General features: G+C 38.4%; 1 protein-coding gene and 1 long non-coding RNA gene across 3 annotated transcripts; both read left to right on the plus strand.

Moving 5' to 3' along the window:
- The first annotated feature begins 28,078 nt into the window (after positions 1 to 28,078).
- Positions 28,079 to 114,600, plus strand: LOC130071873 (uncharacterized). 2 transcript variants are annotated; one of them, XM_056236790.1, is made up of 5 exons: positions 28,079 to 28,232; positions 109,165 to 109,473; positions 111,507 to 111,803; positions 112,181 to 112,495; positions 114,483 to 114,600. In XM_056236790.1, exons 1-5 carry the CDS (start codon positions 28,127 to 28,129, stop codon positions 114,530 to 114,532), a joined length of 1,077 nt encoding a protein of 358 aa, XP_056092765.1. In that variant the 5' UTR covers positions 28,079 to 28,126; the 3' UTR covers positions 114,533 to 114,600. The 2 variants fall into 2 exon arrangements, with proteins under 2 accessions (XP_056092765.1, XP_056092766.1); XM_056236791.1 differs by lacking the exon at positions 28,079 to 28,232 and adding an exon at positions 106,448 to 106,611.
- LOC130071885 (uncharacterized) lies at positions 57,376 to 62,137 on the plus strand. Its single transcript, XR_008804053.1, has 3 exons — positions 57,376 to 57,429; positions 58,096 to 58,306; positions 61,932 to 62,137. It is a non-coding gene; the product is annotated as an uncharacterized LOC130071885 (long non-coding RNA).
- Positions 114,601 to 144,179: the final 29,579 nt, after the last annotated feature.

Genomic DNA, 144,179 nt, shown 5'->3' on the forward strand with positions numbered 1-144,179 from the left:
GCTTCAATGTGTAATAAGTGAACATAATCAAGGTATTAATCAATATTTTTCCTTCTACATATTAAACAATTTGAACAACTTCTTTAAGCTTATGAGATTTATGTAGCGCGCAAGTCGTTTTTCTGAATATCCAGTTCTCCTGTTGTTTCAGTGTAGTATCTACCACAAGGTAAGGTTGTCTTTGATTCTCTGGTTATTTTCTTTTTTTGCCTTCTCACAAATTTGTATTTTAATTAGACGCGTTCGCACTTTATATAACAGCCGCTCTGAATTGTATTGCAGTTTACATTTTATAGCACTTAAGTGAGTGCTGGCCAACAGCTAGTTTCAATTTCTCCCATTATTCGGGTAATTTGCGTTTGCTGTGTTAATTGCTGGGCCCAAACAGCTGTCCTCACTCAGGCGTTAGTACGCATTATATCTATGTAGTGTGCTCGCTGTCGCGGAAGCGCCAGCGGAAGCGTTCAGTCTCCTCGTGTGAAGACCGACTTGGGTAAATAATAATAATAATAACCTTTATTTTATAAAGCGCCTTTAAAAGCAGCTTCTCAAAGCGCTGTACACACAATAGACAATAGTTAAAAGCAAACACATCAACAGGTAAATGCAAGTTTAAAAAAGTATGTCTTAAGTTGACCTTTAAAAATGGCATAAGTCTGGGCTTCCCTAAGTTCAAGAGGCAGAGAATTCCAAAGCACAGGTGCATAGAAGGAAAAAGCCCTGTCACCCATAGACTTTAAGCGAGTTTCAGGAACCACCAGCATGCTCGATTGTGAGGAGCGCAATCTGCGATTCGGAGTGTAGGGGTGTAACAGTTCAGTTAGATCATTTGGAGCCAGACCGTGCAAAGACTTATATGTAAGCATCATAATCTTAAAATCAACTCGGAACCTAACTGGGAGCCAATGCAAGGATTCCAAAACCGGAGTAATATGGTTGCACATTCTGGACCCAGTTAAGATCCTAGCAGCAGAATTTTGTACACGTTGAAGCTTGTGTAGTGTAGATTTAGAAACACCGGCTAAAAGAGCGTTACAATAGTCAATCCGAGAGACAACGAAGGAATTTATCAGCTTTTCAGCTACGGGAAAAGTTAACATTGGCCGCAATCTAGCGATGTTTCTAAGATGGAAAAAAGATGATTTAACAGTACTCTGGATGAAAGAATCAAATGAAAGATTAACATCAAAAATAACTCCAAGGTTCCTCATTTTACTCTGGATACCCAAAACAGAGCCATCAAGAGTCAAAGACAGAGAACCAACTTTGGAAGTTTGATGACGAGAACCAATGAGCATAACTTCAGTTTTATCACTGTTCAAACACAGGAAGTTATTACTCATCCAGGTTTTTATTTCAGTAATACAGCCAGAAAGAAAATCAACGTTGGAGCGTTCATCTGGTTTTGAGTGTATATAAATTTGCGTATCGTCGGCATAGAAATGATAATGGAGGCCGAGCGATCTCAAGAGATAGCCAAGAGGTGATAGATGTTAAAAAGTAAAGGGCCCAGAACTGACCCCTGGGGAACACCAGTGAGAACAGAGCTAATCTCAGACCTATGGTCACCCATTGAGATGAACTGGGAACGGTCAGCAAAGTAGGACCTAAACCACTTCAAAGCTGTCCCCGACACACCAGACACTCTCTCAAGACGTGTAAGCATTAGACTGTGATCAACAGTGTCAAAAGCAGCTCTTAAATCTAAAAGAATGAGAATAGAAGTTGCACCAGAGTCAGAAGCCATCAACAGATCATTGGTGACTTTAACCAGAGCCGTCTCAGTACTATGAAATTTACGGAATCCTGACTGAAGTGGTTCAAAGAGGTTATTACTTGTGAGATGGTTACACAAATGAGAGGCAACAATACGCTCGAGTATTTTTTGCCAGAAACGGAAGGTTTGAAATAGGACGATAATTATTAAAATCATCCAGGGCAACATTCTCTTTTTTTGGTACTGGAGTTACCGCAGCAATCTTTAATGCTGCCGGAACAACCCCAGTCTGCATAGAGTCGTTCATAATACTGAGAACAACTGGACACAGGACATCAAAGCAAGATTTAAATAAGCATGTGGGAAGAGGATCAAGCAAGCAAGTGGAAGCTTTAATGCTTGATACCTCCCTTTTAAGAGTCTCAGTATCAAGAAGAGGAAAGTTAGTTAGAAAATTACCAGTGAACCCAGGTGGACAATGGAAAGAAACAGTAGAAACAGATGAGACAGAGATTTGTTTACGAGCACTATCAATTTTTGAATTGAAGAAATTAAGAAAAGAATTACACAGCGGCTGAGAAGCAGGCATGGTAGTAGCAGCATTAACTTGAAAGAGTCTGTTTATAGTTTTAAATAGATGTCTTGGGTTTTCTTGATTGTTTTCAATAGTCTGAGAGAAATACAAAGATCTTTCAATCTCAATTAATGCTCCGTAGTCACTTAGAAGATCCTTCCAGGCTAGATAATGAACATTCAAGCCAGTGAGACGCCATTTACGCTCCATTTTCCGACAGGCAGCCTTCTTAGTGCGCAGATTGTCATTATACCATGGAGCAGTGCGAGTAAAAGTAACCTTGCGTGACCTCAGGGGCAATAAAGACCATCGACTCTACCTGTGCGACTCCACCGAGCAAGGACTCCGGAAAGGCACTTAAGTATTGTCTCTCTCCTTTTCCTTTCCCACTTGTATCGTTTTTCCCTTTTTCAACATGTGCTTTCAATATATTCCTGTCGTCTCTCGACAACATGCACTCATCATGCACAGAAGGCGGCGCAATACTGCTAATCTGCGTCCTATTCCCTCATCCACACACACACCTCTCTCTCTTTCTATGGGTCTATGAAATTGTCAGTCAGCAGTCAATAAAGCTGACTTCATTCCAGCCTTTGCATCTCATTCTATTCTTAATATATTGGGTTTGACTGAGACCTGGATCTGTCCAGAAGACTCAGCAACCCCTGCTGCTCTCTCTAACAACTTATCTTTCTCCCACACACCTCGCCAGTCTGGGAGGGGTCTTCTCATTTCTAACAACTGGAAATACTCAACTCTCTCTTCTCTATGCAATAACAACTCGTTTGAATATCATGCAATTACACTTACAACTCCCATTAGGATCCATATTGTAGTTATTTATCGCCCCCCCGGTAGGGCTGTGTATCACCAACAATGTCACGATACGATACGCATCATGATACTAAAGCCACAATACGATACGTATCACGATATGGATCAATTTGGAATTTAAATTTCTTTTGAGCAGAGTTTAGTAACTTAATTGAATAAACAGTGTTATAACAGTTGTGATAACTGAAAAACTATTTAGTTTTTGTCATTAAAAAACAATGAGAGTTACAATTAAATAAGTGTTGGAATGTGCACCAAACACAGTAATATCTTTACATTATGTTGAAATCATTTTAAACAAATAAATACAATAGAATAAAGATAGCCTACCAATAAAGAGAAAAGTTTTTGAATAGGTTAGCACTAGTATTAAGAACTTAATAAAGTTATTAAATGTAAAATAACATTGGGTAGTATTTTAGTCCTGACTAAATGAAATACATCGACTATAAATCCAGATTCCTTATAATTAAAGCTATCTTTTGTTATTTTGACAACAATATTAATGACAGACATATGGCTGCTGTCACTTTAAGAGCTAGTGCACGGATCCTGTTTTCATTATACTGTCACATGCATTTTATGCTTATTTAAGACATAACCGACTGTGTTGGATACTCACCAAGACCGACATTTTTGACATCATTTTGCTTGTTTTTTTGCTGTAAAAGCGATATAATCGGTGAAAAAGAACTTTTGTTACTCACAGGCTGTTTGTGAGGCGGCTTTACTCTAAGCATGTAGAGAGCGTGTGAATACTTAATAGTTTAAAATCGCTTGAATGTTTAGCGTGGTAAGACTTAAAAAGACGAGTGAATGGTAAACTTAAGTGACAATGCAATGCTAGCCCAAATATGCAAGTGAATATTCCGTCATGTCCCAACTCCTAAAAGCGAGAGTGTAGTATCACCGCCTTCAGCGCGTTTGACGCTTGCCTTGAGCAACCCATTTTGAGAGACAGAGAGACAGACGACGCGGCACAGCTGGACACTCAATCAACATTTAAGGGAATTCCCCGCATTATAAGTGGGAGACCTGCGGGAATGATTAGAATAATGTGTAATACTCGCAATCCCGTGCTAAAATTCGAGCCCTGAATTGGCTATATTCAAAAGCACGACAGTATCGATACAGCACTTTCTGTATCGATATGCGCATCGTCAGGAGTTCATGACGATGTATCGTCGTATCGATATTCTGAGCACAGCCCTACCCCCAGGTCAACTGGGAAGCTTTGTTGAGGAGCCGGATGTGCTGCTGTCCTCTTTCCCTGAGGATGGCACCCCACTCGTAGTCTTTGGTGATTTCAACATTCATCTAGAAAAGGCATATGCAACAGACTTCATCTCTCTTCTAGCCTCATTTGATCTCAAACGGCTCATCACCACAGGTACTCACAAATCAGGCAACCAACTGGACCTGGTTTACACACGCAACTGCATCACAGACAACATTTTGGTGAAACCTCACCATGTTTCAGATCATTTCCTCATTACTTTCAATCTACAACTCACTACCCATGCTCCACCAACTCCCCTACCAGTTACTTTCAGACGTAACCTGCGCTCACTTTCTCCTTCCCATCTTTCCTCTGCTGTGTCATCTTCACTTCCCTCACCCTCACAATTCTCATCTCTGGATGTGAATACCGCAACGGATACTTTATGCTCCACTTTACCTTCTTCTTTAGACAATATCTGCCCTCTTTCCTCCAGGCCAGCACGCGCTACTCCCTCTAACCCCTGGTTACCTGAGGTTCTTTGTGAACACCGGACCAAACTCAGGGCAATGGAGAGGAAATGGCGCAAATCAAAAAATACGTCTGACCTGAGAATGTATCAATCTCTGCTCTCTTCCTTTTCTGCTGATGTTCAAGCTGCAACATCTTCATATTTCCACAACAAGATCAACAGCGCCTCTAACACACGAACACTTTTCAAGACATTCAACTCTCTCCTCTGTCCACCTCCACCATCACCCACCTCCTCTTTAACTGCTGATGACTTTGCTAACTTCTTCACCAACAAAACAACTTCTATCAGCAGTCAGTTCTCAACTCCACACACACAGGAACCCACACCATCCTCTCCCACTACCAGAAACCTTCTCTTTACCTTCTCCCCGCTAACCGAGGAAGAAGTATCTAAACTTCTCCTCTCCAGTCATCCTACTACCTGCCCTCTAGACCCCATCCCCTAAGACCTTCTACAAGCCATCTCTCCCACACTTCTACCAGTACTCACACACTTCATCAACTCATCCCTCCACACTGGCATTTTCCCTACAGCATTCAAGCAGGCTCGGGTAACTCCACTGCTTAAAAAAACAACATTAGACACATCACTTTTAGAGAATTACAGACCTGTCTCTCTCCTACCATTCATTGCGAAAACACTTGAACGAGTTGCTTTCAACCAATTGTCATCTTTCCTGTCTCTGACCAACCAGCTAGATGTCAACCAATCTGGCTTCCAGAAAGGCCATTCAACAGAGACTGCACTACTGTCGGTCCCAGAAGCCCTGCGGATCGCAAAAGCTGCTTCCAAATCTTCAGTTCTCATTCTGCTGGATCTTTCTGCTGCCTTCGACACTGTGAATCATCAGATCCTTCTGTCTACCCTCTCATCACTGGGCATCACTGGATCTTCCCTCCATTGGTTTGAGTCCTATCTCACAGGTAATTCCTTCAGGGTTGCATGGAGGGGCGAGGTATCCAAAGCACATCAACTGAACACAGGGGTTCCTCAGGGTTCAGTTCAGGGTCCTCTTCTCCATCTACACCACATCACTGGGACCCATCATACAGGCACATGGTTTCTCTTACCATTGCTATGCTGATGACACACAGCTCCACCTCTCATTTCAACCTGATGATCCCACAGTAGCTGCACGTATCTCAAGCTGTCTGGCGGACATCTCGGCATGGATGAAGGAACATCACCTGCAGCTCAACCTGGCAAAGACTGAGCTTCTCGTTCTCCCTGCCAATCCGTCTCTACAGCACGACTTCACTATCCAGCTAGAGTCATCCTCAATCACCCCATCAAGGTCAGTCAGAAATCTGGGAGTAATATTCGATGACCAGCTGCCCTTCACAGACCACATTACAAAGACAGCTCGATCATGCAGGTTTGCAATGTATAACATCAGGAAGATCAGGCCTTTCCTAACTGAGAATGCAACACAACTTCTCGTCCAGGCCCTGGTTATTTCTAGGCTCGATTACTGCACTGCTCTTCTGGCTGGACTTCCATAATGCGTTACTAAACCTCTACAAATGATCCAGAATGCTGCAGCCCGCCTTGTCTTCAACGAGCCCAAAAGGGCTCACGTCACTCCTCTGTTCATCTCACGGCATTTGCTACCACTCGCTGCTCGCATCAAATTCAAAGCTTTGACGCTTGCTTAGAGATGTACCACAGACTCAGCTCCGTCCTACTTTCACTCCCTACTACAAGTCTACATCCCTTCCTGAAGCCTACGATCGGCCAAGGAGCGACGGCTCGTGGTGCCATCACAGCGAGGCACTAAATCACTCTCCAGAACATTCTCATTCACGGTTCCATGCTGGTGGAATGATCTCCCCACCCTCGTCCGTAATGCAGAATCCCTGACATCATTCAAAAGACAACTGAAAACTCATCTCTTCCGTGAGTACTTAACATAAATTTTTTTTTAATTTTTTTTAAAAAAAATCCTTTTCTTTTAAATCTTTCCTTACCTTTTAAATCTTCCCTTGTCTGGCTTTTGCTACTCTGTGCAATGCCTGAACTTTGTATTTTGAGCACTTCTTGCGTTGTTCCCTCTTCACGATGACTCGCTTGCTTTAGTCCTCAGTTGTAAGTCGCTTTGGATAAAAGCGTCTGCTAAATGACTAAATGTAAATGTAGTTATAGAATTACATGTCAGTTTAATGAAATGTGCTCTCCATGTTTTTGAGAAAGGCACACAACATCTGTTAAAACATATATCTAACCCACGGTCAGTCTGATAATCAATGTGGATATACACCTGCATTTCAGTCCATGTGAATTCCATGTCCATTTTCAGTCCATTTTTCTATTTCTTAGCCAATTAGAATCACTCAAACTGAAGTAACAACGTAAGGTATAATTGTTGTAGAAATGTGAATGTACAGAGAGCAGCCTACAAACTCCTTGTGAGTCTTGAAGCTGACTTCTGACTGACTGACTACAAACTATCTTGTGTTGAAAATGTCTTCAATTGACTGCACTTCTGACTCTGTGTCTTCACTCATCATATCTGGTCCTTGGGTCTTTAAAGGGTTAGTTCACCCAAACATGAAAATTAAGTCATTAATTACTCACCCCCATGCTGTACCAACCCTGTAAGACCTTCGTTCATCTTCGGAACACAAATTAAGATATTTTTTATTAAATCTGAGAGGTGGATCACTCCTCCATAGGCTGCCTAAGGGAATGAAACTTGACGGCCCAGAAAGTCATTAAAGAAAATGTTTAAATATTCCATGTGCCTACAGTGGCTCATCTATAAGTTTATCAAGCGACGAGACTACTTTTTTTCCGAAAAAAAAACATAAATAACGACTTTATTCGACTATTCCTTTTCTTCCTTGTGGGCCTGAGACGAGAGTTCAAGAGATTTCCACGACGCATGCGCGAGAACTGAGAAGAGAACGTTCTTCTTCTAATACTTCTTGTTCAGTTCTCGCGCATGCGTCGTGGAAATCTCTTGAACTCTCATCTCAGGCCCAGAAGGAAGAAAAGGAAAAGTCGAATAAAGTCGTTATTTCTGTGTTTTTTTTTTCAAAAAAAAAAAGCCTATGGAGGAGTGATCCACCTCTCAGATTTAATCAAAAATATCTTCATTTGTGTACCGAAGATGAACGAAGGTCTTACGGGGTTGGTACAGCATGCGGGTGAGTAATTAATGACTTAATTTTCATTTTTGGGTGAACTAACCCTTTAACTGTATATTCCCCTATGGCCAGCTTTGGCTCCACTGGTGTGATGAATCGATCTTCAGGCAAAAGGAACTGGATTAATGTTTTGAATCCCGATCTGAATTCTGAATTCTATGATGCAGCCTGAATCATAATGACACGTTCCCTTTCAGTCGATAACGTCAGACCTAGTCGACGGTCGACTGAATGGGGATCGCGTCAGAGAGCCAATGTTCTTCGAGTACTATTGAACGAGCCAATGTAATTGGCGTGCGTGATTCGCATCACACACTCCGCCCCCCGCGGCGCGGGTATAAATACTGAAGTGGATGCACGCACTAGTTGCCTTTCGCTTCGGAGCCGATCGTTTGATGTCTCTGAGAGTGCTGTTGTTTACAATGACTGAGTGTGTCAGTGTTCTTCAGGAAGACTCTCCCAGTGCTGATGTTCTACAGCACGAGTGCAGCGGTGATCACGAGCTTTGAGCTCTCAACTGCTGTTTTAACAGCAACAAATTCTAAATGTTTGTATGTGTTGACGGCTGGTTAAATGGCGGAAAAGTGAGTGCTTCACTGTTTTCAGTTCAGTGTTGCCGCGGTCAATCCCCTGTGTGCTCCGGCACTGGTGACGATCCTATTTTTTGAAAGAGCAACACGGGTGCGTTTGCGTCTTTTTCAAGATGTCATTCCATCTGTGCATTTCTGGATGTGGTCGTTCCCTTTTCCTCTCTGACGGTCACAATTGTTGCATCATGTGTTTGAGCTATGTATTTATATGTATATAAATATGTATACATATATTTATATGTTCGGCATGCTGAGGCAGCTTTTGTGGACAGCTCATGTTCTCATTGCGGGAATATGACTATCACGGTGTTGAGATCGAGACTTGCCTTCGCCCGCGAAGCGCGAGTCCCCATTACCATGCCCCACCCCCGGGTGCCGTGTGGGATTGGTGATAGGAGGATAGTGATGGATGTCTCGCCGGTAACCATTCCCTGTGGGCTCCTTACTCCTGCATCACACCGCAGCCAATGGAATTCCTGTTGAGCATGCTGGTCTCTCTGTAATGGACAGATCAGCTGTTTCAATGGGGGTTCCCCCAGAGGATAAGATGTCGATAGCAGCATCGGAGGGTGAGCTGGCCTCTGGAAATGACGACTTGGGTGTGTTATCTCCCTCTGGGAGTGTAACATTGCCCAAGCCAGATCCAGAAATGTCAGCTATGCTGAAACGGGCCACCGAGGCTGCCGGGCTCGAGTGGAACCTCCACCGTGTCCCGTTCAGTCTCGGTTGGAATCTGGAGTATGGTATCTCGGGGCGGGTCGGGCTGGTTCTCAGCTCGCCGCCCCAGTGCCTTTCTTTCCCGAAATGCATGGAGAGCTTACCAGGTTGTGGACGGCACCTTTCTCTGCCAGAAACTGCCTGTATAGTTTTTCCCCCTCACTACCCTTGATGGAGCGGATGTGTACCTGAACATGGCTGACAAAGTTCACTAATATCCAGAAGTTCTTGTAGCTGATGGTGCTGGTAGATTGATTGGGATTTTTTTAGCACAGGTCCAATATCGTCATATACAGTATACACTTGATGTTTTTTTTTTAATGACCAATGTAAAGACAGTGTGAAAAAAAAAACATATACACTGAAAGTTTAATTACTATGGAATCCCTAAATGAACATGGTGATGGAAAAAATATGACATTGGAAGAAAAATGATATTTCAATTCTTTTGTATTCTCTCACAAAGGTTTTGCATTCCCCTGCAAGAAATTTAGTAAAAAAAACTCGAAAAGTTATGACATATAATTGATAAAAGCATTGATATAATTTTCCCTCCGATCTCATATTTTTTCCATCACCATGTTCCAAGTTTAGGGGCTCCATAAATTACACTCAAACAGCAATATTTAGCATACCTGTATATCTAACAACTGCAATTTGTCCAGTTTGTATAGAATATGATTTATGAACTAAAACCAGAGGAAAATCGATCATTATCTGCATTTTTAAATGCTCATGACAAACGTCATGCCTGAGTCTCACAGCTGTAGGCCTATTTATTTTCTGCAAATAATTTGCATAAAGTTGCTGGATGCTTTTGCATGCTCTCAGTGTAAGCTTGGTGTAACCTGCTCACTTTTTCTTCAAAAACTGTTAGGCACAATATAAATAGGACAGAGAGTAAGTCGTGAAAATTTTAACTTTATGGAAATTAAGCTCCTATTGCAATCTAGTGACAACTGAGTTTGACAAAACATGAAAGAGTATTTAAGGAGGGACTTAAATTCAACCACATACATGTTTAGGCCCAAACATAATCTGTCAACAGTCTTAGTGAGTTTGATTCAGATAGCTATATACCCAGACAGCAACATAGTGTCGGCCCAGATCAACCCACATCAGGTAGGCTACATCCAGACATGGGCAGTATTTCAATTAAATGTATTTTAAATACGTATTTAATTACTTTAGTGTATTTTGTAATTTGTATTTTGCAGGTGTGGAAAAAATAAAATGTAGTTTGTAACAAAATATTTTGAGGGAGTGTATTTAGAGTATTTCAAATACTTAAATACTTTAGAAAAATCACCATAGTAAATGATTTTGCCATATTTTCGGTCTGATGTTGGCAATGGCAATGTCCATGTTAGATGCACGAAAACACCCTGTAGACCGGGCTCCCTCCAAGAAGTGAATGGGTTTTGAACTCTTAAAAACGGCATTAAGGTAAAGTGTTTTGTGAAAAATATACAGTCTACACACACACATATTGCACACTGAACGGCATTATAGAGAAAATAATTGTGCCTTATGAGATCAATGCACTGTGTTGTCATTCATAAAAGGACATCATAGGCCCTACCTATTTTGAAACAGCGCGTCTGTCGTAACTCCACTGAAATCTCCATGCTAAGCAAGCGTTCACAATATAACATCCATCTGCAGTTTTTACACGTTTTTAAACGTATTACATATGAGAAATATTTATATTTATTTTGTATAAAATAATCATCAATCCTTTTGTTTTTCAGTAGGCTAATTGCGCACGCAGCGCGATTCTACTATGGAAAAGGCATACGCGGTCAGGGCAGTTAAAGTCTCGTGTGTAAAACAAACCCACACATATTATGATTAATATGATTAATCTTAATCATATATATTATGATTAAAATGGAATTTTGATTTTGTGACGAAAATTCTCGGTCTGTTATTTTTACACAAAAATCGCTGCAAAAGATGCTTTCCAACAGGTTTTATCGTAGTTTTTGGCCAACTCCATTGACTTGTATTGGATGTTCTGTGAGGTACGGTATTACTCCGCCGCCGGAAATGGAAATGGGGTTGTTTGTATTATTTCTGTAGTCTTCCAGTCGCGGTATCGTGCCATTTACGTCAGAGGGAGATATTTCAGGCCCTATAGAGATTTAGTGAAATGCCCATACTTTTTTATTTTGCTACTTCGCCATTTTGAATTTACACATTTCGTCCCCTTGGAATTATAAGGTTCTATCTGACATTTTTGACAAAATTGAGTTATTCACATATTCTTATTCTGTGACCACTTCTTTACATTATGTGATGTTGTTTTTTAAGTTGTGTACATTTTGGAACTTTTTATTTAGAAAATAAAAATGTTATTTCTACACAGTCAAATGGAATGCAAAAACTTTAACGCTCAATATCTCAAAACTGCTCAGAACGCAGATAGAACCTTATAATTCCAAGGGGACGATTTCTCATATTTGCGTTATTGCTACTATTTGTGTTATTGACCTTTCAGTAATAAAAAAAAAAAGACTTAAGATTATTGTGGGAGTATTTTTGTATTTTCAAAATACTAATTACTTGTATTTTATTTAAATACATTTTTCATATCAGTATTTTTATTTTATTTTGTTACATTTTATGAGCCAGTATTTGTATTTTGTAACAAAATAGTTTTTGATGTATTTGTGCCCACCTCTGGCTACATCAGGTACGCGTACCAGATGTGGGCCGGATCTGGGCCAAAATAATGTTGGTGCCTGGGTATAGTTCATATATATGATGCAAAGAGCAGATTATGTTTCTTTTCATTTAATTTGAATTAAATTCTTAAAGAAATAAATAGTGTCTGCCCAGATCCGGCCAACATCTGGTACTTGTGAATTCAACACATACCAGATGTGGGCCGGATCTGGGCCATGAGCCGACACTATGTTGCTGTCTGGGTATATATTGAATAATCCAGCTTGTATACTCACCACAGACAATAAGATTGAATATGTTGAGCGGCGTCTCTGATCTGGTTGTTTTGACTTGATAAAGTCCAGAGTCTGTGGTTTTGATGTTTGTGATGGTCAGAGATCCAGTCTGATCCAGTTTCAGTCGGCCTCTGAATCTCCCATCAGCACTACCATTATAAAATGTTGTTACATTGTTCTGTCTATTGATCTGAGCAATGAGAATGTCTTTATGTCCAAAATTCCACCTAATCTGATCATCTTTCTGTATATTAGTAACATTAGGCTGTAGAATGACAGATTCTCCCTCCATCACTGACACTGACTTCACTTCATCTGAAACGCCAAAAACACCTGCAGAACAAACAGAAAAGATTACTTCAAACTAATTTGATATAATTGTTTTTTAAATAGTGCAACACAAACATTTGACACTATTGAATGCATGCATAATTGAAATAAGTTCACATTTTCAAACAAGTGAGATAAAGGTAAAGATTTATTTTGCGTGAGTTATGAATCAGATTGATTGATTTACAGTCATCATAATTTATTACATTAACAGCACAAGCAAAATCTATTCTGACTATAATTTAAATATTAAACTGTGCACCATAAAACAAGTATAACTTACCAACTAAACACCACAAGCACAAATGGAGGAAAATCGGGTGAATCATTTTCTTCAGCAGTTTGAACGTCAGAACAGTTTGAAATAACGAAAGACTTGATTCTTCCGTCAGATGATCTGAAGATGAGAGAGATGTCTGTCTTTTCTGAAGTTGTCAGTGTGAATAAACACCTCTGCTTCTCCTTTCAGAATCTGTACGCCTTCTCACGTACCTTATAGAAAGGAAGTCTAAGCTACTGCAGATTATTGGTCCTCCATGAGATATTTTACGATTGGTTTGACTCCCCCTTTATGTCAGTGTAGGGCTTATTAATATTTTTGACCCCAGACCTCACACAATCTGGTTACACTTTATTATAAGGTGTTGTTGTTACAGCGTAATTATATATTTAAGTACTGAGTAATATGTATAGGGTTTAGGTAGGATTAGTTTTTGGTGAGGGTTATTTGCGTGTAAATGCATACTTTACTGTTATTACTATGGTAAATACATATAATATATGTAACAAGGACACTGTAAAATGAAGTGTTACGTACCCACATTCTCTTGTGCAAGTCTCACATCTCATCGCATACACACTTTTTGTAGAAATACTACATAATGTAGAAATTACAACATTCAACTTGCAAATGTTTCGTCTTCAGTAAGGCCTTATAAGAGAAATTACACTGCAAAGACAATCTTGATAAGGCTTTTGTAATAAATATTGGAAATGGTTAACAAATGATTATGAATTCTTCTGATAGATCTTCTTCTTCTGATAAACCCCCAGAAATGGTATATATTAAATACTATCTGCATGAATGTACCAGATGGAGATGACCCAGAAATAAGAAATGTTAATGTCACAAGGTTGAGATTTTTATGGACAATTTTATAGTTATACACCTCCGGAGGGACGAAGGAATAGAAAGGCACTGGCGAAGATCTTCCACTAAGGCTCAACTTCCTCGAAACGGACTGATTCATCGTGCACAGCTGTTAATACAAATTATCAGACGAGTCGAACGATTAAATAGGAAAATAATACACATTGTAAACAGTTTTATGGTTGGAAATGAAATAGACTGCTCAAATGGATGTTGAATTTGCAGGACAAGCTCGAATTACTTAAAGCACAATTTGAGCTTGATCTATGAACCTAAGGGTCATTGTTACAAGTGTTATGTGTGTGGGTGTATGTGGACACAACATATTTAGGTTGTTAGAGTCACATGTAATTTTAAAGGGAACTGTGAACTTTGTTTGCCTCAGACATAGAAAATGTGTGTGAAACTAGAGACAGGACAAAAGGGCTGCGATACAAAAACTTACCAAATAAAGCTTTTGTGTATGTGCTGCATTAAATAGGTGTAAAAAAGGAAATAGATATTTTGAATATGTGCTTCTGCAAGCTTAATAAAGGACTAGTACTGTATGAGTCCAAATCTTTACCTTATAAGGGAATTGGTCACCGTGATTTTGCCAAGTAAGACATGGATGGTCCTGGATCAACATATTTTGTTGATCCTCAACATTCCTGTCCCAAAATGTAGTCCTTACCCAATCCCTACCCCTAAACGTAACCCTACCCATAACTTTTCCCAGAGGGTCAATGAAAGGTGGGTAAATCAGAGGGTAATGAAAGGTGAATGACACTGATGTTTAAGTACTTCACCTTGGTTCTAAGCCTAAACTTGACATAAACTTGTAATCTTGTCCCTCAAATCTGATTGGTTAATTGGAAAGTTGATCCAGGATCAACAACGATGTTGATCCAGGAACATGTGGTACTTGGTGAAATCACGTTCACCTAAGGGGAATTAGCTGTACTATAATGACAGCCCATAGTTAAAAGGCGGCCTAGAACAGGGTTAGTATAAAAAGCCTTGGAGAGGTTTTTTTCAGGGCCGCAATTCGGGTGAAGACTTTTACGTGTTTATTTTATTTTTGCGTTTAGAATTTTTCTCTTTGTATTATTCTGAATCTTTTTTAAATAAAACGAAATCATGTTGTGGTGATTCGTAAAACTTTTTAAACAAGTCTAAGAGTAATTTCCCCCCCTATCGATATTTCATGAGTTTTTTGTAATGAAATATTAATATTGGCAAACACCCAGTACACTCAAATCCAGAATTGAACTGGTTAGAGGCACCACCGGGGACCCTGAATCGACATCTTACATGTTCAATCTAAAAAAGAGCAATATTTTATTGCAGCAGATTATGGGTATGTTTTAGAAGGATCTAGAGGTTACAGTGTGATAAAAATACAACACTTTCTGCCATATCAGTTTTATGCTAACAATTTTTTTTTTTTCTGGCTTTCTTTCTTTTTCATATTTTAATGTTTATGTTTAACTAATCAATTATGTAGCAGTTTAAGGAGCAGCTTCATAAAAAAACTATAGTGTGGATGCACAATATTTTCATTAAAAGCATAAGTCACCCAAAAATGAAAATTCTGTCAACATTTATTCACCCTCTTCTTTCATTTCGCCTCACTTTAAGGATCAACAAAATTAACTTATTTTGGATTCAGTCCCATTAAAATGCAATACTGCAACAGGAGAAATCTCTCTTCTTTTTTTCTTTTCTTTTTTACCTTGGGTTTTTATATTTAAAAATCAGAAATTTAATCTTTGGTTTATGCAAACAGCAGATGTACAGAATCACAATCAGCTCTGGAAAGTTTAGCAAGTGGAACATCCTTAGCAAGACAAGATATTTTATGTAAAACGTTACAGAAATTATATGGTTTAAGGGTGAGTTTTTTTTTTTTTTTGAGGGTTCCAGTCCTTCCAGCCCATGTCGGAGTAAAGGGGAACAAGGAAGCTGAAAATCTGGCAAAGTTGTTGTTAAGGGATCCTGAGATCAACATCAGGGGTTGATGGGAACTGAAGTGAAAAAGAGGCTGCAGAGGATATGGGACTATGAAATATGAGGAAGGCATCAGTAGTAGGCCTATGTGGAAACAACAACTGTTAAAAAAGATGTGATAATGAAAAGATTACTTATTGGACTTACAATAAATCAAATTTTATATAAAATAGGGAAACATGAAACTGGTAATTGTGATAAATGTAGATACCCAGAAACAGTAAATCATATATTGCTGAAATGTACAGCATACAATATAGAACGATTAAAGTTAGTTCAGTCACTAAAGGAAAGGGGTGTAAGCAGTTATTCACTCAAGGTAATAATAGGAGAAGGAACAAATTATAGAATTCATGAGGAATTATTCAGATTTCTGAATGTAATTATAAATATTGTGTGCATGTGTGTGTGTGTGTGTGTGTGTGTGTGTGTGTGTGTGTGTGTGTGTGTGTGTGTGTGTGTGTGTGTGTGTGTGTGTGTGTGTGTGTGTGTGTTTCAGCAGGTTGCACACCTTATAGTTGGTTTACCAACCACCATTTAAACAACAGAAGAAAAAGAAGGAAACAATAGTTGCAGATAAATGCAAGACAACATTAATATTCAAGTAGCTACAATATAGTACAGCAGAAATTAAAAGTATGATTAAAACCAAAAATAAAGGTATGGAAATATGTATGGGACAATGAAAGCACAGGCAGACATCTATAAAAATTCAAAAGAATGTTGGATGGGGCGGTAATACCATTAGAAGAAAGCAGGAGGAGGATATTGTCTCAGGAATGAGGAATGGACACACAGGATTGAACAGCACATTAGCTCTAATGAGAAAACATGCTGATGGTGTGAGTAAACAAGAAACCATGACATGTTATGTAAGATTGTCCTAAATACAATCAGGAACGACAAATACTTATAGTTAGCGGAAGTAAAGCTAAAACTGAATGTTACCGATATATTGCAAAGGAATTCTGGGGAACAATGTTTTAGATGGATATTTTTATAACTTAAAAACAACAGGATTACTCAATTTAGCTATGTAGAATTCAGACACACACTCCTATTCAGAAGGTGGCGGTAATGTACCTAAAAGCTGTTTGCCAACCGCCAAAAAAAAAGAAAGAAGAAGAAGAACAGCAGAGGGCAGTGATTTCATCAAGGGGGTAATCCATCAGCCGGAAGTTGAAGCTGCCTCCGGGAGCCGCCATTGTAGCTGGCTATTACCTGCTGTTAGCATCCCATTGACTCCCATTCATTTTAGCGTCACTTTGACAGCGAATAACTTTACATCTGAGGCGTCCAAAGACTCCATTTGTCCATTATTTATTTCTAAAGAAACACGACAATGTATAAAAGGCTCCATTACTTTGTATCTTATGTTATGGCCCCGTAGAAGCCATTCTTGTAAAAATAGGCTAAAAATTGCGTCATAACCACGCGACAATAAGAGACATTACCGTTTAGACATGAGGAGAAGCTCACAGTCTCGCAGGCATTCTTTTACTGTCTAAAGTCACCCCATGGCATAGATAGACAGAGTCCATAAAAGCAACGGGACAAAATATTTAAACAACGTTTTTGAGGAATTGGAAATAATTCGATATGTGGCAAGTGAATACATATGAAGTAACATTTATCCACGGACTGGGGAAATTAATTATCAAGAAATTTTACAGGCAATGGAAGAAGAAAGAAAACATCTCAATGTCTATCGCGGTTAACGTTGTTCCTTTATTTATTTACAGATCTACGCTTGAAGATGAATGTGATCACGTTCGGAATCCATACAAAATGCCTACATAACGTGAAATAAAGAAAAACGGTTTTGTTCAAGTGTTTGTGACCATGATGCCAAAACTACATGATTAAACACCTAGCTCACACTTCTTTATATATTGGAATATTATATTGGGCTGTTAAATAAATATGACTCATTTAACTTACATTTGACTTAGCTGTTTAAGTTAAATTACTAATCTTAACTATCATTAAGTTACATATAGCCTACATATTGGGTATGAATTAATACTTTCTTGAATATCATTTTACATAACTTATTCATATAAAGCATTAACTTAATATGGCGTACTGACGTTAAATTTTAAATAAATAAATATTAAGCAAAATGACAAAATAATTAATCAGAATACTTACCAAAAGTTGCTGCAGGTCGCGCTTCGCCGTCTCTGTGCACGATTAACATTGGGTGAATGTCTATGGCTGATTCAGATTTGTCTTGGCACAGCTACTAGAAGATTTACAACTGTCAGTTCGGTTACTCACGTGACATCTACGTCATCAAGCTCAGTTTGAGCCTGCGCAGAACGCTTGGCTATCAGGAAGTGAGTGCCCATGTTGAGCTTCAACTCTCTCCGTTGAAATCAACGGGGTCGCTGTGTCCATTTCTTTTACTGTCTATGGATTTCATAGACATAATAAATACATAGACGCCCTATTGGCCGCTTTGGAACGTTGCTGCATAACGTCAACGTGTCCGCCATTTTGCGGAGGGCAACACTGCACTGTAAACAAATGCAAGTAAAGGGGTGAGCTGCTTTCCTGGATAAAAACAATAATAAAGATTACATTTATCAGTCGATTTCAGTGGTTTGTACGTGGTGTACGTTTCTATTACTAATTATATAATGACCAAATACAACCAAAAAAAAAAATGTCAGTCTTGTTTGTGAAACCTGTTGTTTGTGAGACCTGTTGTTTGTGAGACCCGAGACCTGTTTTCAATTGTGTGGCGACGTGTACAGCCCCACGCAGCGCACAAAACAGGCATTTTTCTCAATTCCCATAATGAGAGGTATGGGAAAGTTGCCCTCCTTGATATGGCGGCGCCGTTGACGTACGCTCCAGCAGCCAATAGGGCGTCTATGCATATATTATGTCTATGAGTGATTTTGCGATCCGCCGTTATAAAGAAGAAGAAGAAGAAGAAGAAGAAGAAGAAGAAGAAAAGACAGTGGCGCAAAAAGTGGGTATGCGCTATTTGCGGCGCATACGGCGCCGCATCATGGGTATGGAGGGATTGTTGGGTCAGATTGAAAACTAAAAGTCTAAAACTAAAAGTCTTAAACGAAAACCAAAAGTCTAAGTTTGAAACTAAAAGTCTAAGTCGAAAACTAAAAGTCTAATTCGAAAATGAATTTGGTATTTAGGATTGGGCATTTGGTATGATAGGGCATTTGGTATTTAGGATTGGGCATTTGGTATTTAGGATTGGGCATTTGGTATTTAGGATAGGGCATTTGGTATTTAGGATTGGGCATTTGGTCATTTAGCCATTTAGGATTTAGGATTGGGCATTTAGGGATTTAGGATTGGGCATTTAATCATTTAGCCATTTAGGATTGGGCATTTGAGGATTGAGGATTGAGGAGTGTATGCAAATAAGGAGGCGTGGCCCAAATACTGGAGGCTGGGTTTGAAATGGCTGGTGCAGATGCACCTTATGGACAGCAGAGGGCGCTCCAGTGCTAAGGAGCACACTGTAATGAAACCAAAACAGAGCGAGTGAGCAGGTCTGGAGCGAGGACTGTACTTTATAATGTGATAACTTCAACTTAATGACAGCGTTGTATAGGGGTACTGGAACGGTACATGTATTCCTATTGAACCGAAACGGTAGCCTACGGGCGTCACGGTTCGGTGCACGAATTTACACGGAGAATACACGGTATAAAAATAAATAAAACTCTAAATAGCGATACATTTCGCTCTACTCGCGTTTGGTGTGAACGCAGCATAATAAACAGGCTGCGACGTCAAGGTTGCAATGTTGGAGTGTGTGCTGCAAAGTTCAAACTGCAAAGTGTGTATATTTGTGTACACTCGCAATAAAATACAACATTGTGCTCTCTCTCTCTCTCTCTCTCTCTCTCTCTCTCTCTCTCTCTCTCTCTCTCTCTCTCTCTCTCTCTCTCTCTCTCTCTCTCTCTCTCTCTCTCTCTCTCTCTCTCTCACACACACACACACACACCTAGTTCGTTCGCGCCCACGCCTCCCCCTCTCTCTCTCTCGCGCGCGCACACACACACTCCAACATTGATAACTTTATCGTTGAAACTCGAAAAAGATGAATGAAGCAAAAAAGCGGTCGGGGGCTAAAAATAGAAAAAGAAAGAGGTTAAAGGAGATGGCATCAAGGGATGCGACAGCAGCGAAATAAGTGGATGGTGAAAGGCAACAGGATTTAAAGTGTGACGTCTGTGCTTGGAGGAGGCTTGCAAATATTCATGTTAACAGACTAACGTTTGCTAACACTGGGAATGTAGCAGCCAGAGCTAGCTAGCTTAGAATATGCAAAACCGAGGTTTCTGAGCTGAAAACTGAAAAATATAAGGTAGCATGTACAATAAATGACAAGAATCTGGAAAACAACTAATGCAATATCTCTGGTTTACCATGGAATCATGCATAGATTTGCTACCAAACTTGGAGGCTTGCAGATATAAATGTTAACAGACTGGCAAGTGTTTGCTAACTTAATGCAAAATAATATTGCTGATATCTACATTTAGATTCTGGTTAAACCCATGGTACCATTCCCATGCATGACATATCTCAATTTTATTAAAGTAAAATAACAACTGGTAAATATAAGGTAGCATGCACAATAAATGACTAGAAGCTGGAAAACATTACTTATGCCATAAGGCTGGTTTATCATGAAAACAAATAGATTTTGTTTTACCATTAGCTTTTCACGTTAGCTGTCAGACATACAGGCTATAGTTACATCTGCTGGGTGACATGGAAGCTGTATTTAGGGTCACATCTCTCTCTCTCTTTAAAGATCTGTGCTATATATATATATATGTGTGTGTGTGTGTGTGTGTGTGTGTGTGTGTGTGTGTGTATATATATTGGGGGGCGCCAAAATTGTTGCTGCATACTCCTCTAACACTGGGTAGTTGCGCCCCTGAGAAAAGACTGTCAGTCTGGTGGGTGTAACGTTAGTTTATAACACGACGAGGATTATTAATATCCATCGAAATTAGATTTCGCTGGAATCTACAACAGTATGAAGAGCACTTCAAATCCCGTTTTGTTTTTATTACTACTGTCCGGTAAGTGTATGATTTCTGTTACTTTCTTTTTTACTTTGACCCCACAGAAGTATTTTTAGTGGCGGATTCAGTTTCAGTGGCGGATTTATAAACATATTTATAGGCTGGCGTGAGGCTTATAAGGGGTGGCAACACCCAAGCAAGCATTCCTGCATACATTATACATAATTTACTGTAAACAATATCATACTCTTATTTCTACAGTGCATAAATGCACTTTATGTGAAGGTACCCATCATGCAATGCAGCATGAATAAATTGTGTTGTAGAGTACTTTTTTATACTTGTTGGTTTTATCTGTGTTGCTGAACTTATTTTTTGGTTCTGTTTTAGCAGTATTTATTGTTGTTCTATTTTGTCTTTTTTTATGTATTTTTTAATTTCTTGAGTGTCACGTGTTTTGTATGTCAAATATTAATGTCTGCTTCACTATTGAAAAAGAAACTTGTACAAACAGTGATACATTTTAAAATTATAAATTATCCGTTTATCATCATCAAACTGCTTATATTAATATAAGATTCTTTAATGTCCTTTTTTACAGTGTAACCCAATATAAAATATTGTGATTTGTTTTGCACTAACTAGTTTCTCCAAATCAGACTCGAATTACTTTTTTTTGCAGATATGCTATCCTCTAACTAATATTAAAGGTATTGTAGTTGAACTTTTGCAGAGTTGCACATATTCACTCAGCTAAATGTATTTATTTTATCATTTTAATTAGCTGTGTATAAAAGCATCTGCTGAAAGAATAAATGTATGTAGCACATCTGTAGATTGTAGATGAACCAACATGAGTTTTCTCATTAGTTTGTCAGGATCAGGAAGACTGTCTGTTCTTCATTCACAGCTGAATAATTCATTCTTTATAAGACAAGACTAAATGATCTGTTAAATCTGTTCACTAATATCAGCAGCAGTGTTATATGAGTTTAATCTCTGAGAAACTGTTTCTGTTTGTTCTGCAGGAGTGTTTGGTGTTGAAACAGTGAAGACCGTGTCAGTGATGGAGGGAGATTCTGTCACTCTAAATACTGATGTTTCTGAAACACAGAACTTTAATCTGATAGAGTGGAGGTTTGGAGAGTCAGGTCCAGTCATTGCTGTAACTGATGGAAGGATGAGTTCATATCCCCATCTCACTGAGATATTCAGCGGCAGACTGCAGATTGATCATCAGACTGGATCTCTGACCATCAAGAACATGAGAATAAAACACTCTGGACTTTATAAACTACAGATCAGCAGCAACTCTGGTACCTCATCTAGGTCATTCAGTGTTACTGTCTCTGGTGAGGATACTTTCATTATTTTTTGAATTAGTTGTTTACAAAAGCATTATCTACAGAACCAGTAAAATGCTCTATACATTTCACAGATCTAAAGCCAACAATAAATGCATATGCCAAAATAAATGGCAGTCAGAATGGGATCAGTGCTTAAACCATAAATTACCTGAAATAAATCTTGATGTTGGGACAAGACATGAATTTCATTTTAATAATCACTTACACACAATTACAGAGTCTCACATCAGTTTTTACTATCAGGAGAAAATTCCTCATCAAAATCCACTGTCCAATAAACATATTTTACTGGACTGTAATGCTTCTACCGCATTAAGGAACTTGTGTTATTCTGTCTGTACTTTTTGTAAAGGTTTTTAACCAAGCAAGTTAAAATTTATTTAAAGGTACAATATGTAAGATTTTTGTAATAAAATATCCAAAAATCACTTGCACAGTTTGTGTATATACATTTCATGCAGTTTTGTACTTACAATATCCCAAAAGTTCCCAAAGATTTTTAATTTCAGAGAAATTCCAATTTTAAATAATGGCTCGTCCATGTTCACTTGTCGCCTGTCAATGACGTAATATCCGCATTATCCCTGGTTTCCGCTTGTACTGTAATAGTAACTATGGCGACAGACGTGTACAACTGCGTTACGTCTAGCGGCACGCTCGCACTGTTGTTGTTTCGTTCAAACATTATGGACTATGGCAAGCAGATTTTGGGACAAAATGAGAACTAAAACATGGATCAATATCAGCGTGGCGTTTCCGAGATGCCGAGAGCTTCACGTCCGTGACTAACTTCGACTTGATGAGACACCGCTCTTGCATGTACTTTTAGACAGGTGAGCAACTGTACATAAAATGATGAAATGTTGGAATATGATCAGTATGTTATTCTAATGTTGATCTAGCTTACTGATAGTTTCATACAGACAAACTAACACATAGAATAACATTATAACTTTCAACACACTCATGCAGTTTAGTGTGATAGTGTAGACCAAGTGAAATAGCGCTGTTTTACATCACAAGTTTAATTTGTCTAATAAACTGACCAGTGTGAGTATTAATTCAGCACTTACGGGTAGTTCGGTAGAATGAAATGTTCTTATTCCTTTATGTCCGCGGGACTCGCGTGTGGCGCTGATATCTGTCTCTCATTAGCAATTGCGCCCTGCTTCATAACACAGTCATCTTAAAAGCATCAATGTATTCACATTATTAGATCAATTGGAATGACGACAAGTTCCATAATTCTGCGTATCAACCTACGCCTTTATTATTATAATACCGACAAAAAAAATTACATATTGTAGCTTTAAGGTTTTTAGAAAAAAAAGCATAAATATTATTTAGTTTTAGTTTAAAAAAATTAAGAACTAAAGCTTTTTTTTAACAACTAAAATTGGCTAAAATATATTCACCATGAATAAAGTCATAGAAGCTTGCACACATGGCATTAAAAAGAAAAGAACATATTATATATAATCTGTTCAACAATCTTACAGAATTGTAGTTTCTCAATATCACAGTCGTGCTGTTGTTCTTCATAACATCACATCTGTGATTGGGTCGCAGGTGATCACATGTCTGTGATTAATTCAGATGATGTGACATTAAAGGACTTAAATCATAAGGAATTTATATTCAATGACATCATACTGCAACTTTCAGAGCACAAAACTTCTTCCCCAGACCTTTTCATTAGCTAAAACGGCTTGATGTGAATGTTCTTAAATTACTGACACCTGTAAATACTGACTATATGAACTTTAATCTCCATCACTGATTTGATTTTAATGTTTACATGCAATTAACTTACCACCATTAACATAGAGATCTACTTACCAGATGTTCTCTCAGGTTATATAGTGCTGATGTTTCTAGTGTTTGTTACTGACTGTCTCTTTATCATTACAGTACCAGGTCTGTCACTGTCTTCAGGTGCTGTGGCAGGAATAGTTGTTGTTCTGCTGCTGGTGTTTTCAGCTGCAGCTGCTGTTTTTTTTTACTATCGTCACATAATCTGCTCTCCAAAACCTTTATTGGGTAAGTATAACAACTCATACAACAAGAGATTTTACATAGTCAATAGTGTTTTTTTTATACCACTAGTTCTGCTTGTGATTGCACAAGTTGGCCTAAAATTATAAACCTGCTGTCTTTTTTGGCCATTTTGAATGTTATCTGGACTGTCTAGCGCCTCACAGATGTATTTGAAAACTAAGAGAAGGATATTGAGGGTGTTGTGTAAATGAACTGATATGTTTTGTGAGTCAATGAATCTATCGCCTCTTATCTGGTCATTAGTTTGAGTTGTTTATGCATACTTAAAGGGATTGTTAGAGAAAAAAATGAGCCAAAAAGTATGAAATCTGAAATGTCATCCTACGGAGCTCTTTCTTTTTAATGCCACGATAGTTGATAAAAAACATTTCTGTCAAAAAGGAAAAGTCATTTTAATGGTAAATTGCATTGGTTGTTGAGATGATGAGATCTCTGAACAGAAATCAGAACCGGGTAAGTATTAAACCTGATACAGCGAGAACAATTCGATTATTGTCTGACAGGAAAGTTCTAATGTAGTTTTCATATTCAGCATTTCTACATCTTTTTACCACGTTCTGTTTGTGATTAGATTAGTGACTAGTTTAATTGTCCAATATTGAGCTATTGAGCTGTCCAATATTGAGCTGCATGTCTTAATGTAGCCCAGTCTTAATGTAGCTCTGGTCAATTCTGCATTCTAAACAGAAATTCAGTTTAGAATGCAGAATTGACCAGAACTACATTAAGACTGTTCTATTGTGCATGTTAACATTACATGTTAACATGTAATGTTTGCACTACTGCTTTTGAAGCTCACAGAACTAAATGTAAGTTTGAGAAACTTTTAGCATGAAACCCTAAACTGCTGTGACTGTTTTGAGTTTAACATGGGCTGTCTGACTTATATTTGTGTCATTGTGTGTGGCTTCACTTGGCTTTTTCTTTCAGACTTTAACACAGAAACCATTAAGATGGCGCTGCACTTGTTTTTTAATGATTTGATGCTTCCGGTTAATACTAAGTGAGTTGGTTTATCTCATATCTGGTCAGTAGTATTTATTATCCATATTTAATCAATAAACCATTTTTTAAGCAAGCAATTTCTGAGAAATACTGTGCTGAAAATTTAATACGCCCAAACAAACAGTTAAGTGAATTTTTGCCAGATGTATGTTCTGTGTGTGTGCCAATGCACAGCCATTACGCCTAAGCTTGACTTCGACTAATTGCTGGTCATGGCCTATAGAGGGCGCAACAGGATAAGAAATCTTAAAAGTCAAACAGTTCACCCAATAACAATCATGTGCTAACCCAAAATTAGCACATGATTTACTCACCCTCAAGACATTCTAGCTGTATATGATATTCTTCTTTCAGACGAATACATTCAAAGTTATATTAAAAAATGTCTTCCAAGCTTTGTACTGGCAGTGAATGGCCTTTTCTGTTTTGAAGTCCATAAACGTGTATGTATCCATCATTAAAGTAGGTTAATAAAGGTCTTCTGAAGCAAAGCGATGAGTTTGATAATAAAAATATCAATATTTCAAACTTTATACAGTAAAATAACTAGCTTCCGGCCAAACAAACATACGGATTCCACTTAAGTTTAAAGCACAACATATGCGAATAATGCGACGTACTGCTGATATTTACACTACGCCATGACGCACTGCGCTACTTCCGACTTCCAACTTAAGTTGTGCTTTAGGCAGAAGCTAGAATTTTACTTTGTAACATGTTACATATTAATATTTTTCTTACACAAACTCATCACTTCGCTCCAGAAGACTGCATTGTAACGCACACATATAGTTTGCACATCGCACACAGATTGCACACGCTCAGAATCATTCAGTAGTGCAGAAATGTATTGTCAACACTGTTCTGTGTTTTATCATTAAAATAGCTGAGAAACTGAAGAGTTCTAGCATATATTTCTTAGTAACTAAAACCCACAGCTACACTATTAGTAGAGAGACGCTGCCAGGTAGAATTAATTCACACGCAATCGCTTTCAGATAAATGTAATCTTTCTGTGCTACTTTATCTGGATCTGATTTAGAATGAGAAGAAATCTGTGAGAAATATAACGACCCAAAAGAACTGATAAAAATAAGCTGTTAGAGCAATAGCCTTGTGGGCAACGCTTATTTATGGTTCAGGCTTATTAGTACATTCAAGACGGCATTAGTGACTAGTCGACTCGTCTTTCATCACATAAATGTCGACTCTAAAATAAGAACTATGAACTATGTCCCGCTTTATTATTGAAAATATCCCAGCGCTGGAAAGATGTTTGAGAGCAGGAAGGCCTTGAAATGAACACAGAGGTTTCTGCTCGATGTGTGAGTAACATTGTTTTTTGCTGTTTCACAGAACAAAGATATGCTGTTGTTTTTGAACATCTGTTTTTGAACAACATGTTGTTATAGCACATCTGTTTTCTTCATCTGTTTGGATGAGGAGAGGCACAGCTCTGATGAATGGAAGGCAGTCTTGAGACACATAACCAAACTTGTAGTCTTTGCACTTGACCACTTGTCTACTTGCATGACATATTTCCTGTATTTGGCCTTGTAAGTGTTCAAGTGGGCGTAAAGACTGCATATGTGCATAGAACTTTTGATTACCCGATGGGACACACTTACAGTATAGTGTTGTAAAAATATTTACAGAGCTTTATTTACACATTTTGATTTTCAATACTTTGCATTTTAAAATAAAAATATTGGACAGACAACACAGTTTAGTCATTGTGGTGCTTCTAATTAAGTGATAAAAGCAATTGTAAATGTTGTATAAAAAAGACATACCATCTTTGCACCAATAAAATGTGAAACACTTTGTTTTACTTCCAAACTATATGTAATATCTTATTAATTTAACTTACAGTCAGTGGAATGTTTTCCTCGACATCTCTCAATTTCTGGCATGCGAGTTCACGAACATGATGCATAATGGGATACGCTTAGCCTGTGTGGGTTTAGTGTGCGTTCAGGGCACTTTTTTTCTCTCTTTGACATTTTTAAGACATGGGAGAGTCTTTCACACTTACTTCATGTCACATGCACATGCTGTCAAATGACTAAAACTGCAAATGTAGTTATTTGGACAGGCCTTATGTAACTTGTGCCGCTGTTGAAGCATACAGTATAACTACAAGTTACTTGCGAAGGAACATTGGGTCTTATTCACTAGCAGTTGCGCACACTATTCGTATTTATACAAACTTCTCATGAAAAATGTCCTCCTTATTCAGAAAACAAATAGCATACTCATATATTTTTCCATGGTCCCATTCTAGATCCTTATTGGACAACTGTATTTTTGCCCATGAATAAAATGTTTCAAGTTAGTTTCAATTTTATATTGATTTATATTAATTTTAATATCAATTTTGGGGGTTAAGCCAGTTTTAATATGGAGTGAGAAAAGAATCTGTATCTTTTATGAATACTCCTAGATGTTGATAAGTAAAAAATGCCATGACACTTGCAGAATGGTTACAGACAGTGAGGGAGATTTACGTGATAACACACAGATTGAAACTAAGAATAAGTCAGTTTACTGAGCTATGTAAACCTTTAATGAAGAGACTGGGCGAGATGTGGGGGTAATGTTTTCAAGGATATATTTTTCTGTACTATAGTTGTTGACTTTAAATAGACTGGCTGGTTACATTTGGCAAACTTGATCAAAGAAACATTTTCTTTGTTTTTTTCTTTTTTTATGTGTCACAAATTAAGTTGCATTATCATTGGTGGAGGGAGAACCGGTCACTTTATACCCTGATACTGAAATACAGAAAGACGAACTGATAGTGTGGATGTTTGGAGACACTCTCATAGCTCGAATGACCGGAAAGAACATATTTGGACATAAAACATTTGACGGAACTGATGGGAGATTCAGAGACCAACTGAAGCTGGACAAGATGACTGGATCTCTGACCATCAAGAGCACGAGAACTGAACACTCTGGACTTTACGATCTACAGATCAGTGGAACCACAAAGAAGAGATTCAAAGTTGCCATTAATTGTGAGTAGTTGTTTATTTTATTTATTTATCTTTGTGTGATTCATCGAAATGAACGCAACTAAATTTTAATAGTTAAAGTGCAAATGAAGTTACTGTTATGAGTTATTAATTTTGTATTTTTCTCAATTTATTAAATGTTATAGTGTACAAAATGAATTGATGCAGTACAGGAAATTACTGCCCCAATTAATCATAAATAATGAGCCAAAACATTATGATCGTCTTCCTGAAATGCTGTTGGTCCTCCACGTGCTGCCAAAACAGCTCTGACCTGCTGATGCATGAGGTCTGGACTCTACAAGAGCCCTGAAGGTGTCCTGCAGCACCAAGACATTAGCAGCAGATCCCTCAAGTCCTGTAGGTTGTGTGGTGGAGCTGACGTGGGTTCAACACATCCCACAGATGTTCAATTGGATTGAGATCTGGGGGCGCATTACAGAAAGATCCTAACTTTAGAATCCTATGTTATCAGTTTGGTAACCATGGCATTTTCAGATAAGACCTCATTGAGGACAAAAGCTTTTACAAAATGACATTTCTTAAGTGCATAATTTTATCTTAACTACGGATAGGAAAAGGGTATTACAGCACCATCTTAACTCCACAAAAAAAAAATCCTTAAAATGGTCTTAACTTTAGGACAACCCCAATGGTGTCCTAACTTCAAAAGCCAACTGTAAAAATCACATAATAATAGCCCTGTCTGAGAATATCACATTTATTAATGATACCAGATGAAGAACAGCGATGTTTGATGGTGGAAAGACACCCAAATGGTGTGCTGCACTTTGACAACAAAACTCTGACAAATAATTACAGACTCCTATGAAATAAAATAATTAGGCTTTGCCTTTCTACCAAGCTTATCAAAATTTCACTTAATGAAAAGCACCACTTATTTTGTTTCTCCATTCTCCAGTTTTTCCGTTTTACATCACAGCTGTTTGCGCGTTGTTGGTTGCTTAGTACACTCAAAAAAATGATATGTTGGCTTTACTTAACTTTTTTATGTAAACAGGTTCCACCGGTTCCACATAACTATGTTTTGTTAAACAAACATAATATGTTCATGTAACTTCAACATCATGGAATTTGGTCATTTTAAGCGACCCAATTAAACTCTGAGCTAATGAGTTAATTAAGTGAATAACTGAGTGATGATTGAGCATTATTGAAGACACATGATGTTAACAAGCAGAATCTCTGAAGGAGAAAACCGGAATGTTTAAGTCACCATTATGGAGATAAGTATTTGTTTTAGTTGGGCTCTTGACCATTAACTTATTAACTCTATATTTTGTTTGGTTGCTGTACATGAGTTATAACAGCCGGATAAACAATGAACTAAGGAGATCTGATGGTGTTGGTTGTGATTTAACATAATCATTATTTCACAATCATTTGACCTCAATTACTGAACTTATATTGAACCCAATTTCTGAGTTAAGTTTACCTTACTGTCATTGTAGAGCATACTATTTTTAGGCTTTTCAATGAAATTCAAATGATCAAATCAGGAAATAAAAAACAAACTTCTTAAAAAATATGTTGAATAGGCACACACAGACATCAAGAATATGAATCTCAGTAATGGTGACAAACAGATCATAAGCTCATTATTTATTCATGCAGCAATGCATGATGGGAGCCATGAATGAGTTTTGATTGGTGGCACCCAGAATGCACTGCAACATGCTTTATAATTGTCACCATTGTTGAGATTCACAGGCTGATTCTTGATGTCTGTGTGTGCCTACTCAAAATATTTTTTATAGGAAGTTTCTTTTTTATTTATTGATTTGATCATTTGAATTTCATTGAAAAGTCTAAAAATAGTATGCTCTACAATGACAGTGCTGCTATTATTCGAAAGGTTAACTTAACTCAGAAATTCGGTTTAATATGAGTTCAGTGACTCAGGTCAAATGATTGTGAAATAATCATTATGTTAAATCACAACCAACACCATCAGATGACCTTTGTTTATTGTTCATCCGGCTGTTATAACTCATGTACAACAACCAAACAAAATATAGAGTTAATAAGTTAATGGTCAAGAGCCCAACTAAAACAAATACTTATCTCCATAATGGTGACTTAAACATTCCGGTTTTCTCCTTCAGAGATTCTGCTTGTTAACATCAGGTGTCTTCAATAATGCTCAATCATCACTCAGTTATTCACTTAATTAACTCATTAGCTCAGAGTTTAATTGGGTCACTTAAAATGACCAAATTCCATGATGTTGAAGTTACATGAACATATTATGTTTGTTTAACGAAACATAGTTATGTGGAACCGGTGGAACCTGTTTACATAAAAAAGTTAAGTAAAGCCAACATATCATTTTTTTGAGTGTAAAAGACCTGAGAGTTGATTACAGAACTCGATGGAGGAGTTTAAGATTTCCTAACTACAAATCAGATTTTGTAAGATAGGATAAGAATCTTAAATCAACTTAATATTTGCTTAATATGAATTTGTAAAAAATCCTAAATAAACTTGTCAGATCTTAACTTAAGACATAAGATAGAAAGTTTCTGTAATACGCCCCCTGGTGAATTTGTAGGCCAGGGAAAGAGTAGGCCTTGAACTCTTCAGCATGTTGTCATTAAGGGTGTACCTGGTCTGTAACAATGTTTAGGTTGGTGGCACATGTCAAATTTACGGCCACATGAGTGGCCGGGCCCAGGGTTTCACAGCAGAATATTTCCCAGAGCATCATTCCCTCCACCGGCGTGCAATCGTCCCACAGTTCATTCTGGTGATGTCACTTTTGAATCTTTTCATAATTCCTAGAACTATTGGTGGAAGTTCCCGGTTTTTGGCATGTTTGCACCGCAGGGACTAGGAACGATTTTAGTTCTAGGAACTCTTTTGGAGGAACTAATTTAGCACCTACTTAAGATTTGGTCTAAACCAGCACAATAGGAACTATCAGTGACGTTAGTGAACGCCGATTGGCCGAACGCACTCGAAACACCAGCACCCACCAGCATACTACCACATCCATTGTGGGAGTGGCTGGACCCTAATACTCCCTCTAGTGGCTTAGTCTCTAAGATCTATAATTCAATTCTTTTATTACAATAGTCGTCGCCTTTTTGAAGACCCACACAGACAGTGAGAATAAAGTTTCTGTGAATGCGTATATAAATATATTTATATGGTGTGTATATATATATATATATATATATATATGCGTGCGTGCGTGCGTGCGTGCGTGCATTTACGCCGCATGTGGCGTAAAATAACTATTGTTCTCAAATGTTTTAACTTTTGAACTGCTAATCCAATCTGTATGTTTTAAAAAAGTCTTGTAAAGGAGATTCCTTGAAGAGTAAACGTGTAAACGTGATTGCGTCATCAAGTTTTGATCATCATTGATTTGTCAAAGAAACACGTGCGGTTTGTTCCTCTGAGCCAAACATGAACAATTGTTGATGCTTAGTCTCACCCCGTCCCCAGATTGGGTTTAACTATCATCTGCTCACCCAATAAACATAGGTTTTGGTCTTTTGCACCACCAATTAGCATCTTTATTTGGACATTTTAACTGCACTCTCTGACACAGCATAACACAAATCAAAAACAATTATACAACTGCTTTACACATCGAATGAGGCACTGAAATGTATCTTTTCAAACGAGTCGCTACACAATGACCCAGTGGAATTGACCTTTTGCAGGGAGTTTGATTGACAGGCGATCTGACCAATCATAATCCGCCGAATCTGCCATTTTGTCCGATAAAGCAGTCAGGAGAGTTAGTAGATTAACGTTGGAGGATTTGTAACTAAAGGGGGCGGCTCTTTGCGAACGATCAATTGTGTCCAATAGAGATAACTGGCGCAGCCAAGAGTCCCGTTTCTAAATGTAAATACTAATATAGTTTGTGAAAATATTTGACATTTGTTTGTATTGTTGTTGCACAAGACAGTTTTCACAAGTGAAAAAAAAAAATATATATATATATATATATATATATATATATATATATATATAAAAGTCAATTTGCTTCAGTGGTCTATTGTTATAAAACAATGTTTCCATTTACTTCTGAACTTTTTTGGACACATCTGCATTGTCAGTAAATAAATAAAAAACACCAGTTTTTCACTGAAAAGAGCCTATAACTATAATAATGTTGTAATAAAAGCAAACCTTGCTCAGGGATCATTAAATGTCGACAAATTTTAATCTGGACATTGTAATGGAAATTTTACATTTAGATCTAGATGTGTTTTCTACTTTTAGATGTGTTCTTTTATCTTTTAGATGTGTGCAACTTTTATTAACATAGAGGATTTATATACTCATAAGCATTTAAAGTAAGATGTTCATATAAGCTAAAGGACAGTATTAAAGATATAACCAAGCTGTTAGAAACGCATAAGTTAAAATAAGCTTTCTGAAACAACATGTATGTGTGACAAAAACCCAAGTAGCAAAGAGACAATGTCTACTTCAAATGACCTATTGGTTGCTTCAAATGTGAAATGTATGTGTGCAGCTTTTGATCAAACCAGAGATAGGCAGAAAGTGTGAATTTGAACACGTAGCTAAAAACAGGAAATCTTGACGAAGATGTCATTGTTCTGACTAGGTGAATTTATGTCCAACAAGAGAACTTGAACAAACACGTTTCCTTTTAAGGTAACCAAGACAATCTTCTGAAACAGATGCAGCCTACTCAGGATGTGTTAGGGTATATAACCTGGTGAAAGGCATCAGCCCTTCGCCCTTCTCATGTCAGACTCTGTCTGTGTGTGAACTGCCTTTCTTGCAAGAAATAAAACATTTGATACTTTGACTTTTCAAAGGTTTCCACTCGTCTCCTTCCTCCTAACTTTTCGAATAGAATTATTTCCACGACAACATCTAGAATATCCCAGTATAACTTTCTAAAGGAAAAAAAATCCAAACTTCAGGAGGTTCTGTTTGAGTTGAATAAAAAAAAGGGTAAATGCATCCATATCATCTGTTTAAAATGATAAATGGCACTTGATGCTGACTGCTATAATGGGTTAGAAAATAAAGAAAAGTACAGACGAGTCAGGTGCCCCACAGATGTTCTAGGTCTTTAAGGGTTAAAGTGACAGCAGCCTGTTATGTTGTAAATGATGACAGAATGTAATTCTTGTGTGAATTATACCTTTAACACCAGTATTGAGTTAATGTGCATGTTCATATTTATGCTCATGTTTTTGTGATCAAATCTGATTGTGATCAACTCTTGTAGCAACTTAAAGAAATTAGTGTTGTGCCTTGTATTAATACATAATACTAATAGTGAATATGTATTAGTAATTAGTATTATGCACATTTGTAAGTCATTTAAATAAACGTTCAAATAAATATATGAATCAATGTGTATTTGAGCTTTCTATCTGATCATTATTGTATTCTAGAGGACAAACACTGATTCCGTTGTTAACTGATATAGCTTTATAAACTCTAATTAAATATACTTGTGTGTGTTAATAGTTTTTTGTTGTATTTGAAACAAGTTGTTTGAAATCAGTTGGTTCATACTGTATGCTCTGAAAATCCAATTTGAAAAGATATGGCAGTTATCTAACCACATCAAATCAAAACGCAGTAAAAACTAAAATATTCTCTAGTTGAATTCAAAGCAATGGCCGATTATATTCCATCATAAGTTAACTTTTATTTAATGTATACAACTTATCCATCTTGCTTAATTTTTAATTCGGAGCCAAACGAATCTATCGTCGTAGCAACAGTTTTCTGAACTTTCTGAGTGTTCTTTTTAATAATCATCTGAAACTTGGCAAACTATCAAACTGGCGGTTCTAGTAAAAAAAAAAAAAAATTATATTTGTATATATATATATATATATATATATATACAGTTGTGTCCAAAATAATAGCAGTGTGTTTAAAAAAGTGAGTAAAGTTCAAATCAATAAATCAATAATGTTTAGAGTGTATATTGCGTGAATGACGGGTGGTTGGGCAGATATTGTGTTTTGCGGTAGGTGGTATGCCATACGGAACCGTTGCCGCTGAAACTGCATATTAACGCACCAGTGGGGCTCGACAGCCTTAGTCAACGGGTTGGCGCGTATTGGGTTGCGGAGAGATTGTGAGATTGTGGTTAGGTCTCAGCAGCAGGAGGGAAGTAGAGGTCAGTGAGCTGGGCTGAGTTGAGTGGGGGACGGAGGGGGGTGACTCTGGGACGCCAGAGTCACTGTCGAGCCCTCTTGAGGTGTCGTGGGCTAGTCGACGAAACACTGAGGACGGAAGGTGCCCACTTGAAGACCCTAGAGATGTTCCTTACTCCGCTCAATCCAGAGGGTTGTTATGGGGGGACCGCACTGTGGTTGCAAGCGTTGTGTGCTGACGCGCAAATACACTGCAGCTATTAACACCAGACAGAAGGAGATTCACGTCACCAGATGGAAAGAAGCGTAAATGGATGGATAAGCATAGGTTACTGTAAAGCTACGTCTTAGTTGGTGCTTATCTTGGCGAAAGCCGAGTACAAATCAGCATGAAGTTTTAACATCTACTCTCGTGTAATTGAAATCATGTAAAAAAACATACTTCATGCTGCTCTTATCAATATGCTATTAGTAAAATAGTATTAGGTAGCTATTAGTTGGGAGAGACTGTTTATTATTTTTAAATATGCACATTGCTTCTCTGTATAGCATCACCTGGTCGGAGAGGCAGCAATGTGTAAAGTTTGGCTCCTAATGTTAATTATTGTTCCAGTAAAGTGTATTCATTTCTAAAATAAGCGGACTAAACAGGTTATCTGTCACTTTTCAGAAAGGGCGGGGCGCGAGATAGTCTGATAGTCAGTTAGTCTAGATTATCTGTAGACCTTTAACACTGATTGCCTGCATCTGTGTGTTTGCTTCTACTTGTGTTTCTTTGTCATTATAAGATCAGTTTTCTATCTGCTTCACTATGCCCTGAAGAAGGCCCCATGCCGCTACGCGTGGGCGTTTTAAAGTTGTCCATTTAGGACATGTCATCTGTGTAATAAAGACATTTTAATTAAGGAGTGCCTCAGTCATCAGAGAGTTCTTTCTCTACACTGTCACCTACAAAAATCTATTTTTATTTAGGCCTACAAATAATGGAAACAGTGGTCTTTTTCTGTCCTGCTGCATAAAGTGCTTCTTATAATAATCCACTGCTCTCTCTTCTCAATGTCACAAATAACTAAAGTAACAATTACCCTCTTATCTCATAATGATTTCAGTGTATTTTAAAATGGCAAAGTCTTACAAAAGTATTGCACCATAGTGTTACAGGATATTATACAGGTCCTTCTCAAAATATTAGCATATTGTGATAAAGTTCATTATTTTCCATAATGTAATGATACAAATTAAACTTTCATATATTTTAGATTCATTGCACACCAACTGAAATATTTCAGGTCTTTTATTGTTTTAATACTGATGATTTTGGCATACAGCTCATGAAAACCCAAAATTCCTGTCTCAAAAAATTAGCATATTTCATCCGACCAATAAAAGAAGTGTTTTTAATACAACAAAAAAATGTCAACCTTCAAATAATTATGTTCAGTTATGCACTCAATACTTGGTCGGGAATCCTTTTGCAGAAATGACTGCTTCAATGCGGCATGGCATGGAGGCAATCAGCCTGTGGCACTGCTGAGGTGTTATGGAGGCCCAGGATGCTTCGATAGCGGCCTTAAGCTCATCCAGAGTGTTGGGTCTTGCGTCTCTCACAGGGGCGTAGCAAGCTTTTTAAAAGTGCGGGGGATGGATGTGATCAGGGCCCTGGTTAAGAATTCAGAGGGCACAATGTAATGTTGGCCCCTCCTTAGGCAGGACAAATGTAGTTTGTCCAAGGACATTTAAATTTGGCATTAACATTATGCTGGGGTAAAGTTCCTAAATGATCGTTCTTTCTCATTGTATTTTGTAAAACTATGTTGTGTGGACCTCGGCCCCTCTAAGGGGGTTCGGGGGCATGCTCCCCCGAAAGAAAATTTTGTACATTTTAAGGTTAAATGCATCAATCTGGTGCACTCTGAGTCTGAGAGCTCAAAATTAAGAGCTTCAACTGGCTTCGACCCATGAACTGTGCACACTGAACAAAGAAAAAGCATTGACTTGTACCTAAAGAGGGTTCAAACTTATTTTTAGTTATGATATAGAGTCTCAGTCTACATTACATTATCACTGGTGTTTTAGAATGCCAAACATTATTATAATAATATAATAATGATTTATATAATTATTCCTATGATGGAAAATCCATATAGCCTAAATGTATGCTAGCCTACTGTAGAAATGAAAATGAATATTTCAAAGTAAATTTTATATTACGCTATAGAATAGGAAAATTACAATACTTTTGTCCTAATTTCTTCACTTGCAAGAAATAAACCCTTGAGTTTTATTTTGGAGAAAACACCAGATCACCATGCTGAATGATCGCGTGAGCAAAGTGCGCACTTTTCTTTAAATCACGCAGCACAAACAGAATGCCTACTTAAATAAAGTATTGTGCTGTTTAGTCTAAAAAACGAAATCTAATACCAAAAACACTCGACATGTCAACAAAACATAAACATAACATCTTCCCAATCACAAACACATATCAAGCTTATTTAAAAACCTCGCAAGCATAAACACTCATTCAAAGTACCTGGAAAAGGGAGATGTAAATAACCATAACCATAGTTCCCGCCTCCTCAGCACGAGTGACTGAAAAATCACACCAAGAGAGGCGGGACTTAAGGCAGAACAGCCAGTCATCAGCCGGTCACACTCAGAGCCGGTGTCATGTTTGAGAGGGAGGGGGAGAGCAGGACGAGCCGCAGCGAGCACACACACAGAGCGGCCAGAGAAACGGAGGAGCGACTGTAGTGAGGCGTTTGTGCAAAACTGCGGAAAAACTGCAGAAAAAGAGCGGGTGTTGAACCCTCTCACCGGGAAAAGTGTGGGTGTTAAAACACCCACATCCCCCACGGGTGCGACGCCCCTGGTCTCTCAACTTTCTCTTCACAATATCCCACAGATTCTCTATGGGGTTCAGGTCAGGAGAGTTGGCAGGCCAATTGAGCACAGTAATACCATGGTCAGTAAACCATTTACCAGTGGTTTTGGCACTGTGAGCAGGTGCCAGGTCGTGCTGAAAAATGAAATCTTCATCTCCATAAAGCTTTTCAGCAGATGGAAGCATGAAGTGCTCCAAAATCACCTGATAGCTAGCTGCATTGACCCTGCCCTTGATAAAACACAGTGGACCAACACCAGCAGCAGACATGGCACCCCAGACCATTACTGACTGTGGGTACTTGACACTGGACTTCAGGCATTTTGGCATTTCCTTCTCCCCAGTCTTCCTCCAGACTCTGGCACCTTGATTTCCAAATGACATGCAAAATTTGCTTTCATCCGAAAAAAGTACTTTGGACCACTGAGCAACAGTCCAGTGCTGCTTCTCTGTAGCCCAGGTCAGGGGCTTCTGCCGCTGTTTCTGGTTCAAAAGTGGCTTGACCTGGGGAATGCGGCACCTGTAGCCCATTTCCTGCACACACCTGTGCACGGTGGCTCTGGATGTTTCTACTCCAGACTCAGTCCACTGCTTCCGCAGGTCCCCGAAGGTCTGGAATCGGTCCTTCTCCACAATCTTCCTCAGGGTCCGGTCACCTCTTCTCGTTGTGCAGCGTTTTTTGCCACACTTTTTCCTTCCCACAGACTTCCCACTGAGGTGCCTTGATACAGCACTCTGGGAACAGCCTATTTGTTCAGAAATTTCTTTCTGTCTTACCCTCTTGCTTGCGGGTGTCAATGATGGCCTTCTGGACAGCAGTCAGGTCGGCAGTCTTACCCATGATTGTGGTTTTGAGTAATGAAACAGGCTGGGAGTTTTTAAAAGCCTCAGGAATCTTTTGCAGGTGTTTAGAGTTAATTAGTTGATTCAGATGATTAGGTTAATAGCTCGTTTAGAGACCCTTTTCATGATATGCTAATTTTTTGAGATAGGAATTTGGGGTTTTCATGAGCTGTATGCCAAAATCATCAGTATTAAAACAATAAAAGACCTGAAATATTTCAGTTGGTGTGCAATGAATCTAAAATATATGAAAGTTTAATTTTTATCATTACATTATGGAAAATAATGAACTTTATCACAATATGCTAATTTTTTGAGAAGGACCTGTGTATATATATATATATATATATATATATATATATATATATATATATATATATATATATTAGTTAGTGGTGGGTCGTCTCTCTATTTAATTCTGCATTAATTATATCAGGTATGAACGTCATTGACATTGAGCCGCACTGAGCAGTCAAATCCTCTGAAAGACTCCAGGTCCACTTTTTTATGGCGGTCCATTCCTGATTGCGGTAATTCTTTTTAGTTACACTTCTGACATTTACTTTACACTTTGAATAAAACTTTAACCACTGCAACAACAAGTTGTTAATTGTTGTCTTCACAACACATTGGCAAATACATGAGTTTGAAATAATTTTGGTAGCTGGCAGTGCCACAATCCAACAGTGCTGGGGACAGCTGTCATTTGGCTGGCTAGCATAACTAAGTTACTGCGGCGGGTAATTTAGCCATGTAAATGATAATGCAACACTAACAAATTCAACCTAATCTCAAGGGATGAAACGCTACACAGATCGGGCAACAACTAAATAAATAACAGCAAAAGTTTTGCGTGCTTTTTAAACAATCAAACACCCCATTAGGTTGAGATACTATTTACTGTAGTCAGGTGGCGGGTGAAATAAATGATTATGGCTAAGAAGCGTGCGTAACGTGACGTATCGTTGCTGTGCTAACGATTGAAAGTCTTCTGATTAATAATAATTATAATTATTAATAATAATTGCTGCTATGACAGAAAATACATTTGAAAAGAATAAAATATCGTTAAGGGTTTAATAACGTAAAGGGAATAATGTATTTAACACCGCCTCGGGCCATTCTTTAAAAATACTCTGACTATAAATTGATAGTTATATCACAAACAATTTACTGTTATTTAGACAACAAAAATCGGAACTAATACACTATAATAAACGATAAAAGGAGAACGGTTCGTAAACTAGAAAACAACATTTACCCGCTGCCCATTGTGTGACGTTGTTGAACCAGGGAATCCGTGTGAGCCTCAAATGTCATTTGACAAATGAGCCTCATTGACTTTGTATGGGTGTTGTTATATATATATATATATATATATATATATATATATATATATATATATATATATATATATAGGCTATTACTGCAAAATACACATTTACAGCATAAAATCAATCGCCTGAAGCCATACTTTCCAGCGCAGGCAAACTACTCGATGGCTGAGATGGTCCTCACTGCAGAACATGAAATCCACGGGGAGGAGTCGTATCCAGATCCAACTCCTCCCACCTTACATACCTAAACCTACCCATCTCCGCCCTCTGATCCCTAAGCACCCCTAATCCCTAAACCCACCCCTAATCCTACCCATCTCCGCCCCTTGGATCTTGATCCGACTCCTCCCCGTGGATCTCATGTACTGCATTGAGGTGCTACTGGGATGGCTTACCCCATTTCGTCAAAATCCAAAGATGAGGGATTTGCATTCAAATTTATCGGGCGACCCTCTACGTTGTCAAGCGACGAAGAGGGGGTACCCTCAATGTCGGCATATTGACGTGAGGGGGAAATTACCAAACAGCAATCCCTTTTCCAGAAAAGTTGGAACAATTTGGAAAATGCAATAAAATCAAGAATATGTGATTTTTTAATTATCTTGATGCTTTAATTAACAAAAGTACAAAGAAAAGATTTCCAATGTTTTCACTGACCACCTTAAGTATATTTTATAAATATAACTTAAGAAAATTTTGAATTTGATGGCTGCAAAAAAAGAAGAAAGTTGGGACAGAGGAATGTCCCATTGTCCTCATTTTAATTGCGCTTTTTAATAATTTGGGAATGAAGGATACCAATTGTTACCATTTTTACATCTCACCTGATACATCTGCTACAGTCTGTTGTCTATTTCTTCTTTTCATGATTGGCCATACATTTTCAATAAGAGACAGATCTGGACTGCAGACCTAGAGTGTCTACAAAGCCACTCTTTTGTAGCACATGCAGGATGAGACTGATGAATGAATGTACATGATGTTTGCTTTTGCATTTGTCACTGATGAAAGTCTGGATGGTGTCTTTTGTCTTTGCCACTAAAAATTGTATGTCTGTTTCCCCCCAAAACAAGCTGAATCACAAAATTGCCTGATTATTTGTACGCTACTTATAAATATTTGCAAGAAATATTTCTTTAAATGATATTAGATGACTATGACCAGTGACTATGACTAACAGACAGATTTTCCAGACATGTCCTGGCTGAGATTTTTCCTAATTTTTCCTGGAGCTTTTATTTTTTTCCTATTGTTTTCATACTTGCTGAAGGTAATGACTGTAAAGAAGGCTGGTTTGTTTGCAGGTATTGCACATAATCAACTATTCATGGCCTGGGATCTACAGAAAAGAGTCAAAGCAAAGCAATGTATGAGAGCTATTAGAGAGCACATCAATAGGGAACCAAAGCCAAATCCCAAATATTTCAGGCAATTTAGAATTCCTGGCCAGGAAAATGTCTTTGGAAAATAATTGTGTACAGCATTAATACTTTCCCAATGCAGATGACGCTGCTTTAGCACCACCTTGTGACTGAATATGAAAACACCCTTTTTTCATTATATTCAAGCAATGGTCTTTGTGTTCAGGAATGTCTTTTGAGAGAGACAATTTGGGATGTTTCCAACTCAAGGGCTGGGTAAATATAGGACAGAACACATGTTGGGTTCATTTTAGAATTGGGTTGTTTATTTAACCCAGCATAATGGGTTAATTCATTTTTACTATAGTAGCCTACTAACTTTTTTGTTTATTTTACCTCATACAATAATTATTTTTTATGTATTAACTTAAATCCTCTAAACTTGCTTGCTAATAATTCATCAAGCGAAACAGGCAGAGTTTAAAAATAAATATGTATAAAACTTTAGATTTTTGTTGATTGATAACTCATGTAGGCCTACAAATGCTTCATAAATCGTTGATAAGCAGTCATAACAACAAAGAGTGACTTTAAATCACAACCTGCCAAAATAGTAAAATAGCCATTTTAACTCCCGTTATAAATGCTTAAAGTGCACCTATTATGCTTTTTTAAAGGCTCCTAATTTTGATTTAGTCGTCTCCTGCAACAGGTTTACATGCATCAAAAGTCAATTAACTCTTTAATTTTCTCCTAATACACATTACAGATCTTGTTTAAACTGGAATCGGACAATGATAGACTCAAGAAGAAGTGAACACATGTACAATGCAACAGGAAGTTTCAGAATGGTTAGTTAATGAATGTATTATGTTAACTATCTTCAATTAGCATATTCTTTCATGATAATCTAAAAAATTGTTGAGTGGGAACTGGTGTTAGATGCATACTGAGTGACATGCTATTGCATTTGTGTTATGTACTCTATTGCATGTGAAGACCATAGACAGTAAAAGAAATGGACACAGCGACCCCGTTGATTTCAACGGAGAGAGTTGAAGCTCAACATGGGCACTCACTTCCTGATAGCCAAGCGTTCTGCGCAGGCTCAAACTGAGCTTGATGACGTAGATGTCACGTGAGTAACCGAACTGACAGTTGTAAATCTTCTAGTAGCTGTGCCAAGACAAATCTGAATCAGCCATAGACATTCAAAAGGCTAATTATTGCTAACTAAGACCTCGTTTACACTGCAGGTCTTGATGCCCAATTCTGATTTGTTGCTTATATCCGATTTTTTTGACTGTCTGTTTACACGTTCTTTAAATTGTGACCCATTTCTGATTCATGTGTTTACACTTGCCATAGGCTATAGGCTATCTGAAACATATCTCGCATGCTTAAAGGGTTAAATTATCTTGCACAGATGGACGAACACGAAATATGCTTCATGCTCTGCGATATGCGAAGTTGCAAAACACCACTTTTGAATAAGAAACAATGTCTATAAAACTCGTTAAAACTCCACGAATCACACGCGTATCGGTGAGAACACTTGTTAAAACAGCATACACACACCCGAACTTGACTGCACATCACATGTTTGACATTATTGATACTGCTTTCATTCGTAATGCAACGGACCGATTTACGGGACATAAATTAAGCATTAAAATAAAGGGGTTATGGGCTGTGCACTGTTATACAATAAAGAGCCAGCACAGAGACAGCAAATAGAAATGAACACAAAATAAATGTAAATGAACAATTTTCGTTACATTTACAATCCTGTGAAAACACTTCCCGTGCCCCTGTCCACATTCCTCTCCTACGATGACACGTTTCGTCGATCATCCATCCCTTTGCAGAAGCGCGTCGTGGGTTTCTTTCGTCATTAAACCGCGGAGAAGTCGCCTAATGCCTCAGAAAATCCGATCTGCCTGTTTACATGACAGTCGCATTGGCACATATCCGATTTATTTCCACATATGAATGAGGCCTGAAACCGATCTGGAAATATCCGAATGCATGCGTTTTGTTCCTGTTTACACTGTCATAGAACACATCCGATCTGTGTCACATATGAGCAAAAAATCGGAATTGGGTCACATTTCACTGACAGTGTAAACGAGGCCTAAATGATAGTTAAGATTAGTAATTTAACTTAAACAGCTAATCTAAGTCGAATGTAAGTTAAATGAGTCATATTTATTTAACCGCCCAATATAATATTCCAATATATAAAGAATTGTGAGCTAGGTGTTAAATCATGTAGTTTTGGCCAATAAATCATGGTCACAAACACTTGAACAAAACCGTTTTTCTTTATTTCACGTTATGTAGCCATTTTGTATGGCTTCCGAACGGGATCACATTCATCTTCAAGCGTAGATCTGTATATAAAGGAACAATGTTAACTGCGATAGACATTGAGATGTTTTTTTTCTTCTTCCATTGCCTGTATAATTTCCTGATAATTAATTTCCCCATCCCCCGTAGGTGTAGTAAAATAATTTAAAGTCTGTGGATAAATGTTACTTCATATGTATTCACTTGCCACATATCGAATTATTTCCAATTCCTCAAAAACGTTGTTTAAATATTTTGTCGCGTTGCTTTTATGGACTCTGTCTATCTATGCCATGGGCTGACTTTAGACAGTAAAAGACTGCCTGAGAGACTGTGCGAGCTTCTCCTCCTGTCTATACGGTAATGTCTCTATTGTGCGACATAAAGTCGCGTGTTTATGACGCAATTTTTAGCCTATTTAGCCTTTAAGTATGGCTTCTACGGGGCCATAACGTAAGATACAAAGTAATGGAGCCTTTTATACATTGTCGTGTTTCTTTAGAAATAAATAATGGACCAATGGAGTCTTTGGACGCCTCATGGGATGCTAACAGCAGGTGATAGCCAGCTACAATGGCGGCTCCCGGAGGCAGCTTCAATTTCCGGCTGATGGATTACCCCCTTGGTGAAGACGGATGTGTAAGGCCTGCTAATTTGATCCAATGCCGGCATTCAAATTAGCGGTGAAGGTCTCAACGCGCGTTCCGTCTCTTCCAATGGCAGAGGGATTTATAATTAAATGTAATACTTTTTGTCTTATGTTCTAACTCGTTTCATCTGACTCCATAGAATGAAAGTGTTTTAATGATATCTGTGCATCATTAAATATACGTTAATGTTTGACTATTCCTTTTAACTCCAATGAAAATAAAGTCAAAGTCTGTTAGAATAATCAAATATAACAATTTATTATGTCAGGTAAATGTATTTTAACAATTCCATAATCAATTGAAAGATAATCAATGCAAATCATCAAATGTTTTAGGATTAGAGAAATAGATGCAAACCCAACATGAACTACATGAGCTAAACCTCACGGGCTATCTGAAATACAGAAAAAGCCACGACTCCTTGCTGCATTCCATTAAATAGCCAGAACTTCTTTTCAATGGTAATTTGCATTCAGGTTACATCTTATTTGGGGGGTAGGGGAGAAAGGCCATTTGTCCACCTTTCTTTGTGTACCAGTTTCTCTAAACTTCTAAAAAAACCTTATTACCTTTTGTTTTACTTATTTGGAATGAGACATTTGTACCACTCATTCCTAAGACATTTAAAATGATACCAAACATAATACTCAATGATAATCATTCACATCAAACCATACATATATTCTTATGTGTGTTTTAGGTGATCTGTATGAAGGGGAAGGAGTGGGGGATGAGGGGAAGAAATGTAGATTAGGATGATTCAGAGGTGAGACCTTTGTCTCTGGGGAAGAGGGGGGAAGCCAAATGTTAATTTGCCAAGGTCCTTTGTCTCAATAGACCATGTGGTCAGATATTTTCTCTTCAACAAGTTTTACGGTCTTACAGATGCGACAGCTTGAGCAGACTCACAAATGTGCTGTAGCCTACAACAAGTGATAATTGACCAGTCTATGTTGTCCCGTTTCCACTTAAATGGCGCTGGAATGGATCTTGTTTCACTCGTTGTCGAAATATACTGTGACTGACTCCATAACCTGTCTATAAACAATCAGTGTACAGTTCTATGTTCAGTTCAGTTCACCTGTGTTGTCCAGGATATCAGACGGAGATATTCAGCTCCTGACGGGCAATGTGAATATAAGGTAACAGCTGAAGCTCTGGAAGAGCTTTGAGTGTAAAAGTGTTAATATTTTTTTTTTTAATTAAAAGTTATAACTCACATTGGTTGTGGTTCTTCTAATAAACCTTTACTGTTACTAGAGTATGTATTAGCCTAGATAATTTTTTCGGATACTGCCGCCTGTAACCGGTAGGCGTGGTTTGGGAGTGGCCTGGCTTCGTAAGGGCAGCAAAGCAAGTGCATTCTGGGAGTTGTTGTCTTTCAGCCACATGAGTAAAAAATACATTTTCTGTCTTTTCTCACATTTACATTTACAATTATTCATTTAGCAGACGCTTTTGTCCAAAGCGACTTACAAATGAGAACAATAGAAGCAGTTAAACTAACAGTAGGGCAACAATACGTAAGTGCTATAACCCCTCTCAGTTTAATCTTAGTGCAGGTTTTTTTTTTTTTTTTTTTTTTTTTTTTTTTTTAAATAGAATGGAAGAGAGAGAGAGAGAGAGAAAGAAAGAAAGAAAGAGTTAGTATTACTGAATCAAGTGCTGCCGAAAAAGATACGTCTTCAGCAATTTCTTGAAAGTGGCTATTGACTCAGAAGCTCTGGTTGAGTTAGGCAGATCATTCCACCAACAGGGAACAGTCATGGTAAAGGTCCGAGAAAGAGATTTTGTGCCTCTTTGAGATGGTACCACCAGACGACATTCGCTAGCAGAGCGCAAGTTTCTGGATGGCACATAAGTCCGAAGTAATGAGCGTGTAAGAGGGAGCAGTGCCAGTGGTTGTTCTGTAGGCAAACGTCAGTGCCTTGAATTTAATGCGAGCGACAACTGGCAACCAGTGCAATTTTGTGAGGAGAGGAGTGACGTGTGCTCTCTTTGGCTCATTAAAGACTACTCTGGCTGCGGCATTCTGGATCAATTGTAGAGGTTTGATAGAGCAAGCTGGAAGACCAGCCAGGAGAGCATTACAATAGTCCAGTCTGGATAAAACAAGTGCTTGGACAAGGAGTTGGGTAGCATGCTCTGTAAGGAAGGGTCTGATCCTCCTAATGTTGTGCAAGGCAAATCTGCAGGACCGGGCAGTTCTAGCAATGTGGTCTGTGAATTTCAACTGATCATCAATTACAACCCCAAGGTTCCTAGCTGACCTTGATGGAGTTATGGATGACGAGCCTAGCTGAATGGAGAAGTTGTGATGAAGTGTTGGGTTGGCCGGGACCACAAGTAGCTCTGTCTTCGCAAGGTTTAGTTGAAGGTGGTGGTCCTTCATCCAGCCAGAAATGTCTGTCAGGCAGGCTGAGATACGAGCAGCTACCGTCGGATCGTCAGGCTGGAATGAGAGGTAGAGTTGCGTGTCATCAGCGTAGCAATGATAGGAAAAGCCATGTTTCTGAATCACAGATCCTAGTGATGTCATGTAGATGGAGAAGAGGAGTGGTCCAAGCACTGAGCCCTGAGGCACCCCAGTAGCTAGATGTTGTCATTATCTGGTCCAAGCTGGTCATTAGCTGGTCCATGCTGGTCATTAGCTGGTCCAAGCTGGTCATTAGCTGATCCAAGCTGGTCATTAGCTGGTCCATGCTGGTCATTAGCTGGTCATTAGCTGGTCCAAGCTGGTCATTAGCTGGTGGGGTCCTGGATGAGCTGGTGGACCAGCTTGGACCAGCTGGTGGGGACCTGGATGAGCTGGTGGACCAGTTTGGCTAAGCTGGTGGGGTCCTGGATGAGCTGGTGGACCAGTTTGGCTAAGCTGGTGGGGACCTGGATGAGCTGGTGGACCAGTTTGGCTAAGCTGGTGGGGTCCTGGATGAGCTGGTGGACCAGTTTGGCTAAGCTGGTGGGGACCTGGATGAGCTGGTGGACCAGTTTGGCTAAGCTGGTGGGGACCTGGATGAGCTGGTGGAACCATTTCTGATAGCACACATACATCTCTGTGATGTCTATTTGATGTCTATGAAATGTGAGTATTTGCAGTGTGTTGTCAAACTGATGAAGAAGTTTTCTTAATTTTCTGGTGTTTTTCTAATTTGCATGTGTTTTCTTCAGTTGCAGCGCGTTGAGCTCTCGCTACCGTACATTTAATGTAAAATATGCTTTGAGTAATTTGTGAAATTGCTATAATAAAGACAATGAAACGGTTGAATGATGAAAAATGATCATAATTCATACACAAGTAAGATGAAAATAAATACAGATCAAATGCCTAGTGAATATGCAATTTCTAATACTAAGTTAAATATGTAAACAGATATTAAAAAAATTCAACACAATGAAACAAATGTAAAAAATAATTATAATTCATATTAGGTAAAAATACAGAGCAAAGCAATAAAGCGTAAATGTGCCATTTTAAATTTTAAGTTAAATAGGTAAACAGATATTTAAAAAATATAATTCATACATAGTTAAGACAAAAAATACAGAGTACATATGCACCTTTAAATGCTAAATACCATAGGTAAAATGCAATAAAATACTGTAGATGAAATAAAATGCTAACATACTATAATTGTTTAAAATAATTGTTTTTGTACCTAGCTACTGTTTAGTAAAGTTTTACTGTTTAAAAAATATCATAACACATGTGACACATTATCATATGTGTAAGCTAACTTTTTACAGTGATTTTGTGGTGCTGTTATAGAGCATCTTATTTATATTTTCAATTAGATTAAATGTCCCTTTCAATAGTGTTTGGAAACATGCAGATGTATTTTTCGTTGGTGAAGTTAATGTACAAGCATTTGTTCACAATTTCGGTTGGTGAAACTGCCCGTAACTGACCAAAATTAGAAGAGCATACTAAAATGTGAGGAAGAAAAACCCTTGATCTTCCATTCTGCAAAAGGGGTACATCAACAGGACATATTTCTTTTATCAGCACAATGCATCTCTCTGACTCTTCAATTCTCAAAGTTAAGATCTTGCTGACAATGCCAAATGTTCCATCCTTCAAGACCACTACATTGTCATTTGACCTCACTGGTTTTAGGTAATCTGTGGAGTGAATGACCTCAGTGTTCACTATTAATCGGCAGTAAACGTTACACTCTATACCGATAGGCATGTTTTGAACAATTTGCCTCACAGCAACTTCCTCCTCAAAACTGAGTGTCAAAACTGCAGCAGAGCCAAGTAAACAGACATCACCAACTGAGTTAGAATGCTTAAGTCTGTTTGTTTCAGTCACATCTTTACAAAACTCGAGTACGCTCTCGCTGAATGTGTCTGTGCTAGCTAACATGGGAAGAGTTTTACTCATTATAAACTTGTTAACAATTTGAAGTGGTGCTCCCCTGGCATTTTTAACAAGTCTTACAAGCTTTCCATTGCCATTTTCAGAATTAAAGGCTGAATGCGCCCAAAGAGGTCCCCAATTTTTCACACTCGCTGACAAATGATGTAGTAAGTGGACATTAAATGTCATAGACTTTTCTCCATACAGCATCTGAAAGCGAAATGCAAACTCAAGGAGTAGTAGGTCTGCTGCATTTACATCATCTTTTGAAATGCTGTCACTCAGAAGCAGGTATACAGCTTGCACTAATAGCGCAAAATGGCAAAGATATTTTGATGGGAGAATATCTTTCAAGCAAGGCAATGCATAAAAAAGAAGCCAAGCTCTCCACTCAGCAGCCTTCCAGTACTTTCTTTCAGTGAGATCCCTGGGGAGTCTTCGAATATACTGAGGGGGTTTTATTTTAGACAAGCGTCCATTTATGACACGTTGATTGTCCGGAGAGCCAATGTAGAACTCACTACCATATTCATCCAGCCACAACTTTGACAATTGTTTAGTTACACCAAGTAAAACACAATGCATATAATCTGCCACAAATCCATGAACCACATCAAAATATGGTAAATTGACCAATGGTGATAGGCCCTTAACCCCTCTGATAGGATGTCCACCTCTAACAGCCTCCTCCATGTCATGGATCATTTCTGATGCATTTCTGTCGGCATGTTGCTCTTCACTAACAGGGTACCTGACTGCTCCGCAGATATATTTTCCTGGATGGTAACAGAACCCACAACCATAGTAGCCATTAAACTGAGTGAGGTTTTGCATCAAGGGTCTAGCAACAGAGTCCACACAACAGCATAACCCTACCAGTTTACTTTTTATCCATGAATTTGTGATTTTGTTCCACCACAATACCCCATCTACAACCAATTTTTTTGCGTGCTCTACAAATTTGTCAAGAAATATATCCATCCTTGGATCCCCTTTCCCATGCCACAAACCAGCAAGTATCATGTTTTTTCTACGTTCGGCAGGTGGAATTTCATTAATAGCCAGCTGTATTGGCCAGATTGATGTACCTGAGGCTTTGTACAAGGGACTTCCGTCTGAATTGAACACATATGAAAGGTTATCCTTATTGTGCAGAATTCCACCTGGGCGCGAGAGCTCTTTGTACATATCGCCATCATAAATGTCCCTGAGTACGTTCTCTGATGTTGCTCTTGTAAATCTCAAATTGAGTGAATTTCTGAAGTTGTCATTTTCAAGGAATGACTTAACCTGTAAATCAACTGGTAAAGTTACAAAGTAACTCTGGCTTTTCAGATCTTTGGTACTGTTTGTCTTGTTACAGTGTGAACACACATAGTGTTTCCTCTGATTATTGTTTTTATGACTTGCAAGATATGACTGACAGAATGTACAAAGGAAATGAAGTTCTGTTCTCTGACTGAAGTGTGTGAACACCTTACTAAGCATGTGCTTACTGGCTGGCAGTACTGTTTTAGAGAAAACAAAATTAATCAGTTTCAAAAGGTCAAGTAGTGCAGCAAATGATAAATTGTGCCTTAGTGTGAATGTTATGAGCAGCAGGAGGAGTTCAGCCTTTGTAATTGAGAGAAATCTGCATACTGGGACATTTAGATTTTCATCAAATTTTGGACCAGTATCATGTGCAAATGACTGGCTTTCTTCTCCATCATGTTCCTCAACATCACTGCCTTCATCACTTTCATCGGCTTCAGTGACTTCCCCATCACTTGCCGTTTCACTGTCACCATCTACACAGTTTCCTTCCTCCAATTCCATTACTTCTCCGTCGCTTGCTTCGTTTGTCTCACTTTCTTCCTCATTATGTACTTCAGTGCCATTTACACTATTTCTGTCCTCTAGTTCAGGGTGATCATTGTTAGATGGTCCAGGTGCGTCATTGTTGGAGCTATAAGTGTTTGATCTAAATTTTGTTGTCCTTGGCAACAGATAAGTAGTATCTGGCTCCAGGTACTGCTTATACCTCTTCATTTTAGTCCCTCTGTTGTTGTCCTTAAACTCTGTTAAACAATGTAACGTTAAGATTGCAATTATCCTACAATATTAAACAGTATAGCTAGTAGACTTTTCACTCACCACCATGAGTCTCTGTAAATAGTGAGAATAGCCTTTGTGGACCTCTAGTATCTGTCAGAAATAGCATATCGTCGCTGTCGGGCGGAATCCTCGTATCTCCAAAACCATTATTTTTCAGGAAATAAAAAAAACTGCATATTTTTTTAGTTATTAAACATTGTATCGTTAAAGTTGGTATTATACATTATATTGCAATTATATACTGTTGTGTACCAACATTAACACAACATTTCCCCAAAATCATGTTTAATCGGAGATACGAGGTTTATGACTTGGGAGCAGGGAGATACGAGTTTACGCTGTCATTGATAAGAATGGAACGGACGCAGACTTCGCTGCTGCCAGCATTGTTCATTAAAGTCCGCGGTCGCGTTGAGCCTTTTGACGAGACAAGGCTTTAAGAGCTAATCAAAGCTTATGGTTGTGGTTACATATATCTTCCTAAACTCTATTTTAAAAGTTTATGAGCTATAAGTGATGCAATACAACAACAAAAAAAACGAGCTGACTAGGCTGTCTAATAGGCGGAAATTAGCCTAATCTGCACGCAAACTTACCTTTGTGGCTCACGGGCTTCCTTCTGCTTTCGATTACAGCTTTCGATCTTTAACAAAACAGGCCTACTCAAATGTATCTAACCTAACTATTTTCACTCGTTATTACCTAAAAAACAGACAGAGTTATCCAAAGATAGGCTTACTCGACGCCAGTAGACAGCCGTTTTTTTCTCCCATAAAAACACTAATTGGGGTATTTTACATGCACAGTGCCAAGAGAGGGAACTTTGAGTCAGTAAAATAATAATAAAAACAATAATTTAATGGTGGTATCCAAAACATTCAATTCAAGTATTATATTATATACATTTTAAAACTTCAATGCACATTTATAATAAGCCTAGTAATAAGTAGACATTTAAAATACATCAATAACTAATATCATAGTTTAACAATAAAAAAAATATAATATTAATATAAAATAATATTTATAATATAATAAAATCACAGTTAAGGCTTGTGTATTTGTGTTTGTGAGTATGGTTAGCCCTTGTCTGTGTGCATGTATCTGTGAGGCTCTGTGTGTGTTGTTACATTGCCATTATATTTTACTGCCATACCAGTATTAAAGGAGAACTCCGGCGCAAAATGAACCTTTGGTCTAATTACACATTGTTACCTAGTCAACCGTTATCTGAGATTTGTTTTCATGATTATCGAATGTAAATAGTTTTATCTCTAAAAACAGTTTAGCCTATAAAGCTAGTATAACGCTAGTATATTGGGCATAGTGTAATGACAAATAAAAATCGCTTGTTAATACCACTAACAAGGCTGAAAATAGCCCCACACTAACACGGTAGCATAATGAGGGTCCCTACCTTCAAACCGAAGCATTGAGAACTTTGTCAGTGTCCAGACAGTTTAATAAGAAGATATTTTAAACATACAGTCAACTTCGCGTATACAGGCAGAATCCATCTTTGAAATACAGCCTTTACCAGTCGATCTACGAACGCCGATCCAAGTGCGCTGGTGAGATGTGAACGAGCTATAAGTTGTGATAAGGTGAGCGCGAACAGCAGGCTTGGATCGGCGTTCGTAGATCGACTGGTAAAGGCTGTATTTCAAAGATGGATTCTGCCTGTATACGCGAAGTTGACTGTATGTTTAAAATATCTTCTTATTAAACTGTCTGGACACTGACCGGTCGATGTACTTGACTTCATATGGATGAGGCTTTACACGGGCCCTCTTCATCAGGTTAACATACTCTGCTGGGAGATAAACATCCTGGTCCCTCAGACGCCTCTCGATGACGCTGTGAACGGAGTCGCATTCCATCTGAGTATGCCCTTTCTCAAGGTACTTCTGAATGACGACTTTGTTATTCTTCATGGAGAACAGAAGAAGTGCATTGCTTAGAACTGCATTCCGGTTCTGATACCCGCAGCCGTCACTCCACAGAATAAATGTGTCAGGCTCAGTGTGTGCAGAGAGGTAGTCGACAATGCATGAAACAAACTCACTGGCAGACAGGGATCCCTCGCCTTCATGCCAGACATAACATGTGGCACTGTGTGTCAGCATGTTGTACATGGTAAAATTGTGAACAGCAAGCTTTGTTTTGTAATACAAGGCAGAGGCTTTTAGCTTTGGGCACAAAAGGAGGGCTTGTAAGTCCATACATAAGACCATAGTGTTGTTGCTGGCCTTGCTTTTGTCGGACAACTTTTCGGCGCGGGCCTCTTCTTTTTGAAGGAGATGGTGCTGCCACTCGTCATCAGGTAAGTTGCCGGTCTTGAAAGCACAACAGATGTTGCACTGGTCCTTTTTTGGGTGGTAAAGGCCTAGGTTGAGACGCTTGAACTCATTTGTGAACACTTGCCTTGACAAAGGTGTTACATTCTTCTCTGCAGCAGCACGACAATACACTGCATACAGATCAGCCATCGATTGAAACACAGGTTCCAGATACTGTTTGGATGTTGTGGATCTGCAATAGTGTGAGGGCACCTTTGGGAGGTCGTGCAAAAAACTGTAAATGAATTCATGGCCTGCCACTGAACGACGTGCATTGCTGTGTGTTTGTCCCTCTGTCTCTGCTTGCGTGTGTCCCTCCTTTGCCCAGTTAAGAGCAGACCACTCGCCTATTCCTAGGGTAGACAAAAACATACTTTTGCAGACGCGTCTTCTCTGCCCGCTGACCCGTAAAAAAAACAACAGCGAATTTGATCTTCGGGAATTTTCAGCCCCCCTTCTCCTTTGCACGGGGACCACATCAATTAGACCACGCACATACACTCTCTTCTCCTCCCAGGTCACATGTTGCCAAAAGTCATTGAAAATCGTATTCCTCTCAGGCTCGCCGATTGCACTGCAGTGATGTTTACCTGACCTGGCACATGCTGCTGATGAACATCTAGGCCCCATAGCCCGTGGCTCCCTCATTGTTTCCTTCTGCTTCTGTTTTCCAATGTATGACTTTCCAACCATTCTTCTTTTCTTGTTGATGACTTTCTTCCAGGTGTTCTCAGCTCTCAGTCTTTTCCTTGGAGGTGCGTCTTCCTCAGCATCTGAGCATGAATGCTCTGCATCCGAGTCCTCATCGCCTCCACCATGGAAAACTTCAAAATACACACACAAACCAAACGTGCATGAATGAGTTACATCTTTATAAACTGTCAACAGTGAGGGCTATAGTTGAAGGACCTTATCCAATTTAATGAGAAAATGTAGAAAAGCATCAAACTTACCCGTGTCAAACTGCACCTGCTCTGGAGCCAGCAGTGAGGCCTCCTCTTCCTCCAGACCACCAGAGAAATCTTTTCAAACACATCATACAAATAGTGTGATTTTTTTATTATTTCTATTGTTGTGAAATACATCTGCATTAAAACTCATTCATTTTGGCATGTGAAATCATGATTATCTCTCAGAAATTCACTCTACCAGCATGCACCACTGTATCCTCCACCACTGTATCCTCCACCACTGTTGCTTCCTCTCTCTCTAACGTTACACTCTCTCCATCAGAGCTCTCACTGTCTAATAGGGCCCTTGCCTGATCATATGGCACATTGACCATCTGACAGAGTTCCTTTAAGGACACAGACATGGTTGCTGCAAAAAATAAAATAAATAAAGGTCAAATGATCGTTTCACTAAGTTATACGACATGTTTACGTATGATAACAAGGCAAGAAGCCAGCTAGCTTGCTTAAAGTGATGAACATGACGTAAAAGGTAGCTACTTGTTGAACATGACGGAATGCCTTGACATTGTAAGCTACAATACTGACATAGTACATTAAATTATTATGTTGTTCCTCAGATGAGTGCCAGAACTAGCGTTAGCGGGGGTCGAGAGGTTTTTATTTAAGCCCCACGAAAATCACGTTAGCTACCTATCTCACCTAACATGATGACAAAACCAATAACGTTACATAGCGGCTAACTAAGTCAACGACAGGCAATTTTTGCGGTTTAAATAAAATGTCCTCGTCAGAAACAAAACCATGGAAGATTTCAATCAACATGATAAGTTAACTTAGCTAACTTACCGTCCAATGCAAGACATAGCAGAAAGAAAAATCTAGCATCCTCAGAAATGATACATTACACTAAACTAGCACTACCATTACTTCGATCGAGATAAAACTGTTATATATAATATATAAACTGTTATTATTATATAATTTATATAACTAAATCATGAATAAGGACATTTACCTCAGAGGACGTGTTGCTCAACGAGGATTGCGACTTCCAATCTTGAGGAGAAAAAATGCCGCGAAGCTCCAGCGCGGCGGCGCCAAGTGAAGAAGGGGTGGAGTTACGAGGTTTCTCAGACAGTTGAAGTGTCCAATGGAGTTAAGAGGTTTGCTCACAAGCTATTTTCAACACTTTCGATTGGTTAATAATTTGTAAAAATAACAGACCCACGTGGAGACTGACCAATAGCATCGATTTGTGAAAAAATATTAAATTGACCAAATTTGGACATACGAGGTTTCCGCCCGACAGCGACGATATGCTAGCGCCATCTAACGGTCAACTTCTGTCAAAAAATATTAATTAATAAAAGTTAATTAAATACAATCGGAAAAATTTGGGAGGAATATAAGAGTAACAGATTGTTTTTGTCACTTACATTGTGGAGCTTTAATTCACTTGAAAAAAAAAAACCCTGAATGTGCATATCCATGCGCAACTACTGCGCGTATCCATGGACAACTACTGCGCGAGCCACAAAGTGTCGCGCGCATATGCACGTCACGTATTTAACGGTAACTTTTCGAATCGGCTTCTATCAGATACGGAGAAGGCTTCAGATATCTGCGTTTTTAATACAAAATGTTTGCATATGTACATTATTTAGACGATGGAGTTAAAGGCGTTGTTAATGTTAAAGACATTAAGCAATTTGACCCAAAAAATACTACGGATTTCTCGTCTCACACTTACTGGATCCTGCAGAAAGGACGCTTCATAAAAGGACAGATTCTGTTGATGAAAGGTAGGCCTAAATCTTTCAATTTACAGTACTATATCTATAAATATGCTTAATAAACAGCTTACAAAACTGAGGACGTTTTTGTGACATCTGTGAACCAGATAACTTAATGAAAAGCGCTAATAACATGTTAACGTTAACCTGTAGTTGTTACCTAGCTCATTGTATCTTAATAACCTAATGTATTTATTTTTTAAGATCCTAAACAATATGATTTGATATCAAATTAGTTAATTTAAATGCTTTTTCAATTTTATTTTCTGCCAGTATAATACCAGGTGACCATTCCAGTTAGATATTAAAGTAAAAGAAAAAAGGTCATTTTAATTTATGAATCAAACTAAATCTAGAGTAAAAATGGATGTTTTCATTAGTGTAATTCTAGACTGAAAATAAACAAGTACTTAGTAAGAAGAAAGCTATTCCCATTTTCCAGAAACTTGTGAGGAAATTGAAAATGTGCTGGCAACTGGGAAAAGGATTCGAGTGCCAAAGCTGCTTGATAAAAGTCCACCAGAGAACAAAACGTCAGAAAGGAAGGAAGCTAAGGATAATGCTGTAAGTAACATGAAAAGACTGCACGATGAACTCAATTAATTGAATAATTTAAATACCTCTTACTTGTGTTAGTTGTATTTTCAGGCAGCCCAGAAGGCAAGCATTGAGGAAGGAAAGCAGACATTTCTGATGGACATTTTAAAAAAGAGACAAGCCTTCAAAAGGAAGCAACCACTATTTCCTCCTCATTCTACACCTAAAAGAGGAAAAAATATTGTAGATGATGAGATAACAACAAGTGAGAGTGAGGATGAACTAATTCCAAAATCAAAATTTGATGAGCTTGAGAACCGATACAAATCTCTAACTCGGAAATATCAAGAAGCTATTGCTGAAGGGAAGGAACTGAGGAAATTAAATGCTGAGCTTCAAACATGTTTAGTAGCCAAAATTCTTTCTGGTAATTATTAATATTATAATTAGTAGCATTATCAATGTATTATTATTATTTTTTTTTACACATACATAATATTTGAGACTATGTTCCAGGAAGCAACACATCTCCAGCCTCCATCCCAGACCTTCCAGTGACAACTGGTAAGATTTTGTGCACCATAATAACAACAACAACAATAATAATAATAATAAAGATTACATTTACAAATAACCTGGTCAACTTATTTTAAAACTATTACATTTAAAAAATCTAAAAATTAAAATCTAATTTTATTGCCTTCTCTAATTCCAGTGCTCTTAAAAACTTGCACTGTTTGATATTTATAAGTTTGCAGATTTTTTTGTGTATATTGAATATTGTGATGCATTTTTTTTTGTTTAAAGATTACAGGGAATTACTCAATGAACTGAAAAAGGTCAAATTTATTTTCTGCAGTATGTTGAGAGATCATTTTTTGCATTTGTGGGTACATTATATCTTTCAGGTTGCAACACCACCGCAGCCACTACAGCTCTTCCAAAGACAACTGGTAGGATTGGCTTCTAAAAACATTCCCACCACACCAAGGCACTTACTGAATGCATTTGTGTCTGCTAAGGATGATTTTACACATATGTAATGTTTGAAAATTGCTTGTATTTTCCTAATTTGTCAAAGTTATTTTGGATAAAAGTCCGTGAAATACAGGTACAGGCCTCATTTACAAATAACCTGGTTAACTTATTTAAAAACTATTACATTTATAAAATCTAATTTTATTGCCTTCTCTAATTCCAGTGCTCTTAAAAACTTGCACTGTTTGTTATTCATAAGTTTGCAGATTTTTTGTGTATATTGAATATTGTGATGCATTTTTGTTTCATTTAATGCCTCAGAGAGCAGCCCCCCTTTAAAACACCCTCAAACAGCAATTGGTAAGTATTGGTGATCTTTGCAGATTTTTTTCCCTGTAATATCAATCATATTATTACCATTACTATAATTGTTGTTATGTATGTTATACTGTATGATAGGGCCAGTTTAGCCATATGGATGGATTACTACCTGTATCCATACATGGTTAATCTGGTCCCACTGTAATTGTTATGAAAACTTAACCTCCCTAAACTACACACTCCCTTCCCACAGAGATGAATTCTGCTGTTGATCAAAACTCTGAACAAACTTCAGATAACAATGAGGTACGATTTTAATTAAACAGAATATTTAGGAGAGGCTGGGGCTGCTTGTTACTTACTCCAGTGTTTATATTAGTTGGTTTAAGCTGGTTTACATTTTTGCATTAGGTACATAGTACCTCAAAGCCTACAAAAAAAAGCTACCGAGCATTTCCACCGTTATGTACCAGGAAAAAAAAGATTATATTTAATTGAACACACAAATGTGAGGCATTTTGTCACAATATGTGGTAAGCTGTCACAATGAAACCAGTTCAAACTTTTGGGTAAAATTTACCTTCACTGTATATTGATGTTTTTCGACTGAGTTAATACAAGTGTGGTTTAACTGTGTGCACTTACAACAGCAATACAAATATTACACTAAAGTTTTAAATAAAATATTGTAATATGAGCTTTGAACTAGTTGTTTGAAACAACATACAAACAAACATATTTGTAACGTGTGTAATTCAGACTTTGAGTCAAAAACGGAGTTTGTGATTGAGACAACTTTCCATTGTGATTGCCAACCTCAGTCTCTCTTATGCAAGATGGATATGGCCCTCTACTTAACAAAACAACAAAAAGTCAAGAGAGAAATGTTGATTACAAATTTATAAGAATGGAGACTACAGTAGTGTTATGTTTCTTGATAAATGTTTAATTTTAAAAATTTATTTCTTATAGGTAAATATCGGCGAAGGTGTAGTTATACACCGTGAAAAATGGATGAAGCTACAGCTCAATGTAAAGGACAGCTTGTTTGTGAAAGAGCTGGCAGTGTGCATTTGGGGAACAAGCACACTGGCCAACCGAAGCCTGGAAGGAAAAAGTTGCCCCACCACAAAATCAGATCCTAGGCCACCTCTGACACCTCACAAAGTCAGAACACTAAAAAGTAAGTGATGTCAACTTTAGAGAATTATGTTCAGGGCTCGACATATGAAGGGTTAACACTTTATAATAACTGCATGCTATTAGTAATTAGTAAAGCATTAGCAAACAATTAATTCATCATTTATAAAGCATTAATAAACATTAATACGTTGTTTATAAATACAGCTATAAATGCTTTATTATTGATTTATAAGCTTATCTATAATAACTTTCATCTAAAGTGAGGACTATTTATGCCTTATAAACAGGGCTTGACATTAACTTTTTTGCTCACTAGTCAATGTGGCTAGTGGTTTTCCAAAGTTACTAGCCACACAGCATTTTTACTAGCCACATTTTTGTTTTTGTGAAATTACCTTTTAAAAGTTGACTGTGGCATGCTAAAATTTACTTGAACTAAATTTACAACCCTTTTAAATGTAAAACCACTGTACACACCCAAATCAAGACTACACAATACAGGTCATTATCATTAGCTCTGATAAGGTTGTGTTTAAAGCTCCTTTTTTAAATAAAACCATGTATTATGTATTATATGTCGCCACATAGCTCCACCGGCATACACTGTGTGCATGTAATACTCGTTAGGGCTGTCAAAATTGCTCAGAAATGACGTTCGAATATTCCCTCTAAAAAAAACACATAGCCTATATTCGAACTACTCGAACATGGTTGCGCATTTTGTCAATGACACGCATTACGTCAATAACAGGGCAAATTAATACAAAGAGACATAACTACTTGTATAGGTAGTTTATTTAAGTTTAAACATATTTGACAACGTATTACCTACACAAAAACAAGTAAATCAACTAATGGCCAAGACCGCAGACCTCACTCTCGCTCACTTGCACTCGCAGGCACTCTTTCTCTCTCTCACCCTCACCCTCATGCTGCGTTCACACCAAACGCGAATAGAGCGTCTGGCGCGAGTGTAAAGACGCGTTTACGCGCGTCTGGAGGTCTTGCGGCCAGTGTTAATTTTGGCAGCAATTTTTGATTTAGTCTTAGTTTTCATCTTCAGACGAAAATGCTTATTGGTCTTAGTAACATTTTAGTCATTTTGTCTCTCATAGTTTTAGTCTAGTTTTAGTTGACGAAAAGTCATTGCATTTTTTGTCAACTTTGTCATTACTTTTAGTCAAATTGCAGTTACCGAATTTTGGCATATGTAGTCTTTAGACATAAAATGTCATAACAATTTTTCTCTCTAGGCCAGTTCTTTAAGCTTATGAGAAATTTGAATCAAGGTAACAGGCTGTATTGACATTGCACTCTAGCAGTAGCACTTGTGCAATCCTACATATCCATTTTCCTTAGTTCAGTGGTTCTTCAATTTTTTAGAGTGCCGTAACCCCTCTTCCATTAGACTGCTGTCACACCTTTTCCATTAAGGGACAATATTTGCCCTCTTCAATCGATTTTTCCAGTTTATTTTTTACCTTTATAAATACCTTTATAAAATAAATAATGATTTAAATAAAACAATGTTCAATAAATATGCAATGATGGTAAAAACAAAGTTATACTTTTAAATATTAAATTAAAATGGCCACTAGGTGGCGGTAAGTCTGTCTATAGTTTATGAGTGAGTCATCGAGCCATTCATTCATTCAGTAACGAAGCAAGTTGCTGTACTTATGAACGGATCATTGAATCTCACGATTCGTTCAAAGACACAGATTCGTTCACGAATCACCGCCGTTTGCTGCAGTTCTGCTGTGGCGTTTGTTGCAAAATAGAGCAATAATAGCCTACTGACAATACAGTTTTAAATGTAGTAGGCCTACATCGCTTAATGTTACCCTTTTGTTTGTTGAACTGTTGTATAAAATCAATGTCACATTTGAAATCGTGTGGATATTCGGGAAACATTGCATTCTTGCTCGTATAGGGCTAATATGATCAACATTAAAAACACTGCTGGATATCAGCCTGAATTTTGACCGCAGATTTAGTCTCACAAACAGCGCAAGCGGCTAGTGACAGAAAAAAGACAGACTGAATGAAACTTTAATTTAAGTAGAAAATCTCAAATGAAGATCGCTGAACGCGCGCATGGTTGCCAGATACTATTGAAAAGACACGTGTTATTTAAACAGAAAATTTTAACTGGGGATTAAATTATTGAAATATGGCAACCGTAAGCATGAACGCTCGCAAACACAGTCTGTAATGTGTTGTCTTCTCCTTTATTCGACAAAAACAAGTGGTTTTGGTAAAGTCTTGTTTTTGTTTTAACCGATCAGTCTCGTCTTTTTTCGTCAACGATATTGCATGTGTTGATAGTCACAGTTATCGTTTAATGACGTGGGTGTCGTCTCTCATCGTCTTGTCTTAGTCAGGGGAAAAAAGGTCGTCAACGAACATTTTTCGTCATAGTTTTCGTTAACGAAATTAACACTGCTTGCGGCGCGAATGAGGCGTCACGCTCTCTGTCCATAACGGTTTAATGAACAACAACAATAAGCAAATGTTGAGTGCTGATCAAGAGTTTTGTGCAGGCAATTTAAGGTCGCGACTCTTATATAGCAGGCTTCATTCAGTGATTGAAACAAATATTATTAACAATAATTGAAGTTTTACATTAGCCTATATAGAACCGACATTGAACGCTCCGAGCGAGCTGTGCTGTGGTAAACATGGAACTTTTCCTTGACCTGAAACGGTAAATAATCAAACCATTGGAAGCCTGTAGTGCATGAAACTGCTGTATCTAACCTACCTTATTCATGCAATATCTATTCAGTCAATACAGGAGCCTACACTTTAGTAATGTTTCTGTTTAACGTTAACGCTTCTTCCTGTTACCTTTCCCTGACCCCTCAGGCAGCGCGCCCACTCGCAAAGCAGACAGCCGCGCCTCTGCTACCGCGGGCGTTTTTCCACATTCGAATATTCATTTTCACCTTCGAAATTCTTCGAATATATATTCGAATTTAGAATATTCGTTGACAGCCCTATGGGAGTTGTAGTGTCGTAGGGTCACACTTATTTCAGATGCCTTTTGAAAAGACTACAATTATTCAACCCGCCAAAGTGGCTAGTTGGAGTGACTATGTTACCCACCACGAGCAAAATCCACCCGCATTTTGGCGGGTGTTAATGTCAAGCCCTGCTTATAAAGCATTTAAAGGAACATGCCAACGTTTTTTGAAATAGGGGTTATTCACCGTCTCCCCTAGATTTATTAAGGTGGGCAAAAGCATTTTTGTCTCAGTGCATGCATTAACTTAGTCTGGCAGTGCTGCCGCTAGCGTAGCTTAGCATAGTGAATGGAATCCTATGTTGCCAGATAGCATGTCGAGAATAAAAGTGAACCCCAAAAAAAAAACTAACCTAATTACTTCTTGTGGCCTGCGTATTCACACGAGTACAAATAGCAATGCAGATTAAGACTAGGTGATTTCCTAGGCAGATATTGACATGGGACTATATTGGGGGGAAGCACAGGCGAAGCACTGCTACTTGGGCACAGTGATATCTGTTAGCTTCGCCTGTGCTAACAATCAACGGTAATAATGCTCATACTGTCAAATTTAGCCTTATTCAAGAACAGCATCTATAGATATTTGTGGTAGTCAAGGCTTAAAGGATTTCTCTTGTATATGTATTTTTTTTCCTAGGTTGCTTTCAAAAGTGGCTGGAGGGCAAAAATTTGGAGGAAGCAGAGCTGAAGGCCAGAACAGTGAAGCTTGGGCACTACTTGACAGAAAAAATTCAAGACATCAACAAAAAAGTCAAAAAAGCCAAATAAGTAAATTGCTTGCTTCAATTCATAAACTACATTTATTTTTCTCTTAAGTAGTTACAATGAAATGTTGTATTGATTTAAGCTTACAAATAATTAATAATTTCATACAAATTCATACAAAAAAAACCCCACATCTTTGTATTGTTTAATTTAATAAAGATGTTAGAATGAAATTCACATAAATAAATGTAATTCTCCTCTTGAATGTGTATATTTGTGTCTGTGTGCTCCATTCTTAAAGCATAGGTTTGGTTTTATCATAAGCCTAGGGTAGGTGTTGTAACTAGCAGCTAAATTAAATCAGTGACCAGCAACATAAAACAGCTTCAAACCCAAAACTGGTTACAATTCTCAGCAAAGAAAATACCCCAAAAATACGCTACCAGCATAAGCTGGTATTGGGTGGTCTAACCAGCTACCAGCATAAACTGGTATTAGGTGGTCTAACCAGCATAAGCTGGTATTGGGTGGTCTAACCAGCATAAGCTGGTATTGGGTGGTCTAACCAGCTACCATGTTCCAAAACACAGCTTGAACTGGTCAAGCTGGTTGACCAGCTTGAACTGGTCTAGCTGGTTTTTCCACCAGGGTTCTAATGCTTCTTCTAACAAGTATTAGCAAATGCCTAGAATAAGTACTTTAACTGGCTTTGGCCACGCCCAACTATTTAGCCAGCGAAACTCCAGTCAGGACACAAACAAACACACGCGCGTTTTTACCAGGGTAAACACAGAAACGACGAGCCGCGCTAAAATCAAATGAGAAAGTAAACACTCACAGACTGATGTTCTCTCCTGTTGTTCTAATGCTTCTTCTAACAAGTATTAGCAAATGCCTAGAATGCTCAGTCTAGAATGCTTCAATTTCAAAAATAATTTCACATTTCTACTATATAAATGACCACTATTAAATACACATTTATCTTCCCAGAGCTGAAGTATCCCTTTAACATGAAGTAGGCTATATAGGGCTTCCAGAACTCTCTCCCACATGTCGAACAAGGGTGATCCGTGTCAGCAGCGCCGCATCAGACACGTTTCTGGTGTGCAAAGACACAGAAAACGCGACGCAGCCGCCACGCAGCTGACACGCAACAGGAAAGCAACGCTCACGCCACGCAGCCAGTGTGTCACCGGCCTAATACACCAATGCACCATAGGTTATGTGTGGTATCACTGTTTGGATGGTGTTAGTCACATGTTTGAAAGACAAACAGCTACTCAGTGCTGCACGGAGTGACAAGAAGTAGGCTACACTTATTAAAAAAAGTAGGCCTAACATAGTCCAATACTGCACAGTACTACTTCTGGTCTACTGATGTTTTTGATGTTCAAGATCATTTGCTAAAGTCTCCTGCACTATATATTTTTTTCCAATCAAATTTAGGATTTGTTTGAGTATCAACGCATTTGCTTAATTTATAGTGAATAAGTTACGTTTTTTTTGTGTGTATCCTCTCCATCATTATGAAGCATTAAATTATCATTACTTTTATGTCATGAAGCATTAAATTATCATGACTTTTATGTCATTTACTTGTGTTTTGCTTTTGTAGTTCTTTGTAGTTTTCCCTTGTTAAGCTTGTCTTTACTGTGTTTATATAGTGTTTCACTTGTGTTGTCAGTCGTTCTATGTGATTGTATGAGTTCCCTGTGTTTTCCCTTTATTATTGTTATTATTATTGTGTTATATGAGTTTAATCTATGATAAACTGAGTGTTTGGTGCTGAAAGAGATGAAGTGAAGACAATGTCAAGACAGGCTGAAAGAGTTGGAATCACTGGTATATTCAATAACTGATGTACAAAATCAGATACTGTGTCCACTTTAAACAACCATCTGACTGAATATATTCAGAAACAAAACAGTAAAAACATAATTATTCGCTGGCTTAGTTCAATTCAATTATTTCACCATAATTATTCAGACGTCTCTCCATCTGGATCGGAGGTCTTTAACTCCTGCTACTCGAGAGCAACCATCCAGAGTTAAGCTCAAACCCGAATCAAACACACTTGAAGCAGCAAATCAAGGTGTTAAAGGTATAACAGGAACAGTAAGTGTGTTGGATCAGGTTGAACTGGAGTCTGCAGGAAGATGCCCTACAGGAGCAGGGTTCGCCCCCGTTGATCTAGAGATATCTAGCTCCATCTAGTGGTTGGAAGAAAGTGAAAGTCACATGATGCGCAGCCAAGTATGATGTCCCATGCTCTCCATTTCACACATTCAAGTGCAAACACACACCATGAACACACACCCGGAGCAATGGGCAGCCATTTTTGCTGCGGCGCCCGGGGAGCGATATTTTTTTTCACAGGATGGTAGGGGAAGACTCATGAATATTCATTAGGGAACTCATCCCTGATTGGTCTTAACCCCAGTGACTGGTAGGTTTAGGGGCGGGGTTAAGGGTAGGTCATCAGACCCCAGTGACGGGTAGGTTTAGGGGCGGGGTTAGGGGGTAGGTCATCAGACCAATCAGGCATGAGTTCCCTAATGAATATTCATGAGTCTTCCCCTACCATCCTGTGAAAAAAAATATCGCGCCCGGCGAGCAATAGCGGGTTCGGTCCCTTGTTCAAGGGCATCTCAGTTTTGAGTAATAGAGTGTAAGAGAGCGCTGTTCATTAGGTTACAAGTCCGACTCTCTAACCATTAGGCCACAACTGCAACAGAAGATTTTTAATAAGAAAAAATTATCTGTCACTGACTGGTAGCCTAAAAGATTTAATATATATTATGACGCCTAATATAAAGTAATATGTTCTTATATTTTATATACTTTCTTCTGTAGTTTGCAAATCATCTTATTTATTAAAAACAGACGGATTATGGATATTGTAGAAAGGACTCCAAAAGAGAACTTGCCTCCAGATACTGAAGTTACAGCATCCACCAACAGGGGTGAATTATATATTCAAAAAGATTTTGCAGTTTTAATGCCTTTGACACTGTTGTTTTTCCATGTTCAGTCAGTTTGTAAAATTCTGACATGTATATTGGTCATACACTCCTGATAAAAATGCATTTAATACACCATGAAGATGTGTGATATTCGACCTTTAGTCTAAATCATATCACACAGTGAGATTCAGGATCACATTAAACACAGTAATACTGCAGTTATCAGTCATTTTGATTCATCGGTATTCATTTGTCTCCAGTTAACATGGATTCAGAATTTGAATGCCATGAACACACGTTCACATGTAAAAAATAAAAAAATACAGGACTGCATATATTTTGAAACTTTTAAGCTCTTAACATTTTCGTGAAGAACTGCTTATCAGCATTTTGTATCTTAACAGAAGTGTGTTAAACCACAGTGTGTTTAGAGGTTAAAGTGTCTCTGCACTAACAGTTCTTTCGTCTGATCTCAATTGATCACTTGGACAAAATACATCTTTAGTTGATGTAAAGCGTTCAGATTGTTGTATTAAGCTAAATGCGGTATTAATCTGCTTGCTGAGACACGACATATAAGCACCTGCAATCGGTAGAAGTGAAATGAATGCAGTCACGGTTATGTGCTTTGCACCCTTTAATGTCTGTCTGTTTAGGCTACATTAAAACATCACCACACATGGAGAGATTTAAGTGTGAAACAAACAGCATGAAAATTTGAAAACAGGACAAACACCATTAACAATAACATAGCCTAAACATTCTTACCTATACTATTAAAAAGTACACAAATCGGCTTAGCCTAAGTAAACTAATCAATAATGGTGGTATAAAACAAATGTTTGAAGAATAAGATCACTGTGTATGATAAATGAGAACGTAAATACCAATAGATTATTTTATATTCTAATAAAGTCATTATTAATAGTCAGTTGGTTTAAAAAGCACTCTTCTTTGTAAAGCTGCTATAGGCTGAATTGTATTTGAAATGTGCTATCCACGTTTTATTTTTAACGTAAGAGTGGGTGCAATTTCTTCCGCTGAGTTATTTTAGCTGTAGAAAAACACAGTCCGTTATGCTGGTAGGCTATTCATACCATATTATTTTGTTATTGTAACCATAAACACACTGGTTTGCAGCGCAAATAGGTTTACCATTTACTGCACATTTTTATTCAGTTTTTAAACTTTTTACCTATAGAAACCTCAAAACCTCGTTTACCTCAAAGCTTGAATGAGTTTGCTTTTGAAAAAAAAAGAAAGAATCTTTGAAATGATATTTACTCAAAGGAGTTCTCGTTATATATTGCCACCAGAGATTCAAGGAAATTTTCATTTGGTTGATCAGTGTTCGTTGCTGCATTCTGCACAGTCTTCTTCCGTGGAAGATTTCTGGTTCTGAATTCATAAATCAGAACAACCATCACAGCCACGCCCACCAGAGATGAGAGAGCCAATCGGATCACAGCTTCAGTGAAACTACAACAGCGACTTTCTTAAGAGAGAAGAAATGAGCAACGTTAGAAAACAGATATAATTCATGTTTGGGAAACAGTGTCTCTAGAATTCGGTAAGAGTGAATATTTGATACCAAATCAGTCATTTAAAAGCCACATTTTTAGCATCTGTAAACCCAGAGGTGTAAAGTTCAGGGATCAGAAAGTAAAAGTTCTGCTATATGTTTATTCCACCCATGAACTCAGTCAGCTGATTTCACTAATTAGTTCTATCTCCTGGCTGAAAAACTGTGCCAATTAGCAAATCCAGGTGATTGTAACAAAATACTGAGGAGGACTTTTACTTTCTGAACCTGGACTTTACACCTCTGTGTAAAACCATAATTTTTCATCCTAAAAATATATTTCAGTTTCGATAATATGCTCTCAATGGCAAGTTCAGAAAAGTTTGTTCATGCGTTCTTGACTTCAAGTCTAGATTAGTGTAATGCTCTAATGGGTGGTTGCCCCGCATGCTTAATAAACAAACTCCAGCTGGTCCAAAACACAGCAGCTAGAACTCTTACTAGAACCAGGAAGGATGACCATATTAGCCCGGTTCTGTTAACACTGGCATACACGTAACACATTATCAGATTTCTGTAATGCCCATTTGTAAAAAGATTGTTAGGCTGCAGATCAACCGGAACCGTGAACACTTCCCATATCACACAATGTACTTGTTACATCTTAAGAAGAATGTCATCCATGCTGATATTAGTCTCTCTGTCTATCCCGAGGCTACCGTAGTCAGCAGTATCCAGTCCATATCCAGATCAGATGGTGGACGTGCGCCTAGACACGACCAAAACAAGAGATCCTGTCTACTAGAGAATTCCCTGTGTGGGCCTCATCGACATAATCAGACAAGTCCTCTGTACAGTGAAGGGGTGGATTCTGGAATCCACTGCTGCTTCAATGTATATCTAATAAGTGAACATAATCAAGGTATTAATCAATATTTTTCCTTCTACATATTAAACAATTTGAACGACTTCTATAAGCTTATGAGATTTATGTAGTTTAGGAATGTGCTCTCCGTGTTTTTGAGAAAGGCACACAACATGTGTTAAAACATATTTAACCCATGGTCAACCTGTTAAAGGGTTAGTTCACCCAAAAATGAAAATTCTGTCAGTAATTACTCACCCTCAAGACTTTTGTTCATCTTTGGAACACAAATTAAGATATTTTTGATTAAATCTGAAAGCTGGATCACTCCTCCATAGGCTTCTAAGGGATTGAAACTTGACAGCCCCGAAAAGTTATTAAAGATCGTTAAAATAGTCCAAGTGACTGCAGTGGCTAGATCTTAAGTTTATCGAGCTACGAGAATACTTTTTGAGCGCAAAAAAACAAACTAAAATAGCGAATTCAATATTCTCTTTGGACCTGGAGATTTCATGTAGTGTTATTGCACAATGCTTCTGGTTGAACGTCACACGCATCACACACATGACCAGCTTTGGCCAATAGTGAGCCTACGTGTGACGTATAACACAGAAGCGCTGCGCTGTTACACTATGACAACAGCTTAGGAGAGTGACACGGAAGAGAAGAGATGGTTGAATAAAGTCGTTATTTTAGTTTTTTTTGCGCACAAAAAATATTCTCGTCGCTTGATAAACTTAAGATTGAGCCACTGTAGCCATTTGGACTATTTTAAAGATGTCTTTAATGACTTTTCAGGGCTGTCAGGTTTCAATCCCTTAGAAGCCTATGGAGGAGGGATCCAGCTCTCAGATTTAATCACAAATATCTTCATTTGTGTTCCGATGATGAACGAAAGTCTTACGGGGTTGGAACAACATGAGGGTGAGTAATTACTGACAGAATTTTCATTTTTGGGTGAACTATGCCTTTAATCAATGTGGATTTGCACCTGCATTTCAGTCCACGTGTGGACAATTTCTATGTTAATCTGTTTCTTAGCCAATCAGAATCCTTCAACCTGAAGTAACGACGTAGGTCTAAGGTATAATTGTTGTAGAAATGTGAATGTATTGAGAGCGGCTTACAAACTCCGTATGAGTCTCGAAGCTGACTTCTGACTGACTGACTACAAACTGTCTTCAGTAAAAAAAAAAATGTCTTCAATTGACTGCACTTCTGACTCCATGTCTTCACTCATCATATCGGGTCCTTGGGTCTTTAACTGCATATTCCCCTACAACTGTAGTCTGGGTTTCCCCATACTGCCTTCCCGCAGCGTGATTTTATTCACGCTGAAAGGCAGTATGGATACCATGGTCCAGATTTTTGCCTTATTTAGGGAACCAATCACAGAACGGGGAGGGAGCAGCAAGATGATGATGACATCTATGTTGGCTATGAACTACGTACAGGCGCATTTGATAGACATTCTTAGCACCCAATAAACGGCGCCGGGCATTCGTAAACCACGCCTCAAATACGAGAAAATGTACATGTGGTTCCCAGACCCAAGTCTCAACGAGAATTGGGTCTGGCGTTAGCCAGGCTACTACAACAGACCCTATGGCCAGCTTCGGCACTGGTGTGATGAATCAGGCAAAAGGAACTGATATTAGTGAACTGATATTCACTAATATCCAGATGTTCTTGTAGCTGATGGCGCTGGTAGATTGATTGGGATTTTTTCAGCACAAGTTCAATATCGTCATATATAGAATCATCATATATGCATTTCTCAAACATTAAAGATGGTACAGGGCAAACATGCATCTCAGACAGATCAAGTGAAAGTGGGCTCATCTCCCTTTCTCGGGATAAATTATTAATGAGATTCCGGACAAATTTGGAATTAACAAAAATTAATTGTAAAGGTGCAAGCCTTGTTTTTTTTTTTTTTTATGACCAATGTAAAGACAGTGTGAAAAAAACCCATATATGAACACAGACCGTTTAATTACTACGGAATCCCTTAATGGACAAAAAAAAAAAAAAAATGATTGGAAAGAATGACATTGGAAGAAATATTATATTTCAATGCTTTTGTATTCTCTCGCAAAGGTTTTGCATTCCCCTGCAAGAAATGTTGCGCTCCCTGACAAAACTTTTGCGCACCTCCAAGAAAATTTGCAAAAAATTTGAAAAGTTATGACATGTAATTGACAAAAGCATTGACGTAATTTTTCCTCCCATCCAATATTTTTTCCATCACCATGTTATGAGTTTAGGTGCTCCATAAATTACAACCAAACAGCAAAATTTAGTATCTAACAACTGCAATTCATCCATTTTGTATAGAATATGATTTATGCACTAAAACCAGAGAAAATCGATCATTATATGCATTTTTAAATGCTCGTGACAAATGCCTGAGTCTCACAGCTGTAGGCCTATTTATTTTCTGCAAATAATTAGCATAAAGTTGCCGGATGCTTTTGGATGCTCAGTGTAAGCTTGGTGTAGCCTGCTGACTTTTTCTTCAAAAACTGTTAGGCACAATATAGGACAGAGATGAATTTGGGAAAAGTTTTACTTTATGGAAATTAAGCTCCTATATTGCAATCTAGTGACAACTGAGTTCGTCAAAACATGACAGTGTATTTAAGGAGAGACTTAAATTCAACCACATACATGTTTAGGCCATGGCCGGAGTGGGACTCATTTTCAGCCCTGGAGTTTCATGCCTTAGACCGGCCCACTTTAGTTCCCGACTGACTATATTAAAAAAATTTAATTAAAACCTCAGTATATAAGTCTGCAATAATGTTCTGTACAGCCTTGTAATTCATTGTATTTTTCAAAAATATAATTTTCTATTCAGTGCAATAGCCGTACACAAGGTTTTATAAATACAGAGGTCCCAAAAGTGATCTTGCTAGGGGGTTCGGGGGCATATTATTTTTCCACTGTCATTGGCAAAAAACTTATGTATATCTGTGTTAAATATGAATCCATTGTAATAAAGACAAGTTATTCTCATTCTGGGCACAGTATGCAATAGGCTATTGCTACCTGCTCTCCTCTCTTATCTCCATCTCCTGCTCTCATTCTTCTTCTCTCAGTCTCTTTACCTGTAAATCTCCCCTCCCCGAAGCTGAGCTTTGATTGATACAGTCTTTGCAAACTGATTATTTATGTCGGTCGTTTAAAACTTCTATCGTAAAACAGCTGTTTAGTTTCGCCACTTGCATCTTATCTCGTGAACGCGCCGCGTTGGGATTCGCGCGAGGCTCGCGCTTCTGTGAACATAATATCCTGCTTTGATCGGTCAAGCATTTTGCCTTTGCCGACGAGCGGTGTTTGAGTGCTGATGATGAGGTCGGTTATCCTCGCGCTATGGTGGGTAGTGATGGGCGATACTGCAAATTTCTGTATCGATCCGATACCAAGTAAATACAGGGCCAGTATCGCCGATATCGATACCGATACCGATACTTTTTCATTTTAAAAGCATGCATTTGAACTTGTATGCACTTTCCTGTGCTAGAGCAGTGTGTCATGATTTATGAGGTGAATGCATCATTAATATGCTAAATCTGAACACGTTTTCATGACTACTAGGCCTAAATATTTTTATTTGTGCTCTCAACTCCCCTTTAATTAGTCAGTGACTTTTACAAAACTACCCTAATTATAGTAATAGCCTACTAGTACTAGCCTACTGTTCAAAAGTTTGGGGTCTGTAAGATTTTTATTTCTCTTAGTAAAAACTGTAATATTACAATTTAACAATTTAACATAGGCTATCTGTTTTCTATGCCATAGTAAACTGTAATTTATTTATGTGATCAAAGCTGAATTTTCGGCATCATTACTCCAGTCATGATGATAATTCATTTTAATATGCTGATTTGCTGCTCAGGAAACATTTCTTATTATTATCAATGTTGAAAACAGTTTCATATTTAGTTGGAAACCATGATACATTTTATGCAGAATTATTTGATGAACAAAGTTGAAAGAACAGCATTTATATGAAGTAGATTTTTTTTTACAATGTAAAACCCTTGACTGTCACTTTTGATCAATTTAATGCATCGATCCTTGTTGAATAAAAATATTAATTTCATAAAAAAGATCTTACTGACGTCAACATTTTAAACCGTTATGTACAGTTTTGGTTTGTTTATTGCGAAATAACTCCAGATTGTTTCTCTGTCATCTAAGCAAGGCCCCAAACGCACTGGGCCTGTGAGCTCAGCGAAGCACCAGCAGCGAACGCTCTCTGTGATTGATTGGTTTCGTCTTGTATACAGATGACTAGGAGAAAAGGTTCTATCCTACACACCCGCTAACATTCGCTTATTTTTCCACTTAGAAGCTTATTTTACGCACTGAATTGCGTGCTAAATTAATAAAAAATTACTGGTAAAAAAAAAAAAAACACATTTGGATCGATATTTTTATGTGAGGATCGATCCTTTTCGATACCACGTCAGTATCGAAGTATCGATACTTCAGGATCGATCCGCCCATCACTAATGGTGGGTACGGCCCTGACTCGTAGGCGCTATTAGTTGTATCTCTTATTTTTTGTTCGCACATCTCTAACAACTGACTTTTTTTTGCTGTGGGGCTGCGAGAAAATAATAATAAAAAAATAGTGGGGCTGCGCTGTGACTTCAGCCTAGGGAAAGCATTCAACCGAGTGCCATGACAACACCGGCCCTCCTAGCCAATAAAACAGACCGGCCCACCGGGAATTCTCCCGGTGCTCCCGATTAGCCAATCCGGGCCTGGTTTAGGCCCAAAAATAATCTGTCAACAGTCTTAGTGAGTTTGATTCAGATAGCTATGTTTACCCAGACAGCAAAATAGTGTTGGCCCGTATTGTCGTTTGTTTTACTTAAACAAATCAGACGACACGCAGGTTGCTTGTGAACTCCATGCTTCTTGTTTATTTCCTGTTACGTCATTCCGTAGTACGTATTACACGTTACATAGAATACATTACATCCCCCCCTTTTTTTTTTTTTTTTTTAACAACTCTTTAACTTATTTCAACGTTTACTAATGCTTTCACAAAACAGTCATTAATACTAATGTGAATAAACATTTACTCTGATGCATTGTAGTAAATGCTAGTGCATGTGATAGTCTCTAAACCTAGAAGGAATTTTAATCTCTCTTCCTGATTTCGTGATGATGTTTGGCTTTGTCTGTTCTTCAGTTGAACCATTTTGATGTGCTTGTTTCACCATGACAGGTAAATCAGGATTCATCTCTCTCTCTGACTTTGCATTTGTTTCTTGCTCGGTGTTAAAGTCATCCTGATCAGGTGCTGATGGAAATTTTTGTTCTTTTGTCTTTAACAGATGCTTTCTGTTTCTTCTGTAGATCCTTCCATCTGGTGTGCAAAGAACATACGATCTCGGAGAGTCATGTTTCTTCAAAACTGTTGCAGGATTCCAGATTTGTCCTTGCTGCACTCTCACTTTGTCTCCTGGTGATATCTCTGGCAACAGTTTGGTGTTTTTGTCATAATAAAATTTTTGCTTTGACTGCCTCTGTTTGAGTTTCTCTTGAACTTTCTCGCATCCTTTTGGAGTCAACAATTTGCTCGAAGTTGGCAGTTTAGCTTTCAATCTTCTTCCCATTAGAAGTTGTGCCGGTGACAAACCAATGCCATCTAGTGGAGTATTGCGGTATTCCAGCAACGCAACATATGGATCTCCATTCTCATCTTGTGACTTTGTGAGCATTCTCTTGATGGTTTGGATCATTCTTTCTGCTTGTCCATTAGATTGAGCATATCTCGGACTCGACGTTTTGTGCTCGAACTCCCAGTTATCTGCAAAACACTTGAATTCTCGACTGGCATATTGTGGACCATTATCTGATATTACCACATCAGGTATACCATGTCTTGCAAACAGTGATTTCATTGCAAGTATTACACCTCTGCTGGTAGTGTCATTCAACTTTGCAATCTCTGGAAACTTGGAGTAGTAGTCCACACACATCAAATATTCAGAACCATTGTGCTGAAACAAATCAGTACCAACTTTTGCCCATGGTCTGTCTGGCACGGCATGAGATATTAGCGGTTCTTTTGTGTGACTGTTTCGATGAGTGTTGCACGTAGCACATTGAGATACCATTTTCTCAATCTCATCTGACATTCCCGGCCAATAGATGATGTCTCTTGCTCTTTCTTTGGATTTCACCATGCCGAGATGTGACTCATGAATTTTATCCAACATCTGCTTTCTCATTTTGTTTGGTATTACAAGTTTGGACGCTTTGAACACAAGTCCTGATGTATAACTTATTTCCTCTTTGTGTGTCCAATACTTCTGTACGTCTTTGTGTACAGTCTTTTTTACTGTCGGCCATCCTTTTATGCTGTATTCTTTCAGTTTCTGCATTTCAGGATCTTCAGCTGTTTCTTTTCTGAACTCTTGCAGTTTCTTTTCTGTCACAGGCAGCTGAGTTGTGATTACATTTACCTCTAACTCCTCTTCAAGCAGTTCTTCGTCGCATTCATCAAGGTAAGCACGACTCAATGCATCTGCTATGTGCATTTCTTTACCAGGCTTGTACTTGACTTTTAGATTGTACCTTTGAAGTCTGAGTAACATTCTTTGTAGTCTCAATGGAGTTTGATGTAGAGGTTTTTTGAAGATGCACTCCAGTGGCTTGTGGTCGCTTTCTACTTGAACTTCTCTGCCATATACATATTGATGGAATTTTTCACATCCATATACTATCGCTAGCAGTTCCTTCTCAATTTGTGCATAGCGACGTTGACAATCTGTGAGCGCTCTTGATCCATATGCAACTGGTCTCTGATCTTGTAACAAAACCGCACCCATGCCTTCAGAGCTGGCATCAACTGACAATGTTAACGGTTTGTTTACATCATAGTATTTCAACGTTGGTCCATTTGTTGCTAGAGCTTTCAGTTTCTGAAAACTTTTCTCTTGTTCGCTTCCCCAGAACCATTCAACATCATTCTCCAGCAGTTGTCTGAGCGGAGCACTTACTTCTGACAAGTTGGGAATAAACTTGGCGAGATACTGCAGCATACCCAGAAATCTTTGAAGATCTTGCTTGTCTTCTGGTGTAGGTAGCTGAACTACAGCTCTCACCTTCTCTTCGTCTGGTTTCAGTCCGTCTGCTGTCAGTACATGACCAATGTACTTGATTTGTGATGTTCTGATTTGACATTTCTTTTTGTTTAGTTTGAGGTTGTACTCTCTTGCCCTCTGGAGCAGTTTTCTCAGTCTGGCATCATGCTCTTGTACTGTCTCACCCCAGACCAGCAAATCATCCACGATGTTTATCACACCATCCAGGTCTTCAATCATCTGTGCTACAGCTCTTTGGAATACTTCAGATGCCGACGATATCCCAAATGGCAAACGTAGGAATCTGTATCTTCCTATAGGAGTGTTGAACGTGCACAACTTGGAACTGTCATCGTCCAATTTAATCTGCCAGAATCCTTGGTTAGCATCCAGCACAGAAAACACTTTAGCATTTGGCATGTTAGATACGACCTCTTCTACTGTGAGTAGTGGGTAGTGTTCACGTTTGATTGCCTTGTTCAAATCTTGAGGGTCGAGACATATTCGAATTTTGTCTGGCTTGACAATTGTCACCATGCTACTCACCCAGTCAGTCGGATCTGTTTGTCTTGCAATGACGTTCATTTCTTCCATCTTGTGCAATTCTTTAATTATTCTTTCCTTCAGTGCGACAGGAACTTTCCGTGGAGCATGTACAACTGGTTTTACTGATGAATCAATTTGGATGTGATGATATCCTGGCATGCATCCTAGACCACTGAACAGATCTTCATAATTTTTCATTATGTCATCATTTTCAACAGACACTTCATGTATCCTTTGTATCAAGCCTAATGATTGACATGTTGATCTTCCTAGAATTGCAGGAGCATCTCTTTCAACAATCTGGAACTGTATAATGTGCTTCTGACCTTTGTACTCACATGTTAACTGATTCTGTCCCACTGGCGACATCTGGTGTCCAGAGTATGTAAGTAACTTGCAGGTAGATTTACTCAGCTTTTCTGTTATACCCAGCGAATTGTACGTTTTTAACGAGAGCACATTACATTCTGCACCAGTGTCCAACTTAAATTTAACTTTCTTGTCTCTTATCTTTAGCAATTCAGACCACTTTTCCTTTTCTTCTCGTGTTTCTGTGGTAACAGCTTGAATACTTTTCTCATTTTCTCTTTGAACGTCCACTGTGCCCAGGAACATATTTTTGTCATCTTCCTCTGTCTGTTCAAGCGTGTGCATCTTTCTTGGCTGTTTACGCTCCATTTTGCACATTTTTGCGAAGTGATTTTTTTTACTGCATATCCTGCACGTTTGACCATAGGCGGGACATTTTCTCTGCTCATGCTTGTAACCGCATCGACTGCATTTTGTGTCGTCACTCAAGTCACGTTGCACTTCTTTTGGCATCCAATGACTCTTTTGTTTCATTTTTACAGCCTTAATTTTATGCATGTCAACTTCTTCGTTTAGTGCTTTCACCTGACTGGACGTGATTTCATTCGCTCGACAAATGTCCACAGCTTTTGCTAATGTGAGATCTGCTTCTCTTAACAATCTGGCTCTCAATGTGTCATCTTTTATGCCGCACACAATTCTATCTCTTATTAAAGAATCATGCAATTCTGCAAACTCACAGTCTTTTGCTTTGTTCTTTAGATCAGTGACGTAGGAATCGATATTCTCTGACGGTCCTTGAGCCCTCGTGAAGAATATGTGACGAATGTAAGGTAGGTTTTTTCTTGGTTCACAATAGTTTTTGAACTTTTGCTTGAGAGGGTTGATTTTGTCCCTGTCTTCTTCAGTAAATTCAAACGTATTGAAAACTTGAATTGCCTCCTCACCCGCGACATGTAGAAATGTGGCACACTGCACTTTTTCAGTTTTTTCCGCGATGCCACTAGCCGTCAGGAACAAGTCGAATTTTTGTATCCAAATCTTCCAATTTTCTGAAAGATTTCCTTGTAGACATAGGTTCGATGGTGGCTGTAACTGTGCCATTCTTCTTTCGATGCACTTACAACTTCTGACACCATGTATTGTCGTTTGTTTTACTTAAACAAATCAGACGACACGCAGGTTGCTTGTGAACTCCATGCTTCTTGTTTATTTCCTGTTACGTCATTCCGTAGTACGTATTACACGTTACATAGAATACATTACAGCCCAGATCCGACCCACATCAGGTACATGTTAATTCAACGCCTTGTTTTACGTGTTAAAAGCTGAATTCCCAGACAGCAAAATAGTGTCTGCCCAGATCCGGCCCACATCTGGTACTTGTGGATTCAACGCGTACCAGATATGGGCCGGATCTGGGCCGTGAGCCGACACTATGTTGCTGTCTGGGTATATATTGAATAATCCAGCTGGTATACTCACCACAGACAATAAGATTGAATATGTTGAGCGGCGTCTCTGATCTGGTTGTTTTGACTTGATAAAGTCCAGAGTCTGAGGTTCTGAGGTTTGTGATGGTCAGAGATCCAGTCTGATCCAGTTTCAGTCGGCCTCTGAATCTCCCATCAGCACTACCATTATAAAATGTCGGTACATTGTTCTGTCTATTGATTTGAGCAATGAGAATGTCTTTATGTCCAAAATTCCACCTTATCTGATCATCTTTCTTTATGTTAGTAACATTAGGATGTAGAATGACATATTCTCCCTCCATCACTGACACTGACTTCACTTCATCTGCAACGCCAAAAACACCTGCAGAACAAACAGAAAAGATTACTTCAAACTAACTTGATATTATTGTTTTTTTAAATAGTGCAACACAAACATTTGACACTATTGAATGAATGCATAATTGAAATAAGTTCACATTTTCAAACAAGTAAGATAAAGGCAAAGATTGATTTTGCGTGAGTTATGAATCAGATTGATTGATTTACAGTCATCATAATTTATAACATATTCTCACTAGAATTTAAATAGTAAACTGTGCACCATAAAACAAGTATAACTTACCAACTAAACACCACAAGCACAAATGGAGGAAAATCGGGTGAATCATTTTCTTCAGCAGTTTGAACGTCAGAACAGTTTCAAATAACGAAAGACTTGATTCTACCGTCAGATGATCTGAAGATGAGAGAGATGTCTGAGCGAAAGTTCTCAGTGTGAATAAATACCCCTGCTTTTCCTTTCAGAGTCTGAACGCCTTCTCACGTACCTTATAGAAAGGAAGTCTAAGCTACTGCAGATTATTGGTCCTCCATGAGATATTTTAAGATTGGTTTGACTTCCCCTATGCCAGTGTAGAGCCTATTAGTATGTGTATGTGTATGTGCATTAGTATATTAGTATGATGTGATGTGAACTTGGCCAATTATGACCTCAGACATGACACATTCTGGTTACACTTTATTATAAGGTGTTGTTGTTACAGCGTAATTATATGTTTAAGTACAGAGTAATATTAATTAACAACATCTATTTAGGGTTCGGGTAGGATTAGTTTTTGGTTGAGGGTTATTTGCGTGTAAATGCATACTTTACTGTTATTACTATGGTAAATACATATAATATATGTAACAAGGACACTGTAAAATAAAGTGTTATGTACCCACATTCTCTTGTGCAAGTTATACACACTTCACATCTCATGTCATACACACTTTTTGTAGAAATACTGTAGAAATTACAACATTCAACTTGCAAATGTTTTGTCTTCAGTAAAGCCCGATAAGAGAAATAACATTGCAAAGACAATCTTGATAAGGCTTTTGTAATAAATATTGGAAATGGAGAACAAATGATTATGAATTCTTCTGATAAATCTTCTTCTTCTGATAAACCCCCAGATATGGTAGGCTATTTCTTAAAGACTATCTGCACGAATGTAACGGATGGAAATGACCCAGAAATAAGAAGTGTTAATGTCACAGACAAGGTTGAGATATTTATGGACGATCTTATAGTTGAACAAAGCAAAGAAAGCTTGCAAGACGGAGAGGAAGGAGAGAAAGGCACTGGTGAAGATCTTCCATTAAGGCTCAACTTCCTCGAAACGAACTGATTCATCGTGCACTGCAGTTAATAAAAATCGAGTCGAACAATTAAATAGGAAAATAATACACATTGTAAACAGTTTTATGGTTGGAAATGAAATAGACTACTCAAATGGGTGTTGCATTTGCAGGAAAAGCTCTGAGGTTGACCTACGAGGGTCATTGTTAGAAGTGTTATGTGTGTGGGTGTATGTGTATGTGGACACAACTTATTTAGGTTGTTAGGCCCACATGTATTTTTAAAGGGAACTGTGAACATCGTTTGCCTCAGACCTAGAAAATGTGTGACACCAGAGAAATAAAGCTTTTGTGCATAGTTCACCCAAAAATGAAAATTCTGTCAACATTTATTCACTCTCTTCTTTTGTTTCACCTCACATTAGAGATCAACAAAATAAACTTATTTTAGATTCAGTTCCATTAAAATGCAATGCTGCAACAGGAGAACTCAAATGCAAACTCTGTTCTGTCTCTTTATTTCTTTTCTTTTTTACCGTGGGGTTTTATATTTAAAAAAAAATGAAATTTAAGTCTTTGGTTTATGCAAACAGCAGATGTACAGAATCACAATCAGCTCTGGAAAGTTTAGCAACTGGAAGATCCTCAGCAAGACAAGATGTATATAAGATATATATATAAAGTTTATTTAAAATAGGGAAACATGAAACTGGTAATTGTGATAAATGTGGATACCCAGAAACAGTAAATCTTGCTGGAATGTACAGCATACAACAGAGAACAATTAAAGTTAGTTCAGTCACTAAAGGTAAGCAATTATTCACTCCAGGTAATAATAGGAGAAGGAACAAATGATAGAAATCATTAGGAATTATTCGGATTTTTTAATGATACCGGTAATGGTAAATATGATATGTAAGTGTGTGTGTGTGTGTGTGTGTGTGTGTGTGTGTGTGTGTGTGTGTGTGTGTGTGTGTGTGTGTGTGTGTGTGTGTGTGTGTGTGTGTTCAACTAAGTTGTGCTCCATACTTCATTTCAGTAGGTTGCACACCTATAGTTGGTTTACCAACCGCCATTAAAACAAGAGGAAGAAAGAAAATAATATTCAGGTACAGATGCTTAAAAAATAAACAAGAGAGTATTGCAATCCATGAATTAAAACTGATGAAGGCTAATATAATTAGTGATGGTAAATGGACTGCATTTATATAGCACTTTAACAGACCCAATGGCCACCAAAGCGCTTTACATATTGCCTCACATTCACCCATTCTTTCATACACCGACAGCGGTGTCAGCAAGGCGCCATCCAGCTGGAGGTGTCTTGCTCATGGACACCTCGACACTTGGTCAGGTGGAACCTGACCAAACCTTTCGGTTTGTAGACAAACTACATGAACCACTGAGCCACTGCCGCCCATTGTATTTTTTAGTGATGGTCTTGCTGTGTATACAGCTGAGTTAATTGCTATATGGTTGGCTTTATTATGGGTGGAGGAATATGGATCGAAAGTGATATGAATCAAGTTCAGCTTTACTAAGTATAAAGAATCTGGCAAGATATTGTTTATGATATAATGCATTTAGTGAATATATTGATAAAGTCAGGAGTCATTGTGTTGGGTTGTGTCCCAGCCCACGTAGGGGTAATGGGGAATGAAGTTGCAGATAAATATGCTAAGCAGATAAAAAAAACAAGACAACATTACTACTCAAGTACAATATAGCAAAGCAGAAATTCAAAGTATGATTGAAACCAAAAATAAGGGTATATGGAAATATTTATGGGACAAGGTGATTCTTCAACTATGGTACTCTTTGAGCTAGACAGTTTCAGAAAATAAACAGTGTTTTAGTATCAGTTGGTTTCTCAATCTGTCTAGAAACCTTCCCTTAAGTTGGCTGTGCTGATTTGTATTGAATAATATATATATATATTGCCATTTTTATCTGACAGTCCAAGAAAACGGTCATTTCCATCACAAAACATGTGTTTTGAAGATAAAATAATGAAATATCTTCTGTAATAAATATATTTGATTAAATAGCACACAGATCTCTGATCAAATTTGTAATTTAGTTATTTTTCAGAACTGTAAAGTAAAGTAACTGTAACTGTAAAGATTTTACAATGTTTACACTAAAAACACCTAAAACTAGATCACTGGAACATTTCATTTACTTATTATCAGAGCTCAAAATCATGTATTTTTTAAAGTGTATACACATATCTGTGGCGAAGGACGGCCGAGGGACGTGAGAGAACGGCGCGAGGCCGTGGTGCGATTGCTATTGAGCAACACCTGTGAAGCACACCGGTCTCGCATCTCTCACGGAGGAGCGGAAGGGGGAGCGACGACGTTGATGATCGAGAGAGGAACAGGGGCCCGTTCTTCGTACGTCGCTAATTCAGTCAGCTGGATTTGATTGTTGACGATTTGGCATGATCTTGGATTGTTTGGTTCTTCGAAGCTCATGCTAGACTTGCTGTCATAGCAACAGGTGCGCTAGCTTGAACCTGCTCGCGAGCAGGCTTATTTCATGTAAACAGGATTAGATCGCGGCTTAATAAGCAGAGGTGATACGGGAAGTCTTTAAACGCAGCGCGATAGTGCACTTTTTTTTGGATATATAATTTTTCTCAAGACTCGTGAGGATGTTGTTTACATCATTCATTTTTTGGAAACGCACATTAAATGTTCGACTCGTCGGAGTTGGCCTTTAATAACAGCACAAACTGTATGCATTGTCCTGAGATTCTTTGCGAGTGGCTCTTTCATCCAGAGATGCGGAGAACTTAAAAAAAGTGCTGTCTGTTGTGCCATTCGCAAAGTTTACCTGGCGCTCAAGCAGTTTTTAGGGGGGTTTTGTGGCATTTCCAAGCCACTTAAGACCCAAGGTTGTAGGCTACTTGTAGGCTATAGCAGTTTTTTTGTTTTGTTTTTTGCCAACGCAGGTACATTAAAATTTTTAATGAAGATCATGACCATGCCGATTAATATGACACAGTATGTCCATCAGGCTTCCCTAATGTGATTGGTGCCATAGACTGCGCACACAGTGCAGTGAAGGGGATTCTGTGAACCGAAAGGGGGATCACAATGTAAATGTGTAGGCAAGTTACTATAGCGATTCTTAATATTCCATATTATTGATATTATATCAAATTTTAAAAAAAGGCAGTTGACAGACTAAAATCTCTTAGATGATGTGTGACTATGTTCCATTTCACAAATGTGGAAGCAAAATGGAACTGTGCATGACTCAATTTTCAGAGATTCACATTACGCACATTATTTGAATGTGGTAAGGAAAAATATAAATATCAAGCTCACTGTGTTATATACACAAAGGCAAACAGGTGTTTTATGACCCCATTCCCTGACCCAAACCCCAGACCAGTTGAAATGCAGCTCTAGCCAGGACAAGGGCACACAATGAAATTAACTTTGGCCAACTATTGCACCTGACAGGGCCTGTGACATTGCATGTGCCATATTACACAACATTTGCCACCATCAGAAAAAAACCCCCAAAAAAAAACCATTTCATTAATAAAAGACAAGACAAAAATGGTTAGTTCCTTGAGTTTTATTTCAGTTGTTCTTTGTAAAGAAAATTTTGCCTGCAATAAGAGATATTATGCAAGGTCAGCAATAGTACTCTGTGTGAAATAATATTAGCACTTACTCTGAAGTTCCTTTGAAGCAACTCTTTCTCTAGTGCCAGTTTTTTTTTATTTAAGTTGTCAAGTTTTTTTCAAAATACTCTATTTTCTAGAGGTGGGGTGGGGTGGTGGGGCAGGGGGACTTGGGGTAAACCTGTCAACACATGCCTTATACAACAGACATTAAAATGAAAAGTACAACACTGGCCACCTCTGTATCACTGCTTTGTGCAGACTCTTCTGTAGATGTGGACTCCTGCAACTCATATTGCATTCAGAAATAATAGGTAACTCAAGTGTAAATTAAGTAAAGTTATTTAAGCACTTACAGATACTTTCTCCAAAAGACAGTCATCTGAATGGGTTTCTTCACTGTCCTGTGCATTGGGGAAAAATGGGCATTACAAAGTGTTGTACTTTCTTCCCTTTTGATGTAAAGTTAGAAAAAGTCTTCCTGCACATGCTTCAGCCAACACTTTCTTGGGAACAGATAAAAGTGTTGGTGTATTGTTTAAAACTGCACAAAAGAGGAAAACACAATTTCATTGCAATGAAGTACACTGGGGGGAAATGTGATCAATAACTCCTGGCAACATATTTTTTTTTACATTAACTACATGTAGTTTCACAATTTTTTCACAAGTCAAAGCAATTCATTACTACTCAACGTTTAACAGTTGATATGACTGGACAGCCATTGGGCTTACTACTTAATTCAATGCAGCAACTAATTATTTTACAGTGTACTAGGATCATTTAATGCTCATTTACCAGTAATGAAGGTGTTGCTGCGACTGGCCTCTGCACTCAAAAAAATTACTCTTTAAACTTACTTAATTTAATTATGGACAGTGGTTCCACACAAGCGAATTGCGTTTTATTAACATTAATGGGATTTTTTGAATCTATGTAAGCTCCTTGTGTTGTGACAACACAACTGAATGAGTCCAAACAAATCAATTGAATTGCTTCCCTGTAACTTAAACCGGTTAAGTTCAGTGAACATGCTTTAGTTTATTTAAATCTTCACTGACAAATAAAAGTACGTAGTATTTACATAATTTCTCAATTTAAATTCTATACTATAGCTTGCTATTAGCATATAATAGCACTTATCAACAGATTAAATGCTAAGATGTATATGCTCTCAGCAACAAGAGTTATATTTTATTAATCAGTCCACATCCTAACCAAATGCTCCACTCTTCTCCACAATGGTAACCCACTGTAATTTAAATGGTTCTAATAATTGCAAAGTAATTGAACATTAAACACAATTACACACTATAAAGTCTTCCTCTTTCCTCATTTTCTCAAAAACACATAAAATAACACTTAATTCCAACATGTATTCTCTCTTAATTCAGCTATATGCAAAGCATGCTGGGAACTAACAAGCACCGCCCAGTTTAAGTTAATGCAACACAAATCATTCATGTAATCCAACACAAACGGATTAAGTAAACTTAATTTTACATATTTAAGCAGATTGAACTCAATCAAATTAAGTTTGGACAAAATGTAGCAATTGTGTTGCTTAAGCTCATTTGAAGCAATCTGAACAAGCAGCCAAAATATTTTTTTTTCATTGCAATATATTTAAAGCATTCCAGGACAGACTTTCCGAAATACTCAAAGAAATGAAAGACTTTGCCTTTAGATTAACTTTATATTTTCTCTGAGGCCATGCACCTTTCCACTTTCTTCACACGGCATCTTCATCCAATACGTTGGAAATAGTCACATCCAGGGTTTTTTGAATCGCGAAATTAAACTCTTTACATTAGTTTAACGAATGATAATTAAGTATAGTTGAAAATTATACAGGTTAAGTTAATTAAACGCAATACAATAGTGTTTTGGTGGTAAAATAAATATATGTGTGTTACTTTAACAAAACATATTTGGGTAAAAAGAACAGTGCCACAAAACCATTTTTTTGAGTGTGGGTCTGAGGAAGAGCGGCCCCCAGGGATGCCCTCCACAATGGGTCGTTCACATTTAACCCAAGGGCCAGCTCTTCTGCCTGGGTAACGTGGGGGTGCAGGACCACCACCTGTTTGTTTTTCTTTTCTTTTTTTATTCATTTGTTTTTCTTTTTTTTCCACAAATTACCATTAAGTAGAATATTCTAGTAATTTACTTTTACTTGTTCCCATGTTCTAGTAGTGGGTGGGTGATGACTGACATTACAATGAACAAAGTTATTAATTATTTAGATGTTAAAATACAAAAATATATATGCCTACTGTAATAGGCTAAGTCAGTGGTTCCCAACCCTGCTCCTGGAGTACCCCCAACACTGCACGTTTTCTTTGTCTCCCTAATTAAACACACCTGATACAACTCATCAGCTCATTATCACATGGGTTAATGAGCTGATGAGTTGTATCAGGTGTGTTTGATAAGAGAGACAAAGAAAACGTGCAGTGTTGGGGGTACTCCAGGAGCAGGGTTGGGAACCACTGGGCTAAGTGATAAAAACATCTAACATGGTCACTACACACTTAATGTGGTACTTTTTGCCAGCCCTCTCTCCTGGCTTTTGCACATTTGAGGTTAAAACTTAAGTTTTCAAATTCTGCATATCCTTCAAGCAATAACTCTTGCTCTGCTGCGGTGAAAAACTGAGTGCGCTCTTTGGCCACGGTGAGCAGCCAATAGCAGCGTTGCTGATCAATGTTTCTACTATCGATACATATCCCCTTTTAAACCAACGCATGAACGCGCAATTATCTCAGATAACTCAATCCAGCGATACTAATCATAAACAACAGGTGTGTTCGAAGAACCCAATTAGCCGGATCACGATTAGCACGATGATATCATCTTGGATGTCTCATTTGATCTCGGATGTTTTAAGCAACGTACAAAGAACGGGCCCCAGGCCTGTATTTTAGTTGTGTTGTGTTTGGTTTTTGTATTTGTATTTTATTTTAGCCAGCAGTCGTCCGCGAGGGGCTGCTGGCGGTATTTTGGTTTGTTTATTTTATTTTAAATAAAGTATATTTTGATTGTTCGCCGGTTCGCCTCCTTCTTCCCTGAACATTGCTACAATATCTTACCCCTAACTGCACAATTATCAACACCACTGAATATAGTTGGCTTGATTGTATGTTTTTTATATGTTTTACTTTAAAATATGTGTTGTGGTGGAAATGACATGGCGTGGCGGAAATGACATAGAGGCAACTTCCAAATAAAAACTATTTTTCTAATGCTCTATGTGGTGAACCAGAGCAAATCAATAAGCAACAGCATTAGTAAACAAAAACATATCAATATTTTTAAATGAAAAACAACCCAAAAAAAAAAAAAAACATGAATATGTGTTAAAAATTAGCAAATCATTTATTCACTGCTTTCTACATGCTGAACTTGGACAAACTAGTTCAAATTAGAGCAAACTAGAGCAAACCCTTTATGACATCATTACCTTAATATAACCTTAATATACACAAGACACAATACACAACACTCAGGGTCCACATCCTGTATAAAGCCAGGGTAAGGATCCCCATCATACCGTACCACACACCAACTTCCAATCAGTCCCTCACACTGTCAAAAATTGCTGTAAAAAAGGGCAAAAATTTGACAGTAACATGCTGGTTTCCATTAAAACAGCAATATACTGTAGAAAAAAATGCATTCTGGGTGATATATGTAGTTTTCGAGAAAGTAGTCTACAGGAATATACTGTGAATTAACAGCGCTCAAAGTCAACACTCAGAGACTGTGTTCCAAATCACACCCTATACCCTCAGTCACTATTCCCTACATTAGTTCACTAATATAGTCCATTTGACTGAGTGATTAAAAACAAGTGAGTTAATTCAGACACTGATGAACACCTGCTGTTAACAAGCAGAATCACTGAAGGAAAGAGGAACAAGAAGAACAGAAAAAATATTAAATCAACTGAAGATACAAGACATTAAATCTGTGAAGATCTCAGCAGAGGAGGATTAAACAACTCCACAAACAGCATTAGCAGCTTCACTTATTACTAACCAGTTTGACTTTATCTGACGTCTACAGAAGTTATTATTAAAAGGTGACAGAGGTTTAGATGTAATTTTATTTTCATTTGATGTTACCATGATGGTGATCAGTGTTTGCTTTAGTTGGACTCTTGACCCTTCACTTGAACATCAGTTTTTCTTTGGCAGTGGTAACTGTGTTTTTTAAATACATTTGCTATTGCAAAAAAAAACTGAAAGAAAACAGGATTAGATGACAGTGACTATTTGTTAGGGCTGTAACGATACACCAAACCCACGATTCGGTTCGTATCACAATTTTTGACCCACGATTCGGTTAGTATCACGATTTCTGACCCACGATTTGGTTAGTATCACGATTTTTGACCCACGAATCGGTTCGTATCACAATTTTTGACCCACGTTTCGGTTCGTATCACAATTTTTGACCTACGATTCGGTTAGTAACACGATTTCTGACCCACGATTCGGTTGGTATCACGATTCTATAATGGGGGCGGGGCTTAGGGGTGAAAAAAAAGATTTTGAGAGAAAGAAAATATATTTTTATTAAATAACATTTGAAAACCCTATATAAACTGAACACCAAAGAACAATATTAACTATGCAAATTATTATACTAAACTAAGCAGTGTAGGCTGCTGATTTTGGGTTACATTTACAATATTACATTTAGCTGACGCTTTTATCCAAAGCGACTTACAATTGCTATATATGTCAGAAGTCACACGCCTCTGGAGCAACTAGGGGTTAAGAGTCTTGCTCAGGGACACTTTGGTGTCTCACAATGGATTCGAACCCAGGTCTCTCACACCAAAGGGATGTGTCTTATCCATTGCGCCATGTTTTCTGTGCTCCAACTAAATTGATTTCGGGATGGTGCCGTAGGATATGCATCTGCATGTTGCACAGGTTGCCGGTCATTTGAGGAAGCTTCTTAAAACACTTACGGCAAATTGTGTGGGTCTTGTCAGCAGGTTGTAAAAATAGCACAGAACATTGTAGGCACTGATCTGCCATCACTTGACCACCTCTATAACACTCGCTGTTTGAGAAGGGCCAATACCATCATCAAGGACATCACTCACCCCTGTCATAACTTGTTCCAGCTCCTTCCCTCCGGCAGACGTTTTCGATCAATCCGCTCACGCACAAATAGACTAAAAAACAGTTTTTTTCCAACAGCAATAACTATGTTTAATTATGACATCTCTCTGTATGACCATGTATAGTAAGGTTGTTGGAAATGTGCGACTTACTGTTTTTAAGTGCAACAATTAATTATGCTGCTATGCACCTGAATAAATAATAATAGTACTGGTACACCTGTAATCAATTTTTTTTATTTTTTATTTTTTTTATTGTATTTATTTATTATATTGATATGCTAATTATTATATTTATTAAGTTTCTCATTAGAAATGAATTATGTTCTTTATATATTAGTACATATATTGTTAATAATTTGTTTTGACTATTTTAAAAGGATCTACCTCTCCTTTTCTTTTTAAATGCACCTTTGGGGTTGTCACAAGAGTAATTTCATTGTGCCACACAATGACAATAAAGTACTAAACTAAAAAAAAACTAAACTAGATCCAATGCTACCACATCTTTAAATTACTATTAGTATTATTTGAAGTTAACATTATAAAATACGTAGACCTACACCACAAAACTATTGAGGATCAATTCAAATTGGGCAATTTCAGCGTTATGGACGTGACATTTGCAGTCAAAACTTGAAATATAAAATTCTCATAAAATGCATTTAATACCAATATATTTTTATAAAAAATAATAAAATATTTCCTTACTACCTTAAATGTTTTTTTTTTTTTTTTTACATTTAAATTTTAGTATTATAGCCCAAATAATTTGCTGTTTAGCACGAACAATGTCATTTCCACCACAACCTGTCTTTACCACCACAATGAACTAATGGAAATCAATGGTGGAAATGACTGTGGTGGAAATGACATTTCCCCCCTTTCCCTCTAAAATATCATGCTATGTTAGCTTGCTAATATTAGTTTTAGAGTTAGCATTAAATATACACAAATTACACATTATTAAATTAAATTTGTCCAGTTATTTTTACGTCCATGTGAAATATGAGCCGTTTGGAAATGACGACCAATAAACATACTCTCAGTTTTAGTCATATTTACCTTGATTTTTCTTCTTTTCATTACCCCCTAAAGAGGTCACCCTTTCACCCAGCCATGTGTTCCACTGTGGAGTTTCTGTTGCTATGGTTACTAAGTAAACAAACCTAAAACAATGATCTACTTTGTACAGTGTGGTGGAAATGACAGTGAACCCAAGGGACAGGGGTTCTACTTATGAAAAATATAGGAAAATGTGAATAAATATTGCAATATATAATATGTATAATTGAAATAGATATTATTTTATAATTTGTACTTAAAATCTACATTATTTAAATATTTAATTTAGAATTAAGCAAGGTTGAAGGTACAAAGTCTGGATTAGGGACAGAGGGAAAACAGTAAAGATCATGCATAAAAGGCCTCATAATATATAATTAAAAGAATGATTGAGCCATGATGCATTTTTTATAAGTTCCCCTTAGGGTGAAGTAAATGTGCCAAAAACAAAAAAGAAGAAATGTTTTTTAGATTTTATTATTTCATCCAGGGACAAGAAAAGAACCATAGTTAAAGAATCACCTAAATTCAAAATAATGTTGGATGGAGCAGGAATGGCCTACCAGTAGAAGCAAGGAGGAGGAGGATATTGTCTCAGGAATGAGGTATGGACATACAGGATTGAACAACAGTAGGCTACATTAGCTCTAATGAGAAAACATGCTGATGATAACTGTGAGAGTGGTAATCAAGAAACCACACTCCTATTCAGAAGGTGGCGGTAATGCACCTAAAAGCTGTTTGCCAACCGCTACTACAAGAAGAAGAAGAAGAAGAAGAAGAAGAAGAAGAAGAAGCGAAAACGAAACCGCAGTACGGTGTTCATTTTAGGACATCCTCAGACCTCAGACATAGGAAGACAAGGCATCATGCCTCAGACTAAAAGGCTTCAGTCATACGACAAAACGGCATCGCGCCTCAGACTGAAAAGCTTCAGGTCTTAGGAAAAACAATGCCAGGTGTCAGGTCTCGTACAATTAGGCGTCAGACGAAACAGCCTCAGACATAAAGGCATCGGACGAAACGGCATCAGACAAAACAGCCTCAGACTAAAAGGCATCAGACATAAAGGCATCAGACATAAAGGCATCGTACGAAACGGCATCAGACAAAACAACCTCAGACAAAAGGCATCAGACAAAAAGGCATCGGACGAAACGGCATCAGACAAAACAGCCTCAGACAAAAAGGCATCAGACAAAAAGGCATCGGACGAAACAGCATCAGACAAAACAACCTCAGACAAAAAGGCATCAGACGAAACAGCATCAGACGAAACAGTCTCAGACAAAAAGGCATCGGACGAAACAGCATCAGACGAAACAGCCTCAGACAAAAAGGGATCAGACTAAATGGTATCAGCTATAAGGCATCGGGCGAAACGGACTCAGGTGGAGTTTAGTAAATTCAGAATTAAATGAATGTGCAGCAATAGAGAGTCTGTAGGTCTACTATAGCCATTAAATAAGCGTATTTAGTTTCATATTTGTCAAAATAATATAATGTTATTTTTTTCCATGTTGATTATGAAAAGTGAACAGCATGAGTAAGATAGGATGTGCAATATATGGGTCTCAGACATGATTTTGACCACTTCAAAAGAAATGTACATTCTAGTTTATGATGAGATGCGCTCCAGTTCACGTGCAATGCAAGTGACGGCGTCGGCGCCTCCATGTACTAATGATTATATTGCTGTATTATTTATTAAATCCAGGCTGATGAAAAATGTATTAAAAATAAGATACAATTTATACAAAACGAAATTCACTTTAAAGAAAGGCTTTCTACAAAACAAAACTTAATGAAGTGGTCAAAATCATTTCTGAGACCCATATATTGCACATATCTTACTCACGCTGTTCACTTTTTTCAACATGGAAAAAAAATAACATTATATTATTTTAACGAATATGAAACTAAATGGCTTTTTTAATGGCTATTGTAGACCTACAGACTCTCTATTGCTGCACAATCATTTAATTCTGAATTTTGCACACATAAGTTTAAAGGCATTTGTTTGTGCATAAAACATAGGCCTATCTGTAACATTTATCAAGTTCACGGATAATTGTGCGTGCATGTATTAATCATTATGATACTAAAATCATACTATAAAGGCTATACTACAAAAAAATCAGATGAGCCCAGAATATGAACGCAACGCGTTTAATTAAATGTTTAGCATTTTCCTCCCATAGAAAACCATTATAAAACGCATAATGGGGCTTAATGCAGATTAGAATGTCCCCTTATTATGTCGAAATAGCAAGTTAATATGTCGAAATAACGATATATTATGTCTAAATAAGGAGATATTATATAGAAATAACAGATATTATGTCGAAAAATAACGACTTATAATGTCGAAATAAGGAGATGTGTTGAAATAACGACTTAATATCTGGAAAAAACAAGATAAGTTTTCACAGCCTGAATTGCTTCCAATAATTATTTTTGGGGGTGCTATTGGGGTGCTTTGGACTTTATTGGGGGTGCTGAAGCACCTGCTAGCCCCTCCCTAGTGCCGCCCATGATACAAATGAAAAATGTTTACAGCAATGTTAAATCAAGCTCAAGCAGTTTTAATCAAGCAGTCTAATAGCTCGAAAGAATGCTTTAACTTCATGATCGTGAAAACTATCCATAGTTTGCCAACATAGCCTACAAGCTATAGCTAGTTGAAATATGTCATCTAACTTTTTAAACGTGCAAATAAAACTCGCGAAATGCATGTTCTTTTCTGTATACAACATAATTAGTGTAACATTTGATGAAAAAAAATATACAAATATATCATGTCGGGTTACCGCCTCCATCTGATCTGAACCGCGTACATGTGACGTCACATGGGGCGGGCAATTCGAACCTCTAAACTCCACCTGAGTCCGTTTCGCCCGATGCCTTATAGCTGATGCCTTTTAGTCTGATCCCTTTTTGTCTGAGGCTGTTTCGTCTGATGCCGTTTCGTCTGATGCCGTTTCGTCCGATGCCTTTTTGTCTGATGCCTTTTTGTCTGAGGATGTTTTGTCTGATGCCGTTTCGTCTGATGCCGTTTCGTCCGATGCCTTTTTGTCTGATGCCTTTTTGTCTGAGGCTTTTTTCGTCTGATGCCGTTTCGTCCGATGCCTTTTTGTCTGATGCCTTTTAGTCTGAGGCTGTTTTGTCTGATGCCGTTTCGTCCGATGTCTTATGTCTGATGCCTTTATGTCTGATGCCTTTTAGTCTGAGGCTGTTTTGTCTGATGCCGTTTCTCCGATGTCTTTATGTCTGAGGCTGTTTCGTCTGACGCCTAATTGTACGAGACCTGACACCTGACATTGTTTTTCCTGAGACCTGAAGCTTTTCTGTCTGAGGCGCGATGCCGTTTTGTCGTATGACTGAAGCCTTTTAGTCTGAGGCATGATGCCTTGTCTTCCTATGTCTGAGGTCTGAGGATGTCCTAAAATGAACACCGTACCGCAGAGGGCAGTGACTTTGCGATCTGCCGTTACTTAGAAGAAGATGATGAAGAAGAAAACGCCTGCGTTTAAAGTCTTCTCCGCTTTTTTAAAGTCTGTGAATATGACAACTTGCAGTTCTTCTTTCGTTGCAAATAATCAATTAATTCATTAGAAAGTCACAGTCGGTGTAAAAATCTCTCGGTTTAGTGGGTTTGTAACAGTAGTCGCTGTCAGTCTGGTGGGTGTGGTTTATAACACATCAAGGATTATTAATATCCATCGAAATCAAATTTCGCTGGAATCTACAACAGTATGAAGAGCACTTCAAATCCCGTTTTGTTTGTATTACTACTGTCCGGTAAGTGTATGATTTCGGTTACTTTCTTTTTCACTTTGACCCCCACAAAAGTATTTTGAGTGTTTCAGTGGCTGATTTCTATATATGGCATGAGGATAAGGGGTGGCAACACCAAATCAAGCATTCATGCAGAATTTTTGTGGATTTATGACCTGACATATTAGTTTTCACGATTATGTAAAACAATTGCATTACCGCAAAGTAATAATCTATGTCGTTTACAAATAATTTTCACAATTGTTCTGTAAAAAGCTTTTACTGTGGGTTTACTGTTGTGGAAAACACAAATTACTGTAAACAATACCGCACTCTTATTTCTACAGTGCATGTGAAGGTACCCAGCATGCAATGCAGCATGAATAGATTGAGCTGTAGAGTACTTTTTTATACTTGTTGGTTTTATCTAGGCCTATGTTGCTGAACTTATTATTATATTTTTTTTTTCTCTTTTAGCAGTATTAGTTGTTGGTCTATTTAGTCTTTTTTTTATTTTTTTTATTTTTTATTTGTTGAGTGTCACGTGTTTTGTATGTCAAATATTCATGTCTGCTTCACTATTGAAAAATAAACTTACATTTTAGAATGAGAAATTATCTGTTTATCATCATCATCAAACATGCTTATATTAATATTATTATTATCTTTAATGTCCTTATTACAGTGTAACCCAATATAAAATATCGTGATTTGTTTTGCACTAACTAGTTTCTTCAATCAGACTCTTATTACCTTTTTTTTGCAGATATGCTATCCTCTAACTAATATTAAAGGTATTGCTGTTGTATTTGTGCAGAGTTGCACATTCATTCAGCTAAATGTATTTAATTTATCATTTTAATTAGCTTTGTATAAAAGAATCTGCAGAAAGAATAAGTGTAGCGCATCTGTAGATTGTAGATGGGCCAACATGAGTTTTCTCTCATTAGTTTGTCAGGAAGACTGTCTGTTCTTCATTCACAGCTGAATAAATTATTTATAGGACAAGACTAAATTATCTGTTGAATCTGTTCACTAATATCAGCAGCAGTGTTATATGAGTTTAATCTCTGAGAAACTGTTTCTGTTTGTTCTGCAGGAGTGTTTGGTGTTGAAGCAGATGAAGTGAAGACAGAGACAGTGATGGAGGGAGATTCTGTCACTCTAAACACTGATCTTACTGAAATACAGGAATTTCATGAGATACTGTGGAGGTTTGGAAAGTCAGGTTCAGTCATTGCTGTAACTGATGGAAGGATGAGTTCATATCCCCATCTCACTGAGATATTCAGCAGCAGACTGCAGATTGATCATCAGACTGGATCTCTGACCATCAAGAACATGAGAATAAAACACTCTGGACTTTATAAACTACAGATCAGCCACAACTCTGGTACCTCATCTATGTCATTCAGTGTTACTGTCTCTGGTGAGGATACTTTCATTATTTTTTGAATTAGTTGTTTACAAAAGCATTATCTACAGAACCAGTAAAATGCTCTATACATTTCACAGATCTAAAGCCAACAATAAATGCATATGCCAAAATAAATGGCAGTCAGAATGGGATCAGTGCTTAAACAATAAATTACTTGAAATAAATCTTGATGTTGGGACAAGACATGAATTTCATTTTAATAATCACTGGGATCAAGTCATTTATACACAATTACAGAGTCTCACATCAGTTTTTACTATCAGGAGAAAATTCCCCATCAAAATCCACTGTCCAATAAACATATTTGACTGGACTGTAATGCTTCTACCGCATTGAGGAACTTGTGTTAATTCTGTCGGTACTTTTGTAAAAGTTTTTAACCAAGCAAATTAAAATTTATTTAAAGGTACAATATGTAAGATTTTTGTAATAAAATATCCAAAAATCACTTGCACAGTGTGATATATTTCTGCAATTTTGTACTTACAATATCCCAAAAGTTCCCAAAGATTTTTAATTTCAGAGAAATTCCAATTTTAAATAATGGCTCGTCCATGTTCACTTGTCGCCTGTCAATGACGTAATATCCGCATTATCCCTGGTTTCTGCTTGTACTGCCATAGTAACCATGGCGACAGACGTGTACAACTGCGTTACGTCTAGCGGCATGCTCACGCTGTTGTTGTTTCGTTCAAACATTATGGACCATGGCAAGCAGATTTTGGGACGAAAGTAGAAATATAACGAGGATAAACATCATCATGTCGTTTTCGAGATGACGAGAGTTCCACGTCTGCGACTAACTTTGATTTGACAAGCTCTTGCATGTACTTTATTAGACAGGTGAGCAAATGTACATAAAACAAATCAATGTTATATAGCTCAACATGATGAAATGTTGGAATATGATCAGTATGTTATTCTAATGTTGATCTAGCTTACTGATAGTTTCATACAGACAAACTAACACATAGAATAACATTATAACTTTCAACACACTCATGCAGTTTAGTGTGACAAAGAGAGACAGGGCTGTGTTACATCACAAGTTTAATTAGTCTAATAAACTGACCTGTGTGAGTAATTCAGCACGGGTTCGGTAGAATAAAATGTCCTCATTCCTTTATATCCGTGGGAATCGCGTGTGGCGCTGATATCTGTCTCTCATTAGCAATCGCTCCCTGCTTCATACCACAGTCTTGTTAAAAACATCAATGCATTCCCTCATCCAAACCTTATTACATCCATCAGCATGATGACAAGTTCCATGATTCTGCGTATGCGTCGTCAACCTACACCTTTGTTAATGTAAGCCCTACCGGTGAAAAAAAAATACATATTGTAGCTTTAAGTTTTTTAGAAAAAAAAGCATTAATATTATTTTGTTTTAGTTTTATAAAACCAAAAAACTAAAACTTGTTTATTTTTTATGTTTGAATAACTAAAATTGTCTAAAATATATTCACCATGAATAAAGTCATAGAAGCTTGCACACATGGTATTAAAAAGGAAAGAAAATATTATATATAATCTGTTCAACAATCTTACAGAATTGTAGTTTCACAATATCACCGTGGTGCTGTTGTTCTTTATAACATCACAGCTGTGATTGGATCGCAGGTGATCACATGACTGATATTCAGAACAGCAGCATGGCAGATGTTTGATGTTGGTTTTATACTGCAGTACTACAAAGATTGAACTTTTGCCAGTAACAGTGTTCATTGTCCAGTGCCGTATTTAGTTTGTTTATTATTTTAATTCATTTTTAACTCTCATTTTAAACTCGCTTGAATCATTTTAAACTTTGTTTCTTGTGTTGAAATCTTGCTCCTGGATTTGCACATACTCTTGTCTGAACCAACGTTTTAAAGTGTCTCTCCTGGTCTGTCTGATGCTGGTATCATCTGCTGCCGTGTTTTCCCTGCACTGTCCCTGCTGATTGCCTGTTGCTTGCTGTTGTCTCCGTGTGAGATCAGACGGGTCCCGGGTGTTGCGTCAAGCTCTCCGTGTGTATTGGCTGTATAACAACTTTTCGAATGGCATCATGAGGCTTCACTTTATCACCGGATTATCGCAGTCTTATTTATATCCAGACTGGAAGTAGCATTAAGCAGTGGACTGAATGCCTGGATATCATCATGCTGAGGTACTCTTTATCTGAACTTTTATCTCTGGATCACAATGGCCGTCCAAATATCAGCGTTATACAATCTCTGCGTTCCTTGCACCTCCTCCGCCGGCCTAGTTACCTTCACAGAGGCTCTCGTCAGAGTCGATCTGTAACAGGTGTGGTGCCGAATTCTGACCCCCGCCAAATTATTACCCCCCTACTATGGTAGGTTTAGGATTATTGTGGGGGAGGGGTTAGGGTTAGGGGTGGGGTTGGTAGGTTTAGGATTATTGTGGGGGAGGGGTTAGGGTTAGGGGTGGGGTTAGGATTAGGCAATCAGATACTGATTTCAACGAGGGGGGTAATAATTTGGCAGGGAGTCTAAATTCGGCACAACACCGGTACTGGAGTTGCTGGAGTTACTGCATTTTGGTCGAACAGCAGGCGCTCGCTGCGTCATACTTTTGTACGCTGCGGAATCTGTTTTGGAAATTTACGCTATCCAGAGGCTCTATCTCGAAAGTCGGTGGCGAATGTGTTCTGCAGCAATATGCGAATTGCTCATTTTAACACGAGGTCAATAAACAATAAAATGGCACTTATCACTGACACTATTCTCGATAAAAATATAGACATTCTGTGTCTCAGTGAAACATGGCACAAAGACAATGACTATTTAAATCTGAATATGTGTGCCCCATCTGGATACAAATACATCGACGTGCCTCGAGCTTCTGGTAAAGGTGGTGGTCTGGCTGTAATATTTGGACCGAATGTATCAGTTAATGTTATTGACGCTCCTAGTGTTTCATCATTTGAATGTTTGGCTTTTAAAATTAATGGTGTTTCACCTGTTCTTGTGCTGCTTATTTATCGTCCTCCAAAACCAAATCCTGTATTTTTTTCTGAGTTTACTGAGTTGTTGACACTTCTTAGTCCACTCTGTCCTGCTATGGTGTTAACTGGTGATGTCAATTTTCATATTGATAATCCTAATTGTGTTAATACTGTTACCTTTCTGGACATTTTGGATGATTTTGATTTTACACAGCATGTCACTTTTCCGACCCATAGGTTGGGCCATACATTGGATGTGGTTTGCTCTGCTGGTGTTGGTATTCAATCCCTGGATAGTATTGATATGAATATAAGTGATCACAGATTTATTAATTTTGACATAAATGTCATGTCATCACGATCCACTTCTAGACGTATCATTAAATTCCGTAACATCAAGCACATGGACTTCACTTTCTTTTCCAATACTATTTCTGAGCTTCCTATTACTAACTCCGTAGAGCACTATAACTCCATGCTATCTGCACTTCTGGATGAGTTTGCACCTGTGCGGGAACGGGCTGTTACATTTAGGAAACCCTGTCCATGGTACACTCCGGAGTTACGTCAAATGAAAGCTGCTGGAAGGCAATTAGAACGGCAGTACAAAAAATCGAACCTGACGGTAGATGGGCTTCTCTACACTCAACAACAGTCTGCTTACCATTCTGCTCTGAATACTGCACGTAAGAACTATTATTCAAGCATCATTGGTAATGCTGCAAGTAATTCTAAATCTTTATTTAAGACTGTTGAAAATCTTCTTAAACCAACTAAGGCCACTGTTCATTGCTCTGTTGACCAGTGTAATAAGTTTCTTCATTATTTCTCTGCAAAGATTGAGGGCATATACAGCTCTTTAATCACTATCTCTCCTGTTGAGCTAGTTGATACTCTGCCTTTAAATCCTCCGAACACTTCTTTTTCGAACTTCGACTTAGTTGGAGTTGATTTTATTATAAGTACAGTTAAGTCCATGAACTTACCCACTAGTATTTTAGATCCGGTTCCCTGCTCGGTTATTATGAACTGCCTTGCATCAATCTGCCCTCACATGACATCAATTGTAAATGTATCATTGAGTTCTGGAATTATTCCTCCAGATTTAAAAATTGCTGCCATTACACCAGTCCTTAAGAAGCCTGGTTGTGATGTTTCTGATACGTCCAATTACAGGCCTATTTCAAACCTACCATTCTTGGCTAAAGTTCTGGAGCGTCTTGTGGCTACTCAGTTAATTTGTCATCTAGCACTGAACAGTCTTTTTGAACCTTTTCAATCTGGGTTCAGAAAAGGGCATAGTACTGAGACAGCTCTAGTGAGGGTTGTAAATGATCTTCTTATTGCTGCAGATTCAGGTGCATGCAGTATTTTGGTCTTATTAGACCTTAGTGCTCCATTTGATACTATTTGTCACTCTATTCTGCTAGATCGTCTGGAAAATTGGCTGGGTCTTTCAGGTGCAGTATTCAGTTGGTTTCGGTCTTATTTAACAAACCGTGCCCAGTTTGTAAGATTGGGGAATTACAAATCTGATACCGTGCCTGTTCGACAGGGAGTTCCTCAGGGTTCAGTGTTGGGTCCAATTTTATTTAACATCTACATGCTTCCACTTGGGCAGATCATCAAGAAACACGGTCTTGGATATCATTGCTACGCTGATGATACACAGATTTACATTAATTTACCACTAGTCCTGATGTTCACTGCTCATTAATAGCCTTACGTAGTTGTCTAGCAGAGATCAGTGTATGGATGCAGAATAACTTCCTGAAGCTGAATGGCTCAAAAACTGAATTGATGCAGATTGGTACAGTGGCGGCTACTCGTAAGGCAGAGCAGATTAGTTTAATTGTTGATTCTAGCATGGTAATTCCCACTTCACAGGTGCGGAATCTTGGAGTCATTTTTGATTCACAGCTAACTTTTGAAGCACATATAAAAAACATCTCAAAAACTGCTTTTTACCATCTGAGAAATGTTGCTCGACTTAGACCTTTTCTCTCTTTTGCAGACACAGAAAGGCTTATACACGCCTTTATTACAACCAGGTTAGATTATTGTAATGCCTTGTTCTCTGGCCTTCCAGCTAAATCTCTCAGAAGGCTACAGTATATTCAAAACTCTGCCGCGCGTGTGCTCACTCGTACTTCTCCTCGTGAGCACATTACACCGGTGCTTTTTACAGTTGCACTAGCTTCCTATAAACGTGAGAATTGATTTTAAAATTCTTATTTTAACTTACAAGGCACTACATGAGACTGCTCCAGAGTATCTTTGTGAACTCATTAGCCCCTATACTCCATCACGTTCTCTCCGTTCTGCCAATTCTCTTTTGTTACATCAGCCTTCATGTAAACTCAAGACTATGGGGGAACGAGCCTTTTCATATAAAGCCCCGAAGATATGGAATGTGCTTCCTCTTAGCCTCAGAAATGTACCAACGTTGGAACATTTTAAAAAGTTGATTAAGACACATTTATTTAAGACTGTTTTTTAATTGTTGTTTTGCCTTGCTGTTTTTGTGTCTATTACTGTAGCGCTTTGGGTTTAAGAAAAGCGCATTTAGAAATAAAATGTATATATATATATATATATATATTCAGTCTCTGTCTGTGAATCTGTTTCTTGTAGAGTCTCCAACTGATGCTGTTAATGATGCTGGTGAAGCTGAAATGAAGACTGTGCCAGTGATGGAGGGAGACTTTTTCATTCTTCGAACTGATGTTAATGAAACACACGGAGATGAGCTGATAGTGTGGTGGTTTGACAGAAAACTCATAGCTAAATGTGATATAGAGGCCAATAGCCTAATAAATGATACTGATGAGAGATTCAGAGACAGACTGCAGCTGGATCATCAGACTGGATCTCTGAACATCACAAACACAAGAACAGCAGACTCTGGAGTTTATACAGTGAAGATCAGCAGCAGCAAACAGACGTTATACAAGAGATTCAGTGTTACTGTCAGTGGTGAGTAACTCAGGACTTTGAAGTTATGATTGTTTAAAAGCTGACCTAAAAAGTACCGAACTCGGTACCCAGCCCTACATCATACTGCAACTTTCTGAGCACAAAACTTCTTCCCCAGACCTTTTCATTAGCTAAAACGGCTTATTGTGAATGGTCTTAAAGGTTGTATCAGTGATTTCAAGCCCAAAAATAAATGTCTAATCTTTCCTAACGATCCGCTAGCTGCCCGCCCCATAAGCATGCAGTCAAAAAACCTTGTCTCTGTAGGCAGCCTAGGCTCTGAGATTTGCACACAAAAACAAATGGGTACAACCACCACTCAAAACCAAAATAAAGTGTTCCAACCAATCACCGACAGGGGCGAGTGTTGTGAAGTTTTGCGCTCGTGCACGGCTGGACGCGAAATCGGAGCAACACCCGCCCCTGTCAGTGATTGGTTGGAACACTGTTTATTTTGGTTTTGAGTGGTGGTTGTTCCCATTTGTTTTTGTGTGCAGATCTCAGAGCCTAGGCTGCCTACAGAGATGAGGTTTTTGGACGGCATGCTTATGGGGCGGGCAGCTAGCGGATCGTTAGGAAAGATTAGACATTTATTTTTGGGCCAGAAATCACTGATACAACCTTTAAATTACTGACACCTGTAAATACTGACTATATGAACTTTAATCTCCATCACTGATTTGATTTTAATGTTTACATGCAATTAACTTACCACCATTAACATAGAGATCTACTTACCAGATCTTCTCTCAGGTTATATAGTGCTGATGTTTCTAGTGTTTGTTACTGACTGTCTCTCTTTATCATTACAACACCAGGTCTGTCTTCAGGTGCTAAAGCAGGAATAGTTGTTGTTCTGCTGCTGGTGTTTTCAGCTGCAGCTGCTGGTTTTTACTATCGTCACATAATCTGTTCTCCAAAACCTTTATTGGGTAAGTATAACAACTCATACAACAAGAGATTAGATTTTACATAGTCAATAGTTTTTTAGTTTTTTTACACCACAAGTTCTGCTTGTGATTGTGATTGCTCAAGTTGGCCTAAAATCATAATCCTTATATATATATATATATATATATATATATTTATTATTATTATTATTATTATGATTATATATATATATATATTTTTTTTTCAGCAAATAACCACTTAAACTGCACATAAAGCTATCAAATGAGTTAAAAAATGGTGATCATGATCATGAAAATCACATCATATCTTCTTAGTCCTCCAGTGCTCTTGACATCTGCTCAATTTTATCTTCTTTTTTTCTGTTTATTTGCTGCCTAACAAGATGTTGAGTCATCTAAACCGAAATCAGAGCCTTGTAAGTATTAAACCTGATACAGCGAGAACAATTCGATTATTGTCTGACAGGAAAGTTAAAATGTAGTTTTCATATTCAGAATTTCTACATCTTTTTACCACATGTTCTGTTTGTGATTAGTTTAGTCCAATAACAACATTAAACAACATTAAGACTGTTTGATTGTGCTTGTATGTGTTTCTAGAGGCCGAGCATTTTAACATTCATGTAATGTTTGCACTACTGCTTTTGAAGCTCACAGAACTAAATCTAAGTTTAAGAAACTTTTAGCATGAAACCCTAAACTGCTGTGACTGTTTTGAGCCAGCAGCCATATCACCCTGTAGCCCAAGACTGGTTGCCCACTGAAGCTAAGCAGGGCTGAGCCTGGTTAGTACCTGGATGGGAGACCTTCTGAGAAAACCAGGTTGCTGCTGGAAGAGGTGTTAGTGAGGCCAGCAGGGGGTGCTCACCCTGTGGTCTGTGTGGGTCCTAACGCCCCAGTATAGTGACGGGGACACTATACTATCAAAGAGCACCGTCCTTCGGATGAGACGTTAACTGACTCTCTGTGGTCATTAAAAATCCCAGGATGTCTTTCGAAAGAGTAGGGGTGTAACCCCGGCATCCTGGCCAAATTTGCCCAGTGGCCTCTGTCCATCATGGCCTCCTAATCATCCCCATATATATATACTGATTGGCTTCATCACTCTATCTCCTCTCCACCAGTAAGCTGGTGTGTGGTGAGCGTTCTGGCGCACTATGGCTGCTGTTGCATCATCCAAGTGGATGCTGCACATTGGTGGTGGTTGAGGAGATTCCCCCTTCCATGTGAAGCGCTTTGAGTGCCTAGAAAAGCGCTATATAAATGTAATGAATTATTATTATTATTATTATTATTATTGAGTTTAACATGGGCTGTCTGACTTATATTTGTGTCATTGTGCGTGGCTTCACTTGGCTTTTACTTTCAGACTTTAACACAGAAACCAATAAGATGGCGCTGCACTTGTGTTTACGATTTGATGCTTCCGGTTAATACAAAGTGAGTTGGTATATCTCATCATCATATCTGGTAAGTAGTATTAATTATCAATATTTAAGCAATTAAAGGTTGTATCAGTGATTTCAGGCCCAAAAATAAATGATCACATTCATCTAATTTTTCCTAACGATCTGCTAGCTGCCCGCCCCATAAACAGGCCGTCAAAAAACGCGTCTCTGTAGGCACCCTAGGCTCTGAAATCTGCACACAAAAACATTGGGGTACCACCACTCAAAACCCAAATAAACAGTGTTCCAACCAATCACCGACAGGTTGGTTGGAACACTGTTTATTTGGTTTTGAGTGGTGGTGTACCCATTTGTTTTAGTGTGCAGATTTCAGAGCCTAGGCTTCCTACAGAGAACCGTTTTTTTGACAGTCTGCTGATGGGGCGGGCAGCTAGCGACTTTCGGCTTCCAACTTAAGTTGCGCTTTAGGGGGAAGCTAGAATTTTACTTCTTAACATGTTAAATATGAATATAATTCTTACACAAACTCATCACTTCGCTCCAGAAGGCTGCATTGTAACGCACACACATAGTTTGCACATCGCACACAGATTGCACACGCTCAGAATCATTCAGTAGTGCAGAAATGTATTGTCAACACTGTTCTGTGTTTTATCATTAAAATAGCTGAGAAACTGAAAAGTTCTAGCATTTCTTAGCAACTAAAACCCACAGCTGCACTATTAGTAGAGAGACACTGCCAGGTAGAATTAATTCACACGCAATCGCTCTCTCACTTTCAGATAAATAAAAATGTTTTGTGCTACTTTATCTGTATCTGATTTAGAATGATAAGAAATCTGTGAGAAATATAACAACCCAAAAGAACTGATAAAAATAAGCTGTTAAGAGCAATAGCCTTGTTGGCAGCGCTTATTTATGGTTCAGGCTTATTAGTACATTAGCATCAGCGGCTAGTCTACTCGACTTTCATCACATAAATATCTGTCGACTTTAAAAAAAGAACTATGAACTATGTCCCGCTTTAATATTGAAAATATCCCAGCACTGGAGAGACATTGGAGAGCGAGAAGGCCTGGAGATGAGCACAGAGGTTGCTATATTTCTGCTCAATGTGTGAGTAACATTGTTTTTTGCTGTTTCACAGAACAAAGATATGCTGTTGTTTTTGAATTACAGTTGATTTAGCCATACTTGGTCAAGCTGTAGTTGTTGCCTGTGTTGCAGTGTTTTGGGAGCATTGAAGGGAGGGGTGTGTTTGATTGTGTGTCGGTTTTACAAATCTCAATGGTATTTCTCAGAAATCGCTTATTGCACCTTTAAATGAATAGCTGACCCAAAAATAAAAATTATTTATTCGCCCTCATGTCATTTCAATGTTTATTTTTCAATGGAACACCAAAGGAAAGATTTTGATTTTAATCTTCTTTTGTGTCCCACAGAAGAAATTCAAACACGTTTGGAATGACATTAGGTCAAGTAAATGACAACAAAATTGACATTTTAGGTGATCGTTTCTTAATTAATGAAGGAATATTAACAGTATCGTGGAAATATCCTTAAATACTGCTAATATTAGTAAATATTAAAAATGTATACATGACCATTAAACAATATATAGAAGAAATACATTGTTTTCATGCATTGTTTATTGTTAATTCACATTAATGAGAGCTAATGTTAACACGTACAACGTTACTGTAAATTCTTGATTATTAAAAGCACTTTTCAATCTTCAAACTCACTTAAAATCTTCTAATTTCTCTGTTTCTAGCCACTGATGTGAAAGATGAAGAAACGATCCCCAAACAGCTAATTATAATGTGTAAGTATTTCAATTCTATCAAAAAAAAAAAAAGTACCAAATAATACCAAACAAATAATATATTTAAAGAAATGAAGGTTATGGGTTTACATAATATTAAAATAACATGGGATATTTTAATAGACAATAAAATAACAGAAGGAGATTGGAAACAAAGTTGTAAAGAAAATTTAAGAATCACTTATTCTTCATATTGCCAAGAATATGCTTGGAAAATTAATATTAATTATGTGATATTTTATGACACCAGAAATACCTTTTAAGTGTGATCATTTATCTTTCGGATGTTGGAGAACATTACTCTCATATATTTTATACTTGTAAAGTAATAAAAACAATTTTGGACAGAAGCAGGTAACGGAAGACATTCTTAAGAAATCAAATAATAAAGATACAAAATATATGTTTGGGTGTAGGACTAATGCTACTTAATAAAGATGAGTTATGTAAGGGTTAATGCCCCGTAGGACTGTTGCCTCCGCCGAAGTCCATTAATACCTGACAATGGACACCTAGAAGGGCATTAACCCGCTTATACCATGGTCACTTGCTAAATAACACAATTTTAAAACATTAGTTTATATTTTAATTAGTTTTACCATCGAAATCTAAAGTTTTTACAAACAATAACGTGGATTCCCTGGTTACGCCTGACGGTTTATTTAGCAACCGGATATATTTATAGTCCGCTCAGCTCGTAGAACACTATGGTTAGTCACAACTGATATAGCCAGACCATTTATTTATTCATTTTGAACGGTAAACAGTCAGTTTCACCAGAACTCCTTTACTAGGTGTCCTCTGTCACTTTTTAATGGACACCCTGCAGCCAATCAGAATCGAGTATTCACCCAGAGCATGGTATAAACTTATTTCGAATACTGAGAGTTAGCTACAGCTTTTAAAGCAATAACAAAATTTTAGAGAAGGCAAGAATCCGCAGTTTTGAAAATCTCCTAATTTCTCTGTTTTTATGTGCTGTTGTGACAGATGAAGACAAGACCGTATCAGTAAAGGAGGGAGAATCTGTCACTCTGAGGACTGATGCTGAAATACAAAACGATGATAATATACAGTGGATGTTTGGACCTCAAGAGAATCGCATAGCTGAAATCAGAGGCGAGACCAGAGAAATCTCTACATATCATGGTGCTGATGGGAGATTCAGAGACAGACTGGAGCTGGATGAGAAGACTGGATCTCTGATCATCACAAACATCACAGCTGAACACATTGGAGTCTATGAGCTACAGACCATCAGCAGCAGAGGGAGGTTGTATCAAAGATTCATTGTTACTGTCAAAAGTGAGTAGCTCAAGGTTTTCAGTATAATAATAATCACATGTCTTTATTGGCAGTTATTTCACACATTACATTTGATAAATTACTGTGTGTCTGTTGATTTGTGTATAGCACATGTTTTCTTCATCTGTTTGGATGAGGAGAGGTACAGCCCTGATAAATGGAAGGCAGTCTTGAGACACACTATGGGCCTGTCCAAATAACCAAACCTGTAGTCTTCGCACTTGACCACTTGTCTACTTGCATGACGTATTTCCTGTATTTGGCCTTGTAGGTTAACTCAAGTAGGCGTAAAGACTGCAAGTGCATAGAACTTTTGATTACCCGATGGGACACACTTACAGTATAGTGTTGTAAAAATATTTACAGAACTTTATTTACACATTTTGATTTTCAATACTTTGCATATTAAAATAAACGTATTTGACAGACAACACAGTTTAGTCATTGTGGTGCTACTAATTAAGTGATAAAAAGCTATTGCAAATGTTGTATAAAAATAGACATTGCACCAATAAAGTTGTGAAACACTTTGTTTTACTACCAAATTATATGTAATATCGAATTAATTTAAGTTACAGTGGAATGTTTTCCTCGACATCTCTCAATTTCTGGGCGAGTTCACGAACATGATGCAAATGTAGTTATTTGGACAGGCCTTATGTAACTTTTGACGCTCTAGCACAGGGTTTCTCAAACTCGGTCCTGGAGGGCCGCTGTCCTGCAGAGTTTAGCTCCAACCCTGATCAAACACACCTGAGCAAGCTAATCAAGGTCTTCAGGATCACTAGAAACTCACAGGTTGGTGTGTTTGATCAGGGTTGGAGCTAAACTCTGCAGGACAGCGGCCCTCCAGGACCGAGTTTGAGAAACCCTGACTCTAGCGGTTGAAGCATATAATTACAAGTTACTTGCGAAGGAACATTGGGTCTTATTCACTAGCAGTTGCGTACACTATTCGTATTTATACAAACTTCTCATGAAAAATGTCCTCCTTATTCAGAAAACAAATAGAATACTCATATATTTTTCCATGGTCCCATTCTAGATCCTTATTGGACAACTGTGTTTTTGCTCAATAATAAAATGTTCCAAGTTAGTTTGTTCAGAGACTCCTCAATATAAATGTTGTGAGTAAAGCCAGTTTTAATATGGAGTGAGAAAAGAATATGCATCTTTTATGAATACTCCTAGATGCTGATAAGTAGAAAATGCCACGACACTTGCAGAATGGTTACAGACAGTCAGGGAGATTTATGTGATAACACACAGATTGAAACTAAGAATGAGTCAGTTTAATGAGCCTTTAGTAAACCTTTAATGAAGGGACTGGGCGAGATGTGGGGGTAATGTTTTCGAGGATATATTGTTCTGTACTATAGTTGTTGACTTTAAATAGACTGGCTGGTTACACTTGGCAAACTTGATCTAATAGAAACATTTTCTTTGTATTTTTCTCTTTTTATGCGTCACAAATTAAGTCGCATTGATATCATTGGTGGAGGGAGAACCGGTCACTTTATACCCTGATACTGAAATACAGAAAGACGATCTGATAGTGTGGATGTTTGGAGACACTCTCATAGCTCGAATGACCGGAAAGAACAGATTTGGACATAAAACATGTGACGGAACTGATGGGAGATTCAGAGACCAACTGAAGCTGGACAAGAGGACTATCTCTGACCATCAAGAGCACGAGAACTGAACACTCTGGACTTTACGATCTACAGATGAGCAGCAGCAACAGAGAAACCACAAACAAGAGATTCAAAGTTGCCATTAATTGTGAGTAGTTGTTTATTTTATTTATTTATCTTTGTGTGATTCGTTGAAATGAACACAACTGAATTGTAATAGTTAAAGTGCAAATTGAGTTACTTTTATGTGTTATTCATTTTGTATTCTCCTCAATTTATTAAATGTTATAGTGTACAAAATGACGAATTGATGCAGTACAGGAAATTACTGGCCAAGTTAATCATAAATAATGAGCCAAAACATTATGATCGTCTTCCTGAAATGCTGTTGGTCCTCCACGTGCTGCCAAAACAGCTCTGACCTGCTGATGCATGAGGTCTGGACTCTACAAGAGCCCGAAAGGTGTCCTGCAGCACCAAGACATTAGCAGCAGATCCCTCAAGTCCTGTAGGTTGCGTGGTGGAGCTGACGTGGGTTCAACACATCCCACAGATGTTCAATTGGATTGAGATCTGGGGGCGCATTACGGAAAAATCCTAACTTTAGAATCCTATGTTATCGGTTTGGTAACCATGGCATTTTCAGATAAGACCTCATTGAGGACAAAAGCAATTACAAAATGACATTTCTTAAGTGCATAATTTTATCTTAACTACGGATAGGAAAAGAGTATTACAGAAGAATTCTAACTCCACAAAAAAATCCTAAAAACGGTCTTAACTTTAGGACAACCCCAATGGTGTCCTAACTTCAAAAGCCAACTGTAAAAATCACATAATAAAAGTCCTGTCTGAGAATGGTGTCACATTTATTAATGATACCAGATGAAGAACAGCGATGTTTGATGGTGGAAAGACTTTGTGAACACCCAAATGGTGTGCTGCACTTTGACAACAAAACTCACAAATAATTACAGACTCCTATGAAATAAAATAATTAGGCTTTGCCTTTCTACCAAGCTTATCAAAATTTCACTTAATAAAAAGCACCACTTATTTTGTTTCTCCATTCTCCAGTTTTTCCGTTTTACATCACAGCTGTTTGTGCGTTGTTGGTTGCTTAGTAAAAGACCTGAGAGTTGATTACGGAACTCGATTCCGTAAGATCAGATTTTGTAAGATAGGATAAGAATCTTAAAACCACTTAATATTTGCTTAATACGAATTTGTAAAAAATAAATAAATAAACTTGTCAGATCTTAACTTAAGACATAAGATAGAAAGTTTCTGTAATACACCCCCTGCTGAATTTGTAGGCCAGGGAAACACATTGAACTCTTCAGCATGTTGGCCGGGCCCAGGGTTTCACAGCAGAATATTTCCCAGAGCATCACTCCCTCCACCGGCGTGTAATCGTCCCTCAGTTCGTTCTGGTGCTGTCACTTTTGAATCTTTTCATAATTCCTAGAACTATTGGTGGAAGTTCACGGTTTTTGGCGTGTTTGCACCGCAGGGACTAGGAACGATTTTAGTTCTAGGAACTCTTTTGGAGGAACTAATTTAGCTCCTACTTCAGATTCGGTCTAAACCAGCACAATAGGAACTATCAGTGACGTTAGTGTACGCCGATTGGCCGAACACACTCGAAAAACCAGCACCCACCATTTAAAACTCTGGGTTCGGGCCGCATACCGAGCCTGGAGCCCTCTCCTCGGACAGCACGCCAAATACGCATTTATTCTATCTGACTTATTTGTAAGTGTGAACTCGTGAAACATGTATTCCTGCTCAGCTAGCAACACTGGTCATCAACCACACGGCAAACGCTAATAACTTTTCATTAGTGTCTAAACAGTTCTGTCTAATAACGTATTAGACACGAGTGTTAGACAGATCATAAACTAATGAACATGGAGAATGCAATCACTGTGTGCTCAGGCTCTGGCGCTCTCAGCGCCGTCAAAGTAAAAGTCCGCTGCGCCGTCAAAATAAGTCACAACAACAAGCGCGGCTTACGTCACTTCAGAGTTCCTATTGGCGGTGCGAATGCAACCAGGAAAACACTCCTAGTTCTCTGGGAAAGACCCTGGCGGCTGGTTCCTAGAACTATCCGGTGCGAAAGCCCTTTTTGGCACACTGATTAGTCTGCAGCTACGCAGCAGAGTGCGATGCACTGTGTGTTGTGACAGATTCCTAGCTTAACCATAATTAAAATGTTGTTACTTGTGCTACAATAGACCTTTTGTTGGCTTGGAAAATTCTCACCACTGCTGACCGGGAGAACACACTCAAGCCTTGCTGTTTCAGAAATACTCTAACCCAGTCGCCTTGCCATAACAATAAGGCCCTTGTTAAAGTCGCTCAGATCTTTATTGCTGCCCGTTTCTCATGCATCAAAACATTGATTGAGAACTGATTGTTTGCTTTACCATCTAATCTATCCAGACCTTAATATGTGGCCTTGTTAAGAGATGATCAAAGATATTTGCTTCACCTGTGACTGGTCATTTATGTTTTGGCTCATAAGTGTACGTTGTATTTGGTAAAAAAATTTTTTTTTAGTTTGTTCTTACCAATAGCAGTACACACACACAACCACAACCACACACACACACACACACACATCGTCAATGAGGCTTTACTGACACACGTCACATAATCTCCTAATTTCTCTGTTTCTATTTGCTACTATGATATAAAGTGAAGAAAGTGTCAGCCAAGGAGGGAGAGTCTGTCATTCTAAAGACTAATGCTGTAATACGGAGAAAAGATGAGTTGCTGTGGCTGTTTGGAGATGAAAACACTCTCATAGCTGAAATCAAAGGAGGGATTGGAAAGATCTCCACATTTGGCGTTGCTGATAGCAGATTCAGAGACACACTGCAGCTGGACGAGAAGACTGGATCACTGATCATCACAAACATCACAACTGAACACGCTGGAGTTTATACTCTGAAGCTCATCAGCAGTAAATTGGCCAAAAGCGAGAGATGGAATGTTACTGTCAGAGGTGAGAATCTCAAGTCTTTCTTTTTTATTTGATTTGTTTGAACCAAACCCTGAGTGTGAACACACACTAAGATTAAAGTTTGGAGAGACCTAATTAAACCTAATTGAATACTTTAAAAATATGAATTGTTTGAGGTAAGGGGAGTGTCAGGGTTCTGTCACTTCTGTCTAGTATATTTCTTGGTTTTGTGACAGGGCCCTGACACTCCTGTTTTGTCTTGTCTGTGTGCCTTTTTTTATGTGCTTTAATGTCATGTCATGTTTTGTCTTGTGCTGTGTAGCAGCTTGTTTATCACTGGCTGTGTGCTTTCATGTTGTCATGTTTTGTGTGAACACATGGCTTATGAGTGTTCTCATCGGCTGCATGTTCATGTCTAGTTTTGTGCTAGCACATGGCTTGTGATTTGTTTTAGTGGCCATGTGCTTGTGTTTTAGTCATGTTTGGTGCGAGCACATGGTTTGCACTTGAGTCCTCGCTACTTCGTCCTGGCCCAAACCCTGACAGGGTGGGAAAACAATCTTTTACATGAAAATAAACATAGCAATTAAAATGTTTAATCTTCCAATATTTATATCAGTGTCTCTAGGTGTATAGTTGGTAGCTCTGTCCTGCCGGAGGCTCTTTTTTTGTGACAGGACCTCACATAGCTGGCAGCCAGGTTTAAACTATCTGGGCTCTCCTAGCAGGACTGGGAGTTTGTCCATATTTGATTTCTGATGGAAGTTTTTCTGGTGGGATGTCAAAAAGTGGAGCTCTGTTTCCACTTGATTCTCTGTGCAGTGAGGGCACAGCCGCGTGTGTGTGTGTGTGTGTGTGTGTGTGCAGTGAGGACACAGCCACTCTTCCCTCGGCAGCCGTGTATGTGTGTGTGTGCAGTGAGGGCACAGGCACTCTTCCTTCAGCAGCCGTGTGTGTGTGTTCACACAATATGTTCTGTTTAGGGCCAAATAGCATTTCAGTTTACTCTTTTTTTTTTTCTCTCTCTCTCTCTCTCTCTCTCTCTCTCTCTCTCTCTCTCTCTCTCTCTCTCTCTCTCTCTCTCTCTCTCTCTCTCTCTCTCTCTCTCTCTCTCTCTCTCTCTCTCTCTCTCTCTCTCTCTCTCTCTCTCTCTCTCTCAAACAAAATCCCAATAAAAGGGAAGGAAAAAAAAAAAACACAGCAAAGTGTTCAGCATGTTATGTGTGTGACAGCTGGGATTGTTCTTGGTGATGCCTTTGGCCCCGTAGCGCTTCTTCTTGATGGCCCATTGTAGTGTGGCATGGGCGGGGGCTAACGTAATAGCCTTATTTTTGTTATTACTATTATTAGTACTATTATTATTGTTATATTTGTCCTCTTCCTTGTCCTCCAACCTCCCCCTCATTCCTGATGAAAAGTCTAGTTGCTATTATTATTGTATTATTATATAAGACTATATTAGAATATCTTCCTCATCCTCCAGTTATTATTTTTACTATCATCATCATCATTATTATTGTCATCAATATGTTTTTATTTATTATTATTTATTTTTTTATTTTATTATGTCTGTTGTATCTGTAAGATGTTCCTCTGTTAAGATATTCACACTCACACACACACACACACACTGGCTGTTATGTATGTTTTATGTGTTTATGTTTATGTATGTGGCCTTGCTGTTTTTTGTTGTATCAGTCACCTGTAAGTAGTTGATTGCATAAAAATAATTTTATTGCATTTAAACTTTCAAAATCTCCCACTGAACTGCATTGTCAAATAAACAGTTCTGTTGCTGCCTTTCCTCCATGAGTATTTCATTCAGTTATTATTTAGAGCAGAATTCTGTAAATAAAGCAACATTTTACAGTCTTCCTGTACAATTTATGGTTTTTGATGCAGCAAACTGAGACAGTAATATGTAAAGTTCATTTTCAAGCTGATTTTAAATCCCCATCTGAATAATCTTTGCGGAGTACTGTCAAACTATGATGTTCACATGCACACACTTATATAATGGAAACCTTTTCTCTGTATTTCTCTCGTTCTTTGTGCTGCTGTCACAACTGTTACAGTGTTGAAGACAATAGGAATGAGAGGAAAGAATGTGACTCTAAACCCTGACACTGAAGTACAGAGAGATGATCTGATCCTGTGGATGTTTGGAGATCAAGACAATCTCATCGCTCAACTGACCGGAGAGACCGGAGAGACGACATATGCTGATGCAGACGAGAGATTCAGAGACAAACTGAAGCTGAACAAGAACACTGGATCTCTGAGCATCAGTGACATCACATCTGGACCTTATAATCTACAGATCATCAGCAGCAAGAGGACGGCATACAGGAAATTCACAGTTTTCAAGTCTTGTGAGTCTTTCGTTTTCCTTTTAGTACTATTATTGCTAAAGAAATGATGAGCAAAATGTATACAGTATGTCTCATCCTTGCACCAAATTAAATTAAAACATGAAAAGCTTTGCAAAAACAACTCAACAAACCAATCTACAACAAATTTGATTAGCTATTAATCTGGTCTGCATACAACAGTAGTAAAGTGATAGCAACGTACATGCACATCAGGAATATGGAGCGCAGTAGTTCATTTTCTGAATTTGGATTGTACAGAATAGTATAATTATTAAATACAATAAATTTAGACTATATCCAGTGATGTTACACGGTCACGTTCAACTGAGGTCTCATGTCAGTGTCTGTACGAGTATTTTTCTCTGTTTGTTCTCCAGGTGAGTCCGGTCCCAAGACAGTGTCAGTGATGGCGGGAGAATGTTTAGTTTTAATCACTGATTTTAAGGTAGAAAGAGATGAGAAAGTGGAGTGGAGATTTGAAGATAAAATTCTCACAACTGGAATGAATGGAGACATCAGTAAGACTTTTTACGGTGGTGATGTGAGATTCAGAGGCAGACTGGAGCTTCACCATCAAACTGGATCTCTCACCATCAAAGACACCAGAACCAGCGACACTGGAGTTTATCATCTAAATCTCTGCAGCAGAGGCGGAAAGAACATTAGCTGGGAATTCAGTGTTACTGTCAGTGGTGAGTAACTCTTCCAATATGACTTTTTTATTAGTTTAAGTGACTTAAGCCATTTTTTTGAAAAATAAACATTTTGTCATCGTTTACTTGCTCTCATGTTGTGCGAAACTTAACTTTATTTCTTCTGTGGAAGTATCTTTCTGCTTTGAAGACTCAAATTTCATAATCTAATATTGTTTTTAGTTTTATTATTACTTTTTAATAATATTCATAATCAGTAGTATTATGTATCTGTATTTTTACTTTTTATATACATTCATAATCATTTGTAATCATCGTATTTTGTGAATCATAGTGTTCTTGAATACATATGTGGGTGAGAGGGACTTTGGGTGACTTTAGCCCCTTTCACACAGAGATTCCGGAAAATACACGGATAAAGTGACACGGGATTTGACCCGGGTTCGTTTGATTTTGCTTCATTCACACTGCCAGTGATTTGCCGGAATCAGAGAGCGCGTTCACACACAACCCGTGTATGTTCCGGAAAGACGCGTGACGTTGGATGTGACGTGTAAGGTACGCGTCGAAAAGCGGAAGTGTTTGCATTGCTTTGAATAACATGGCAGCTGATCAGGCATTAGATGTTGCTGTTCAAACTTTGTTGTTTATGTAAAAAATGTTTCGCCTTAAGTTTACTTATGATCTGCGCTTTCGATTTCGAGAAACCACGCTCGATCATTTTTTTTTTTCGGATTCGGTCGTACACTAATGCATCACGTACCGTTCCACTAAGCTGGCGAACGATCTCAGCTTCGGCATGGATTGCAAGGAGCTCTCGGGTCTCTACTTCAGTCCAGTTTGCAGACATTTTTTCGTTCTTTCTTGTATCGATGACGAACACAAACTTTCTTCTAGAGTAACTGAGTCGCACGATAACTACTTCATTGCAAAGGCTCGTGCATCATCACTACGACACACCCCTTATACGGCATTGGTTCTGGCTTTTGTTCACACAGCGCGCGTTCCGGGTCTGAACACGGCAATGTTACTTGGTCCCCAACCCGGCATCGATCCCGGCATCAATCCCGGGTCGTGTTTGCGTTCACACAGAAGGCACTCTGGCAATTTGCCGGGTTCAAAGCGCTGTGTGAAAGGGGCTTTTGAGTGTGTGTGGGAAGAGCTAGACTGAGAGTGTATGAAGTTTCCACCGGGATTGGATATACATTCCAATGTTAGGTAACATATGTTCCTCTGGTAATTTATGTGTTCCTATGGTAATGTAGTTTTGTTTTGGCCAGTAGTATATAAACCGAGCCTCTTTGTCCAGAGGACAGAGAAAGATGACAGAGATGCTGGAATGTAGACCTTTCGTCCCCTTGGAATTATAAGGTTCTATCTGACATTTTTGTCAAAATTGAGTTATTCACATATTCTTATTCTGTGACCACTTCTTTACATTATGTGATGTTGTTTTTTAAGTTGTGTACATTTTGGAACTTTTTATTTAGAAAATAAAAATGTTATTTCTACACAGTCAAATGGAATGCAAAAACTTTAAAGCTCAATATCTCAAAACTGCTCAGAACGCAGATAGAACCTTATAATTCCAAGGGGACGCTTTGTTTGGTCCATTGTCACTCCCTCCTATGTCTTACATAATTTGGTAAAATAAATATGAGATCTCTTGGGAAAATAACTGGTGTCTGTGTCCCGTGAATTAAACCACAAAAGGGGAAAAGCATGATTTTTAAATCTACAGCTTTTTTCCAGATAATGAAGTAGATTCTACCATTTAGTGTCAGTCTCCAGAAAGGACCAAGAATTCCATATGCACTAAATTCCAAGTCTATTGAAGTCAAATGTTACTTGGTGTGAGATGTAGATCATTATTCACTCAAGTTCGGAAGACTGAGTTCACAAATCGTGTTAATTTGTTAGAAAAGAACAAGTGCTCAAACAAGACTGAACTTGGTCCTTTGTAATTTTATGGTAAATTCTTGTCATTAGTTTTGATGTCTGATTACAGAATGTCTTTGTTTTTCAGATTCTAGAGGAAACCGATTGAATAATTCAGCAATTGTACTGATGAATTGAGAGGTTCCTGATGGAGTAAATATGCAGCAGGCCACGAGTCCAGTTTGATGAGAAGACACTTTTGTGCTTGGGTGGGTGTTGGAGAAAACCTATGTGTAACATTATAATGGATTCGTGCACTAGCTCTTAACCCTTTAAAATAATTCTAGGAGGGTAGTCTCAGCATGAAGAATATGACAGAATGACGTCTAGTTCAGGATGGGGAATGGTCTCCTATTTTTCCCTATTATAATACAGTCTACGGTCCTCTTGGCTGCAGATGTACTAGTGGTAAGCTAGCCAGAAACTGACCATATATGGACTTGTTATTCAATGTATCGTATTCCTATATGATGGAAGGTATGTTCTTTTATTGGTTAACACTGTGTAACTCCCCTCATATTCTTACTATATAGTTAGACAAAGTGCAAGTAGAATTGAGAAACTTTCTCCCTCTGCGCTGGGTCATTGTTCATTCAACTACTAATTGTGAGGACTGAAATGAGGCACAGTTGAACCAGAAATCTAACCTAACCCTTAAAGACAGAAACAGCCGCATGTGGCGTAAAATAACTATTGTTGTCAAATGTTTTAACTTTTGAACTGCTAATCCAATCTGTATGTTTTAAAAAAGTCTTGTAAAGGAGATTCGTTGAAGAGTAAACGTGTAAACGTGATTGCGTCATCAAGTTTTGATCATCATTGATTTGTCAAAGAAACACGTGCGGTTTGTTCCTCTGAGCCAAACATGAACAATTGTTGATGCTTAGTCTCACCCCCGTCCCCAGATTGGTTTTAACTATCATCTACTCACCCAATAAACATAGGTTTTGGTCTTTTGCACCACCAATTAGCATCTTTATTTGGACATTTTAACTGCACTCTCTGACACAGCATAACACATATCAAAAACAATTATACAACTGCTTTACACATCGAATGAGGCACTGAAATGTATGTTTTCAAATGAGTCGCTACACAATGACCCAGTGGAATTGACCTTTTGCAGGGAGTTTGATTGACAGGCGATCTGACCAATCATAATCCGCCGAATCTGCCATTTTGTCCGATAAAGCAGTCAGGAGAGTTAGTAGATTAACGTTGGAGGATTTGTAACTAAAGGGGGCGGGTCTTTGCGAACGGTCAATTGTGTCCAATAGAGATAACTGGCGCAGCCAAGAGTCCCGTTTCTAAATATAAATACTACTTATATAGTTTGTGAAAATATTTTACACTTGTTTGTATTTTTGTTGCACAAGACAGTTTTCACAAGTGTTTACATATATATATATAAAGTCACTTTGCTTCAGTGTTCTATTGTTATAAAACAATGTTTCCATTTACTTTACTTTCTGAACTTTTTTGGACACATCTGCATTGTCAGTAAATAAAAAACACCAGTTTTTCACTGAAAAGAGCCTATAACTATAATAATGTTGTAATAAAAGCAAACCTTGCTCAGGGATCGTTAAATGTCGACACATTTTAATCTGGACATCTAGAATATCCCAGTAACTTTCTAAAGGAAAAAAATCCAAACTTCAGGAGGTTCTGTTTGAGTTGAATAAAAAAAAGGGTAAATGCATCCATATCATCTGTTTAAAATGATAAATGGCACTTGATGCTGACTGCTATAATGGGTTTGAAAAAAAAGAAAAGTACAGATGAGTCAGGTGCCCCACAGATGTTCTAGGTCTTTAAGGGTTAAAGTGACAGCAGCCTGTTATGTTGTAAATGATGACAGAATGTAATTCTTGTGTGAATTATACCTTTAACACCAGTATTGGGTTAATGTGCATGTTCATATTTATGCTCATGTTTTTGTGATCAAATCTGATTGTGATCAACTCTTGTAGCAACTGAGTGTGCAACTGAGTGTGAAATGAGTGTTGTGCCTTGGATTATTCACCATTGTGAATTAGTATTATGCACATTTGTAAGTCATTTAAATAAATGTTCAAATAAAGATATTAATCAATGTGTATTTGATCTTTCTATCTGATCATTATTGTATTCTAGAGGACAAACACTGATTCCGTTGTTAACTGATATTGCTTTATAAACTCTAATTAAATATACTTGTGTGTGATAATAGTTTTTTGTTGTTGTTTGAAACAAGTTGTTTGAAATCAGTTGGTTCATACTGTATGCTCTGACAAAATGAAGTTTTATTAACTAAGTTCGGGAGGAGCACGTTCAGATAATTAACACAAGTGGACAGCAATCAGCAATCAATGATAAGAGGGTACATATAGACTCAACAGTCTTACCTCGATCCATTGACAGTTTGCAGCATCCCCCCTCCACCCCTTCTCCACACTCCTAGTTCTCCACACTCCTAGTTCAAAAAATCACTTACATACGGGGGGAGTACTCTGGGTTCGGGCTGAATTCCGAGCTCGGAGCCCTCCCTCCGGACAGCACGCCAAATACGCATTAAATCTTATTTCCTCAAATTATATGTAAGTGTGAACTCGTGAAATCCAATTTGAAAAGATATGGCAGTTATCTAACCACATCTAATCAAACGCAGTGAAAACTAAAATATTTTCTAGTTGAATTCAAAGCAATGGCCGATTATATTCCATCATAAGTTAACTTTTATTTAATGTATACAACTTATCCGTCTTCCTTAATTTTTAATTCGGAGCCAAGCGACTATCGCCGTAGCAACAGTTTTCTGAACTTTCTGAGTTTTCTTTTTAATAATCATCTGAAACTTGGCAAACTATCAAACTGGCGGTTCTAGTAAGATGATATATATATATTGTCATGACCGGCTTTGCCGTGTTATTGGGCAGCTTGTGTTTGTCTGTGTTTTATGGTTGCTATTTGTTTGTCTGTCTTAATCCTACAGGGGGAGCTGTAGGCTGGTTGTGAATGTAGATGTGAATGTTTAACCAGTCATCCATGCGATGGATGACTGGTTAAAAGAGGCTTTCCGGGAGCTGGCGGGTCTCTTTCCTCTTCGGGCCGTCGGTCGGTGCAGCTGGTGGTTGCCTCGCTCGTCACTTACCTCTTCTCCCCACCCGTTTCATATACTGATCTACACTACACTTTTGCTTAACCATGACATTTACTGATACACTTTTATTTTATGTTAAATAAACATTCTTTGCTAAATGCAGTGATCAGTGTGGTCTCCCCTTTTATGTTGCGATCACTGTATGAGCCCAGCGGTCGTAACAATATATATTTGAACTCTGTCATGGAAATGCATGAATAAACCTATAAACCCAAGTATAGACCAGCAGTTTGGAAAATGGATGGATGGATGATTCAGGATTGGGCACCATATTCAGGAGAGACGCGGGAATCAATTCGGCCTGATATCACAGTGCATTACAAAAACAAAATGCCCACTTAAAGCAAACACCGAACATCATAATGGTGAAACCAAACTATTATTTTCAATAAAACATCACCATCTAAACCTCTTTTAATTTCAATAATAAGTTTTGTAGACGCATTACAGAAATAAAGTAAATCTGGTTTATAATAAGTGAAGTTGGCAATGCTGTATTTGGAGTTATTTAATGACGTTGGAGCTTGATGTAAAGGTTGGTTTTCACTTTCAACCAAAATTTGACATCTGAGCAACATTTGAGTCCACATCCAGTGCCCAATGATGGGAAGCTTCCCACTAAAAACTTTATAAGAATGTTAGGGGATAATGTTCTAACAACGTTATCAACATTTATTTAATGTTTTTTAGCACAACTTTCTGGAAACAAAAATTAAACTTGGCAATATGCATAAAATCACAGATCATAAAAAAATGTCTAGCTGAGTAAGACCATTGCATAATATAAACTTGACTAAAGTTCACACAATAATTGATGTATTCGTGACTGTATTCCACTATTTTTATCTCAGGTGGAATGCATGAGATTTTCCAGCATATCATTTTAGTTGTTGTTGTATATTGCTTTTTTACAATACAAAGTTTTAGAGCAGCTTTGCAAAAAATAGTGCTTTACAAACCCACTGTGATTATAATCTGACAATCAATAAATACAATCTTTTTTTGTATTATTGAAAGAGAAGTCTTGTTGCAGAGGTTGTGTAAAAGAATCAGTGGGAAAATGATCAGGATAACAAGATACAGCTGTGACTTTTAGTGACACGTGTTGCGGCAAAAACAACTAACAAAATAGCATCACAGCGTAAGAGACATCAGGATTCAAATTGTATTTTAAAAAATTTATTCTTGCAAGAATAGTTCCCAGTCCATCCACAGTCCAGCTGCAGGCGGAGTGAGACCTTGAGCAGCGGGCTGCCAGCAGTCTTATACTGTTCTATCTCTTGTTTAGACAAGAGGAACAAAGGAACTTTATGACTACCCCAAAAGCAGAGGGTCTTCTCACCTCTGAAGTCAGAGGTCACTTGCCCAACCACCTGCTGAGTGTCTCACACACACCTCCAAGCTGTATAAACATACCAACAGGAAAACAGGGTCCTCTGTTCTCGTACACAGCACAGATAAAGAACTAAAATCAATGAGAATATAAAAATTTCTACAACACACGTGTATTTGCAACTTCACATTGAGCAGAGGGTGAACGAGCACTCTTGGCTCTCTCAAAAAGTTTTTTTTTTTTTTTTTTTTTAACAAAGTAGTTTTTGTAATGGAGTAAAAATTATTTTATAATCACTTAAATGCCATTTATTGATACATTATAATTACTACATACTCAAAAGCAGTCGTTCAAGAACACTTTCCTGAGTATCTGATTAATCAGAGTTTGATGGTTATTTCTGCTCTCTCTTCTTCTGTTGAAAACTTCTGGATCTGAATTCATAAACCAGAACAGCAACAGTAGCCACGCCCACCAGAGCAGAGAGAGCCAATTGGATCACAGCTTCAGTAAAACCACAAAAGTGGTTACAGTCCTATGAGAGAAAAAAATTGCAATGTTAAAAACGTCTCGGTTACATATGGTAACCCTCGTTCCCTGAGGGAGGGAACGGAGACGTAGGTCAGACTGACCAATAGGAATCTCGCTAGAGAGGCCAATCTACTTCGAGTGAAACTAAAACAAGCCAATGCACATTGGCATGCAATCATTTGCATCAGCTGCGCGTCCTCGTCAGCGCGGGTATTTAACAGCAGCTGTTATGATTGCACACTAGTTTTTTGCTGAGGAGCCAAACCTGAAAAAGCTGGCCGCCCCAGCGGGCGGCAGCAGATGTGGCGACGGGACCTACGTCTCCGTTCCCTCCCTCAGGGAACGAGGGTTACCATATGTAACCGAGACGTTCCCTATCGGTCAGTCACTACAATGTAGGTCAGACTGACCAATAGGAATCCCTACCAAAGCGCCACAGCTGCTGCACCCCATCCAGCGCCCCATGCAAGCCTCTACACCTTCTTGCCTAGAAGGACGATAGGAGGAGGCTACACACAGAGTGTATCTGTCACTGTTGTTCCGTAATAACCCATACAGTGAGATTATTGGATAACACTGGGAAAGCGTGCCCTTCAGTTAGGAAGGAGGACGCTGCGGAAGCCACTTACTTCAAGGAGTTATGTGGGGAATACATATGGACCAGCCCGAAGGCTGTACTACATATGAGATAGTGGGTGACTTAGCCCAAGGGAAAGACACGGGCTTCCGTTAGGAGCAGCCGTGGAAAATATACACATATGGGATCCCCGTAGGGTCACACATATGGAACCCAGCCCAGATCCGGTTCTCAAGGATTCAGCGGATAAAGGCCTGGCACCTGGACGCTCCGCCATGTCCGGGCCGAGGGGTTTTTGGAGGACTCAACAGGTTTTTCACTCTGGAGCAATAAGGGTGCACAGTAGGGTGCAGCAAGCCGACAGAGCCGGGCCTCTCGGTGTTTCTACCCGTTTAGGGTGAGAACACGGGAGGAGACCGGCTCTACACGTAGGCTATAATATCTAGCGAACGTGTTAGGTGTCGCCCAGCCCGCAGCTCTACAGATATCTGTTAGCGAGGCGCCACGTGCCAGCGCCCAGGAGGACGCAACGCCTCTCGTGGAGTGTGCATGCAACCTGAGCGGGCAGGGCACGCCTTGAGCTTGGTAAGCCAAGGCGATGGCATCCACTATCCAGTGGGCCATCCTCTGCTTGGAGACAGCCTTTCCCCTCTGCTGGCCTCCATAACAGACAAAGAGCTGGTCTGAGGTCCTGATGCTTTGAGTTCTGTCCACGTACATACGCAGAGCGCGAACGGGACAGAGCAAAGCCAGGGCTGGGTCTGCCTCCTCCAAAGGCAGCGCTTGCAGGTTCACTACCTGGTTTTTGAAGGGAGTGGTAGGAACCTTGGGCACATAGCCAGGCCGGGGTCTTAATACCACATGGTTGTCACCCGGCCCGAACTCTAGGCACGATTCGTCGACCGAAAATGCGTGCAGGTCTCCTACCCTCTTGACAGAGGCCAGTGCAACCAGTAGCAAAGTCTTCATGGAAGAAGCTTTAAGTCTACTGACTGCAGAGGCTCAAAGGGAACATCCTGAAGTGCTCGAAGCACCAGGGGAAGATCCCAAGAGGGTATGGAGTGGGGTCGAGGAGGATTTAATCGTCTCGCCCCCCTAAGAAACCTGACGACCAGGTCGTGCTTCCCCACTGTTTTGCCATCTACGTGGTCGTGATAAGCTGAAATAGCTGCAGCATGTACTTTGAGGGTGGAGGGAGACAGCCTTCGCTCCAACCCTTGCTGCAAGAAGGAAAGCACAGACCCTATCGAACATCTTCGGGGGTCTTCTCGGCGAGAAGAACACCACTCGTCGAACAGGTTCCACTTCAGGGCGTAAACACGTCTCGTGGACGGCGCCCGTGCTGAAGTGATGGTGTTAAGTACCTCAGGGGGTAAGTCACCTAGAACCTCCGCGTCCCGTCCAGGGACCAGACATGGAGTTTCCAGAGGTCTGGACGCGGGTGCCATAGGGTGCCCCGTCTCTGAGTCAGAGGATCCTTCCTCAGAGGAATGAGCCAGGGAGGGACTGTCCCAAGGAGCATGAGTTCTGGGAACCAAGTCCGGGTGGGCCAATAGGGAGCCACCAGAAGGACCTGCTCCTCATCCTCCCTGACTTTGCACAGTGTCTGTGCAAGTAGGCTCACTGGGGGAAACGCATATTTGCGGAGACCCCGGGGCCAGCTGTGTGCCAGTGCGTCCGTGCCGAGTGTTCCCTCGGTCAGGGAGTAAAACAGCTGGCAGTGGGAGGTCTCTGAAGAGGCAAACAGGTCTACCTGAGCCTCTCCGAACTCTCTCCAGATCAGCTGAACCACCTGGGGGTGGAGTCGCCATTCTCCCGGAAGCACAGCTCGTGATAGCTCGTCGGCCACACGGTTGAGCATGCCAGGGACATACATGGCTCGAAGCGACCTCAGACGCTTCTGACTCCAGAGGAGGAGATGGCGGGCGAGTTGCGACATGCGACGGGAGCGTAGACCACCTTGTCGGTTGATGTATGCACATCCCTGCCCCGAAGCGGCCTTTTCAGGCGGCTCAGAGCGAGATGTACTGCTAGCAACTCGAGGCAATTGATGTGCCAATGCAGTTGGGGAGCCGTCCACACCCCTGACACTGCATGCCCGTTGTACGTGGCACCCCAGCCGGTGGCAGAGGCATCTGTGAAAACCACAGCATGCCTGGAGACCTGTTCCAAGGGGACTCCTGCCCGAAGGAACGAGAGGTCTGACCACGGGCTGAAGGTCTGGCGGCAGGCCGGTGTGATTGCCACCCGGTGAGTGCCATGATGCCACGCCCATCTCGGGACTCGGCCGTGAAGCCAGTGCTGAAGCGGTCTCATATGAAGCAAGCCGAGCGGAGTTACCGCTGCTGCCGCTGCCATATGCCCCAGGAGCCTCTGAAAAAATTTCAGTGGGACCGCTGTCCTGCCTTTGAACGTGTTCAAGCAGTTCAGCACCGACTGAGCGCGCTGCTCTGTGAGGCGCGCTGTCTGTGCGAGTTTGCTCTTTTCCCAGTTGACCTGAAGGCCCAACTGGCTGAGGTGCGTGAGCACGAGGTCCCTGTGTTCGCATAACTGATCTCGAGAGTGTGCTAGTATAAGCCAGTCGTCGAGATAGTTGAGGAGGCGAACGCCCTGTTCTCTCATGGGAACAAGGGCCCCCTCCGTGACTTTCGTGAAGACACGGGGAGACAGGGACAGCCCGAAGGGCAGGACCTTGTACTGATATGCTCGACCCTCGAACGCAAAGCGCAGAAACGGCCTGTGTCAAGGAAGAATCGAGACATGAAAGTACGCGTCCTTCAGGTCAATCGCTGCAAACCAATCTTGGGGACGGATGCATCCGAAAATGCGTCTCTGCGTGAGCATTTTGAACGGTAGCTTGTGGAGGCTCCGATTCAAAACTCGCAGATCCAAGATCGGTCGTAACCCACCACCTTTCTTGGGTACAATGAAGTAGGGACTGTAGTGCCCTGACCCCATATCGGCTGGAGGGACCGGCTCTATCGCGTCCTTCGCAAGTAGGACTGCGATCTCAGCACGCAAGACATGGGCATCGGCTGCTCTCACTGTAGTGGAGTGGATGGCCCGAAACTTGGGGGGACGCCGGGCGAACTGAATCGCATAGCCGAGCCTGATGGTCCGAATGAGCCAGCGAGACGGACTGGGGAGCGCTAACCAGGCTCTCAGAGACCGTGCAAGCGGGACCAAAGGGACTGTAGGCGTACCCGGAGTGGGGCAGCGAGGTGGAACACAGGGACGTGGCTTGGGAGGCTCTCTCTGGGAGGCGGCCCGTAGCAGGGTCTGTCTGTGCTGTGCAGCACTTACCTGGTTCCACGGGGCAGGAGGTGCAGGAGGCGGCTCGGTGGCGTTCTCGAACTGCACACTGCTGCTCACTGGCGACAGAGGAGGCGGATGAGAGTGGTGAGGATTCTGTCCCCCCACTGCTCTCCGGGTCCTCTTCGGACCCAGAGATGGTAGAAACTGCTCTTTTATTGAAAATTTGGGTACCGCTGGTTTTAAGGCCAGCGGCGGAACAAAACGAAACACAGGATTTTCCACCCGGCCCTCTTCCGGGGGAAGGAGCGATGCGGTCATCGTCTCCTGGAGAGCAGTCCCTTCCATCTCCGGGTCGCCCGTCCTGGGGCCGCTTACCTCTGGCTTTGCCACCCTTCTTGGCGGGGGCCTGGACGGGCGGGGCGGCCTGCCTGCGACTGGCTCCACGGCGCCGTTTAGGTGGAGGCTGCTGCTGCAGCGCGGGAGCAGGGGCAGACGCAGGAGGACGCCCCCGGCGACGAGCAGACTGAGGAGCCGCAGGCGGTGGGTTGGAGGCAGCAGCTGACCGCCGCGGCAGGATATGCTTGATGGCCTCAGTCTGCTTTTGTACAGCCGAGAACTGCTGGGCGAAGTTCTCGACCGCGTCGCCGAAGAGGCCGGTCTGGGACACGGGGGAGTTGAGGAACCGGAGCTTCTCAGCCTCACTCATGTCTGCCAGACACAGCCAGAGATGGCACTCCTGGACCACCAAGGTGGACATCGCATGACCCACTGACCGCGCGGTGACCTTCGTCGCACGAAGCGCGAGGTCCGTTGCGGCACGAAGTTCCTGGAGAACTTGTGGATCATGACCACCCTCGTGCAGGTCCTTCAGTGCCTTGGCCTGATGGACCTGCAGCAACGCCATGGCGTGCATGGCAGAGGCAGCTTCCCCACAGGCCTTGTAAGCCTCGTCGAATAGGTCCGACGAGTACCTACAGGCCCGGGAAGGAAGACACGGTTCTCCGCGCCGAGTGGAGTTAGGGCACAGTTGCATAGCAACGGCCCGTTCCACTGGCGGGATGCGCGTGTATCCCTTAGCTGCCCCGCCATCAAGGGTGGTGAGGGAGGAGGAGCCACCGGAACGGTTTCTGGCAGTAAAAGGTGCCGTCCACGTTCCCGTAAGCTCCTCATGCACTTCCGGGAAGAAAGGCACTGGGGTGGGTTGCTGAGAACCAGCGCCCGCCACCCCGAGATACCAATCATCCAACCTCGAGGGTTCGGGACACGGTGGAGGATTCCACACGAGCCCGACCCTGTTGGCGGCCCGGGAGAGCATGGTCATCATCTCCGGGTCCGTCTCAGGCACCGCTGGCACCCCCGAAGGAGGCAGCGGTGCCGAGTCGTCGTCCGCAGAGAGGTCTGACCCACCCTCCGATGCAGCGATCGACATCTGGTCACTGGGAGCCCCAAAGGAGACAACCGGTACACACCTCGAGGATGGTCCAGCTTTCTCCAATGGAAGCTCAACTGGCTGCGGAGCATGAGAGGGGTGAGGGCTCCTAGGGGGTTGGTTCCCCGAAGGAGACGCGCTCACCGTGATCCTCAGGTCACCCGCGCCCCCGCCCGAAGCAACCCTCTGAGGAGGATTGGAACGAGGCAGAGGCACGGGGACTCCGCCCCTTTGCAGGAACAGGAGTCTCGACCGTAGCTCCGCGATGGTCATCTTCCCACAATGGGTACATGACTCATCCACAAACGCTGCCTCAGCGTGTTCAATGCCCAGACACACGAGGCAGCGCTTGTGACCATCCTGTGAGCCCAGGTAACGACCGCATCCAGAAACACACAGATAGAAAGTCATCTTTTTTTTTCTTTTTTTTTTTTTTTTTAAAGACGCTGTCTATCTGTGTAAGCTCATTTAGGGACTAATCTCACTGGTGCTGAAGCACGCAAGGGAACAGTCACTGCGAACACAGACGGGAATGTGCACCCGTCTGTGCGCTGTCTCTCTCTCTCGCTGGCAGGTCTTACCGGCTGTGAGAACAGCCTTTGAGCGCTGAACTGCGCACCTTACCAGCTGTTAAAACAGCTTTTTTGAATTTGCTCAAAAAAACAAAACAAAAAAGACAGACAGAAGAGAGAGGACACAAGACTGCTCGCGCTGCCGTGCTGTAACGCCCGCACCGAACAAGGAGAGATCCAACGAAGGCTTGCCAAGTTTCACACTCTGTAGGATTACCATGAAGCGTTTGGCTCCGAAGCAAAAAGCTAGTGTGCAATCATAACAGCTGCTGTTAAATACCCGCGCTGACGAGGACGCGCAGCTGATGCAAATGATTGCATGCCAATGTGCATTGGCTTGTTTTAGTTTCACTCGAAGTAGATTGGCCTCTCTAGCGAGATTCCTATTGGTCAGTCTGACCTACGTTGTAGTGACTGACCGATAGGGAACCAGAAATGTGCTTCATTTAATTATTTTATTTATTATTATTTTTTTATTCTATAGTGTCATTGTAGCCTATCTGCACATGACTGACAGAGTTCAGTGTTGAGATTTTTGATCTTCAGGTGAGACGTGGGAATTCATTCATTCATCTCAGTGCATTGTGGGTATTCTCTAGCCGCTGAGCGTACACTGATTGTACACTGGTTATTGTGAGATTGAATGAGTGCACTCGATAACGTTGATTATGTTTCGGACACCACGACAAATGGCTGTCCCTTCAAATTGTGACCTATTTAAAGGGTAAGTTCTGCGTTTTACAAGTAATGCCCTGTTTAAAGATCGTTTCTGATGAAATCGAACGGTTAAGATTAAAATTTGGACAAATGCTGCTGTCCCGAGAATTTTAGGTTTTTCTGTTAGCACCCCCCCACCTATACAATGGTTTCATAGGGGCACTGGAACAATCATTCATATAAACGCATTAAACTTTAGTTTATAAAGACGTGAAACTCACCGAGTGGTCTGGGGTGTTCACTGATATGCTCACGCAAAAATCGCTGCAAAAGATGCTTTCCAACAGGTTTAATCGTAGTTTTTGGAAGAATGTCCGGTTGTGAGGCGTTGGAAAAATATAGGTCCACAGTTTTACAACGAATGGTAAAACACCCGTTGGAAAGCATCTTTTGCAGCGATTTTTGCGTGAGCATATCAGTGAACACCCCAGACCACTCTGTGAGTTTCACGTCTTTGTAAACTAAAGTTTAATGCGTTTATATGAATGATTGTTCCAGTGCCCCTATGAAACCATTGTATAGGTGGGGGGGGGGTGCTAACACAAAAACCTAAAATTCTCGGGACAGCAGCAATTGTCCAAATTTTAATCGTAACCGTTCGATTTTATCAGAAACGATTTAAACAGGGCTTTACTTGTAAAACGCCGAACTTACCCTTTAAGGTTAAAGGGGGGGGGGGGGCGATTTCAGACACAGCTAACAGCTTTTGGTAATGCAACAAAGTTTAAATTTCGCAAAGCTACTGTTTTGCAAATGCTACAGTCAATGGAGATCACATGATCCCTTGCATGATATACAGTCAAGCAGGAACTCTTAGTTTAGCGACTTGGCGACCACAGTTACATTGCAACCAAATGCTGTGATAAAACCATATTAGCCTATACTGACACACGCCCAACATTGCCATGCATTTCAATTGATGACAGAAAGTGCCTGGACGTGCATGTGCAATGTTCAAACCACAGAGAGAATTCATAACTTTGTTGCTTCGGTGTATTTTTTATTTATTTATTTTGATAGACAAACCTGGTCAATTTGTGGCCGCTTGTGAATGAACCTCGTTGTTTCTCATTCACAGCTGCAATCTTCCTGCCTCAATTTTTGTCAGTCTGTAAGTGAATAAATGGCAGCGTTTCATGAGATGAGATCAACTGGCACACACTCAGGAATCAGAGGGAAGAGACAACGGTAGGAAACTATTTTACTGTATTTGCATTATAATACATGGTTTGCTGATGTAAAGCATTCAGAGTGTTGCATGTATTAAACTCAGCTCTTGCTGAAAAGCTTTGATGTAGTGGTTCAGTGACTGATTTAGCTGATGTTGCTGGTGTAGTTGTTCTGTGTAGTTTCGTTTTGTGGAAATTATGAAGAAAGCACTGACTGAACCAAACAGCTAAATTTAAGCTGATTTTAATAGCTGAAGGTCAATGGAGATACTTGATCAGGCCAAACATCTGTGGATCAATATGTGTCAGGAAACTCATGAGGTTCAACAGCCATGAATGCAACAATGTGCTAAAATAATCGTAATGAGAGGTAAAGACAAATCAAGAGCAGAGTGGAATATATACTGAAGAACTAACTAATGTTCACACATTTATTTTTGTGAGCGCTCTCTGTTATTTTTTCATCTTGTCATTTCGCACTAATCTAGTGTTCAGCAACTTCTCAGAATGTTGTGTTTTTCCTGGAAACACCCACATCTATATTGCATTTTATCATAGCCATTTGCATTTATCATTTTAAAAATGTTTCTTTTCATCTAATAGCTTTTCTTTTGAATGGCCTGATAGTGTCCAGAATAAATATTCTGGGTAAAAGTGTCTGTATTAAATGTAATCCAATAGAAATATAGTGTTATTTTGTGTTCTACACAATGAGAATAAATGTTATTGTGAGTAAGATTTTGTTCGAGAATTTGTTATTCTTATTGTCAGTTATTTTATTCTTCTTTGGTGCACACATGAAAGCTAAATAAAGACACCCAATTCTGAAAACAGTTTTTATACTAGATTCTTATCATGCAGCAAACTTGACAATGAAACCTTAAAACCATAAAACCAAACCAAAAACCAAACATGAAACCAAAAAAACATAATTGGATTTATGCTTTAAGATTAACTGAATAAAGATGCAGAATCAAATCAATAGCAGAGCTGACCTCTTTTTTTCCCTAGAGGTCAATGAGGCCAAAGAATATAATAATGCATGTTTATTTAAAATTGGACAAAAAGAGGCATAAAAGACTATGAAAAACAGATATATCTAGCATAACAACTCTTTAAGATGAGATGACTAAGTCCATCACAAGCTCCTATATTAGCAACCGATCACTGACACTGATGCACAAACCTCCCATTTATTCTGTAACATTAAGCAATAATCTGCATGTAGTAATAATCCGCTTGTTAAGATGTGATGTATTGGCTTTCTGATGATATTAGAATTGTTTGGGATGACAAACTTGCCCTGAAAATAAACAAGAGTAGGAAGCTGCAGTAAAATACAACGTCAAATCTAGAAAATTTTGTAAAATGCAATAAAAATCAAGAATGTGTGAATTATTAATTCTTTTTCAAATTTATTTAACTGACAAAAGTACAAAGAATAGATTTAAATGGTTTCAATTGTATTTAGTAAATATGAACTTATTTTGCTGATGGCTGCCACACACTCCAAAAAAGTCTTTGTTTTAGAATTATTTTTGTATTGTGAAAAGTGCTATAACACAACTCAATTAAAAAATAATTGGATTTTTTTTTTTCACTATTCGCTTTTTTAATTGTGCATTTATTAAGTAGAGTTTACTTTGTCTCTTAAATTACATTTACTTATAGGATACATTGTGATATATTGGTTTCAGCTGTTCATTAAAAACTGATTAATCATATATAGTGTTTGATGGCAATATCTGCACACTCCTCTTCTGTCGAAGATTTCTGGATCTGAATTAATAAATCAAAATGACCACCGTGGACACGCCCACCAGACCACAATGGACCAATCGGATCACACTTTCAGTAACACCACAACAGAGTCAGCTTTATGAGAGAAGAAATAATGAGCAAATTTATAAACCCCTAAATCCAGGATCTATATACACTCAAGAAAGAAAGTAAGCATTTTTTCAAGATGCACTCAATTCAATTAATAGTAAAATTTCATCAGATTGTATGAATAATTATTATATATTATGAATTAAGAATTTTAAATCAGTAAAAACAAACAAACTAGAACTTAATAAAACATATTGTTTAAATCTTAATGGAACAAGGGAAATGGACCATTTAGTTTATGTGATTTGTATTCATAAAAAAATCTTCAGCAGTCAGGTGGTACAAATCTGAGCTCTCAAAGAATTTCCAGTTTACAAGTTGTAATATATAGGCTCTAGTTCTATGAGCACGTAAACACTTTGTATAAGTCGTAATCTTGTAATTACGACATGGGATGAACGCACCTAATATATTGGCTATAGTCACTAATATCACAGCTGACGTAGTATGGCAAGCCGTTTTAGCTTTAATTGTACCCAGCCTTACTCGTCGTAATTACATTTTTACTAGTAATAATTCAATTAGAGAGCTCTACAATTCAATTATTACTAGTAACAATTACAATTAGAGAGCTCTCTAATTCGATTATTACTAGTAACAATTACAATTAGAGAGCTCTCTAATTCAATTATTACTAGTAAGAATTACAATTACAGAGCTCTCTAATTCAATTCTTACTAGTAACAATTGCAATTAGAGAGCTCTACAAATGAATTTTTACTAGTCATATGTCTCCATTGACTTCCATTCATTTTTAATTAGAGAGCTCTATAATTGAATTGTTACTAGTAAGAATTACAATTAGAGAGCTCTCTAATTCAATTATTACTAGTAAGAATTACAATTAGAGAGCTCTCTAATCCAATTCTTACTAGTAACAATTACAATTAGAGAGCTCTCTAATTCAATTCTTACTAGTAACAATTACAATTAGAGAGCTCTCTAATTCAATTCTTACTAGTAAGAATGCAATTACAGAGCTCTCTAATCCAATTATTACTAGTAACAATTACAATTAGAGAGCTCTCTAATTCAATTCTTACTAGTAAGAATGCAATTACAGAGCTCTCTAATTGAATTTTTACTAGTAAAAAAACGAATTAAAGATATGTATAATTGGAGAGCTCTGTAATTGAATTAGAGAGCTCTGCAATTGCATTCTTACTAGTAACAACTGAATTAGAGAGCTCTCTAATTATAATTGTTACTAGTAATAATTGGATTAGAGAGCTCTCTAATTGGAATTCTTACTAGTAATAATTCAATTAGAGAGCTCTACAATTGCATTCTTACTAGTAACAATTGAAATAGAGAGCTCTCTAATTGAATTAAAGAGCTCTGCAATTGAGTTGTTACTAGTAAGAATTGAATTAGAGAGCTCTCTAATTGAATTGTTACTAGTAAGAATGCAATTAGAGAGCTCTATAATTCAATTACAGAGCTCTTTAACTGTAATTGTTACTAGTAACAATTCAATTAGAGAGCTCTACAATTAAATTGTTACTAGTAAGAATTGAATTAGAGAGCTCTCTAATGGTAATTCTTACTAGTAACAATTCAATTGTAGAGCTCTCTAATTGTAATTCTTACTAGTAACAATTCAATTAAAGAGCTCTGTAATTAAAAATGAATGGAAGTCAATGGAGACATATGACTAGTAAAAATTCATTTGTAGAGCTCTCTAATTGGAATTGTTACTAGTAAGAATTGAATTAGAGAGCTCTGCAATTGTAATTGTTACTAGTAATAGCTGAATTAGAGAGCTCTCTAATTGTATTTTCACTAGTAAGAATTGAATTAGAGAGCTCTCTAATTGTAATTGCTACTAGTAAGAATTGAATTGTAGAGCTCTCTAATTGAATTCCTACTAGTAAGAATTGCATTAAAGAGCTCTCTAATTGAATTAAAGAGCTCTGCAATTGCATTCTTACTAGTAAGAACTGAATTAGAGAGCTCTCTAAATCAGTTTTTACTAGTAATAATTGCATTAAAGAGCTCTCCTAATGTAATTCTTACTAGTAAAAACTGATTTAGAGAGCTCTCTAATTTAATTCTTACTAGTAAGAATGCAATTGCAGAGCTCTTTAATTCAATTAAAGAGCTCTGCAATTACATTCTTACTAGTAAGAATCGAATTAGAGAGCTCTCTAATCGCAATTGTTACTAGTAAGAATTGAATTAGAGAGCTCTCTAATTGTAATTGCTACTAGTACGAATTGAATTGTAAAGTTCTCTAATTAAATTTTTACTAGTAAAAATGAAATTACAACAAGTAAGGCTGGGTACAATTTAAGCTAAAACGGCTTGCCATAACGTAGGCCTTCCTGAACACTCACTTTTGTTAAGATGTTGAGTCTGCACACAGCTGTTGCTGTGTAACACTCTTGTTTTGGTCACATACTAAATGAAGGGAATCCAATCATCCAAGAGTAGAGTTAAGTGTATTTATGTTTTTTGTGAGATAACCCAAACTATATAGATATCACAACAGCAATATTATCAGCAAATCAACACATCCAAAGAAAAAGAAAATCATAACTTCATTATGTTAGAACATTTCAGTTCATCACATGTTTGAGTCCAGGCAGAAATATAGTCAATTTCTCACCACACCACAAGTAGTTCAGGTTAGAAGCGAGCGTTTCCAATATCTCCAAAAGTTCATTAGAAGTCCCGGAGTAGAAGTCCAACAAAAAGTGTTTCAAATCATAACCAAGCACCAGTCCGGGTAATCAACAAAGGTGTAGAATCAGAGCACAACATAGTCCAGATGAAGTGTCCATATTAAATGAAGTCAAAAGAGAACCCTCTAAACAAATAGGCAAATACAAATCAAAATATGCAATTGACACATAATAAACATCGAATTACAAAATATATACAACTTACATTGAGCTGTTGAACCAAAAAAGATTCCTCATAATAGGGTTTCTTGCATACGGCTAAGTTGAGCAAACACTCAAAGCCATGCCGATACCTCTCTAAACACTCTTACTTGTCTCTCTTAAAAGGATAGCCCTTCCCAAAGAAACCTTCATAGCTCCCCCTTGAGGTGGGGAGTAAAATTACAGCACAAGAAATGGAACATTCTTTCAGAACTGTTACAGCTGTTTTTATCCTGATATTCCACCTCCAGAGGTAGTGTGAGACTGGATAATAAACTGTTTCCTCTGTACCAGGAGAGAGTCACATGACTCGCATTCAACACTGAACACAGAATTGAACAATTCTGCTTTGATGATGAAGGACATTGTGTAAAGTGTCTGGGAAGAGGAGCTGGAAAACATTACAGAATAGTTAAATTAGATTAAAGTGTCCGCACATCCAGCAACAAAGTGCCCTCGTTTAAAGCTGCGTTCACACTGCCAGCAACTTTGCCATAGAAGATAACCCCTACCCCTAACCCTACCCCACACCCGGACAGACAAACAGAAGGCTGGATCCTAGTGAGACTGTGTCCTCCCTTGTCCTTCTGAGGCTTGCTAAACTCCTCAGCACTGAACGCTAGAATGAGACGGGCCAGTAAGTGTGCATGGCTACGTCACGCATGTTCCCGGCACGAAAATATAATTAGGTAGCCTACAACACAACACTGTTATTAAAAAACTTTATATGAAATGGCTTATATTATAAAGTGAATGGCAGCAGTCTTTGGTCTCCCAGTGGATTACATTATTGTCAGTTTAGAGTTAAGTTATTATTTTCCACCAAGACAAAAGATAACATGTATGCCTTCATGTTCGAAAACATTATTTTTGTCTTACATTTCATAATGAACTTAGACAAAGCTCAGTGCCAACTTTTTTTCCATGTGGGTGATTGAATGACACTTGATGCATCCTTCAAAGTGAGCTGAATGAAGGATGAAAAACAAAGGCAGCCTTCCAAGGATCCTTCAAATTGAGAAGGCCCTTAGCGGCACTTGGCAACCAAGAAAATGCTTCCGTTTGAGAAACACCCCATATCCCAACTATGTCTCATCCCCGGAAAATCGCTGGCAGTGTGAATGCAGCTTATCCCTTGTATCAGTATGATGAAGGACACTGTGTAAAGTAACTTGTGATGACAGGAAAGGGAAAATATTTCTGGAAAACTACAGAATAAATAAAATTAAAGTGTCCACATATGCGACATCCACGACAGCGACAGAATGTGTGCATAGCGATGCTTCTGCTCAAAAGTCTACACTTTTCTTCACAAGAACAGTATGTTTAGGGCATAATATGAGTAGACGAATTGGGACGAAGAGAAAGGCGTTGCCATTGAAAAAAAGTTAAACTCCATGCAAATGAAGAGAAATTTCTTGTCAGTGGCGTTCACGTTCACGAGAGACTTCACACAATACAGGAGACTGACAACCCATTATATGATGTATGCTACATTTATATGATCTCTCTCTCTCTGCTTCGGGCACGAATCACAGTGTAAAATACTTCTATATCCACTGACATATGTTTGTGATTGTAAAGATAATGCCTTCACGAGATTTATCCGGCAGCAAATAAACATGTGGATGATCCGTTGTGATAATCCCTAACGGGAGCAAAAAAAGTGAGATTCTACATGATTTGTATTCATTAAAAGAAACAAATGTTGTAAAATGTTGATTACACAAATGTATACAACAAACTACTTGGCAAAGGCTACTTCATAAAAAATGTGCAAATGAATAACAAAACCATATCATTACGTAATCATAATTATGAATGAATGGCTTGCTCTAACTGTTGCTCTGGTCTTCGTCAACAACACGCGCTTGCACCCCCTGCTGGGGAGGTCGACTAACAGCAGATGGAGATTATGCTCGGTAATCTACTGCTTTTCCTGCAGTTCCTGGATGTCAACGTTAAATTTACTGTCGAATTTGAACCACTGAATTTGTGGAAGCGAAATAAATTTAATTTGCAAAGCGAAATAAAAATGGACCGAAAACCGCCTGTTGTGTTGAATATTATAGGTTGTATTGTTAATCAGTTTGAATATTTTGGAAGTGAAATATGAAAGGTGAATATGGATTATTGAAATTTTAATGAAAATGTTTGAAATGTTTTGAATTAAAATATTCACAGCTTAAATAATAACCATGCTAAATTTCAGCCCATAAAAATGCAAGCCCTAAAAATACAATGCATTAAAATACAAGCAGGGTTAATGCAATGCATCTTTTTTTCAAGTAGTACAATTCAACAGGCTTTTTGTTTCAAAAACATTTGGCATTATTTTAATTCCATAGTTCAACACATTGTCGGAGATTAATTAAAGTTAACTAAACAATAGTTAGTAAGAACAATGTTAGATTTTACAGTGTATAAAGTATTATAAATACATCCATTATGAAGTATTCTCTCATTGTTCTCTCTGTTAATTCGAGCTATGAGAATGTTGTTGTATCCAAACCTCCACTCGATCACCTTATCCCTCTGTATTTCAGCAGCATCAGGCTTTAGAGTGACAGATTCTCCCTCCGTCACTGACACTGACACTGACTTCACTGCATCAACACTTAACACGCCTAAAGAAATAATTGAAATGAGTTCACATTTTCATAAAATTAATAAGATCAAGGTAAAGACTTTTTCTTGCTAACTGGAGTCAGACAAACTGACACCATAAACACGTATAACTTACCAACTAAACACCACGAGCACAAATGGAGGACAATTTGGAGAATCATTTTCTTCAGCGGTTTGAACATCAGAACCAAGACTTCAATGCTGACAAGGTGACTTTTAAAAGAATCACAACAGAAATGTTATATCAAACGAGTCCTGACACGACTGAAAACTTGTAATACAGATGATCTGAAGGTGAGCATGCAGCCACAGCCAGTCTGTGCTCAGTGTGAATAATGATCTCTGCACCTCCTTTCAGAGTCTGTATGCCTTCTCACTAGACATATTTAGAAATGAAGACCAGACCAATGCTTGCAGGGGGCACCGGCAACAATCGCGCTCGGACTCAAACCGCAGCAAACGTGCCCATAGAGGTTCATTCTCGTGTAAAGTCGGGTGCACACTGTGCGATTTTGACCACGATTTGGCCCTCTGAGACAAATTTTGCATATCCTCATAGATTCCTCTGATCCTATAGGCTAAAATCTGTAGTCTTTGATCGTTAGTTTGACGTGTTCACCGACAGCCGATTAATGACCATTGCGATCAAATTTTTACCTCCAACGTAATTCTGTCAGTGTCAGAAGATTTGACTCACAATCCTGCATTGTGACTTCTCCTATGACGACTGTCAAATTGCCTTTGTTTTTCAAGACAACATTAGAAGCCACCATTTCAATTCCGTGTGTAACCCTGCTCAAATCACCGAACATGTCATTGATTGATGATGTAAAACTCCAGACAAGTTTTCTTGTGTGCGTCCGTTTTTAACGCATCTTGCCTGTCGTACAGTCTGACATTAATGACTACTGAGATTTAACAGTGTGACATGGCTTACAGCAATGATCATGTTCATACAGTCTGACAAGAAACAATCATAAAGGACTATTATAAAGGACTATAAATCGCAGAGTGTGCACCCGGCTTTACAAAGCATGTTTGAGCTGCAGCAAGAACCAGAGGTTCATTCTTGTGTTACGCAGGACGTTTGAGCTTCAGCAAGAACCAGTGACTAGTTTTATCTTTAAAGTGATTGCGGCTCTCCAGAAAATGTGGACTAAACCGCTCCATTCATATATGCATTAGATTTACAATCTCTTTATGATTTTTTTCAAGCCTCAACGTTGTAGTTGCGTAAACCGGAGGAACAGAAATCGCTCAGATTTTATTAAAACTATCTTAATTTGTGTTTCGAAGATGAACGAAAGTCTTTCAGGTTCAGAATGACATGAGGGTGAGTAAACGATGACAGTATTGGTGAACGAAACCTTTAACCTTATTATTCACAAAAACGAAAAAACTACAACATAAAAATCTTGCTTACAATTTTCTTCAGTAAACTGTGCAGTGCTGGGGGTCCTCCAGGAATAACTGACATAATGTTCAAGAGACTAAATGTGATTCTGCTGCATCATGACGACGGATGAGGTCATTAAAATTACACAATTATGATAGTTTGACTATAAACTATATTTGAGACAATAGACTATATTTGAAACTCCAGTGCTGGAACACTGTAAAACAAAGTGTGGAGATAGTACTGGCTATGCAAGACTAGTTTGAAGTGATCCCTTTTCTTTGCATAATACTTTTCTTATGCTTACACAGAGTTTGTGTTGAAGTCTGTGTTGTGTTGGGAGTGGAATCATATCAATAGTATCCATATCGGCGGGTTTCTTTGGTAGGGCCGGGACGGATGAAACATTGAGATTTCCTTGAAAACCACTCACGTCATGTGCGTCAAATTTCGTCAGGACTTACAGGACGCAATGCATGTGCCATTGTAATGATAATATGGCAGGTGTATTAGTCCTGCAACAGACCCTTAAGTGTGCATTATCAGAGTTTTTTAGTTTAAGTGCAAAACAGGTTTAACTGGCAGGAGGCGCTGTCGGGACGGTTGAAACAAGTGTTCATAATTTTGTTATGTTCATAATAACAGGCTATTCAACTATCAAACACTCAATATGACTTAAGGAAGAAATGTAAGAAAATGAATTGTAAACTGATTTGTCTGTCTTCGTCGAAATAGCCTATGAGATTACAGAAAATGCTCATAGGCTTATCACCTATTGTCTATTGGGCGACAAAACAAAAATGGTTAATATGAACCTTTAAATTTAAATAAATGACAAAATATGTTTGTAACAATATGTACATAAGTTACTTGTCAGGTATTGTTCATATAAAACAAGCATTAGATGAATAGTTGCCGTTTAAACTGTTATGTTTCATCCGTCCCACCCGTGTGTTTCAATAGCCCCGCTCATGCGGGACAATTGAAACAAAGCTCAACTACCATTCAAAGTCAATTTTTACTTAACCCCTTAACTGTCACCGTCCCGCTACCGGGACGCCTAACTTTACTTCACTATATTTCTATTAAATCCTAATCTAATTATGACAAATTATATATTGTTGGAAAGGTCAAAGACTTCTAAATGGATATTCTACCCCTGTTTTGTGTTACAAATTATGTAGGACGAGTAATTGATGAATTTAAGACAAGAGTGCACCTCAAAAAATCTGCATCATAATAGGAGGTCTGACCTTTGTCACAAAAAGTCGATGCACCCACTTTTAATGATTGAAACTTCTGTTTTTATGCTAAAAGTTCATAATAAAACATATAATCTAGTATTTTTCAATAAAAAATGATAATATAATATTATCCTCTAAAAATTATAATATATATATATATATTATCCTCTAAAATATAATATTATCTTTTTTATCGCCTTTTTTATTATATCACAGTTATCATAAATTAGGTATCATTTGAAAGCTTATAAACTCAGAATTCATCCTGTGAAAACCGTTTTATAATTGAACGTTGCGTTACCATAGAAACGGTACTCTAAATTATTTTATCAGGCTCCTCCCCTTTTAGGCATCATTACATTTCATAATTTATGATCAAAACCTTTTCTAATCTTGACAAAACACATATTGTCAGAAAGGTCTGTGTCTCAAGGTTCCAAATTTTGTGACAGAATTGATATTTGGACAGAAATGTATTAATTTGTTAAGGCAGAATGTATACAACTAAATTCAATGGAATTCAATGGCACCCGGTGGCTATTTTTGGTACTACGCCTAAACAAAATCTCATGGGAACTTCAATTTTTGTGATATCAACTTCAAATTTGGAACATAACTTGGTTAGATTTATGGCTTTGATTTTATAGTAATTTTAGACTAAAAAATATTTTGTAAAATATATATTATATAAAATAAAAAATATATAGTACAGTATATTTGATTTACTGTAAATTTAAACTTCCATAACTTTTTTATACTTTAATTTTTTGAAGTGTTCTCACTTCAGCAATAATCTGCTGAGTGTTTTCTTTAAAACAAGACCAAACTTGGGTATATATTCCAAAGCATTCTTGAATTACAACCATTTAAGTCTGAATAGTGCATTTTAACCCCCATTCTCAAAAAGGGGGGTGACAGTTAAGGGGTTAAATCATTCTATATTTGTACCGAATAACACATGATACTAAGAGAACATATATGTGAGTTGTTGATGACAAAAAGAAAAAAAATCTATCTGTAACCTTATCTTAGATAACGTTGTTTATCTGAAAAGTGTTTCAACTGTCCGGCTCTCCCCTAATATTGGTTCTTAAATATAATTAAAGGGTGGATTACACTAATAAAATATCATGCAGTCAACTTTGTTAAAGTATATTTGATTTGTCTAAAACATAGACTGTAAAAAAAAGATGAATGACGTACCTTCACTCTTGTAGAAAAGTCACAAATGGTGGAACAAAAAGTAATAGTAAAGGTAATTGAGGACTGACACGCACATTATTTGAGTTTCTCATAAATCTGTAAGTTAGGAGCTACTTTTAGCCTTAAGATGTTTCGTGAATATGGCCCCAGATCACTCAATATTACACAGACAGAGGTTTTCACAGTTAAATTTAGAGCAAATCAGAATAAAAAAAATAAAAAAAACAGTATCAAGCTGTGATTACATAACTAATTTAGGAAAATATTTTGACAGATGGGGTTCCACTTTATTTCGATAGTCCACTTTAAACTATAAGTAACTTTGCAACTACATGTCAACTAACTCTCATTAGAGTATTAGTAGACTGTTAGGTTATGGTGAGGTGTTAGAGTCTGGGTTAGTAGAATAAGTTGACATGTAGTTGCCAAGTTACTTATCTACTAATACTCTAATGAGAGTTAGTTGACATGTAGTTGCAAAGTTACTTATAGTTAGTAGAATGTCGAAATAAAGTGTTACCTATTATGGAAATATTTAATAATTAATATAACCTAAAGGATTCTACCTATCAGTTTTAAGGCCTTTGACAGTGTTGTTTTTCCATGTTCAGTCACTAGTTGGCGCTCCAGCAGGGTCTTTAGAAGAGTACTGTCTGTACACCATTAAACTGAGTTAAAATGACTGAATCTGAAGTTTAACAAAGATTCTGACATGTAGATTGAAAGATGATGTATGTAGATGGATCATAAATTGCTGATAAGGACCTTTTACCTTTTTCTAAATGAATCACATCAAAACACATTAAAAAAAACTCTAAATAGCCTATACTGCAAAAGAGAGTCATATTCATTGTTGGTTGACTGATGCAGTCGATGTTTTAGTTTAGTTGGTCATTGTTTGTGAGAAGCAGAGAAATACTGACTTAACAAAACAATGAAGGATAATGAGAGACTTGATAAAGCCAAACATCTGAAGATCAGTAGGCCTATATGTCAGGAAACTTGTGCGTTCAACAGCCCTGAATGCAAATATGCACTAAAATAGTCATGATGAGAGATAAAGATCAACCTAAGAGCAGGTTAGAATATAAACTGAAGGCCTAAATAATCTTTTTATATAACGTTTTGAATAACACATTTATTTCTGTTACTGTGCTGCTCAGGGCTTTTTCTCGCCTTCTCCTTTCACACTCAGTGTTTTATTTTCATTTATATTTTAACTTCTCAGAACGGTGTGTTTTTAATGGAAACACGCACATGCATGATGCATTTTAGGTAGCCACCTCTTAAAATACATTTATTTTCATCTATGGTTTTCTTTTCAATGGTCTGGTAGTGTCTCTAGAATGTTCTGTATAGTCTGCTAAATGAATAAATGTACTGTATAGACTACAAAAGCAACAGATAGTGATTTTGCTTTAAAATAATAATAATGTTACTGCCAATGGGGCAGATCTATAGAGATCTGTTATTCTCAATGGTTGTATTAGTCATGTGAAAACTACACGAAAACACCACATGCTGAATTATTATTATTATTATTTTTACACTTTTTATATTATAGTTTACTAGTCATGGGTTGCTGTTCTGGTGATACCTTTGATATTATTTTATTTTCTCCTTCCCTTTATTCTTATGTCATGTGTAATGCTTTCCAAGTTATTTTCTTCTGTATGAACCTTATTCTGTTGCGATTTTTTGCATGGACCTTTTATCAGCAAGAGACATGGAAGTCATATCAATCAAACATATCAATGAATCAATGTATGTATACATAGCTGTAATTGTATGATGTATTGTGTTTATATGGAGAAAATCGAAATAAAGTGAGGGGGGGGGGTCGCACTAGTCATGCAGCAAACAATACAAAACTGTTCATGGACTGATTTTAACTTAATTGACACTAAAGATGTAAAATCCATTGAAAAGTGAGCAGAGTTTAACAATAGTTTGTTTTGTTTTTAAGTCAAGAATGAGGCAAAATAATTTAAATGTTATAAAAAGCATATTTATTTAATATTGTAAAACAAAGAGGCATAAAGTAATAAATAACAATATTGCACGTACATTTTTGCATATCAACGTTTAAGAATTTTATACTATAACATATCACAGCAAGTGAGAGATTAGAAATGTTAGTGAAAAACCACTAGGTGGAGCTGTTGTATTGATTTTCACTGTATCAACAGATACATTTATTAACATTTAACATTAGGTTAAAAGTTGCATTTTGTATTGATCTGCTTGTTAAAGAATAAAAATATCAACCTTATAATAAATTAAAAATGAATATGAATTCATGTTCTGAAATATATATGGTGGGTCAATTGAGGGTTACTCTCTCATAGGCAAAATTCTCCAAGGACAATCAACACTTCCATGTCATATCTCTTAACAATGGTCTTATTCTTACACATCATCTGGTGTTTACCAGAAAATATGCAAAAACTGCCCAGTGGACAAACTTCTCATCTTGACCTTTATAGTCACAATCACATATAGGCCACAAGGCCTTAAAATCACATCTGGCTTGTATTGTACTTAAACTAGTTCTACAATTGTTTTCTATTGAATAGAGAAAATATTTCAACGGTCACAACCTCAGGCAGCCGCTAACAGAAACAAACGAGTCGCAGAGGCTCTCCGATAACTAAAAAATCGAATTCAGCATACATGATAGCGTAAGAAGAAATCCCATTTACGATATTTGGGCCATTCATTTTGTTTCAGAAGAACTGTGTGTATATGTAAATGTGTAAATGTAAATGTAATGTAAATGTATATCAAGCCTACGTATGACATCGCCACCATATGTGCAGAAATGATAGTCCAGATCGATGAATCATCAGGGACAAGCTTTTTCAAACAAGATGCAAGTCCTTTCTTGCTGATGCGGATACAGACATCTCCAATACAGAGTGTCTTTTTTTCCTGAAGTCGTGAAAGCTGTAGATAAAACTAAAAACGTGCATTTTACAGCTTATACTAAACCATTATAATCTATTAAGAACCATTAGTTTTGTAAACATCCTAGATGGTACAACGGCTGTGTTTGATTTTCTTGGCACCACTGACTGGACATATGGTGCATCTGTAAACATGGTGGAGTTATTTCTCTTTTGCAGAGGAATGTTGGAGAGCGTGTGATTCCCACTGCATGTCACATCGGTTAGTGTTTTCCTTTGGAAAGAATGTAACCTCACTACTTTTAACAACGTGAAAATGAATTTTCTGGCATAACATTCTTCGGTTTTTATTCACAATGCCTATGAGAATTGTCTCTGTACTGTCACATCTGAAATACTGAATTTCAATGCAAATTTTCTCCCTTTTTTGGGATAGGTTAGAGCTGGCGATTCTCAAAAAAAGAAAAATCAGATGGTAGCAAAAGTATATGATCTCCTCCAACTTGTTTGGAAAACATATCATGTAAGTGCAAAGTCAAGACGGGAGTTGAATGCCCTTGGAAAACAGCTTGGTGTGGGGGTTTGCACTGCTGACCTCGCTGCAGACAGTGGTCATCATGCTGCTGAACAAGTTCAACATGTTGAATCGCCAAAATACCCTCAGCGATGTCTAACTAGTGATGAAGGTGCAGAAAACGCAGCAAAAACTGGACCTGTCGATGCTCAACGATGGCCCAACGTTGGCCGACTGCCATTTTGGCCTGATTTTAATCAAACAAAGTCCACCAGTTCGTTATTCTCTCGGGAGCGAGCATAAACGTCACATCCTTTTGATTTTCTCAGCAAAGCTGTCCTGAGTTCCTCACATAAAAATCAGTCTACAGGTTTTCATAGTGTTACAAATCTCATAATCAAAACACTTGTTAAAAGGGTCATGCAACACACTCTATAAGGACACGCGAGGCCAGGTGTGATCCAAATAATGTTTATTATAATAAAAATAAAATAAAAACGCATACACAAAAAACGGGGAAGTCTTTCTTTTTTTTCTGTTGTCATTGCTAATTAAATAGTGAATATTACAATGTTTTTTGCAAAAATATTTACAAATAATTTGTGATGATTGAAATTGATCAAATTGATTATACTACTTTAAAAGTACAATACTCTCTACACTTCAGTTTTCTATTAATATAGGGTTTCTAAGTCTTTTCTTTCCAAAATAATCTTGAGTAAATACAATGGGAGGAAAAACAGATGCAAAATAGTTTCTTTTTCTTGTAAACAATATTCACACAGGTATATGAAATATTAAACTTAAATCTTTCCAAAACATGCCAAGCATGATCATTTCTGTGAAATATTTTATTTTTCACTTCCTTAATTTTGTTATTGACACAAAACTTGTTTAGCAGTTGCTTTGACCCAATTAAATAAAGACCAAAAAAATCTTGTTGCAGGAAAGGACACAGAACATCTTATAACCATATTGCTACGTTGTTGTTTTAAAACATCAACATAACCAATGAAAGTGTTTCCACAAAGATTATCCATGTTGACTTCTACTGAATTTGAGTCCTTTAAAAGTAACATGACACTCTTTGGAATCGTGCCAAGAACAAAATCAAACTCTTGGTTTAAATATAATTTAGATAAATTATATTTAAATATAAAAATAATATCATTTTGACAATATATGATAAATAGGCTATCCATTGGAATTAACCAATTGTCTTACTAAAATAATCCCTTTGTTGAACCAAGTAACTTTGATAGAATAGTGATTTATTTTTAAATAGTATGTCTTGTTATTCCACATTCGTGATTGGACAGACATTAGACAAAGCTCCGTTTGTTGTCGATTATGTGACTCTGACAAAGGGCTTCACTGGAGACTGAACTGCGTCATCGATACGTGCCTATAAGCTTCACTGCCAGACTAAGATCTTTAGTTTTATTCATAAACAAACACAACGAGTATTAATAGTATCCATCGACATCAGGTGGAATCCGCAACAATGAAGAACACCTTCAAGACTGTTCTCTTTTTATTACTAACAAGGGGTAAGTGTCATTTCTATTCATTGCTCCTAAGTATTCTTAGAAGGCTAATAATTAACAGTGATGACATTCGTCCAGATCACGTCACACATGTTCCCACCTCCACAGTCATGGCACGAAAATACTATTAAAACGTACTTTTGGAAAAGCACTTTGCATTACAAATCTTTATATTAACTGGCTTTCAATAAATGAAATACAGTGAATGCCAAGCGTCTTTGATCTCCCAGGGGCTTACATTATTGGCAGTTTAGTGTAAGTGATTAATTTACAGCAAAACATCTTTGCTTTCATGTCCGAAAACATTATTTTTTCTTACATTTCATAATAAACTAGCTCAGTACCGACTCGTTTTCCATCAGTTTATTTTTATGAATTTAAATGTGCAAAGGTTTTGTGGGTGATTTAAGGCCGTGAAGGATGCATCCGATGTGTCCTTCAAAACTGGCTGTAAGAAAGACATGAAGGAAGGTTGCCTTCTAAGGATCCTTCAAATTGAGACGGTCTTCAGCGACGTTTGATGACGTGGCAGCCGAGATATGCAGACTTATAGGACCCTACAGAAGCACCCGATATTAGCCCTGTCCCAAATGGTACTCGTTTATACCAAAGTAGTCCGCACTTTCATGACGTAACACCACTTTGACTGTCGGCAAGAAGTCTGCAGAGCTCGTAACTTAAGGTAGGGGGCATAATTATTTGGAGCGTGGTTTGTAGTTGCAGGAATCAGTCGGACTAGGAGTAAATAAAGTCCAAATGAATGAAAGCTGTCATATGTAAATAATTAGGAAATATGGCAGTGTTTTACATGAGTATTAGTTATTTTTTATTTTATTTTTTTAAAATC

This window comes from Rhinichthys klamathensis, unplaced genomic scaffold (genome assembly GCF_029890125.1).
Source record: "Rhinichthys klamathensis goyatoka isolate OS25496 unplaced genomic scaffold, OSU_Roscu_1.1 h1tg000465l_1, whole genome shotgun sequence".
Taxonomy (NCBI): Eukaryota; Metazoa; Chordata; class Actinopteri; order Cypriniformes; family Leuciscidae; genus Rhinichthys; species Rhinichthys klamathensis.

What these genes read in the sequence shown, in the direction of transcription:
- LOC130071873 (XM_056236790.1), top strand. Translation starts at nt 28,127, where the DNA reads ATGACTGGATCTCTGACCATCAAGAGCACGAGAACTGAACACTCTGGA. An exon ending in ATTCAAAGTTGCCATTAATT is followed by an intron (nt 28,233 to 109,164) that starts GTGAGTAGTTGT and finishes TATGATATAAAG; the next exon opens with TGAAGAAAGTGTCAGCCAAG. An exon ending in ATTCACAGTTTTCAAGTCTT is followed by an intron (nt 111,804 to 112,180) that starts GTGAGTCTTTCG and finishes TTTGTTCTCCAG; the next exon opens with GTGAGTCCGGTCCCAAGACA.